The following is a 144,179-nucleotide window of genomic DNA, read 5'->3' as shown; positions in this document are numbered from 1 at the left end:
AAGTCTCCGTCTGTCCACCTGCTACGCCGTTGCCGACAACGCCGCACTTAGAGGTATTTTGCCCTAAAAGCTGGCTGAAAGTCTACTTTTCAAATGTGAGTGATTCCCGGAACGCAGCGTCGTCGACAGGACCAATTGCGGACATTTGGTACAGAGCCGAGTCGAGGGTCTGAATCAGAGGCTCAGACGGTTCTGCGACCGCGTACGCTGCAGATTCCTCGACTTGCGCCGTAGGGTGGTGGGATTTCGGGTTCCGCTAAATAGGTCAGGTGCCCACTACACGCAGGAGGCGGCTGCGCGGGCAGAAGGGGCTGTGTGGCGTGGACTGGGCGGTTTTTTTTTAGGTTAGACAGTCTCGGGAAATATCAAAAAGGATTCCAGTCTCAAAGGGTACAGGGCAAATAAACGGCGAGAATCGACTAAGCAACAGTCAGTATTGTAGTCGTAAATTGTCGTAGCTGTGTTGGAAAAATACCAGAGCTTCAAGCGCCGATAGAAAGCAGTGAAGCTGAAATCTTTATATGAACAGAAAGCTGGCTAAAGCCGGAGATAAATTCTGCCGAAATTTTTACAGAGGCGCAAACCGTGTTCAGAAAGGATAGACTAAATAAAGTAGGTGGTGGTTTGTTTGTGTCTTCTGGTAGTAATTTATTTTGTAGTGAAGTTGAAATAGATAGTTCCTGCGAATTACTATAGGTAGAGGTTATACTCAACAGCCGTACCAAAATAATAATTGGCTCCTTCTACCGACCCCCCGACTCAGATGATATAATACCTGAACGGTTCAAAGAAAACTTGTATTTCATTACAAATAAGTACCCCACTCATACAGTTATAATTGGTGGAGACTTCAATCTACCCTGGATTTGTTGGCGAGAAATACGTGTTTAAAGCCGGTGGTAGACAGAAAACATCTTCCGAAATTGTACTAAATGGTTTCTCATGTGAATTTCTTTGATGTGAGGCTAGTCCCGGCGGAGGTTCGAGTCCTCCCTCGGCATGGGTGTGTGTGTTTGTCCTTAGGATAATTTAGGTTAAGTAGTGTGTAAGCTTAGGGGCTGATGACCTTAGCAGTTAAGTTGGTTGGTTGGTTGTTTCGGGGAAGGAGACCAGACAGCGAGGTCATCGATCTCATCGGATTAGGGAAGGACGGGGAAGGAAGTCGGCCGTGCCCTTTGTAAGGAACCATCCCGGCACTTGCCTGGAGCGATTTAGGGAAATCACGGAAAACCTAAATCAGGATGGCCGGACGCGGGATTGAACCGTCGTCCTCCCGAATGCGAGTCCAGTGTCTAACCACTGCGCAGCAGTTAAGTCCCATAAGATATCACACACATCTGAACATGTTTGAACAATTACTTTGAACAATTAGTTCATGAGCCCACACGAATTGTAAACGGTTGCAAAAGCACACTTGACCTCTTAGCCACAAATAATCCTGATCCAATAGAGAGCGTCATGACGGATGCAGGGATTAGATACGGATACAGGGATTCCTAGATTTCCAGAAGGCTTTTCATACCGTTCCTCACAAGCGACTATTAATCAGATTGCGTGCACATGGAGTATCGTCTCAGTTGTGTGACTGGATCGTGGTTTCTTCTCAGAGAGGTCACAGTTCGTAATGATAGACGGTAAATCATCGAGTAGAACAGAAGTTATATCTGGCGTTCAGCTAGGTAGTGTCATAGGCCCTCTGCTGTTCCTGATTTACACAAATGATGTAGATGATAATCTGAACAGCCCCCTTAGATTGTTTGCAGATGACGCTGTAATTTACCGTCTAGTAAAATCATCAGACGATCAATTCCAATTACAGAATGATCTAGAGAGAATTTCTGTATGGTGCGAAAAGTGGCAATTGGCACTAAACAAACAAAAGTGCGAGGTCACCCACATGAGTACTAAAGGAAATCCGATAAATTTTGGGTATACGATAAATCGCACAAATCTAAGGGCTCTCGGTTCGATTAAATATCCAGGAATTACAATTACGAGCAACTTAAATTGGAAATATTTATACTAAGACCATGCAGCTCGTTAGAATGAAATTACAATGAAAGGCACACCGTTAGCTGCTTACAGGTGTTGACATACGTCAACGGGGACATATGAATATGAGTGCCCCGACCGGGACATGTCCGAAAGAACAGATACCGTCTTAGTATGTATATAGTTAAGGCTACCGGCCACTTGACCATCTTCTTCTTCTGTTTGAATGCACAAACAGTGCCCGAACTCTTACCGGAATCGAAAACGCGCACCGAGTAATGAGTATAATGGGCGGGGGCACTACGAATGTAGTGCCGGACAATACGTTGAGAACGTCGGTTTCGCGGGAGGCGTGCCAGAGATAAATCCCTGCAGTCGCGTTATCCTCTGTGTCCTCGGGGGCACAGATGGATAGAGCGTCTGCCATGTAAGCAGAAGATCCCGGGTTCGAGTCCCGGTCGGGGCAAACATTTTCATCTGTTCCCGTTGACGTTCTGAAGTGTGGGGTTAATCTGTTACACAGTCTGCCTTCGGCAGGGCAACAGAGCGGACGCGTACGTGTTGACTTCGTGCGGCGCGCGAGCTCACCTTGTTTACTTTCTGACGGCCGTTGCTTAAGTGCCGGCTTACCTTGTACGATCCATGGCGAACCGTTACCGTAAATCAACACTCCGATTTACTTTCTGCAACGATTATGCCCGACCCAAAGCACTTGAGGTGGAGCGTTTTCTGCGAGATGAAGTGAAGATCCCGGCGACCGATATTATCGGCATACATTTGTCCATCGTGAGCAGCACGGTCTATGTGAAAATCATTAACGACGCGGCGTGCGAACGCATACTACGTGAGACCAAACAGGGGCTTCGCTTCTGTCACGCTGATTGCAATGTGGGGGAGGTAACCGTCGACCACGCAGGCTTAGGTATGCGAACGATACGCATTTTCGAATTGCCATTCGAACTTCCAGCTGAGGAAGTCGTCGCGGCACTACGCCCATACGGCACAGTCCACGGCCACACTGCGGAGAAGTGGACACAGTTTCGGACGTATCCTGTCCTAAATGGGGTCCGACAGGTCACCATAGATCTCCGAAGCCACGTCCCGTCCTACTTACAGATCGGCGGATGCCGTGCCATAATTATATACGAAGGCCAGCCTCGGACCTGTTCCGGGTGCGGCAAAGAAGGCCACCTTAGATCCGAATGCCTACAACGGCGTATTACGCAACTTCCAGCTGCCGAAAAACCACCCACGTCGCAACCTACAGTGCTACCGGTGACCTATGCCGCTGCTCTGGCTCCTCCTACCACTTTGCAACGTCGCCCGGTCACCACAAACGACGCCACCAACGAGCCCAACCAGACACCGACGGAGAGCGCCTCGGACGACCCCCCGCCTCGGCCGGCCATTGACGCCGCTCCGAACATGCCGACGCAACCAGACGCTGACACTGATCTCGGAAACACGATGGAGATCAACTCGCTCATCGTTCCTACAGCGGCCTTTCTGCCAGAACGACGCGACTCCCTTCCGTCGTCGGACACGGAGGGTCGCACAAGGAAACAACGTTCCCCGAAACGTCGCAAGCGAAGACGTCGCACCGTTTCCGGCCAAGAGGAGACGTTACAAGTCGAGGAGGACGTACCCGTCGACCAGCACGAGGCCTCAGAACCCGCTACTGCTGACGCAGACGTAATGAGCGCGGAGACATCTATCGGTGTGCCTGCGCCCCGTGCTGACGCTGAACTAAATCATGAACGTCTCACAGGCGACACTACACCACGCACAATTACAACATCTTCTGCAGACAAAATGGACGATACACCAGTTTCCGCTTCCACGGCGTGGCACGAGGAGGAGGTCACGGAGCAGGAGCCGTTGCGGGACCCTGCGCCGTCACGGCCGCACCACTAATCATACTCTCCCCAGACTCCCCTGCGGCCCAGCAGGATAACGTTCCGCTGCGACGCCCACACCCTTGCGCGGACGGCGGAGTGGACCAGCCTCCAGCAATCCGACACCAGGCATACCGGATAGCAACCATCAACACCAACAACATCCGTTCCAGGGTGAAAATCCGCCTTATGCAGGAGATGTTCTGGGCTTCAGATATTGATTTCGCCCTTCTGCAGGAAGTTCACTTGGCTAGTCTCCCGGATATTAATGGCTATACCGCCCACGCCTCAGCGAGTGATCCTATGGGCCGCGGGGTAGCCATCTACGTCCGCCACGGGATTTCTGTGACCGATGTCGCCTTCCTTCCATCAGCTCGGGGCATGGCACTCACTGCCATGGGGACACGCATCATTAATGTCTACGCTCCCTCAGGCACCGACCGACGGCATGAAAGAGCCCAGTTTTATTCCGAGGAAATCGCTCCCCTGTTTTTAGGGCGTTATGACCATTGCCTACTAGGAGGTGACTTTAACTGCGTTCTGCATCCTAAAGATCAGATTCCCCACTATACTACATGCCAGGAGCTACGTATAGTGGTGCGAGACCTCCTGCTTCACGATACCTGGGAAGTACAATACGGCGACCTTTCTGGCCATACCTTTCTTACAAGTCATTCCGCAAGCCGACTACACAGTGTATATGTCTCACAAACTCTTAGATCTGCGATACGGGGCGCCGAACGCTGGCCGCTGGCCTTTTCCGACCATTGCGCTTACATCTGTACGGTCCGCCTTCCGCCGCAATCAGTATGGCGCAGCCGTACGCCATGGAAACTCAATACCTCACACTTGCATGACCTGGCGTGTCGCCAACAAGTCATTGAAACGTGGACAGCCTGCGAACGACGCCTTCCCCGCTACAACTCGACATTGACATGGTGGTTGGACTGCGCCAAGCCGGCGATCCGGAGGACACTGATGAGATACGGGAAGGACATGGCCGACTGGCATCGCACAACTTTTGACTTCTATTACGCGATTCTCCGAGATCTGGATGCTCAACCGCCAACCCCGGACAACCAGTTGGAACGGCAAAGAACTAAGGCGAAGATAATTGCGCTGGCACGCCGGAAATTGCAAGGGGTCGTGATACGGACGCGGCGCCACGATCACGCGGATTTAGAAATTCCATCCATGCATGATATAGTGTCCGACAAACGAAGGCGTCGTCGGCAGATCATCAGCACTCTGACCACGCCTCATGGAACGCAGGTGACCACTCAGAATGACATCGTCCGCGCATTCGTCGAGCACTACCGTCGTACTTATAGTGATGACGACGCTGAAACTGCAGCAGACGACTCCATTTTGAATTACGTCACGTGCACCCTCCCCCACACGGAGGCGGATGCTATGACAGTGGCGGTCACGCTAGACGAAGTCAACAACGCAATCGCCAAGGGTGCAGTCAACAGATCGCCCGGCATTGACGGCTTACCGATTGAGTTTTACCTACCTTTCGGGACCTCATGGCCCCACGGTGGACGACTATGTATCAAGAACTGATAACATCTGACCAAGCCATCCCACCCGCCTTTGCTGAGGGCATCATTATAGCAGTCCACAAACCAGACCGTGGTTCGATGGTCACGAGTTACAGACCGCTCACCCTCCTCAATGCCGATTACAAGATTTTCGCGCGCTTACTGGCAATGCGGCTCCGAACTACACTCCCTCATATCCTCTCGCCAGAGCAAACGACGCCTGGCGGACAGATTAACATACAGACTGCCACAGGGGAATGCCGCGACTTAATTGCGATAGCGGCGGCCTGCAGGCTCCGGGCAGCGGTCGTCGCTATAGACTTCGACAGCGCCTTCGATAAAGTGCGTCATCGTTTCCTGTTTTCGGTGGCAGCCCGAATGGGCATCCACCCTCCGTTTCTCGACGTCATCCGGCGTCTTTACGACAGTGCCAGTTCACGTGTCCAAGTCAATGGACGTATAGCAGGGCCGGTACCTATCTGCCGTTCGATACGGCAGGGGTGCCCCCTCTCTACCCTCCTGTATGCTATTGCCCTTGAGCCCCTTATTGGGGGCTTGACGACCAAGCTCTCTGGCCTCACCCTACGCCAACACACTTTTCGCTGTCGGGCATATGCTGATGACCTCCTCCTCCTCATTCGCTCCGGTTCTGAGATTCGGGATGTCCTCGAATTGATTACCCGTTACTGGGCTGCCGCTGGCAGTGCCATGAATGTCGCCAAATCTTCTGCAATGCACATTGGACGAGGCCTCCAGGAGGGTGAAGTGGCACCACTGCCGCTTGTGCGGACTTTCCGGTTCCTTGGCATTACCTTTACCCCCACAGTCACACGCACGGCGGCAACGAATTTCCGTCGCCTGTTACGCGTCATCCGCAACGATGTCCGCCAGAACCTCTTGCGCCACCAGGACACACTTCAACGGGTTGCGTTTATTAATCTTTATGTGGCATCAAAATTGGTTCACATCGCGCAAGTTCTCCCTCTGCCAACTGCAATTGGGCGCAACCTTCAGGCTGCTTTTGGCTATTATCTCACGGCTGGTTCAATGTTTAAAGTCCGTTATGAGACCCTTACCCTGCCCTCACGGTATGGTGGCGTCGGGCTCGTCAATGTCCGTATGCGAGCTGCAGCCTTGTACATGAGTACCATGAGAAAACAGTGGATGGGCCAGGCTACATCTCTAACACGCAGCTTGCTTGAAGTCCTCCTACCTGCTTCCACCTCACCACCAGTGTCTGTCGGCCATATCGTGCCTCATTTGTCCCATATTTCGACCTTTTTCGTCGACTACAGTTACATACATACCAGTCTCCCAGATACACGCCCACCTAGGACTAAGGATTTTTACAGCCTGTTGCTGCGCTGTGTTCCCTGGAATGTGATGGAGACCAAACACGCCTCCATCCAGTGGCCTATAGTGTGGACTACCGTCCACCAGCCCTTCCTCCCTACGAATGTCCGGGCACTGTGGTATCACATAGTCAACAGGAAATTTGCCACGAAGCAGTGCCTGCACAACATTGGCTTGTCAGAATCCCCTTTTTGTCTCCTTTGCCAGCAACTGGACACTGATGAACACCATCTGACATGCGCCTCATCGCTTCGTGCAGCAAATCATTGCCTGCTATCTCCGGGTGCCACCAGACACAGTCGAGCCTCGAATGTTTCTATACCCGGAGGACCGACATTTTCCCGCTGCCAAATGTCATGCTATTACGTGGGTCAAAGGGTGGGCAGTCGCTTATCTCTTTAATGAGGGACCTAAATCCCGCCTCGACTTCTGGACCTATTTACGAACAGCCCATGCAGCTCTCGAAAACACGCCACGTTACCGAACATTATTTGCTAACTATCTTCGAGCGGTCTTTGTTAGACCTCCACTGAGTTGGGGGGTGCCTGGCACAGAGGGCACCCACCCCTCCTCCCCCGGCGGTGTCTGAGTTTCAACTGCCTACGATCTAATCTACTTCTGACCTCCGCGGATGGGAGAGCGCGTCGCAGATTGCGCGGATTTTATTTCTTTTTGCTTTTCCTTTTTCCTTTCTTTTTCTTTACCCAGCATTTATATTTCTTTTCTCTTTCGCATATGTGTTCCCATAATTTCATGCTATTAGTGAATATTACAAAAACACATGCAAATAAATAAATAACAACGCCTTCCACTACTGTTGATTCCTGTTTCTCCCACTTCCCTAAGCACCACAGACTCGGTGGTGGTGAGGGGGACACTGTGGCCAGGCCTCAGGTTTCGACCCCTGCCCACTTTGCCCCCCGAGCCCCACCGGTCCACTAAAAAAAAAAAAAAAAAAAAAAAAAAAAAAAAAAAAAAAAAAAAGTGGATGGAGCGTAAAAAAAAACGATAAAGGTTCACGGCTACTGCCCTCGGGGTACTGTGTTCAGATCCTGCTCGTGTACTTTTTTTTTTTCAAAATCGCCGAATTTTTCAATTTTATTTCAAAGAATATTAACAAGGTGTGCGAAATTATAAAGATATATTCAGTTATTAATTTTTTTCTGTGATAAAATATTACAAAATCTTATTTTTCATCCTCCATGTTGCTTGATGTGCCAGAACAATATTGTGGGTGATATTTATCATAGAAACAACCGACGCACAAATTTTCGCAGCACCACGTCCATTTTATGAAAGCAACCGTCTTGCAGGCGTTTCTTCATGAGCGATACCAAGAAACACAATTCTTTTGCATTCAAAAAGATTTTTCTTTCACCAGCAAACAAAGGAAAAAAAAAAAGATGGATAGAGCATCTGCCATGTAAGCAGGAGATCTCGGGTTCGAGTCCCGGTCGGGGCAAACATTTTCATCTGTCCCCGTTGACGTTCTGAAGTGTGGGGTTGATCTGTTATTCTGTTATTCTGCGCAACGGATTAATCTGAGATGTACCCTTTACCCTGTGGCTCCTGCAAGATGCAATTTCCACCCCCACACTACTATAGAAGTCAGACAGACGCTCCTAAAGTTCTAAAGAGTAATGCCTGAAAAACTTTCAGCAATAAATATCTTCTGGAGTTGTCCGCTGTAAGGAAATGACACAAAAATTCACAAAATTTATTACGTAACTAGTGGGATACTTGGGTACTGCAGTAGTTCTAGTTAGTGTAAGAAAAACATGAAACTAACGAAAGTTATTATTTATTTTGCAAAAATTCTGAGAAATCATAATGGCACTTTTAGTTATGAATTGAACAAGTTATATCCCGGTTCTTTTCGGAATGTGAAGTTACGTCTCAAGGATAGGATTCGCTGATGAAATTTCTATACAAAGTTTAAGATGGTTGTTGACTTGGCAGAATGGCTGAGAGGCGTGCCTACTCAACTTGAACAATTATCCTTTAGAATGTTGCTAGGTACGGTCGAGGCTGTCGCATGTGAAGTGCAGTGAAGTGTACTGTTGTGGAGGAAATATGGGGCTCGCAATAGCTGTAGCGCACAATACTGTAAGCGGTGATGACTGCTGTCTGCGCCGATTGCTGCTGACAAATAAGATAACTCTAGTTCTATCTGGATTGACCTTCGCCAATCAAACTCTCCCTATGCCTTGATGAAGTCAAGGATTCCTATTCGCCCCTAGTCTAACTATTGGTGTGGTACACAGGTCAGATGACTTGTCCACCACGATACCACTCAAAATTTGCTCGCAGGCGTTTAACTATAACTCTGTCCGTTCACACCGCACAATAAGTGTGTCGGCCAACACAGTGAACAACGCTTAATTGCAAGGACTCAATAAAGAGTAGCACTTCGATTCGCTCTCGACAGAGGTGCTCTCCCAGTGAAGTACTAAGGAGAGACTTGTTCCTCGCTCCAAGAGCGACAGCAGAACGGCGCCTCTCCACGCCAGACGTGAAGGGTTATATCTTTCTGTCTCTTCCATTATTCCTTCAGCTCAAGGCGTCAGGAATATCGTCTGCCAATCAGCATTGCTCTTCTAAAACCGGAGAATGACGTTTCGTTTAAGGCGACCAATCCGGAAACCTGCAGCATTGGCGTTTGGCGTTTGCTGTCTCCCTGTGAAAATCTCTGAAACTGCGTGCTATGTGTAAAGAATGCGTAGGCTGGCCACTCCCACACAATGTAGCGGAATTTGCTTTTAAGCCGAACACGGGGTTGTTCCCCCCTCCCACTCGGGCCCACGCTGTCCGCTACACGGGCGGTCGCCGGCCGACATAGGCTGGGTCGTCCTCTGAAGGGACCAGCATCCCGTTGTGCGGTTTCTCTCCCGAACTAAAATCTTCTGTGTCCGTCGTGTCTGGAATGTATGTGTGTACGCCAGCCTCGAGTATTTCAACCAAGGTGCGCTTACTTGTTAACTGCATATCGTTTACATGAATTCATAAAACATTGACTTTATTTTATCGAGTTTGGGTTCGAATGAAGCGTCTTGATGTGCGGAATGTGATTGTGAGAGCGGAATATGTAAGCAATGAAGGTCAGGAGACCATGACGTCTTACAACGTATGTCAACACCTGTAAGCAGTTAAAATTAAATTGGAAAGACCACATAGATAATACTGTGGGGAAGGCGAAACAAAGACTGCACACTGTTGGCAGAACACTTAGAAGATGCGACAAACCCGCTAAAGAGACAGCCTACACTACACTTGTCCGTCCTCTGCTGGTGTATTGCTGCGCAGTATGGGATCCTCACCGGGTAGGATTGACGGAGGACATCGAAAAAGTGCAAACAAGGGCATCTCGTCTCGTGTTATCGCGCAACGGGGGTGAGAGTGTCATTGATATGATGCCCGAGTTGGGGTGGCAGTCACTGAAACAATGTCGGTATTCTTTGCGGCGAGATCTATTTACGAAATTTCAATCGCCAACTATCTCTTCCGAATGCGAAAATATTTTGTTGACACCCATCTACGTAGGGAGAAATGATCATCATAACAAAATAAGAGAAATCAGAGCTCGAAAGAAAAGATTTAGGTGTTCCTTTTTTCCCACGCGCCATTCGAGAGTGGAATGGTAGAGATGTAGTATGAAAATGGTTCGATGAACCCTCTGCCAGGCAATTAAGCGTGAATTGCAGAGTAACCATGTAGATGTAGATACTTCCTGCAGGAGTCTGATAGATGGAACACTGCTGAGGCAGTGTGTTATCTGCTTACTCACGATGCAGCTATACTAGCAGTGCATCTGAAGCTTCTCTGCTGGCTTGAAATCGCTCTGCGTTTGTGAATGTGTTAAACAGTGTTTTTACTTGAAGTTTGGTGAAAATCAATATGGATTCCGAAGATCCAGGTGTGTGCCGTTATTTATAATTATTTTCATTAATATTATTTACACTTTTATTAGTAATCATTCTTTGTGTTGTAGGTCAGGATGTTTCCCTGCATATTTGTTAATATAGAGTGATAGAAAAATCATTCCTCTACTGGAAACTTAAAAAAGTAGCCGCTGAATGCCGAAGTTTGATGTTGTACCATTGTTTTACGTTAATGAGTAGTTAGCTAGAAATAACGTCTTCTTCGAAGTTAATTCTGAAAGCATTTTGTTTTCGACCTAGGCCCTTCGAAAGTCAAAATTATGACAATGTTCTGAAAAAGACTTTGTAAAAACATTGAATTCATGGATAACTGTATATCATCGGATCCTACCTTCCCTGATGAGGAACGAAACTCGAACTGGTAGGCCATCAAAGTCGTTAGCAGAGTTAAGTCAAAGCAGCAAAAGGCAGAAGACACAGCTATTGAGAAACAATTTTGGAACCACAGAATTAACGTGTGCTAGTTAAATTAAGCTCCGAGAATCTGGAAATATTGCAGGTTGCAAAATGTTTAAAGGTATTATTTCATCTCCTACATGAGGAGCTAAATACAGACAAGGATTACATCGGAGTCGAAGAGACTTACAAGCCACAAAAGCTACTTTCATATATATACGCTTTGTCAATCGTTGTGGGAGTCTCGCTGTCAAGGAATCAATACGAAATAATCCGAACAGTTGATAAGAAGTTTCATCCCTGTTATGGTATCCTTCACTAGGTTAAAAGCAGTGCTACGCTGTGAGTGAATCGTATCAGGTGACTGCCACAAGCGCGGAGATTAAACTTGAAGACTTGCTTAATCACACATGTAAGCGATTAGTATTATACTTGGAAGAGGTTTTAAATGATCTCCCAAATGATGACATAAATGAATTGAAACTTATCTAGAAAAGGGGTTGTGACGGATCACAGCAAATTCAGTTTAAACCAAAATCTGTAAACAACTATAATTCTGATGCGAACATATTTCATCTTCTTTAGTGCCTCTCCAGCTTATCAGTCGCACGAATAAAGACCTAACTGTTTCGAATAATCCTAAGCTTTATCTACTCGCTATTGCAAACCAATAAGAATTAGAGTTATTCATGGAACAGCTGATGCTACTAATGGAGAAATTCGTCATATCAACAGGAAAACTGAACCGTTACTAGAAACAAAAACTGCAAGAACAGACATTGATTTATCCATAAAATACACATCGCTGATGACTGATGTAGATGCATAGGTCTGCAATTCAGCAGCAGACAGCATCGACAGTGGGATGCTACATTTGCAAAGCTACCTCAAAAGACTTCAATTACTTGTCAAAAACCAAAGCAGTAAATACAGAAGCTTCTCAGTTCGTCCTGTCTACACTCCATGGCCGAATTAGATGTTGCGAATTTTTGTTGCATTTGTTCTAGGGAATAAGCATAAAGAAATGGCAAATCCGTTCAAAATAAGAAAAGGAATTTGTTTAAGAGAGGAAAAATGTCACACAAGAATTGTTTAGAAATCGTCTGAGATTAATTGTAGATGTTGCCAAGTAAGGGTATGGAAGTAGAAATGACAGAAATATCAGTATAAGATTTTTCGCGAACCCTGAAACATCAGCAGAAATAACAGGTGTAGATCCGCAACTCTTCTATTCAGGGTTATTCTAAAAACTATTTCCAGAGGACATAAGATGGACATAGGCAAATTTGCTGCTTGTAATGCTGAAACGGCAAGGTTTATTGATTTATATCCATGGCATCCTATATCTCCCAATGCTCACGAGATTTTCGCGCATGGCACAACTGTCATTGAACATGCCTTCTTACTCATAGGCAGTTTATCGGAAGCAGCAGCCAAGGCTCACAGTAAGCACTTTCGTCTGTACAGACAAATGTTGCCAGGAAATTCTCATGAGAAGAATACAGTCTGGACATAATAAACGGGCTACTACTGACATCGGGTCCATTAATAACAGGTATGAGCCTAGGGACAAAGAAAACCATCAAGCCTTTCCTAAAAGAATCACATGTGCTGCTCTCAATCGAAAGACGGATTAGGCAGGTCCCTCAAGCTGAAAATGATGAAGAGGAGTCTGTGTTAGAAACAGACTGCTCAGATGAACTGGATTTGGAGCCATCATCGGAATAATACATAGCATTGTAGCTAAGATATACAGGGTGGTCCATTGATAATGACCTGGCCAAATATCTCACGAAATAAACATCAAACAAAAAAACTACAAAGAACGAAACTCCTCTAGCTTGAAGGGGGAAACCAGATGGCTCTCTGGTTGGCCCGCTAGATGGCGCTGCCATAGGTTAAACGGATATCAACTGCGTTTTTTTAAAATAGGAACCCCCATTTTTATTACATATTCGTGTAGTCCGTTAAGAAATATGAATGTATTAGTTGGACCACTTTTTTTACTTTGAGATAGATGACGCTGTATTAGTCACAAACGTCTAAGTACGTGGTATCACGTAACATTCCGCCAGTGTGGACGGTATTTGCTTCGTGATACATTACCCGTGTTAAAATGGATCGTTTACCAATTGCGGAAAAGGTCAATATCGTGTTTATGTGTGGCTATTGTGATCAAAATGCCCAACAGGCTTGTGCTATGTATGCTGCTCGGTATCCTGGACGACATCATCCAAGTGTCCGGACCGTTCGCCGGATAGTTACGTTATTTAAGGAAACAGGAAGTGTTCAGCTACATGTGAAGCGTCAACCACGACCTGCAACAAATGATGATGCCCAAGTAGGTATTTTAGCTGCTGTCGCGGCTAATCCGCGCATCAGTAGCAGGCAAATTGCGCGAGAAACGGGAATCTCAAAAACGTCGGTGTTGAGAATGCTACATCAACATCGACTGCACCCGTACCATATTTCTATGCACCAGGAATTGCATGGCAACGACTTTGAACGTCGTGTACAGTTCTGCCACTGTGCACAAGAGAAATTACGGGACGATGACAGATTTTTTGCACGTGTTCTATTTAGCGACCAAGCGTCATTCACCAACAGCGGTAACGTAACCCGGCATAATATGTACTATTGGGCAACGGAAAATCCACGGTGGCTGCGACAAGTGGAACATCAGCGACCTTGGCGGGTTAATGTGTGGTGCAGCATTATGGGAGGAAGCATAATTGGCCCCCATTTTATCGATGGCAATGGTGCAATGTATGCTGATTTCCTACGTAATGTTCTACCGATGTTACTACAAGATGTTTCACTGCATGACAGAATGGCGATGTACTTCCAACGTGATGGATGTCCGGCACATAGCTCGCGTGCGGTTGAAACGGTGTTTAATAGCATATTTCATGTCAGGTGGATTGGTTGTCGAAGCACCATACCAAGGCCAGCACGTTCACCGGATCGGACGTCCCGGATTTCTTTCTGTGGGAAAAATTGAAGGATATTTGCTATCGTGATCCACCGACAACGTCTGACAACATGCGTCAGCGCATTGTCAATGCATGTGCGAACATTGCGGAAGGCGAACTACTCGCTGTTGAGAGGAATGTCGTTACACGTATTGCCAAATGCATTGAGGTTGACGGACGTCATTTTGAGCATTTATTGCATTAATGTGATATTTACAGGTAATCACGCTGTAACAGCATGCGTTCTCAGAAATGATAAGTTCACAAACGTACATGTATCACATTGGAACAACCGAAATAAAATGTTCAAACGTACCTACGTTCTGTATTTTAATTTAAAAAACCTACCTGTTACCAACTGTTCGTCTAAAATTGTGAGCCATATGTTTGTGACTATTACAGCGCTATTTATCACAAAGTGAATAAAGTGGTTGCATGAAATACCCCAACCCCTACGTGCGCCGCAGGTGCCTCTACCATGGACCCCGACGCTGTCACCGTCGGCGAATCGCTGGCGGCCTCTGCGGCAGCCTCCATGCTCCTACCTGTGCCGTCTGATGCGACCTGCGCCTGGTTTTCCGGGGCAGTTTCCCTGGCGCTCGCAAGACGCAGTGTTTGGATGCGGGTTGGTATGCTCTGGGCCCAGAGCAGCAACCAGTCTCATCAGGTATCACTATCCACAGCACGGGCCTGCCCCGTACCTTCCCAGTGCGGCGGGGAGGGCTGTAGTATCGGCCGCTAACCAGTCGGCTGCCCCTTCAAACACGTCCGCCGCCAGTTCCGCTACCGCATTTGGTACAGCCGCCACCACAGCACTAGGGTGCTGTCACGAACGATTTCGCTGCTGCCAATGAGCTGTAGGCATCCCCTCTTTCGAGCTCCAGCAGCGGGTTTCCTAAGTTCAAAAATTCATGCACTGACCCCCATTTTGTCCGTTTGCCAGCTGAATAGCATTTACAGGTTTTCATAGTGGCCAGGGCTTGACGTCACCTGTATAGACATTGTACTGAAGAGTGACAAATTTATAAATCATTTGTATCTGCATATACACTGAAGCACCAAAGAAACTGGTACAGTCATGCTTCTTCAAATACACAGATATGTAAACAGGCAGAATACGGTGCTGCGACCGGAAACGCCTATATAAGACAAGTGTCTGGCGCAGTTGTTAGATCGGTTACTGCTCCTACAATGTCAGAGTTTGAACGTGGCGTTATAGTCGGCGCACGAGCGATGGGACACAGCATCTCCGAGATACCGATGAAGTGTCGATTTTCCCGTACGACCATTTCATGAGTGTGTCGTGAATGTAGGGAATCCAATAAAACATCAAGTCTCCGACATCACTGCGTCCCGGGTTCAAATGCCTCTGAGCACTATGCGACTTAACTTCTGAGGTCATCAGTCGCCTAGAACTTAGAACTAATTAAAGCTAACTAACCTAAGGACATCACACACATCTATGCCCGAGGCAGGATTCGAACCTGCAACCGTAACGGTCGCTCGGTTCCAGACTGTAGCGCCTAGAACCGCACGGCCACTCCGGGCGGCACTGCGTCCGGGAAAAGATCCTGCAGGAACGGGACCAACGACGACTGAAGAGAGTCGTTCAACGTGACAGAAGTGCAACTCTTCCTCAAATTGCTGCAGATTTTAAAGTTGGGCCATCAACAAGTGTCAGCGTGCGAATCGTTCAACGTTACATCATCAATATGTGTTTTCGGAAACGAAGGGCCACTCGTGTACTCTTGATGACTGAACGACACAAAGCTTCACGCGTCGCCTGGGCCCGTCTATACTGACATTCAACTGTTGGTGACTGGAAACATGTTGCTTGGCCGGTCGAGTCTTGTTTGAAATTGTATCTAGCGGATGACCGTGGGTACGCAGACAACCTCATGAATCCATGGACCATGCATGTCAGCAGGGGACTGTTCAAGCTGGTGGGGGCTATGTAATAATGTGTAGCGTGTGCAGCTGGAGTGATATGGGATGCCTGATTCGTCTAGGTACGATTCTGACAGGTGACACGTACGTAAATATCCTGTCTGATCACCTGCTTCCGTTCCTGTCCAGTGTGCATTCTGACAGACTTGGGAAATTCCAGCAGGACAATGTGACACCACACGCCCAGAATTGCTACAGAGTGGCTCCAGGACCACTCTTCTAAGTTTTAACACTTCCGCTGGCTACCAAACTCCCTAGACATGAATGTTACTGAGCATATCTGGGATGCCTTATAACGTGCTGTTCAGAAGAGATTTCCACCCTCTTGCACTCTTACGGAGTTATGGACAGCCCTGCAGGATTCATGGCGTCAGTTCCCTCCAGCACTACTTCAGACATCAGTCGAGTCCATGCCACGTCATGTTGCGGCACTTCTGCGTGCTCGCGGGGTCCAACACGATATTAGGCACGTGTACCAGCTTCTTTGGCCTTCAGGGTATTTCTACATTCAGATCTGCTGTTAGCAACTGATGCTGCAACTTCAGCAGCAAAGTTACGATATTACTATTTGATATTAAATGTACAACAAATCGACATCTGAATTCTCTGTTCATGAACGGCATCTGTTTCTCGCTCCTGGTTCAAATGGCCCTGAGCGCTATGGGACTTAACATCTGAGGTCATCAGTCCCATAGAGCTTAGAACTACTTAAACATAACTTACCTAAGGACAACACACACATCCACGCCCGAGGCAGGATTTGAACCTGCGACCGTAGCGGTCGCAGGGTTCCAGACTGAAGCGCCTAGAACCACTCGGCCACACTGGCCGGCTCTCGCTTCTGTATCCACTACAGAGCCACGCAGCGCACAGGGAAAGTCATAACAAGGTCTTAAGAAAAAGAATCAATATATCAAACAGACTTAAGACATTCATTGTTAAAACAATTACTCCTTTAAGTGCAGCTGATCCGTATGCTCACGAAACAGGAAACTGAGAATGGAAGGGGTCAAAGTCAAAAGAAGGCGAAAACAAGTGCCATGAAGGACGACTATAAACCACTACTGAAGAAAATAAACCATTGCTGATGTGCAAAAATGGCTTACAAATTACTTTAAACACAATAAATGAATAAATCTGGAGATGAAAGGAAATAGAAGATATTGGCATTTACTGTAAATGGCATTGGAAAGTGGTTTCATGTTGCTGCACATGCCGAAAGCGACAGATTTGAGTGTATTTACTATATTAGAGGATATACGAAAAACCTGTTTTTAAACCTCCATTCCCATCTGGATCTTCTTGGGAAGGACGGTTATATTGTATCAGCGCAGCATGTAGTGCACTAGACATACTGCATCTCGCAACTCAAAATCCGTTTGTGGAGTCTGAAACAGGCAGAATGACTATATTTAATGACCACCTTTTTGCTAAAGCGTAAGATAGAAGTTCTGTAAGCAAATCCCAAAAGAACGTGGGATAACATACATCCAAGAAAATGTGGAATGCTTTAACAATAGTGTAATGTAGTAAATAAAAGGCAAAATTAAAATTTCATGCATACTCTCAGTTACAAGAATTGCAAGAAGGAACATAACTAACTGTTAAGGCCGTACAAGATGCAGTATATAGGAAAAAAGTTACAATGTGTTAGAATATGAGAATATATTTTGCTTGTTTCTATCGAATTACTGGCTGGAGAGGGAATTAATGGTTCAGATGCAGATTTCAATTATTGGTTAAAAATTAAGCAAGGCCAACCAAACATAATGAAAGAGTTGCTTTAGAGTAATGGTTTTCTTATTTGTTACCCTAGCAAAAATCCTAAAATAGTCTAATATTTACGACTTAACCGTCTTACCGTTCGTATAAAGTGCCTTGATACACTATGTGATCAAAAGTATACGGACACCTGGCTGAAAATGACTTACAAGTTCGTGGCGCCCTCCATCGGTAGTGATGAAATTCAGTACGGTGTTGACCCGCCCTTATCCTTGATGACAGCTTCCACTCTCGCAGGCATACGTTCAACCAGGTGCTGGAAGGTTTCTTGGGGAATGGCAGCCCATTTTCACGGAATGCTGCACTGAAGAGAGGTATCGATGTGTCTCGTTCCAAAACATCCCAAAGATGTTCTATAGGATTCACATCAGAACTCTGTGCAGTCCAGTCCATTACAGGGATATTACTGTCGTGTAAGCACTCCGCCACAGGCCTTGCATTATGAATAGGTGTACGATCATGTTGAAAGATGTAATCGCCATCCCCGAGTTGCTCTTCAACAGTGGGAAGCAAGGAGGTGCTTAAAACTTTAATATAGGCCTGTGCTCTTATAGTGCCACGCGAAACAACAAGGGGTGCAAGCCCTCACCGTGGAAAACACGACCACACCATAACACCACCGCCTCTGAATTTTACTGTTGGCACTACACACGCTGGCAGATGACGTTCGCTGGGCATTTGCCATACCCACACCCTGCATTGGATCGCCACATTGTGTACCGTGATTCGTCACTCCATACAACGTTTTTCCACTGTTCAATCGTCCAAGGTTTATGCTCCTTACACCAAGCGATCTGTCGTTTGGCATTCACCGGCGTGATGTGTGGCTTATGAGCAGTTGCTCGACCATGAAATCCAAGTTTTCTCACCTCCTGCCTAACTGTCATAGTACTTGCAGTGGATCCTGATGAAATTTCGAGTTCCTTTGTGATGATCGATATAGGTGTCTGCATATTACACATTACGAACCTCTTCAACTGTTGGCGGTCTCTGTCAGTCAACAGACGAGGTCGGCCTGTACGCTTTTGTGTTGTACGTGTCGCTTCACGTTTCCACTTCACTATCACATCGGAAACAGTGGACCTAGGGATGTTTAGGAGTGTGGAAATCTCGCATACAGACGTAGTACCTGGCAGTAAGTGCCAGCACAATGCATCTAATATGAAAAACGTATGTTTTTGAGGGGGTCCGGATACTTTTGATCACATAGTGTATGTGTCGTCCTGATTAAGGAAAGTGATATTACCAGACTGGAAGCTACAATTTGTAACTACATTGACTGACGCTAGACAAATAACCAGTGTTTGCAATGCACTACATGCCATGGCGCTTTTATGTGGCCTAAATTACAGGTGAGTTGCTGTGTTCTGTTTAACAGTGTGCCAAATTTAATAGTCATGTCTTACCTGAACTTAATACAAATCTTAGTTCTATATGCAAATCCCGCAAGAAAATGGGGAGAAGAATTATTAATGTATCCCCAAGAAGATGTGAGTTCTGTCCACTTATAGTTCCAATCATTTACCTGTAAACTATGTTAACCCAGACTCCTACAAATATTGCATATTCCACTAGAATGTGGTCAGAGTTGTCATCACACAGTGAAGAGCAATGTTACTAGGCAGGGAAATAAAAGGTTTATTAAAATAACTACATTTGATGACCATTCGTTTGCTAAAGAGGCAAACTTACCTGTAAACTACTTGGAAATCATTAACGTAAATTCCAACACTATTTACAATTTTGTAGACACCTTACAGATTTTATAAAGTGCCCTGATATGCGTCTTCCACTCCAAGCACAGCCGTTGTCTGACGGCATTATGTCATTAGACTTGGGCTCAACTGGTGTTGCGTTTAATAACCTTGTATCAGCATTCTCAGTATGTCAGTGCTGCAGAACTAGTGCACACCCATGTTGGTGTGCCCATGGCCTGACATACAGCTGTCCTCGGCACTCGGTGCAGACTCTTCTATCTGTGATTCAGAAGCAATCTTACCAGTTTTATATAGTGCTCTGATATATGTCTTCCTGATTTAAAGAACGTGGTATTACTAGACTACATTTTATAACTACAGTGTTTGACGCTGCACTTACAGTATTCACAATGCACATCATGCCAGATGCTTCTGCAGTAGTATAAACTATAGAACAGTTGCTGTGTTGTGTTCCACAATACATCTACTGGGGCCATAACAGTGTTACAATATGCATAGTCAGAGAAATAGTAATGGTGTTCTGTGAAAGAAATTAAATAAAGATTTTGCACAACAATATTTCTTTCTTTATTCGTTACCTTGACAGTTTTGTTCTCCATGGAGCATTTGAATGATAGATCGTAATGATCTGGACAAATCATTTTACACTCATATAGTTCAGGTATACATGCTGACGTCGCAAGCTGAAGATAAAAAGAAAGAGAAAGTGTATGAGGATATTGAAAAGGGAGTATGTAAAGGGAGATGAAAATCTAATAGTCATGGGAGACTGCATTGCAGTTGTAGGGGAAGGAGTAAAAGAAAATGTTACAGGAGAACATGGCCTTGGGACGAGGAATGAGAGAAGAGAAAGACTAATTGAGTTCAGTAACAAGTTTCAGCTAGTAGTATTGAATACCCTGTTCAAGAATCACAAGAGGAGGAGGTATACTTGGAAAACGCAGAGTGATATGGGAAGATTTCAGTTAGATTACACCATGGTCAGACAGAGATTCCAAAATTACATACGGGATTGTAAGGCATACCCAGGAGCAGGCATAGACTCAGATCACAATATAGTAGTGATGAATATGCTGAAGTTTAAGAGAGTAGTCAGGAAGAATCAATATGCAAAGAAGTGGGATACTGAAGTACTAAGGAATGATGAGATACGCTTGAAGTTCTCTAAGCCTGTAGATACAGCAATAAAGAATAGTCCAGTATGCAGTACAGTTAAAGAGGAATGGACATCTCTAAAAAGGGATCACAGAAGCTGGAAAGAAAACATAGGTACAAAGAAGGTACCTGTAAAGAAACAATGGGTAACAGAAGAAATATTTCTAATGATAGATGAAAGAAGGAAGTACAAAAATGTTCGGGGAAATTCAGGAGTACAGAAATACAAGTCTCTGAGGAATGAAATAAATAGGAGGTGTAGGGAAGCTAAGACCCAATGGCTGCATGAAAAATGTGAAGAAATTGAAAAAGAAATGATAGTCAGAAGGACTGATCAGCATATAGGAGAGTCAAAACAACCTTCAGTGAAACTGAAAGCAATTGTGGTAACATGAAGAGTGCAACCAGAATTCCACTGTTAAATGCAGAGGAGAGAGCGGATAGGTGGAAAGAGTACATTCAAGGCCTCTGTGAGAGGGAAGATTTGTCTGATGTGATAGAAGGAAAAACAGGAGTTGATTTAGAAGAAATAGGGGATTCAGTATTGGAATTATAATTGAGAGCTTTGGCGAACTAAAGACCAAATAGTGTGGAAGGAATCAATAACATTCCATCAGAATTTCTGAAATCATTAGGGGAAGTAGCAACAAAATGACTATTCACGTTGGTGTGTAGAATGTAGAGTCTGGCAATATATGGTCTGAAACTTCCTGCCAGATTAAAACTGTGTGCCGGACCGAGACTCGAACTCGGGACCTTTGCCTTTCGCATCCTGAGTTCGAGTCTCGGTCCGGCACACAGTTTTAATCTGCCAGGAAATTTCACATCAGTGCACACTCCACTGTAGAGTGAAAATTTCATTCTAGAATATATGGTCTGACTTCCGGAAAAATATCATCCACACAATTCCAAAGACTGTAAGAGTTGACAAATGTGAGAATTATCGTACAATCAGCTTAACGGCTCATGCACCCAAGTTGCTGACAAGAACAATACACAGAAGAACGGAAAAGAAAACTGAGGATATGTTAGATGATGATCAGTTTGGCTTTAGGAAAGGTAAAGGCACCAGAGAGGCAATTCTGATGCAAATGATATGGAAGCAAGACTAGAGAAAAATCAAGATATTTCAAGATTTTAAACATGGCTGCAACAGCAACTGTTGAAATTCTTCACGATAAAGGATGACAGCCAAAACAGTTGCAAGATAAAAATTTATTAAAATTCTTGACCAAGGTTTCGGTATATATAAATATACCTTCATCAGAAGTAAAAAATCCTGAACAGGAAGACACTTTCATTAGAAAAACCTTAGCATCGGAAGTGAGAAACACAAAATCTTAAGTAACAGTGAAATTACCAGAGTAATACAGGCACAAAATCTTTTAGTTACTTACTAAAATTACATCATGCAATGGAGATTAATAAAACAATTGTGCCAAAGGCGTCGTCAATAATTAAGACATCTTCTCCATTTGTACAACATGACTACATGCACAGGGTCAATGCGATCAGTTTAGCACCAGTACTTCGCCTATGAACTGTCGAGACAAGAGTGTGAAAGCACTAGGACAGATGGTTTCACCGAGAGAGGGCACTTGTGGTATGTGCCAGACACTCGCGCATGTTAAAATCCATGAATGCCTACATAATCGCATCAAAAATTATTAAAAGTTGTGTTAATTCAAACTTTCTGTCTTAATAAATAAAACACATCAGACCATTTGAAAACATTTATGTAAAATAGAAAATATGGAACCAATTTACCTGTGTCCTAGTGTCAAACAGATGAAGCTTGCGCTATGGAGCACATCTAACGAGAGAGGACACTAGTGTAACGCACGAGAATCTCGCATAACGTAGGTGGTGAAATACATACTAGCAAAAAGAACCAAATGTTACAATAAAATGAAACCATCTGTCGTTGTGAATAAAAACATACTAGTCAATTAACCACACATACACATCGAAAATCACAAACAGCAAACATGTGCCTTTGGCACAATTGTTTTATTAATCTCCATTGCATGATGTAATTTTAGTAAGTAACTAAAAGATTTTGTGCCTGTATTACTCTGGTAATTTCACTGTTACTTAAGATTTTGTGTTTCTCACTTCCGATGCTAAGGTTTTTCTAATGAAAGTGTCTTCCTGTTCAGGATTTTTTACTTCTGATGAAGGTATATTTATATATACCGAAACCTTGGTCAAGAATTTTAATAAATTTTTATCCTGCAACTGTTTTGGCTGTCATCCTTTATCGTGAAAATCAAGACATGTTCATAGGATTTGTCAACCTACAAAAAGCGTTTGATATCTAAAATGGTGCAAGATGTTCGAAATTCTGAGAAAAATAGGGGTAAGCTGTAGGGAGAGACAGGTAATATACAATATGTACTAGAACCAAGAGGGAATAATAAGAGTGGATGACCAAGAATGAAATGCTCAGATTGAAAAGAGTGTGAAACAGGGATGTAGTCTTTCGCCCCTGCTTTTCAATCTGTACATCAAAGAAGCAATGATGGAAATAAAATAAAGGTTCAGGAATGGAATTAAATCTCAGGGTGAAAGGGTATCAATGATATGATATGCTGATGACACTGCTATCCTGAATGAAAGTGAAGAAGAATTACTTGATCTGCTGAGTGGAATGGACAGTCTAATGAGTTATGATATGGTCTGAGAGTAAATCAAAGAAAAACAAAAGTAATGAGAAGTAGCAGAAATGAGAACAGCGAGGAACTTAACACCAGGATTTAATGGTCACAAAGTACATGAAGTTGAGGTATTCTGCTACCTAGGCAGCAAAATAATCAAATATGGATGGAGCAAGAGGGGCATAAAAAGCAGATTAGCACTGGCAAAAAGGGCATTCCTGACCAAGAGAAGTCTACTAATATTAAACATAGGCCTTCATTTGAGGAAGAAATTTCTGAGAATGTACATATGGAGCACAAAATTGTATGATAGTGAAACATGGATTGAGGGGAAAACTAGAACAGAAGAGAATCGAAGCATTTGAGATGTGGTGCTACAGACGAATGTTGAAAATAAGGTGAATTGATAAGCTAAGGAATGAGGAGGTTCTGCATAGAATTGGAGAGGAAAGGAATATGTGGAAAACAATGAGAATGGACAGGTTGATAGGACATCTGTTAAGACATCAGAGGCTGACTTCCAAGGTACTAGAGGGAGCTCTAGAGGGCAAAAACTGTAGAGGAAGACAGAGATTGGAATACCTCCAGCAGATAATTGAGGACGTAGGTTGCAAGTGCTTCTCTGAGATAAAATGGTTGGCACAGGAGAGAAATTCGTGGTGGGCTGCATCAAATCAGTCAAAAAAAGAGGCACTCGAAAAGATTCTTGATTTTCTCCAATACTGAAATGTAGTTTCGTGATCAAATATTGTGACCCCTGCAGTCACGACAAAAGTTTCTTCATGATACCTTTGGGCCAAATACCAACACACTTCACAAGCATTTGTGTTCTCAGCTACAGTAACAAGTGCTCAGCGAATTATGTGCTGTGGTGAAAATTGACAAATTAAAACTGTGTATCACAACATGTCTTGCCTTTTGCAAGCATACATTATGTGTCAACTCAGCAACTGTACTAGCCTAACAGGGTACTGATAGAAAAAGTGAAACTTGAGGTATGAAATGATGGTGCAACAGGTTGTGCAGTGCCAGCAAGAACAGAGTCCAGTGTTGAGTTCCAGTTCCACACAGTTTTAACCGGTCACAAGTGTTAATTACTTTAACCCCACCAACAAAATTCCATGTTTAAGAGAGATTGAAGGAAATGATATGGAATCTTCAATGACAACTATAGCTTTTTTGTTTTTAAATACTGTTTTAACTGACATTACTGGTATGTTGGACTTTGGCACATGGAAAAACTGACAAATTACTTAAACCTCAGTTTTTCATAGCAGCTGATATCTATAAAATATCAGGCACACAAGTGAGGCAGTAGATAGCAGGTTTGTTGAAGTATTTTTACCTTTCACCACATTCTGCTACAGTGAATAAAAATGGAAAAATTCCATGGAAGAGGAAGTCAGAGGACTACTCTTTGTTGAAAACATTCACCAGAAATTTCAAACAAGACAGTTATAGGTTGGAAAAAATTGGCCAAAATTTTTGGGCCTGAAATTGCTCTCATCATAGTTTTCTGGTAACAGTGTAGTTTCTGATTCCAACCCCAATTGCATCTGTTGACTTTGTCACATACTTAACTTTAAGAGACACATATATTGTCTATTGTATTTCGTATACTATTATGTTACCAAGAGAGGTGTCAGTGGATGCAGCAGAATTTTTAAACAAGAGCCTATGGTAGCCTCTATAAACCATTAATTCACTAGCCTCTTGAATGTTTAACAACTGTTAAGGTGTACTTCTTTTGAGCAATTATATGTATTTGTTTTTTGCAGTCAGTGTATGTGATGAAATTATTAATGGATATTGTATGACATATGCACAACACTTCTGGTGTTTTTTAATGTTGTAATATATACAGGAACACATTGAAAAGCTTGTAAATGTGTTGCAGAGTAGGTGGTGCTGAGAAATAATGGTAAAAAGTGATATTTTGCACTATTTCCAAGTTAATAAGGACTAGTTGCCAATCAGTCCATTGTGTGTGCAAATTCAAGTGGCTTGCCAGAGACAGTGTCACCAAATGAGTTCTTCGCTTGGTTCCCTAAAACTAAAAAAGGCAGAGATACAACAATTGGGCACAGGCACGGTAGTAAGGACTGAACTCCAGCCAAAGACTGAGCAGTCTCATGCGCCATCATCTACACTATGAGAACAACTGACACTAATTTTATCTGGCAGGTGACTTGAATTTGTATGTGAAATGGCTTAACTGAATAACTTAAATGCTAATTAAATCCTAACCAGCACAACACATCAATATTTTTTTTCTTTACATTATTTCTCTGCACAAGCAACCCTGCAACACCCTTACAAACTTTTCAGACTGTTTCTGATTGTCCTGTATAATGTGTCATGTTTCTCTTACCTTTCTTGAATTAAACGATTTTATTTTTCTATTTCCCCATATTATAAAGGGCTTGTCATTTCTGAAAACTTATGCATAGTGCCATTCAAATAACAGAACTGCCACCACCGATGTGCAGATCACACATTAAGTAAGAATAAAATAGTGAAAGGAAACTCTTGTGAACTACAAGCACAATGAGAATGACCATTTTTTTTATGTGTGACAATACTTTATTTTATAGGTACACAGAGAAACAGTATTCTCAGAAAAGTGACTAGTAACTGCACACTACACATACTATTGTTTCTAATTTTAGATCAGTATAAGAGATTACTTCAATACCTAAGCTGCCATGAAAAAAGACGGCTGCAAAAAAATTGCAGTTTCTTTTTTTTTTCCCCTTAAACAGCACCTTAAATAAACGTGAGTCTTAACACTCCACTGAATGCTGAACTTCTCAGTCAGGTTAAATTTTTGTAATATATACTGTTATTTGAAAGCTATTAACCATGCATGAGATAACAGCACCTCAACACATCTGTGCTGACAATTTTCAATGTAATGCTAACAGGGTTTAACAACAGTATATTGCAATAAATTGTCTTACTGATAGTGGAATAAATCTGTTTGAAAAAGACAGGTATTTTAGATTCATGTACATATCTATAACAGTTCTAACCTGTCACAAATACAGCAGCATATTACTGGTACATAAAAAAGAGCCTTTTGACAACAGTTGCAAATTCTGAAGTAATCTTATGTACAAAGATGTCCTTATTGCATCATCCAAAGGGAAAACAAACAATTAAAACCAGTTGTGGTAACTTAACATCTATGTGATCAGAACAGATACTCTTTGAATCATTACAGAATAATGTTTACAATTGTCTGAAGATGACTGGAAAGGTCTGATACCTTGGAATGCATATTTGCATCCTTTCTTGTTACAATAAAAATCTGTGTTCCAAAAATGTTCAATTTCTTTCAAGATAGAACCACTAACTCAATGATACATCACACACTTTGGAAGAGCGCTGTGTTGTATCTTAATATTCTCAGTATCACAGGCAGAGCAAATACAAGTACTCATTTAAAGCTACCACATGTAAATGTAATATTACAACTTCAGAAAACAGCAACTAACTTACAATATAACAAAAATTATATATTAAATGGAACTTACTAACTTGTATATTATCACTGTACAGGTAAAGCACATATTCTACAAAATTTCTGTTCAATATTTATCAAAAAAGGTCTTCCTGTACACAGTCACTTTTCTCTCTCTCTCTGCTTCAGAATACACAAGTTAAATACAACTTTTCGAGCATAAAACAAAGAGAGTAAGTTCTTCAGTCAAAGACAAAACCGTCTGTTTCATTCAGCATAAGGACTAGCACCTCATATCAGTTCACAATTTGCAGCGTCAACTGACACAGGAAACTGCATTGTGAGTGGCATTATAGCAACACTACAAATGCTTTTACGCCAGAGGCCGCGGAAGTGATTCTCGTCGACGTTTTGGTATTCTGCGTCCAATATGAATCAGCATTTGTCCACTTTTAAAGTCCTTGAAAACAGCTATGGCTTCCTGATGGCTCAGACCATGTAACGGCTTGCCATTGACAGCTAGAATCTCATCACCTGTAGGTGAGAAACAATTACAATACTATTATTTCCTGCAAAGACTTTCCAAAATACAACATTGAACCATGTTCAGTGATGGCATTTAATCGATACATAATGTCACAAATGATTCCAAGCATGAAGGGAACAGAAGTATTAAACAATTAATGAAATGAAAAGCTGTTTCCTTCACTGAAGCAAGCGTCCACATTGAAAAGAAGAAGTTGAAATATTACTATCAAAGCTAAATTACTTAACTGGAATATTCCAGGAGTTATTCAGGAATAATTGTAACATGGTTGCTAAACAAAAAATAGAAATATGTTCACCATTCTGCACTGTAAGATGTGATCACGAGTCTAGATGCTGATCAAGAACGGCGTAAATCTGTTTTCAGCCCACAGCCTCAAAGTATTTTCCCTTGTTTAAGACTTCCAGTTCTGTTAACAACAATCTTCATAATTTTTGCTGCATATCATCATTTTCACAAAAATTTCTAGTTTATAATTAGACTTTTGTGTTCCTGCAATATGCCATTCAAAAAGTGAAAATGAAGTAAAGTTGGTTAGAGTCCAGTGTTCTCATGATCACCAGGTCATTAGAGATGATACATGTGCTTAACGTAGACTGAACAGCAATGTGAGATGGTGTTACTCACTGACATCTTCAAAAAACCATCTCAGCATGTGCCTACAGTAACATAATGATACCACAACAATGGAAATGGGTCCATGCAATCACTGATGAGTGCAATGGGAGAGTGAGGTCCTCAATATTTCACTCACTGCAGGGTGATAGTGGAGGTGACATGATGCTCTCAACTTTGTATCCATGAAATGTGCAGTGTTAATGATTTTAATAAGTGTTGGCAAGTGCAATAATGATGAACATCAGACTGGAAATAAAATGAAGGAAGTGACGTGCAACAAGGAAATGCAGCTAAATCGCTAGGGCGACCATTAAGGGTGCTGCTGAGACTAACACTTTGATCCAACTGATCACTATTTGTACTGTCCAAAGTCCTCTAGGCACTGCAGTTTTAATTAGTTGTGCACATTATCATAACTAGAAACAAGGAATACCAGTTGCTTTGCACTGATGTTGCTCCTGAAAGCCATACATTACTGGACCATCACCAGTGAACGATGGACTGAGGCAGTGGTTGCAGGCCATGAGGCACATTTTCCCTTCCATGCAATAAAGTATTTCTGACATATACCAGAAAAATTATGTGGGGCAGCTGATGTTAAGGTACAGAATGAACATTGCTGTATCACATGTAATCATACCTTCCTTGAGCCTCCCGCAGTCTGCAGCTTGTCCATGAGGAAACACAGTCTTGACATAGATGCCCATAGAACCGCGTGGGGAATCGCGGCCACCGACGATGCTGAACCCGAGCCCTTTGTGGCCCGGCCCCTTGGTGAAGGCAACAGTCAGGATGGTGAAGGAAGCCCCACGGCCGTGGCGTGGCAGCGTGCAGAAACGGCTCTCCTCCTCTCCATCTGCTGCACCCTCACCCTCCGCTTCCTCCTCCACCACTTCTGATATGCGCTCTCCAGTTGATGCCGCCTGTGGACAAAAGTCAAAGTGTGACTCTACCAACATCACGGAGTTTTGATAGGCATTGTTCAAGAGTAGCTATCTAAATGTATATGATAAACTGAGTTGTGTTCCTCCAGCTAGTGGCTAAATGGGGGAGTCTTCCATTCCAAAGAGTTCAGTGAGGGAAATTAGTTGCTGGAAATTGCTTATAGAAGGAACACTCAAAAAATGGCAACAAGACCTGTATCCTGGCAGTTAGAAAGGCAAGTGTTAAGGCTGGGGCAGCTATTTGGGCAGCTTCTGGGCAATCCTCTTGATGACCATACTGTACTACTGGTCTGCTACTAACTCTAGCTGCAGCTACTAGTGTGACAATGATGATGACCACTTCTGCACTAACACTGTGTCTTTTTCAGATTACATTGCACCACAGAACCATCATAGCTGTACGGGGTGTTTCCATAAGTGTGTGCAAAAATTTAACAGGACATAGAGGATGCTCCACAGAACAATTTGAGATAGTGAACCTAGGGTGCGAGATCCCATCTTAAGGAGATAATAGGAATAAGATCACATTACTGTGTACCTTTTTATTTAAATTAGTTACAGTTAACTGCCAATACCATCACTGACACAATTAACGTTCCACTTGTATTGCATCTTACAAAATGTGCTGAAACTGACAGGCATCAAGTTCAATGCAAGAATGACATTGGTGGACAAGATTCTGACACACTCTAACGAATATCCCTAGTATGTTTCGAATCACATCATAGGCATCTACAATTCAGACAGCTGATTCCACCTTCGCATCCACTGAGGTCTCATACATAAGTGACTTTGGATAACCCCATAGCAAATACTCAAGGGGATTCAGGACAGGTAAACTCGCTGACCATGGAATAGGACCTCCCCTTCCAATCCAGCGACCAGGAAATACAGCGTTGAGGTGGTTACAGACATCCACACTGAAGTGAGGCGGTGCATCATCATGTTGTATTCACATCCTCTCATGAAGAGCCAGGGGTATGTTCTGCAACATCTCAAATAGAATTCTTTGCACGGCCTTAACTACATGGGGCCATCCAAACTTCCTAGTAGTCAGGCTGGTCCTCTTTGTTTCCTTGCAGGAAATAAGGAATGTAATGTAAATAAACAGCACAGTAGGTGTAAACTTGTATGCGTGTTAGTTGTAAATAAGCTGGGAAATGGTAATGCTAGACAAAGCAATAGACAAGTTTACTTCCATATATCCTTAAGCTGGCTTTTCTGACCCCAGGTTCCCTACCCCAAATTGTTCAGTGGAGCAGTCTCTATGTCCTGTTAGATTTTTGCATGCTCTTACAAAAACACCCTATATAGAGTCTGACTCATTAAGTTCCCAGAATATTGTAGACTGCTACACCACACACCATTAGACCCTCCTGAAAGTATTCAGTTTCTGGATTTTGGAGCAGATATGTCTGGTGTTGTTCAGTACCTCACTTTTGTATTTAACGTCTCTTCACCCTAACCCACGACGCTACTGCCCTCCATATGTGGCTGTTCTAGTAAAAGAATTTAGTGGATGGCTTGTTTCTTGAAGGGGCCTGACACATTCAAATTAGCGGCACAATGGCAATTGTCCTCCGTTATCTTAAAAGCAATTTAACTTGTACAATGGCAATTGTCCTCCGTTATCTTACAAGCAATTTAACTTCTTATGTATTTGATGATGGTTTGTGGGGCACTCAACATCGTGGACATCAGCGCCCATACAACTTTCCAATCTTTCCATTTCCCATCTCGACACTTCCCGAAATGATAATGAGATGATGAGGACAACCCATTCCCCGAGAGGAGAAAATCCCTGACCCAGCCGGGATTCGAACCTGGGACCCTGTGATGCGTAGGCAGCAACGCAAGCTCACTAGACCACGAGCTGCGGACTTCTTACGTATTTGTATTATGACATGTGAGTTAAACGTCGTGGCCCAATGAGCTACTTCAGTAACGGCAGGTAAAGAAAAGATGTTGCAAGCCACGCATAGCATTTATACCTAATGTGCCACAAGCCAGTGTCACTAATCGCATCGACGACAGGAAAAAAAGGTTTGATAACATGAAAAGGTGCAATATGTTCAAAAATTGTTGAAAAATTCTTATTAACTATTAGGAAAGACGAGTATGTACAAGAACGAAAAAGGTAATTATAAGAATGGAAGACAAAAAATAAGCTCTCGGAATTAAAGGGGCGTAAGGCAGAGATGAAGTATTTTCCCATTCTATTCACCCTGTACACCGAACATGCAACGACCGAAATACGGGAAAGGTTCAGGAGTGGGATTAAAATTCACAGACAGCAAATCATGGAAGGATTAAAGTAATTACCAATTGCAGAAAAGAAATTAGCGACAACTTAACATCGAGATTGGGGACAGATGAAGTGAAGGAATTTCATTCACCTGTATTTAAGAGTGCACCATTTTCAGGCGTCTCCAAGATGATGAAAATTTTGTGTGGCTCGATGGCCGGGTTCAAGTCTCTGCATTGCAACCCACTTCGGTGACCTGTTTGTCCCTAATCCATCCCATTTATCCAACTGTGGAAAGAGGACCTACAGTTTTATCACAAGACCACTAGACCATGTCCTTTATGTAAAATGGGTAATATGAATGAATCTTCATAACACAGCTCGACAGAGGGCGCAATTACAACGATGTCCGCTTCGGCATTCTTTCACTGATCAGCCAAAACATTACGACCACCGCCCACCGAGAATTTGCATGCCACCAGGGGGCTTTGCGGGCACGTGACGCGGTAACCCAAGTATGTAAGCGGGGCAGACACGGGCAGGGGATCACCTTAGCGAAGATTATGGGATACACATGGGGAAACCCATTGAGATAAGCGACGTTGACAAAGGGCAGATTATTTATTACGTACAGTCTGTGAACGAGTATCTCGAAAACGGCGAGGCTGGTATAATGTTCACGCACTACTATCGTGAGCGTCTACGGAAACAGGTGGGGCAGTGAGACTACCACTAGGTGCTAAATGGTTGGACGTTCACGACTTTTCAAAGAACGTGGGCTGCGGAGGATAGACTGCTCTGTACAGTAGGATAGATAGTGATCTGTGGCATCTCTGCCGAAAGCACGTAATACCAGTGAACAAACAAATGTTTCGGAGCACACCGTTCATTGTTGAACATGAAGCTCCACAGCAGACCACACCCACGTGTTCACATGTTGACCCAACGACATCGTCAGTTACGACTGCAGTGGACGCGGAACTATCGGGATTTGACCCTCGATCAATGGAAAAGCGTCGGCTCTTAGGGTGAATCACATTTCTGCTACACATACGCCATCATCAGGTTGAACGGCGGCTCGAAACGTGCAGCGCGCCAAGGACGCAAGCTGGTGGGAGTAGCATTATCCTATGGGAGACATGCTCCTGCGCTTACGTGGGAACTGTGGCGCAATCGAAGGCACGCTGACAGTAACGGACCACCTGCATCCCTTCCTTTATGCCTGATGTCTTCCCCGATGGCGAGTCATCTTTCAGCAGTCGGAGAATCAGTGACGTGTTTCGTTCAAGACGGACAAATAATTTATGAAGCAGGTGGTTATAATGTTTTGGATCTTCAATGCATCCCCCGAAGGGCTTCCGTGCATAGTAGGTTACTGGCCATTCAGAGGCATCATTCCGTTATCTGCTAAGCCATATGGCTGACGTTGCTATGAATTATTGTCTATTATAGACTGTCCAGTGGACTGCAAGGTATATAACGGTATAAAACTTCTGTGGGAAGGCACTAAGGGGCTACATATCCGCCTCTCAGGGTACTTTACATGTGAGAACAAGAGCGTTCTGTTAGGCGCCGTTTACCTACATCGATTTGACTTTGCTCACTATCGAGATGTGTTGTGACGGTTACATAGTTTTCCGCATGATGACCCGGCTTAACATGGAGGGGCCTGAAGATAGTGCACTGTAGCGCGGAATTCGATAGCAAATTAAGCAGAACCTTTCAATACAGATGAAGGATTCATTCATACCTGAAGCATTTGTTCATACCAAAAGAATTCCTTCATAACTAAATAAAAACACAGTAACAGCTGGTGTCGTCCGGTCTACCTGAAGATCAATTTACGAAGTAAGGCATTTCTCTCTACGTTGCATGGAAAATAACGCATCATGGATGAAGAAAGGAAGATATATGATGAGTACGTACAATAAATTCCGGAACACTCGAACAGTGGTTGTTGGAACGAAGTGCAGCTGGCAATCCTGCACACGCCTATGTTTAATGTGTAACTGCCGGAAGTTCACTGTTGTATGTCTATTAGTTATCGCTCAGAGCTGTGTTGAGTATAACGTTGTGTCGCACAGTTTGCATTAAATTTGTGTGAAACTCAGGATAATGTCTACAGAGACACACCAAATGATGCAGAAAGCCTACGGTGATGAGTAATTATGCCGTACACGGTGTCACGAATAGTTCACACGGTTTCAATATGACCGGACGGAAGTTAAAGCAATCTGAGAAGAGCTCTTGGATTGTGCAAATGAGAACGAGGTGTTCCTTAAGATAATCATAATTACTGATGAGACTTGCTTCTACGGTTATGATGTTGAGACCAAGGTTCAATCTTCACAATGGTTCGGGAAAGACAAATATTCTAAAAAAATAAAAGAAAGAGAGAGAGAAGCAGCAGCAGCTCGTCAGGTCAGGTCAAATTTCAAATCCCATCGGGACGTGTAGCAACGCCTGCGAGAAAATGTGAGAAGGAAACGGCCTGAAATTTGATAATTCATAACCTTTGCATCACGATAACGCATCCGCGCCGCACATTCATTTCCGCTGCTGCGTGACTATTGCACAAAAAACGAAATCACTGTGCTGCATCATCCACCGTGTACTCCAGATCTGGCCCCTGCGGACTTCTTTTTTTATTTTCAAGTTTGAAATCCCCGCTGAAAGGACGAAGATTTGCAACCACAGGCGAGATTAAAACAAGAATTCGCAGACGGCGCTTCGTGCAATCCAGCAAGAGGCGTACCAAGACTGCTTTCGGAAGTGGAAACGGTGGTGTTGGGAGCGGTGTATCAATTGTGGAGGAGAGTACTTCGAAAGAGGCCATGCCTAATAAGTGAAAGGTAAGCGTAGAAAACTTTTGTGGACAAACTTCCTAAATTTTTTCAACAGGCCTCGTAAACGCAAACTAGCAAAGGTGTTAAAAACTGAGTAGACTTACAGGAAATATATATGTTCTCCGAAGAAATGGGAGGAGAGAAATTTATGGAAAAAACAAACTAAAAGCTACAGGATGCTAGGACATGCGTTAAGACATCAGGAAATAACTTCCACGGCATCAGAGGAAGATTTCAGTAGCACGTGCAAAGAAAATAATTTTATGTTATAACGAATGTGGATTCAGTTCTTTGATTCAACAATCTGAAATTACAGCCACATATGAGTACATTCAGGGTATCCAACGAGCTAGGAAATAAAGCCAAAAATAAGAGTAAGTTCTGGTTCTACACAGGCCAATCGGGCCCACCGACCGCCATTGCGTATGAAGTCAACAGATGTGGTGTGGAGCGCAAGAGGTCAACACACGGCTCTCCCTGTTGTCCTCGTGTTTCTCGACCTCAGGATCGCTACCACTACTCGGTCGAGTAGCTCTTCAGTTGACCATACGAGGCTGAGTGCATCCTGCACAGTCCTCCCATCAAGGAAAGATCCCTGGCAGTGCCGGGAAGCGAACCTGGGTCCTCCGCATGGCAGTCTGCTGAGCTGACCACTCAGCTATGGAGGTGGGCAAACAATGCTAGGAAATGCCCTCAAAATAACTTAGTCTCCTATCATGTTAGGTTGGAACTGAAATTTTAAAAATCTGAAATAGGTAAAAAAGGTCCGGAATAATTGAGAAAATCCTGGAAGTGAAGGTACAGAGAATAAGCTTTTTAAAAGGCTTATTTGTCTTTAATGCCATCTACAACGTATAATGAAATAATAAACAGCCAGCTGCATAAAAGAAATTTAATGTCTATACCGGTTTCGGGCACTTAGTGTCCTTCCTCAGACGATTATACTTATAGCATTATTTGCTGATGTCAACAATAAATAAAGCGATGGGTACAACCTTCTGAAGAATTAAATGCTCGAAACAGATAAAGTAATTAAGTTTCTTCCATGTAACCTGTTGCCTATTATTTCATGATATACGACTACAGTTGCTGAGGATCGATAAAATACCATCTGTAACACATTGCTTATAAACTTGGCATCTGTTCTTGTTAACGGTCATTGCATTACTTGCGTGACTTCTATTTTTAGTGTCGACTGGAATAAATGAAGCTGAACAAAATGTGTACTAAATGTTACAGTTTTTGGGCTAGTTAGTGCAGCCCAGGGCGTAAAATGTATATACGCATGCGAAAAATCCCATAAAATCATCCTGAAGTTTATCAGTAGCATCAACTTTCAGCAGCATAGGTCTGCATTAACTAATCATCGTCTCTCAAGTTCAGAAGCATGCCAACTGGAACGCTGAATTCGTAGCTTTATGTATGGCATAATTTCGGGCGAACAGAATGACAGCTAAGAAATCCCAAGCTATGTAGCGACTGTTAGAACTGTACTGTTGTTCCTGTCGATCGGCAACATTAACTACGCAATTTGGTGATGTCACACACTGCTTCCCTGAGATGAAGACGTTGATGCATGCATGACAGAAAGTCGCGGAGGACCGCCTCGTGTCAATCAGAAGACTTGTGACCCAAGACAAAGGGAATGGGTCCTGTACAGAATCGATGTCATCGGCATGTGTACGCTGTACAGTTCGGGCTGTGCTTCGGAGCAGATGGTACTCGGCAGACAGTGCCAAAGCGGGTACAAAACAAACTTGTAAGCACTTCCTGCCTTTCGAGCGGGGCAGATACGTGCTCGCGCATCCGCTCGGTGGGCGGTTGACAGCGAGTTCTGTGAAATGCCGACTCGGCAGCTTTTGCTGCGAGGAGATATGGTAACACCCACACTCGTTACAGCGCTTCTAAGCTCTAGAAACACTCAGATTTCATCAGCCGAAACTCTTGCTTCTAACTAAGTAGCTGATAGCGCGGTGGAGGTATATCAAGTGTGAATGGTTCAAATGGCTCTGAGCACTATGCTACTCAACTGCTGAGGTCATTAGTCCCCTAGAACTTAGAACTAGTTAAACCTAACTAACCTAAGGACATCACAAACATCCATGCCCGAGACAGGATTCGAACCTGCGACCGTAGCGGTCTTGCGGTTCCAGATTGCAGCGCCTTTAACCGCACGGCCACTTCGGCCGGCCAAGTGTGAATATTTCATGCAATAGGTACAGATTTTTTTTCATGTAAGACTAGTTCAAAACATTCAGTTTGAAGAGAAGTTTTGCTTTCTATAGGTGTATTGCCAAATACCGCTTTCAATAATCTGTTATAAAGTATGGAAAGTTGGAGGAAGAGTGGCCGCGCGGGATTAGCCGAGCGGTCTATGCGCTGCAGTCATGGACTGTGCGACTGGTCCTGGCGGAGGTTCGAGTCCTCCCTCGGCATGGGTGTGTGTTTTTGTTCTTAGGATAATTTAGGTTAAGTAGTGTGTAAGCGTAGGGACTGATGACCTTAGCAGTAAAGTCCCATAAGATTTCACACACATTTGAACATTTGGAGGAAGAGTATTTAATTTCTTCTACTGTGATAGCTCATTTCGTGATCTTGAAATGAAATGGAAACGCTATGTCCTTCAAGACGGCAGACTTTATGGTCAGATTCTGAGATCTCCATTGAATTTCGCCCCAGTCTGTCAATACGCCAGGCGCGGTCGACGACAATGAAATGTCGGTCATATTTTCCACACTGTTTGAAACGATCGGCCGAGCTGGGCGGCTGCACTGTGACTGTATCCTTAACTATCGGGCGCAATGTATCTCTACACCTTCTTACAGACTTTCAAACTTCGCGAGGAAGACTTGACTGGAGTATGAATTGCTTCCGTGTAGTGCCAAATATGAAGACCCCAGTGGTCCATCAACTGGCGGAGCTGTGGGAGATACTCCAAAGACGAAAACGAGAAGGTATATGGAGAACTATTTATTGCTAGGCTTCATGAAAACTACAATCAAGGCTGAAGAACGACCGTAGTGTGTAATTTGTTCAAACATTTTAGCTGTTGGTAGCTTGAAGCCTAATAAGTCAAGGAGACATCTTGAAACCAAACACGCTGAATTAACAAGAAAACCGAAATAGTTTTTTGTCAGGAACTAAATGTTTTATTGTGTACCCAGAAGAATTTTGCTAAAACGACGAATGTGACTTCCAAGATCCTTTTAGACCCTTACCAGACTACGTACAGGATTCCTAAACCACAGGATTCCTAAACCACACACGGCAGCAGAAACTGGTTTCACCAGCAGCGATTGAAATTGTATCAAAAGTATTTTGACTCATTTACTTAACAGTAGTAAAGTATCCCTTATCTAATGACACAGCGCGCAGAAGCAGTTAATCGATAAATTACTCAACAACTATTCTGCACTTCAAGTGGCGAAGCGACTGGTATTCTTAAAGATGCTTATTTGATTGCTTACGTTCGTTTCGTTGACGAGTTTAACATTCGAGAGGAATTGCTTTTCTTTGAGCCGATACTGAAAACAGCAACAGCCCAAAGCCTTTTGACATAAATGGAAATGTCGTGTGGCTAGGGCCTCCCGTCGGGTAGACCGTTCGCCTGGTCCAGGTCTTTCGATTTGACGCCACTTCGGCGACCTGCGCGTCGATGGGGATGAAATGATGATGATGATTAGGACAACACAACACCCAGTCCCTGAGCGGAGAAAATTTCCGACCCAGCCGGAAATCGAACCCGGCCCCTTAGGATTGACAGTCTGTCACGCTGACCACTCAGCTACCGGGGCGGACTTTTTGACATAATCAATACTTTATTTTAACCAAAACGGGATATCGTGGAATAGCATGCACTAATGGAGCTCGCTTAGGATTGCTGGTGTCTCGTCGGGACACACTAAAGTGTGCGGGTGTAGAAACGAAGTAAAAAGTTTATATTACACAATTACACGAAACTTGTTGCGCAAAAGTAGGTGGTACATCATATTTTTCAGAAGATTTAACCTTCTTCTGCGAGTATTTTCTTTCCTTTTACGTATTTATAACGCTCCATGCAAGTCAGCTTGTAGTTAAACTGAGTCCACAGTCCCTGACAGTAGTCGGTTTCTTTCATCAGGCTAACGGGCCGGCATCAGCGAAATTACTCTTTCCACTGTGGCGTTGTGTGGGGGAGTAGAAAACAAATACTCGAATAATTTTAGCAGTTGGCATTTGCGTTCAGGATTTTCGGTTTCCTTACGAAAGTAAATCCAGCTTTGTTCCACGGAGTGTTTAGACTCCCATTCTTCCGAGTCACACTTAGTTTCTAAAAAGCTCTTCAGATACATATACTCCTGAAAACAATTGTCACCATTATTAATCAGCCATGTAATAGTGTTTTCAATTATCACCCAATCTGGGGTTTCAGAGAGTGACACCCAATCAAATATTTGATATTTACTAAAAGAAATAGCCCGTTTCTCTAAGTAACCAAATGCTTGGTATAGAAAGCCATTGTCTCTTCCTCATATTTCGAAATCAAAGTAATTACTTCTTGGTTAGGGTTCTCATTCTTTAATTTGTTCACTTCAATCTTTGTTTGTATGCCAACAAAATTGGTAGTCTTCCATTCATTCAGACATCTTAGGGTGTCGATTAATGTATTTCTTATTTCAACTATAGAGACTTTATTCTTTTTCGACGTGTTTTTATATTTCTTTCAAACAGAGCCGAGTTTGACCGCAGAAGCATTAATTAAATTTCACTGATCGGACTACTGAATAAATCTGAAATTATTTTAGGCGGCTTCTCTTTGGCGTCAAAAAATTGTTTTCGTGGAATCCAAAGCTTGCACCAGCATTGTACTCTGTCGTCAGACCTGCCACAGATCGCCACCTATCTTGCTTTACAGAGACGGCAAGCCTCCGACCTCAATGTTCTGTGATGCGCGGACGTCCGGCTCCTTCGCCGTTCCCGGAATCCTCGTTCCCACGCGCCGGGTCGTAATAATCTGCACTTTTTCATACTGTCGTTTATGTCAGTGGATTTCGCCATTTGGCGCTCGTATCGTCGCTTGAATGATTCCCCATTCGTATCTGTTCCACCTTCCTTACCGCTTACCGAGCGAGGCGGCACAGTGATTAGCATAGTGCACTTGCATTCGGGCGGATAACGGTTCAAAACCGCGTCCGGCCATCCTGATTCAGGTTTCCCGTGCTTTCCCTAAACTGCTTCTGGCAAATGCCGTCATTGTTCCTTTGAAAGGGCACGGCTGACTTCCTTCCCCAATCCGACGAGACCGATGACCTCACTGTTTGGGCTCCTCCCCCAAATCAACCAATCAACCTTACCGCTTAACTTGGCCGGAACGCCACCAGAAGGCATTTAATTTGGCAGGGGGTACTGGTCATAATGTTTTGTTATCATCTACCCTTCTAAAAGTTCCCCATTAGGTAGAAGTCTTTACTACACTCCTGGAAATTGAAATAAGAACACCGTGAATTCATTGTCCCAGGAAGGGGAAACTTTATGGACACATTCCTGGGGTCAGATACATCACATGATCACACTGACAGAACCACAGGCACATAGACACAGGCAACAGAGCATGCATAATGTCGGCACTAGTACAGTGTATATCCACCTTTCGCAGCAATGCAGGCTGCTATTCTCCCATGGAGACGATCGTAGAGATGCTGGATGTAGTCCTGTGGAACGGCTTGCCATGCCATTTCCACCTGGCGCCTCAGTTGGACCAGCGTTCGTGCTGGACGTGCAGACCGCGTGAGACGACGCTTCGTCCAGTCCCAAACATGCTCAATGGGGGACAGATCCGGAGATCTTGCTGGCCAGGGTAGTTGACTTACACCTTCTAGAGCAGGTTGGGTGGCACGGGATACATGCGGACGTGCATTGTCCTGTTGGAACAGCAAGTTCCCTTGCCGGTCTAGGAATGGTAGAACGATGGGTTCGATGACGGTTTGGATGTACCGTGCACTATTCAGTGTCCCCTCGACGATCACCAGTGGTGTACGGCCAGTGTAGGAGATCGCTCCCCACACCATGATGCCGGGTGTTGGCCCTGTGTGCCTCGGTCGTATGCAGTCCTGATTGTGGCGCTCACCTGCACGGCGCCAAACACGCATACGACCATCATTGGCACCAAGGCAGAAGCGACTCTCATCGCTGAAGACGACACGTCTCCATTCGTCCCTCCATTCACGCCTGTCGCGACACCACTGGAGGCGGGCTGCACGATGTTGGGGCGTGAGCGGAAGACGGCCTAACGGTGTGCGGGACCGTAGCCCAGCTTCATGGAGACGGTTGCGAATGGTCCTCGCCGATACCCCAGGAGCAACAGTGTCACTAATTTGCTGGGAAGTGGCGGTGCGGTCCCCTACGGCACTGCGTAGGATCCTACGGTCTTGGCGTGCATCCGTGCGCCGCTGCGGTCCGGTCCCAGGTCGACGGGCACGTGCACCTTCCGCCGACCACTGGCGACAACATCGATGTACTGTGGAGACCTCACGCCCCACGTGTTGAGCAATTCGGCGGTACGTCCACCCGGCCTCCCGCATGCCCACTATACGCCCTCCCTCAAAGTCCGTCAACTGCACATACGGTTCACGTCCACGCTGTCGCGGCATGCTACCAGTGTTAAAGACTGCGATGGAGCTCCGTATGCCACGGCAAACTGGCTGACACTGACGGCTGCGGTGCACAAATGCTGCGCAGCTAGCGCCATTCGACGGCCAACACCGCGGTTCCTGGTGTGTCCGCTGTGCCGTGCGTGTGATCATTGCTTGTACAGCCCTCTCGCAGTGTCCGGAGCAAGTATGGTGGGTCTGACACACCGGTGTCAATGTGTTCTTTTTTCCATTTCCAGGACTGTATGTCGGCTGGTCTTAACACCCGTCATTTCAAGTGTCGAGCTAAGCACTGACTGTGACTGTTGGCTTCAACAATTAACCTGGAAACAATCATTAATGAAACACCTTATGAATGCACATAGGGCAGCACACGGAAGCGATGCTAAACAAGTATCTGTACACAGAATGTGGATCCCGTTTCAGAGTCGGCCAGAAGTACTCATTATCGGGTTCAGATTAGCCAGGTACTCTATCTATCTGGTCCTCAAAACGAAAGACGTGCTATGACATGACCGCTCGCGTATTTAACCCAGATACTACCGAAACGTTGTGAGAGGAAGAGGGCGGAGGCAATCTCATGGGTGTAGAGAGGACGGGGATATGAGATACCACTACGGTCTCAGAGCTCACTGACCTCCTCTCTAGCTACTCAGTCCTATAAGCGAAAAGTAAAGGCAGGGGAAGTGACAGTCCACGTCGCTCTCTATGAGCGACGCAGGACATGTGGCGCAAAGAACTGTGTTTAAAAAAATGTTCAAATGGCTCTAAGCACTATGGGACTTAACATCTGAGGTATCAGTCCCGTAGACTTAGAACTACCTAAACTTAACTAACCTAAGGACATCACACACATCCATGCCAGAGGCAGGATTCGAACTTGCGACCGTAGCAGCAGCTCGTTTCCGGCCTGAAGCGCCTAGAACCGCGCGGCCACAACGGCCAGCAACTGTGTAAAATACATGGCCGTGTTGAAAAGTAAAGACTCCAAATTTCTTCTGTGAAAACTCTTAAAGCATTCGAAATAAAACAAACGTTATTAACATTCTACATCTTTATTTCTCAGCATAGTCACCCTGGTGACGAACACATTTCTCCCAACGAGAGACCAGGTTGTTGATACCTTGAGTGTGTGTCCCACAAATTGCAATATTCCACACAGTCAATCAATTTTATGAGTTATTTCCTGCCAAATATGCAAGCAATTATCAAAAATGCCCAATATTTCCGAGGAACAGATGGGTTATGGGATCGATGCAATAAGAACTTGCTCTAGTTTTGGAAACGTACGAAAATAGGATGAGGTCAAGTTGGGACAGTATGGAGGATAATCGATGACAATGAACCCAAGGCGTCGGACTGTTGCACATGTCGCAGCGCTCGTCTGTGGCCTGGCACTGTCGCGCTGAAGAAGAGGATGCTTCACGCGTGCGCGAACTCTTCGAATTCGTGCTTTCAGTTTCTGAAGCTCTCCCAGTACACCGATATAGTTACGTTACCCGCCGCCGGCGCCTTCTAATGGCTGAGGATTGCAACTTGCGTCAGTGAAGCACGAAAGACGACCGAGTTATATCCACGACGTGTAATACCTAAACCGATTGTGAGGACAGAATAAAAAATTCGAACGCATTACTTTTCAGCATGCTCTCATATTATCGTGTTTACCTGTTTACCAATAACAAAAGTTATACTGATTTTTAACTGCTTAACTTCCTAATAACATTTTTTTTAATTCCTTATTTTCTCTTAAATTTATTACGCAAAATGATTATATTACTCTACTGGCCATTAAAATTGCTACACAACGAAGATGACGTGCTACAGACGCAAAATTTAACCGACAGGAAGAAGATGCTGTGATATGCAAATGATTAGTTTTTCAGAGCATTCACACAAGTTTGGCGCCGCTGGCGACACCTACAACGTGCTGACATGTGGAAAGTTTCCAACCGATTTCTCATGCACAAACAGCATTTGACCGGCGTTGCCTGGTGAAACGTTGTTGTGATGCCTCGTGTAAGGAGGAGAAATGCGTACCATCACGTTTCCGACTTTGATAAAGGTCGGATATTAGCCTATCGCGATTGCGGTTTATCGTATCGCGACATTGCTGCTCGCGTTGGTCGAGATCCAATTACTGTTAGCAGAATATGGAATCGGTGGGTTCAGGAGGGTAATACGGAACGCCGTGCTGGATCCCAACAGCCTCGTATCACTAGCAGTCGAGATGGCAGGTATCCTATCCGCACGGCTGTAACGGATCGTGCAGCCACGTCTCGATCCCTGAGTCAACAGATGGGGACGTTTGCAAGACAACAACCATCCGCACGAACAGTCCGACGACGTTTGCAGCAGCATGGACTATCAGCTCGGAGACCATGGCTGCCGTTACCCTTGACACTGTATCAGAGACAGGAGCGCCTGCGATGGTGTACTCAACGACGAACCTGGGTGCACGAATGGCAAAACATCATTTTTCCGGATGAGCCCAGGTTCTGTTTACAGCATCACGATGGTCGCATCCGTGTTTGGCGACATCGCAGTAAACGGACATTGGAAGCGTGAATTCGTAATCGCCATACTGGCGTATCACCCGGCGTGATGGTATGGGGTGCCGTTGGTTACACGTCTCGGTCACCTCTTGTTCGCATTGACGGCACTTTGAACAGTGGACGTTACATTTCAGATGTGTTACGACCCGTGGCTCTACCCTTCATTCGATCCCTGCGAAACCTTACATTTCAGCAGGATAATGCGCGACCGCACGTTGCAGGTCCTGTACGGGCCTTTCTGAATACAGGAAATGTTCGACTGCTGCCCTGGCCAGCACATTCTCCAGATCTCTCACCAATTGAAAACGTCTGTTCAATGGGTCAATGGTGGCCGAGCAACTGGCTCGTCACAATACACCAGTCGCTACTCTTGATGAAATGTGGTATCGTGTGCCGGCCGAAGTGGCCGTGCGGTTAAAGGCGCTGCAGTCCGGAACCGCAAGACCGCTACGGTCGCAGGTTCCAATCCTGCCTCGGGCATGGATGTTTGTGATGTCCTTAGGTTAGTTGGGTTTAACTAGTTCTAAGTTCTAGGGGACTAATGACCTCAGCAGTTGAGTCCCATAGTGCTCAGAGCCATTTGAACCATTTGTGGTATCGTGTTGAAGCTGCATAGGCAGCTGTACCTGTACACGCCATCCAAGCTCTATCAGACTCAATGCTCAGGCGTATCAAGGCCGTTATTACGGCCAGAGGTGGTTGTTCTGGGTACTGATTTCTCAGGATCTATGCACCCAAATTCCGTGAAAATGTAGTCACATGTCAGTTCTAGTATAATATATTTGTCCAATGAATACCTGTTTATCATCTGCATTTCTTCTTGGCGTAGCAATTTTAATGGCCAGTAGTGTATATCACGTCAACGTAATTTAAGAAGCACTGCTATGGAACCATACTAATAGGAAACGTAATAAAAATGAAACAAATGTAATCTAATATTTAAAAAAGAGAAAATCACGCTCTGGAATTGTGCGCTCTCCTTCCTTCAGGGTGGAGAACTGAAATGCCCTAAAAATAAAAATAAAACAAAAATGTGGTTCAAAGCTAGGCATCAGGGTCAACCAATGGCCATACCTCCACGCTCCACGGCCGTTTATTTAGATGGCGCAGCCCTTACTCATGACTTCCTACCCTAAGAGAAAGTGCACACCACTATGCGTCAGATGGGGGCCTTCCCTATAGCGAAGCTCAGTAGAAGTCTCTACGCTACGGAGACACCTGTACCGAGGCAACGTGAGGACCTCGCTATGTATGCCACATCTACCAATCAACGTAACATGGAGATAAAGAAAAACAGCGGTGAAGTATAAAACAACGAAACGAGATGGTCGATACACAAAGTAAAACACTTGGATAACCTCTTTCGCTTGAGAGACTTGGCAAAGGAACAAAAACTGAGCGAATTTGCGGGAGACAGGATGCGCCGTAAAACAAGGAAAGTGAAACATATTTCTACCGCCCTCCACGAGGACAGTAACAGTTGCTGGCGCGGCGCCATAATCTTTACGGCAAGGGCTCTGCGCCCCGCTAGGAGTTAAGCTCCCTAATGTGGTCTCCCAACCGGCGAGGGAGGGAAAAAAAGGAAGGTGCCGTTTCCACCCGAGCGGGCGAGTTTTGCCAAGTTCTCCACGGGGGCTTATGGTAGAAGTGCGAACCACAATGTGAGCCAGCCCCGCTAAAATGGAGGATTACATCACGCTGTTGCTTGAGTAGCAAGTGCTCTCTCAGGGCTGCTTAGCAACGCGTACCTCCAACATAAAATGTCTACCTCCATGGTAACAGCTTATTCCGGGATCTAAATGGAATGTAAATGTTATGTGCTTGAATACGGATACACGAAGAGCCTTTCGGGTCAGATCTTGAAATGACGTGAACGAATGAAAAGAATAAGAAAAGATTACTATTTAAGTTCCCTTAGACGATGTCATTAGAGGCAAAGTTCGGGCTCAGATTGAGAAGGAAATCGCCCGCGTCCTGTTTATAGAACGACCTCAGCACTGACCATCAATATTATCTGCAGAAAACAGTGTGTTACCTGGAAATTTGGCCGAATCTGTAATAGAGGATAGGCACTCTTGCTTGCTGTTATTACTGTTTTCTACTTCACTCTATTTCGTACTGGTTCCTTTCCTTGTGATAAGTGTACTTCATTCTTTCGGTTAGGACCTTTACTAAACACGTCAATATAAAGACAATTTCAATTTCGATAACGAACAACATTTAAGCGATTTTTACCTCCGTGGTGACTTCTGCTTTCTCGGAAGTGTGAGGCACAGGTTACGGCGCCTATATTGCGGCACACGGGTAGCCATTCACGTGGATGATGGCGCGCCCAGACCCAACCACTGACCTGGTGAATCGTGATTGATCCCACCAGGCGACACATTTGCATATATTCACGGTCTAATCTAGCTGATCCCATGCCACCTGCAATCTATCCAACGATGTCCATGGGGACACGTACGGCCGTCTGCTGCGGAACCCCATTCTTGTGCCGCATGGTCTCGGGCGTCTTGTCACGGTTCGCGCGGCTCCCCCCGTTGAAGGTTCGAGTCCTTCCTCGGGCATGCGTGTGTGAGTTGTCCTTAGAGTAAGTTATATTAAGTAGTGTGTAAGCGTACCACAAATTTCCAATTTTTTCCCCTTTCTTGTTCAACAATTTGCGCTGAATAGTGTGCTCCGAAACATCTGCATGTGCAGCGGCACTTTACTTGGTTGTCAGATCCGCCACAGGTTTCCGCCTACCCTGCTTTACAGAGCGAACAACCCTCCGACCTCCACGTTCAGTGATGCACGAGCTTCCAGCACCACGTCGCCGATTAGCTTCGGCGTTTCTGAAATGCTCGTTCCCAGGTGCCAGACAACACCAATCTGTCTTTTCCAATTTCATTATGACAGACAGCCAACGTTGCAAAATATTCTTGTTTATTACTTGGCGATGACTAGATTGGGGGTTTTATTCACAAACCATTCTTGAATCATGCATCCAATCAGAATAAATACGAGGGGTGTACAGAAAGTAAGTTCCGATCGGTCGCGAAATGGAAACGACTACGAAAATCCGATAAAGCTTTGCACAGATGTGTTGGGTAGTGTCTCTAGTATAACTCTAGATAGCAACACGTCGCTCTTCTCATTTATGAGCTCACAGTGAGCCCTTAAAGATGTCTAGAAAATAGTGTCTCCCGCCAAGTACGAGTGCCGGGTGAGAAATTTCGCCTGAAGCTATGCAGCCAACAATACATAACTGTGGTGCGGTTTCTTCTTCAAGACAATTCTCAGCCGCATTCTGCACGGGCAATGAAGATGCTACCGCATCGTTTTCAATTGGAAATGTTTCATTACCCACAATACAGCCCGTAATTGAGTTTCATCTCTGCTCACATGAACCGCTGGCTATGAAGACAACATTCTGGCACAGACAACGAGCTGTAGGCCAGCGTAGAGAATTGGCGGATAGCACTGGCAGATGCCTTCTATGATGAGGGTATTGGAAAGTTGGTACAACGCTACGACAAATGTCTAAGTCAGAACAGTGACTACGTAGAGAAATAGCTGAAAGGTGTAGCTAACTGTTACAAATAAAATATTTCTGAGTTTCACTGTGGTTTCCTTTTCGCAATCAATCGGAACTTACTTTCTGAACAGCCCTCGTATTACTCCACATAGCAAAAAATCGTGACAATCGTTACCCGAAAAAGTATAAAGCAAGTGAAGTTTCTGTTAGTATCCGGTTTCATAATCACTTGCTTTACATTCCTTTCGATAACGGTTGTCCTGATTTTTTGCTATATGGAGTAATATTTCTTCTGACTGGATGGTTGAATTAAGAATGGGTTGTGACTAAAAACCCGTAATTAGTCATCATTTAGTAAGAAACAGGAGCTATTTTGCAACTTTAGGTGACTACCACATTGAAATCGTATCACAAGTTGCTAATCTTCTGCATCCCAGTATGCTGGAAATCCGTAAATCTGCTCTTTGTCGGAGTCGCGAATGTCAGTAGATTTCCCGAAATGGGGTCCGTATCGTCCCCACTCCGCTTACATTCTTTCCTTACCACTTCACGTGAGGGGGCGACATTCAATCTCGCGATGGGGAGTAGTTATAATGTTTTGGCTCATCAGCATCTCGTTGAAAGCATGCTGATGGTGGAGGTAGCAGAATTTCCACTACTAACAAAAACGGGTCCTTCTTCCGCAAATATAAGCGTGTAACACGAAGGAAGATAAGGATTTAATGTTCCAGACCACAAGGAATCTGATACGAAATGCATAGATTTTATTGAGCTGGTGAAATCATTCTTTCCCAGACAACGACCGTGATGAATGTATTTTTATCACATTCAAAAATGCTATTTTCGAAAGAGTACGCTCTTTATTCGTGAAGAAATGAATATCGCTTTACCTCGTCCCCTTTGAGGCTGTTATGCATTACAGCTCTTTACTCAGGCGTTTGCATATCCGCGTGAGGGGTGTCCGTGAATGACTGCAATTTACATTTAGATCGAAAAGAAGCCTCCTCTCCGCGGCTCCCGTTACCACAATGAACAAATTATTCACTATTTCCCGTTCAGAACGAGGTACAACAGCGGTACTGGGCTTCTCCCCCTTTGTTTAGCTGCGGGGGCGAGTAAGACGGCACTAGAGGCGGAAGGGTGGGGGTGGGGGCGGTGCGAGCCACAGGCGGCTGTCGGCGTGGGTGTTCCTACAAAGGGTCGGGTCGGCGTTACCGAGGAGAGGTCCCGGGGTAGACGTAATGGGTCGGCCTGTGGCTCGCTCCGTCCTCCGGAGCGACTGTAATTACGCCTGTCAAAGCTTCTCCCCTGCATTACCGCGTTCGCCTAGATAAGCTAAGTGGACCAGGCAGGGCAGCCCGTCTTGTCAAACTGACAAGCAGCCGGTATCTGTTGGAGCTAAGCTGGGGGAGTGAGAACGATCAAGAGGGGAAAAGGAAAACTGTCAGTATGGACGTCTTTGTCGGGGAGCATCCTCCTTGAAGAAAAAAGGCAGAGTACAAAGCTTGGAACTGTTTTACTAAAGAGAAGGATTACTTTTATCGAAATGGGGAAAGCTTGCTATTACAGTAGAGAAATGACATAAAGGACATATTTACACTGCCGGAAAAAAATATGCACACTTGGGAAGACGACGTCGATTTTACGAGGCGTGTTTTTTTAAGTACCGTTTTGAAATTAAAAAAAGACGTGCTAAGATGCACACTTGGGAAGACGACGTCGATTTTACGAGGCGTGTTTTTTTAAGTACCGTTTTGAAATTAAAAAAAGACGTGCTAAGATATCTCAAAAATTTTAATTTTTGCATGAAAGCCTGTACGTTAATCTACTTTTCTACATAATTTCAGTCAATACTGAGGCACTTGTCGTAACGTTGTACCAGTTTTTGAATATCCTCCTCATAGAAGTCTGCCGCCTGACTTGTTAACCACTGCATCACCACTGTTTTGACTTCGTCATCGTCTTGAAGACGCTGGCCGCACAGGTGTTTCTTCAACTGCAGGAACAGATGGTAGTCAGGGCGCAAGATCGGGACTGTACGGAGGATGATCTGGAGTTTTCCATCGAAAAGATGTGATGAGATCTTTGGTCTGATTCGCCACATGCGGACGGGCATTGTCTTGAAGCAAAACGATGCCCTTGCTCAACTTCCAAGGACTGTTGCTTTGATTCTGGTGTGACGTAGGCCACCCATGTTTCATCGCCCGTAACAATTTGGCTTAAGAAATCATCACCGTCGTTGTGGTACCACTCAAGGAAAGTCAATGCACTGTCTAAACGTTTGGTTTTGTGCACATCCGTCAAAATTTTCGGTACCCAACGTGCGCACAATTTTCGGTAATTCAAGTGCTCGGTCACTATGCCATACAAAACACTAGGAGAAACATTAGGAAAGTCATCCCGCAAGGAGGAAATCGTAAAGCGTCTGTTTTCTCTCACCTTATTGTCCACTTCCTGCACCAAACTTTTATTAACGACCGAAGGACGCCCACTCCGTTGTTCATCATGCACATTTGTGCGGCCATCTTTAAATGCTCTCACCCACTTTCTTACCATTCCATCACTCATAATTTTTTCTCCGTAAACTGCACAGATCTCACGATGAATATCGATCGCTTTTAGACCTTTAGCACTAAGAAATCTTATAACAGTCTGTACTTCACAGTCGGTGGGACTCACGATTATCGGAGGCATCTTGAACACTCAGTACACAACGTAAACAAGGAAGAATCAGACTGTAATGGCGTCAGTACGTAAATTTAGGTACAGGCTTTCATGTAAAAATAAAATTATTGGGATATCTTAGAACGTATTTTTTTAATTTCAAAACGGTACTTACTTAAAAAACACGCCTCGTAGTCCGATGGCAGCATATGCCATCCGGAGGAAAATAGATGTACTGATAATGGTTTCAACGTCGTCCACCGACAGATAGCGTAGTGGCATAGCTAGCAGAGCGCCATCTGTGTCTACCCTTTAACAGTGAATGCTGACAATCACGAGTCTCAATGTAGTGCAAACGTGTGAAGCAAGCAGACCAGCTCGCCACGGAAACGCGCTCCTGCTTTCTGCAGCCAACTGAGCGAGTTACAAAGGGGTCATATTGTGGCCCTGCTAGTGGGGGCATGATCCTTTGGCAGAATTTCCACACAAGTTGGACGTGCTGCGTCCGTCGCGCAACGATGCTGGTAGTGGTCACGTGGACATTCTCAAACCCGTAGACGAGGTTCTGGACGTGCACGCAAAACAGACGCCGGCCAGGATCGTCGTTAAGTGACGGTCGTTTAGGACTACGACGTAGACCTGGTGAGCGCTGTCACGTGGAGTGTATTCGTCCAAGACACACTGGCCGTACCCCAGGCCTTATGGTCCGGGATGCAATAAGATACAACTCTCGTACACCTTAGGTGTTTCTGGAGGGGCCAGTAACCAGCGCTCGGTACGCGCAGAATGTCGTTCGACTTGTTCTTTTGCCGTTCTTGCAACTGGAAGGTGATGTGTTGTTCCAACAGGATAACGCTCGACCACACATTGCCCGTGAAATTCAACGTGCTCTTCAAGAGGTGCAATAACTTCCCTGGTCAGGACGACCTCCAGACTTGTCTCCAATCGAACACATGTGGGTTATGATGGGACGAGAAGTGGCTCGTCAACAACAACTCTTACAGAACTACGTGATGAGGTCGAGTAGGCGAGGCTTAACGTATCCCAGGACAGTATTCGCCACCTGTACGATCGACTGGATGCCACAATCAGCGTCTGCAATGCCGCCCGTAGAGGCTACACCACGCACTACTGCGGTCGTTTGAGCGTAGGTCGATAACTGCTACCTCGGAACCGCTTGTGCTATTGATCCGTAAATGTAAACATTTCATGTACTCCGTAAGGGCAGTTGCAACAATAAATCTTGAGCGAACTGGAAAATCTCTAAGGGATGTACTTATTTTTTTCCGGCATTGTATATACACTATGAGCTTGCTTTCTGATGTGTCAAACATAGCTGCCATAACACCAACTTAAATACACAAACGTAGGTATTTATGTTATAAATTTGTTTTCGCATATGTGCCGCCTTAGGTGAAAACAATGTCTTTTTCTAAAACTTCCTGGCAGATTAAAACTGTGTGCCGTACCGAGACTCAAACTCAGGACCTTTGCCTTTCGCGAGCTACCCAAGCACGACTCACGCCCCGCCCTCACAGCTTTACTTCTGCCAGTGCCTCGTCTCCTACCTTCCAGACTTTACAGAAGCTCTCCTGGGAACCTTGCAGAACTAGCAATCCTGAAAGATAAGATATTGCGGAGACATGGCTTAGCCACAGCCTGGGGGATGTTTCCAGAATGAGATTCATTCTTCAATGTCTTTTTATTCTTTTCTACCCAGACATGCTTTGCTGAAATTAAAGCATCATAAGTGTCTTTTCATTATTTTATTTAATACATGCCGTGATTTTTTGTGGCTTTCTATATTTTGCGTTATAGCAGTTTGTTGTGTTTTTTATGTTTCCCCATTACGCTTAGTGTGAAAACTTTTAAACGTGCACTAGGTCATTGGTTAAAAGGTATTAAAAAAAGCACCCTGCGTAATTTTTTAAACGGTTTCCTAAGAATCTATGAGCGATTTCCTTTTCGCAGAACGACATTTTTCCGGTTCTAGAAGATCCTCTTTCAATTTTCTCTCTTCCTTTCTGTTTTTCTTCTCCTTATTGCTCTGTTTCTACTCGACAACGTTCTCACCGGTGGTGAGGAGATGACTTCGCAATTTTGTGTCCACTTCCTCCTGCCAAGCGACAACACTTCTCGGCGAGTGCATGTCAGATATGGGCGTGCTTTTTTTCACATCTGTGGCACTGAATTCCAGCACTCTCGGACGAGCCACTGGCCGGGTTTCCGTCGCTGCCCCACTGTCTCCAGTCGTGTTAATGAGCTCGATGATATGAACTGTAGTTTCGTCTCTTGTTACACAAGGAGGAAAATCCTCCGTCGAACACACATCGGAAGTGTATGGGCGCATTCCTATTACGTAAAATGCTTTTTATCTGTTTCTGTCCTGCAGTGGGGGTTTCCAAATAAACCGTCGCAATGCGGAGTACCCAAGCCTGAAAGTTCACAAGCTGACAAAATGTAACGTTAGATCTCATCACATTACAGACATACAGCTCAGCTGCTACCGCGTGGACAACGGCGCAACACCATGTGCACATCGTAGCATATGCAATCATTGTTTGATCCTCACAAAAACGGTCTCTTATTTGAATACCATGAGAAAATTGAAGATACAACAGCAAACGGCTGATGGTTATATCGGTTAATTACAGGATCAACAGATCAACTGGACGACTTTTTTTAACGAGATGATGTGAAAAAGTTTACAGAATATGTATACGTGATTAGTTTCAGTGGATGACCACATGCTGGCCACTTGCATGTTCCTAAATAGTACAATGACCTAAATTCAACACAAAAGAACATATTTTTCAGTCCTGATTATGGAACAGGACGAGTTCAGAAGATTTTATTTTAGATTAATTTCAGACTTGCTTCAGTACCCATAACATAGTTTATATTATCGGTATTGAGAAAACGACGGAAAACTTTCATTAGTGCATTCAGAGCTCCTTTCAGACCCACTAATAGATTTAAAAATGAGCAATAAAGATATTTTTTCCTTCTAATGTCGTATATGTGGACGAAGGTATTCTTCTCAAATCGTAATACATTATTTATAACGAATTTCATCAGCGAAACTACGTTTTGCAAGACGCAGTTAAATATGCAACTCCTTGAAGAGCAATCTAGAAGATGACTACGGTCAAACACCATAGATTTTTCTTAATGCTCACTTTTCTGGATCAATACTTCCTTTCTAAGTGGTGAGATACTTCAGAAAAGAATTCCATTTTGAAGTGGAAATATGCAGAATATGTCAAGAGATTATCCGCTTGCGTATCTGTAATCACTAATACACGTTTGTACAGTGGCGGTCGGCTCTATGGTAAGCTAGTTCGAACCATGGTGGTGGGAAAATTTTTGCTCTCGGTATTTAGACGGCAAGAGGAGAACGGGTGCGAAGCATGAAGTTGCTGATCATCATTCTGCGCGCCTTGTCCTACTTTAAATTCCAAACCTCTGCGCATTATCTCACGAAGTTAGGCCATGCAACACTGATAATGGTGACCTGTGCTATTCGAGGGGAGTAGCTATGTGACAGTCCCGGGTTTCAACCTGTCCCTCCTCTTCATCCAAACAAAACAACGTCATAAAGCACTCATCACAGTAGTCCATGCAATACAGATACACATCTGACACTTACTAACAGGTCAGAAGAAGAAAACGGCAAACCAGCTCCACTAGAACCTGCCTAGAACAGCCAATCAGGCCGTTGCGCGCGCAAATTCAAGCGACCGCCAGAAACCGTTAGTGTCAAAAACGTTCTCATAGCGTAGATGGTAGCTCCCGAAACAGGTTAGTTTCTGGCCCGGGTTCGATCCTTACTGCCGGCACTTGTCCAATTTTTGCATCGCTCCCCTGTTCGGTTTCGGGAAACAAAACTAAGAACATATTTGGCGACACCGTCTCCGACGGGCCACTAGAATTTGCACGCACAACGGTGTGCTTGTAACTTCAATGCTAATTAAATCGAAAACGGCGCAACATACAAAATTTTTGTTTCCACATTTATTTCTCAGCACGACCTTCCTTGCAACACACATCCTTTTCTGACTGTTTCCGACCATTTTATATATATTATCTGTATGTATAATTTTAAGACTAATTCGTTTGTTTCCAGGTCAGGAAGAGAGAAAGTAGCTTTATTTAATTGTTCTTCCAGTTCAAGTTCTCATCAATATGGGTGCACATAAATTTGGAATATTCTACTTTGTTTACTGACACCTGTTCCCGTGCTGTCTAAGTCGTCAGTGTAACTCCATTTGTTGCACAGAACTGATTGTAGTGTGTTTTCGCAAAGTTAGGGAGAGTTCATTTTCAGTGAACTAGTTAGTTGGTCTTTCAAAAACAACATTAACAATTTCTTCTGCGGCTTTCTCTCTAAACCACTAGTACCGTTTGCGAAAGTACCAATATTACTTGACGAATGTTACGCTGAAGCTCATTCACACAATAAAGAACAGCTGTGGACCCAAAATTGAACCCTGTGGGACTCACTTCATTTCATGATATATCCATGGTCAGTGCGCACTAGTACAACAGCTAGCGTATGTCAGTTTCACACCATATGCAGCAAACACAGACAGACTTCAATGTGTGTACTCTTTGAATATGGTTCCCGTGACGGTACTTCTTTTTGTAGTTGGGTTGTAACTATAGCAATAACGAAATAATGACTGACCCAATTACAGTAAATATGTCCGGGAGGTTCTAGGCGCTATAGTCTGGAACCGCGCGACCGCTACGCTCACAGGTTCGAATTCTGCCTCGGGCATGGATGTGTGAAATGTCCTTAGGTTAGTTAGGTTTAAGCAGTTCCAAGTTCTAGGGGACTTATGACCTCAGCATTTAAGTCCCTTAGTGCTCAGAGCCATTTGAACGATTCTTACTTAGAAACGGACAGGGTCTCAAGTTTAAATTTATGTCAAATACTAGGCTCTACGGTCCTTTGGTGGTGTAAAAATTTAAGATTCCAAGTCAAATCAATCGAAAGATACGGCCATTTTGGTCACATTTTTTGACACTCTCAAATTCACTCATCAGAACCTAGAGATGAGCTTTATAAACACATAATTAGTCTGTGCGGAAGTCTCAGATCGCGCGTCCTATTTGCACTAGTCCGCTTTTTTTTCTTTTTATTTTATCTAAAGTTTCCGTACTATACTGTTACCCTTACTGTTATCCTGATTACGTCCACGTATGAGTAACGAGCGATAGTCTAGTGGACCGAGCCTATAAGTTGTAGACGAAGCGCGCAACGCCTTGGAAGTTTAGAGCCGCGGTACTCACGAGGTGCCTGCCGTCGCGGTGCGGCGCCCCCCTGCGGATCTGCTGCTGCAGCTCGGCGACTAGTGCGCGGCGGCGCCGCTGGAGGTCGTCGTCGGGCGGCAGCGACGCCGGGCCAGAGTCCGGCGGCGGCAGCGGCGTCTCCGCGGCCTGGCGCGACACCACGCCGCCGATGGCGAACGCGCGCGGCGGGGGCGGGTGCTCTGCAAAACAACGGAGCCTCTGCGTCACCGGCCGCGTCACGTCCACGTTACACTGTGGGGGCGTCAGCAACTTCGAGGGAACTCTGGCCATCGATGCAAATGGTTGCGACGAGGAGATTTGTACCAACTTCTAGAGGGTGCGGACCAATTATCAAAAGACCCAACCAAAAACACATACAGTACGCTTCAAATATGTAAAGAGATGGGAGTGGGTAACTGAAACGAATGATTTGGAGTTACGAATCAGGCTGCATCCTGTGGCAATCCGATGGAAAGGTTTGGGTTAGGCGAATGCCTGAGGAACTTTTACCAGCCATCGTGTGTAGTGTCAACAGCGAAGTTTGGATCAGGTGGTGGAGCTGTGTTTCGTGGTTGGGGTGTGGCTCTCTCATTGCGCTTAAGAATACGTTAACTGCGAAAGGATATGGAAGCATTTTGCGGCACTGAGTACCGCGCACAGTAGAGTAACAGTTCGGAGACGATGACTTATCAGTATCGCAATGCACCTTGTCATAAGGCAGGACGTGTGAAGCTGGTTTGTGGACAATAATATTCATGAAATGACTGGCCCGCCTAGAGTACCGGCCAGAGCCCAATGAAACACGTTTGGGAAGAGCTGGAACGTCTACTTCGCTCCAGACTCCTGTATCCAACATCATTAACTTCTGTGGTTTTAGCTCTTGAAGAAAAATGGGCTGCCGTTCCCACATAGAAATCCAGACAACTCATTAAAAATTCTTCCAACAGTGTTCAAGACGTCACAAAGGCGAAGGGTGAACACACCCCACATTAATGTCCTCTAATAGGTGTATAGATCTTGTAGATCAGATGGTGAATTTGTTTGTTTCTTTTTACGCTAATTTTGGGTTCTTCATTTCGTATCGATGATTTGGCATGGACTTTTGCTGACAAGGGAACCTCCCCATCGCACCCCCCTCAGATTTAGTTATAAGTTGGCACAGTGGATAGGCCTTGAAAAACTGAACACAGATCAATCGAGAAAACAGGAAGAAGTTGTGTGGAACTACGAAAAAAATAAGCAAAATATACAAACTGAGTAGTCCATGCGCAAGACAGGCAACATTAAGGAGAATGTGAGCCCAGAAATGCCTTGGTCCCGTGGTTAGCGTGAGCAACTGCGGAATGAGAGATCCTTGGTTCAAGTCTTTCTTCGAGTGAAAATTTTATTTTCGCATAGTTATGATCTGTCCGTTCGTTCATTGACGTCTCTGTTCACTGTAATAAGTTTAGTGTCTGTGTTTTGCGACCGCACCGCAAAACTGTGCGATTAGTAGACGAAAGGACGTGCCTCTCCAATGGGAACCGAAAACATTTGATCGCAAGGTCATAGGTCAACCGATTCCTCCACAGGAAAACACGTCTGATATATTCTATACGACGTTGGTGACGGCATGTGCGTCACATGAGAGGAATATGTTGTCTACCCACCTACCTTGTACACTTGGCGAATGGGTAAAAAGATTCTTCTACCTTGCCCGATTTAGGTTTTCTTATGGATGTGGTAATCACTCCCAAAATAGTGATGAAAACATAAGAGTTTGTCACATAAACTGCAACAAATGAATGGAACGGTTTCACAGTCGCACAGTTTTCCCTGTGCTCTGTCAAAACATATGTTTTTAACGTTTTTGCGCTGTAGTCGACTGACGTCGTGTGTTTCGATGTTTGTTTCGGTGTAGCGTCCCCATACTACGGCGCAGTTACCTCGCATCGGACAAACAGATAATAATTGTCCGAAAATAAAAAATTAAACTCGAGGGAAGACTTGAACCAAGGACCTCTCGTTCCGCAGTTGCTCACGCTAACCACGGGACCACGGCGCTCCTGAGCTCACACTATCCTTGTTGTTGCCTATCTTGCGCATGGACTACTCAGTTTGCATATTTTGCTTATTTTTTTCATAGTTCCATACAACTTCTTCCTGTTTTCTCGATTGATCTGTGTTCCGTTTTTCAAGGCCTATTCACTGTGCCAACTTATAACTAAATCTGAGGGGCGGGGGGGGGGGGGGGGGGCGATGGAGAGGTTCCCTTGTGAGTATCCATGTTTCGATGTTTGACCATCGTAGTAGAGACTGACCTGCGAAGCCGCTGTCGGTGTCCGAGGCGGCGCGCGCGGCGGCGTCGTAGGCGTCGGCGGCGAGCGACCAGCGGCGGCCGTGGGGCGGCTGCGAGGCCGGGGGCCGCTCGATGCTGTGGTAGCCGTGGTCGGCGGCGCCGGAGGCCGAGCAGGAAGAGGCGGTGCCGGTGCTGTCGCTGTCGGTGCCCGTGCTGGTGCCTCGGCCCGACGACCGCCGGCTGCAGCCGCCCAGCGTGGGCGGCAGCGACGTCGGCTCCTCCACCAGCGGCGACGGCACGTAGAACGTCGTCGACACCGACGTCGCCGGCGGCGGCGGCAGCGGCGCCGTCACGGCCTGGCGGGGCACAGGCAGTCTTGGTATTAGAACAATGCCACCGGAGGCCGTCAGCTCAAGAAGACTCGGGATGAAAAGTGGTCCGCCTATTGCCATAATGTTTACTGCATTTCAAGTGCCGTTCTAGTGGAGGGATTGAATGGTGTGTACAACAAACGGGCAGCCGAGAATGCAGTCATGGTCCAACAGGGGGAATTTGCTTGGGCTGGGGTTGGTTGGGTTGTTTGGGGGAAGAGACCAAACAGCGAGGTCATCGGTCTCATCGGATTAGGGAAGGATGGGGAAGGCAGTCGGCCGTGCCCTTTCAAAGAAACCATCCCAGCATTTGCCTGGAGCGATTTAGCGAAATCACGGAAAACCTTTATCAGGATGGCCAGACGCGGGATTGAACCGCCGTCCTCCCGAATGCGAGTCCACTGTGCTAGCCACTGCGCCACCTCTCTCGGAGGGAATTTCCTTCTTTTAACATTTTAAAATAGGAGGTGTGGTCAAAAAGTAACGGGAATTTTTTAATTTCGCGGGCTTTACACATCCGATTTTCAAAATTCTTTTATCTCATTTACACATGCTCCTTATGTATGTTTGCTCTTTCAGTTTATTGTTGACTGTCGAAATTGCTTTTTTAATTTTGTTGGAGCGAAAGGTTTTAGGTTATATTCAGCTTCGTAAAGGTCCAAATGAAGTAGGATTTGTAGGGATTCCACAGCCTATTCCTATTATATCGAATTATTTATTATTTTTCTCCTGTTTTTAATTTAATAATTTCTTTGGGTGTTTGAGTAATTTTTCCTTACTTAACTTACATGTGTTCTTTCTCTTATCTTTTTTTATGTTGTACTACTTTAGATGTTTATACTGTTATAATTGCTGGTTGGTCTTCTAATTCAAATTATTCTTTGTTAGGTTCCCTGCGTTCTGTTGCTCAAACAATTTCTTATGACGTTAGATTGGCTTTGATTTTATTATCTTTAATTATTTTGATTGGTAGTTTTAACATCTTTGATTTTATAAATTACCACCTTTATTGCTGATTTATCATTATTTCTTTCCGTTTAGCTTTGGCTTGTTTTGCTTCTTGTTTGGCTGAAACTAATCGGACCCTTTTGATTTTGCTAACGGTGAGTCCGAATTAGTTTCAGGGTTTAATATTGAATATAGTGCGGTTGGTTTTACTTTAATGTTTTTGGCTGAATATACTAGAATTGTTTTTATGAGGATATTGTTGGCTTTAAGTTTTTTAGGCAGTGACTCATCCGTTTATATTTTTATTAAGTTGCTATTATATCTTTTGGGTTTATTGAGTTCGAAGTACTTTATCACGATTTCGTTATGGTAAGTTGATATACTTCGCTTGAAAGACTTTTTTACCTTCATCTTTGAATTTTTTTATTTTCTTTGTTCGTTTAAAGATTTTATTTATTTCATTTATTTAGTGAAATTTTTTGAGAAAAGTTAATAGAAGAGTTAAATTTATACGTCATCAGAAGATCAAAACAAACTGCAAAGCGATTTAGAAAAGGTATCTGAATGGTGCAAAAATTGGCAATTGACCCTAAATAACGAAAAGTCTGGGGTCATCCACACGAGTGCTAAAAGAAATCCGTTAAACTTCAATTACAAGATAAATCAGTCAAATCTAAACGCTGTAAATTCAAGTATATAGCTAAGAATTACAATTTCGAACAGCTTAAATTGGAAGGAACTCGCAGAAAATGTTGTGGGGAAGGCTAACCAAAGGTTGCGTTTTATTGGCAGGACACTTAGAAAAAGTACCAGATCTACAAAAGAGACTGCCTACACTATACTTGTCCGTCCTCTTTTAGAATACTGCTGCGGGGTTTGGGATACTTACCAGATAGGATTGACTGATTACATCGAGGAAGTTCAGAGAAGAGCAGCACGTTTTGTATTACCGCGAAATAGGGGAGAGAGTGTCACTGAAATGAAACAGGATTTGGGGTGACATCTTTAAAACAAAGGCGCTTTTCGTTGCGGTGGAATTCATCACGAATTTCGATCACCAACTTTCTCCTTCAAATGCAAAACATTTTGTTAACGCCGAACTACAAAGGGAGAAACGATCGTCGTAATAAAATAACGGAAATCAGAGCTCGCACGGAAAGATGTAGGCGTTCGTTTTTTCTGCGAGATTGGAACAATAGAGAATTATTGTGAAGGTCGTCTGATGAGCCCTCTGCCAGGCACTTAAATGTGTTTTGCAGAGTATCCATGTAGATGTAGATGTACGTGTTTTCGAGTGCGAGCCGAAATTTTGCTTTCGTAAAAGACAGACCAAAGAATTTGCATTGAATTTTGCTTGAAAAATGGAATAAAGTGAAGCACCGCATTCTCGATGTTCACTGCGGCTTTTGAAAATCTACTACGAGTAATACAAGAGTTTACGAGTAGTATAAACCTTTCAAAGACGGTAGAGAAGACGTTGAAGACGATAACGACGACGCCTTAGCACATCACTTACTGACAACAATGAGGAAGAAGTAGTACAGAAAAATGGTTTTTTAAAATCGCCAAAACAGCGCAGAAGTTGCTTATGATGTCGGCATATCCTCTCGCTCACGCCGAGCAATTTTTCGGACGTTTTAGGCATGAAACATGTAACAGCAAAGTTAATTCCGAAATTGTTGAATTTCGACCGAAAACCACGTCGCATAGACATCGCTCATGAATTACTGAATGAAGTCGACAACGATCAAGAACTTCTAGGTGACGAAACATGGTTACAGAGTTGACTTCGAAACCAAGGCTCAGTCGTCCCAATGGAAATTGCCTGAGGAGCCAAGACCGACAAAAAAATTCGACAAGTTCGATCACATCTGAGACCACCAAAAATATTTCTTAAGTTCGATCACATCAGGAGGTTCGTCTCACTGTTTTCTGCGATTACAATCCAATAGGGCAGCGTGAGGTCCTGCCTTATGATTGTATGCTCAAAAATGAATACTAACTGGAAGCTATCTGCGTGAAGCAGCGCGATGAAAACGACCAAAAACAACAACTCGTGGAAATCGTATCACGATAATGCTCCCGCTCACGCTCAATATTTATTCGTGATTTTAGGGAAAAAAAACTAACTGTTGAGTTGCGTCAGCCACCGTATTCGCCGGATATCGTCTCCTGCGACTTCCATTCCCGAGGCTGAAGAGAACCATGAAAGGAAGTCGTTTTGCCAGCACTAATGAGATAAATACAGAATCGCTGAAGAAGCAGAACACCATAATGAAAAGTGAATTCCACAAGCGCTTCCAAGAATGAAAAAGTGCCGGCACAGGAGTGTTTTTTCTGAAGAGCATTCCTTTTGAAAGGGAGAAAGTAGTTGTTGATGAATAAATAAAGATTATTACAGAAAAAGAAAAATTTCTGTTATTTTTTGATCACACATCGTACGTTAACAGAGGAGTGGGATATTTGTGGGCAACGCTGTCACTTACGTGCAAGGGATGGAATTCCTGGCCACTGAAGGCGTATAACCGACGGCCGCTCGAGGATGCTGCTGCGATTACTACTACAGCGAGGCTAAAATCGTGGAGGTATAATAAGGGGCGATGACGTTCCAGTCTTACGCTGTACGTTGCTTTGACGTCACCGTCGCCAGACCGGGAGCCCCAAAATATTAGCATACTAAAGCTTACGACTGCTTCTTGTAGTTAACCTGAGTTGTAAGTACTCAGCCACTGTTTTCAACAGTAATTTTTATAGTGCTATATATGATCTAGTAATTGGGCTCGTTTCGAATAAACGGTACGAATATATGATGTGACAAGGCTGCTTTCGTACTCAAGCGCTTTCCAGAAACTAATATTCGAACTATGTCCTCTTCCTGAAGGTACTGAAAACATATTTTGCTGTTTGGTCGGTTACAAGTCACTGCTTCTTACAGCGTCCATCCAGAGAGTTGGACTCAAGGAAAATCCAGAGTCAAGTAACAGAAATAAAACCACTACAGTGAAAGTAAACAGTCCAAACAAAATTCATGTAAGGCTCCTAAATGGAGCAACTAAAACCTGTGAAGGATGAAGCGTTGTCTTTCGTAGAATACAGAAGAACTGTAGCGTCATAAAGAAGATTGCTTCAGATTACAGAACAGGATCCCTCTTTCGCCTTCATGCGAGCGAGCACTTAACCCACAGCTCCCCAGCGGGCGCCTGGCCCTACCAGGTAGGTAAATACGCATGACGGCTAGCCATGTCACAATGGTGACTCAACGAAACTTATCGGCCCTGCGCTCTCTGTGACTTCGCTATCTATGTGCAAGTGGGCACAGCCGACTGCGTCAAAGGGACCGAGCACGTGGCTGTGTCATTAAGCGAGGTACTATCGGCAACTTCGGCCAAGCTATGCCAAGTTTATTCGTCTTCTCTCTGGCGCAACGCAGCCGAGTAAAGTACATGCGGATTGGCCATACGCCTGCAGTCTAGTTTCACATCCCACTGACGACGAGGTCGAACTGGACGAAGCCCAAGTTCAGATTGGCCCTTTCAAAGGAACCATCTCAGTTTTCGACTTACGAGATTTAGAGAGATCACGGAAAACGAAATTGGATTGCCAGATGAGATTTGAACGACGTCTTCCAAAGTATGTCTCTTAGCAAGGCGCGATAGTTTTCACTTGAAGTTTCATGGTGCTCATGGAGAAAGATTGAGCCTGCGAATACGATTTCTCTGCTTTGACCTATGACACCATCAATTTGGCGGATATGCAACAGGTGTGAAATAGGAACTATAACAAGAATTACAGCTATTCTCGCCGACATCGCATTTATTGGGTCCACCAACTCATAACCAAACTGTTGCCTAATCTACATTTTGAATCAGTTAGTCATAACTACTGAGATTTTGTCTTCAAATTCATTGTATAATCCAATTCACAATCGAACAGAGACTTTGGGTTGCAGTACGCATCAGTCTCCCAACACAACGTACATCCTAGAAAATAATATACAAAGAAAACAAAAACTCTCAGTATTCTGTTCTGCCTCTCTCCCCGTATGTATGACGTCACTCGCTACATCATTACATCACGGTTCAATGGCGACGTCCGGTAGCGGCAGGCTCAAGCCAACCGCTCAGCATCCCGAGCAAGGTGGACACGCCAGGGGGGCGGAGTGGGAATGGAGATAATTCCCAGAATGAATTTTCACTCTGCAACTAGAAGAGATGGGGGCTTGAACCTGGGGCCTCTGCCTTCACGAGCAAATGCTCTACCGTGTGGGCTACCCAGCCACGTCTCTCGATCAGAGCTCCGCCAGGAGGAAGTACAGCTGTTAAGTCTGGTCGAGACACGTGCGTGGGAAAAGCCCACGCGGTAGAGCTTTTGCTCGCGAAGGCAAGGGCTCCGAGTCCCAATATGGCGCACGGTCTTAATCTGCCAGCAAGTTTCGTGATTATTATCCTCTGTGGCAACACGCTTCGATGATGATCACAGAAACTGACTCCATGTTATGGCAAATGCTTGAGTAACGGTGAAACTATACAGGAAAGTATTTTGATGGGTCTGAAATTCATATAATGTAAAAATGCCATCTAAAAGCTCCCTTTGCGCTTACTACACGAACAAAGTATGTATCAAAACATAAACGCTACGGGGTCTGCCATTATCGTGCAACATTTCCAAAGAATATTACATCATATGTAACACCTTCAGCCTCGATAGAAATCTAAGCTCTTACGGGGACTGTTGTTGAGACAATCACTGCAGCACCATATTTTTATTCATTTCTTCTTTAATTCTCTCTTATACGCGTTACCTCTGCGAAAACGAGGTTTTTTTTTTCACTTTCTCTTTTCTACACGTCTGACAATATCCATTTGATACGCGAGCGATCGTAAGTTAAAAACTGAGTGTGCTTCTCTGATTCTATGAAGACTATACAATGCTGACCACACGCCATGTCGTCCTTTGTCCTTTGCCGGAAGGCGTCATTTGGATGTGGCCAGCACATCTCTGTCTTCAAGTTGGTGTCGGCTTTCCAACCTCTGGAGCCGAAACTTCCGGTCCGCGGAGCTCCTACGAGGCCGAGCGCACCCCGTTACTCTTTAATAAGAACCTTATTGTCAGTCTAGATTGCAGTTCTCCACTTTAGTTTTACATTTCTCCGGTACTTGTTTCGTCTCTGAATAACCATCATCAGGTATGTATATAATACGTCAATTTTGGTAGGGTCCGAATAAACCCAATGCACGGTATGACCAAAAAGTAACGGAATTTTTGTTTTTCTCAAAATACCTTCATTTTTTCATGAACATCAACTTTGTCCCCTTCAAAGCAATCCCCTTCAGATATAATACACTTGTGCCATCGCTTTTTCCAAAATTGGAGGCCCTTCTGGAACTCAACGTTTCGTTATGATGTCCAGCTCCTTCAGCGATTCTGCTTTTGTCTTAACAATGGTGGTAAAACGAGTCCTTTCGTGATTCTCTTCAGCCTCTGGAATAGAAAGAAGTCGCAGCGGGCCATGCCCGGGGAATACGGTGGCTGAGACGACATAAAGGTTTTCCTTTTTGCCAAAAATCAGAACAAGCATTGAGGTGTGAGAGGGGTCATTATCATGATAAAATTTCCAAGAGTGGTTTTCACACAGTTCTGGTAGTTTCCGACGGGTTGCTTCACGCAAACGGCACTTAACTTCCAGGTAGTATTTCTTATTGACCGTAAGACCATAAGCCAAGAACTCACGATGCGCTATCTCATTGTAATCAAAGAGAACGGTGTGAAGAACCATCACATGTGATCGAAATTGTCAAAGTTTTTTCGATATTGGCTCTTAAGGAGTTTCCATTGAGACGACTGGTACTTGGTTTCAATGTCATACCCTTATACACATGTTTCGTCACCTGCTGTAACCTTATTGAAAAGTTCTGGTTCGTTGTCGACATTATTCAGCAATTCCTGAGCGGCTCTTAACGCCACATAATTTTTAGACGAAATTCCACCGTTTCGGAACGAACTTTACTGTTATGCGTTTCATGCCCAAGACTCCCGAAGGAGGGAGCCAATCATAAGCAATCTCTCTGATGGTGATTCGGTGATTTTCCACACCCATTTTCTTTACTTCTTCCACAATGTCGTCAGTAATTGATGTGCTATGGCGTTCAGGGCGGCCGTTGTCTTCGTCTTCTCGACCGTCTTTGAAACATTTATATCACTCGTAAGCTCACAGCAAATTCACGAAAACCCACAGTCAACACTTCGAGGGCTGTACTGCACTTTATTCCATTTTCCAGTCAAAATTTAATGAAAATTGTTTGACTTATCTTTTCCGTAAAAATTCGTCGAACACTCGAAAACGCGTATAACGGCTTCGACTGTCAACAATAAACTAAATATTCAAAACATCTGAAAATATAAATAAACATCAGGAACAAGTGTACTAACAATATGAAAAAAATGAAAATCGGGCGTATAAAGCACCGAAATTTAAAAAAATTCCCATTACTTTTTTAATCACACATCGTATGTTTTGCAAGTACTACTTAAAAATTGGTCATATGCCGATGGTATCATACTGAAGTGTTATGTAATCAGTCTAATACTGATCTAATGGCTATCATTCACAGTCGAAACTGTGCGATGTGGAAACATAAAAGTGGGATTTTAACAGGCAATAGATGTAACGAAGAACTGTATTTTTGCCTTGCTGCATTCAATCGAAACACTCATAAGTTCAGTTATGACTCCTCATGGTCCATCGGAATGACTGGAGGTGATCAGTTGTTGAATCTGTTATGCAATATGAAACGAAAAAGGCGCCTAGTAATTCTACTAAAACCTTCAGTTTGCTTTAATAACTTTAAAAAAGATTTACAAATTTTTGTTCACATCTTGTTGCAGTTACGAAAATTGCAAAAAGTGCAATTCGCACTGCAACGAATATTTTGTTTTGCCGACGAGGAACTCACTATCCTTCAGGAAGCTGATTTTATAGGACAGGCTGAGAATTTAAATATTGTGATTAAGATCTAGCAATCCATTGGTTTTTCGACTGCTAAAGCTACGAAAGATTCAATATATCGTAAAAGTACCTTGATAACTCCTGTGAAGGAATCAAAGTACCTAGAACTTTCCTCGCTGGAGATGATTTCTTGTCCGCAGCTCGTGGTCGTGCGGTAGCGTTCTCGCTTCCCGCGCCCGGATTCGATTCCCGGCGGCGTCAGGGATTTTCTCTGCCTCGTGATGACTGGGTGTTGTGTGCTGTCCTTAGGTTGGTTAGATTTAAGTAGTTCTAAGTTCGAGGGCACTGATGACCACAGATGTTAAGTCCCATAGTGCTCAGAGCCATTTGAACCATTTTTTTAAATGATTTCTTAGGATTGACGTTTTTCGTATCAATGTTTAAAGAATTAATACGCCCTAAGTCACCTGAACGACAGAACACTGAGAATGAACAACGTAATACTGACAACCACTGTGTAATGAACACAGGCATAGACAGCAGTTAAAGCAGCTCATAGCTACCTAAATGTGATCTGATCTAAATATCACAGTGTACGTTATATTACCAATTGCGGTAAAGAACCCTGTAGAGACGTCTGAAACAATATAGGGTAATTCAAATTAATATAGTGATTTCAGACGGTAATAATTATATTAAGAATTACAGACAACGTAGAGGAAAGTTCAAGATTTCGGTCATTTCGCAAGTGCCGTGAATCGAAAGCAGTCCGAGATTCGAAAATTTTAAAATCAACAGTTTCTAAACCGTTGGAACACTCGTACTTGACATAACGACGCTGCCTTCTGCTCTTGTCCGCTTGTCATCCATGGATTTCTTTTAATTTGGTTACGTGAAAGATCCAGCTTTGTGATTCCTTTACCGAAAACAATTCCACAACTCAAAAAGCGTATTTCTGATGCGTTCGCTTCCATATGACTTCGCACATGATTACGAATACATTACGTGAATTGGATTAACGCTTAGATGTTGCTTGTGTGACCTAGGGGTGTGAGTCGTGGAACACCTCTGAAGTACGTAAAACAAAACGAACATGCTTATCTTATGGATGTATTGCTATGCAGTAAGTAGTTATAGCCGTTCGCAACTGCTATTTTCATTTTGAACTGCCCTGTAAAATAAAATGAAGGCAAACCATCATGGTTGAGACTTTACTGCGAGATGACTATGACGTCGGTGAATACTTTTAAAACCGGACGTAATAATCGGAAGGATAACATCAACTTTTTTCGAATCCATTAACTTAAAACCGATGTGAAATAACGGTTAGAAGTTCCGAACATTCCATGTCAAAAGCCAGAAGCCGCTGGCACCGTGGCCGTTCTATTGCATGAGATTCCATTCCGGTAATATTCGACTATGGATGGTTCGAGTTATGGACGCCAGATGTTGGCAAATTCCTTTCCGATAACACTCTGGAACGCACGACATGGAACAGGAGTTGCACGAGACTTAATGCTCCGGCAGAATTTCTGGTATGTGGCGTAATAGATAGGCGCGTGGAAGCTTATGAGGTGCTATGCTGAATGTCTACGTACCTCCCGCGCGCATCTCATCTCCCCCCCCCCCCCCCCCCCCCCACACACACACACACACACACACAGAGAGAGAGAGAGAGAGAGAGAGAGAGAGCACGCGGAGAAGGGGCGGGCCATGTGTGCTTTTCTCAGTACCAGTGTTCACGTTCAGTTGGTTCTTTAACTTGTGTTCAGTGGAGGAGATTATCAGAGAGGCTCTAAAATAAGTACAGGACCATCATTTCGTGTGTAGAATAGTCGCCTGACTACTTCATCATTACTCTTCTGCAAGCGCTTCATATAATCGCACACGTATTAGTTGCGTTTTGAATTTCAATTTCGTTTTGGCAGAACTATATTCATTCAGATTCTTCCTTCTACGTTATACCACTGACGTCACACTAACAGTGAATTCCTTTGAAACGAGCGCGCTTTTCATTCCTCTACAAGAAAACCTGTCGTCTTCCGACAAATGATCAGCGACGCTCTTCCAGAATGAATCGGTAAGCAACGGAGTTACGCTGTAATGAGATTTCCTTGTCAGATTAAAATGGGAGGAAAGAAGGAAGGAAGATTAGGGTTTAGTGTCCAGTCCATGACGAGGTCATTAAAGATGGAGCACAAACATCATCGCATGATTAGAAATAGTAAGAATTATTTTAAGAAAGAAGTTAGTAGTGTCCCATCGTCATGACAATTCTATCCCCACTCCACCCGAGCATCAGAACATAGTAGTAACCACTATGGCGTATTGGTAGTTACACACAGTTCGACACAAACACTGGGCATAATACTTTGTTGGTACAACGTCTCATCCATATTTAGAATTAAACAAATAAACTGAATATGTCATTCAGCTCGTTTGGCGTTAAGTCTTCTCTATAAATTATTCCAACACCTCCATACACATTCATTATTAAACATTGAAAAATTTACTCGTGCTGCATTCAGTTTAGCATATTTGTAATCCACTGCACTTTCCTCCGAAAAACTTTCAATATTTCAGCTAAGTTCTGGAGACATTACCACAATTGGGAGGCATTGACACAATCGGGGACTGCAGCAACCTTATCTGCCTTAAGGACTGCTATATTTATGAGATTTTCTTTCCTTCTACTTTTTAAGTTATCTATACACCATGCGCGCGGGGTTGCTTGAATTCACAAACCATCCAGTAAGTACTTTATAGCATGTCCTCTAGCTATCTGGAAAGTTAATGTACAGTCAACATTAATCAGCAGATGTTAACTAGCGTAGGTGCAAATTTTAACCGCCTTAAGCAATACGTCTATCAGACACTTGAAACGTTTAAATGCTTACGATCATCTTAAATTTACCTAAGATATTTGTAGAAGCAAAAATTCTGAAGACTCAAAATATGTATCACCTGTATTCTTTTTTGCTTAAATTAAGTCGTTTCGCAATGTTAGTCTAGAAGCGAAGTAGCAAAGGCATCCAGTATTCTATGGCCTGTCCTCCATCGCTTTCGCGCGAGCGGAAATAGGTGTTATGGAAGAGTCGTAAATGAAAATGAGGCCCCGGTTGTAAGCAAGGCACGTCCTGCGACTGCGGGCCTTGCTGGCTTGCAGAATGTGCTTCTAAAATAAATCGACGGCAAAGGAAGAAGGCAGAAACAAGAGAAAAACTGTAAGTACGTCTGGAGAATATGTATACCCCGCTCACGCGCCAGCTAGGAGTACAAAGTTTCTTTCAGATAACTTAATACCATAAGTACTGCAGCACGCTGTTCGCAATAGAACGAGCCAGTGGCTGCCAACTTGCTTGCTGAAATTTAGAAACACCCAGACGCACACTGATCCGGAGAGAACCCTATCAGATTGTTATACTTTTGTCACTAGGAGAGATAACTGCAATGGTCAACGGTTAGTTTATTGCTTCCTTGTTTAACAGGCTTACGACGAAAGGCCCTACTCTCAAATATGAAAAAAGTTCATGTTTCAACTCTTTACTGCTAATACTGTCAACTTTACACCATATATGTAATCTAGAGGTTTTGCGACTTGTAATAACAGCGGAATAAAATTTACGTTATATGTAAACTCTCTAGCGCTCCAGAAATAAGAGACTCTTTGGTGTATAGTGGACAGAGAAAAGAAAATATACAGAATATACAGTGCATTGTACAAGCAAACTGTTAGCAACGAGGATCAGAAAGGACAACGAAAAGTATACAGAAATAGCTTTGTGGTTATCAATTTTGTGTCATGTAAGTAACTAATAATCGGATAGGCCTAAACTGGTAGTACTTACGGATAAAGCAACATTTCCAGTGTCACGGGTAAACATTATACATTAACGTTTCATTTCTGAGCAATTTTTTGATTGAATGGAGAATATGGAAGACATAAAACGAAAAATAATACAGCATTACCCACTGAAGTTTCGTTGGTTTGATTATTGGAAACAAGCTTTTAAGATATCCTGTGTTACGTTCTATTATTTTCTTTGACTATGTGAATGCTGAAGAGACAGGCAAGTGCATTCCAGTTGTTAAGAATACGGAGTGAAATATCACTCACTTACACAACCTCACTTTCTTCTGCTCAGGGCATCACTTAGGAAAAATATATCACGAAAGCGGTTGTTGTGATTACAGAAAAAAGTAACGAAAAAAGCAATTTATAGCCGTTTCGCAGGCCTTCCTTAAATTGAATCAAAACTGAACTGTAGTATTCATATTAACATTGGTTTCCTTTTTTATATTAGCATTGCCTAATACCTAAAAACGATTAAACGCCACTAATTCGTAGAAGGAAAACTGTAGTTAGTGCTTACATTGTCTGCGTGTTTTAAAACAAGTTTTGAGCATGATGTATAGTAACTTTAATTATGGTACTGCGTTGTTTAAATGCAAGGACTACACTTATTGACAATATGTGGAGGCATCATTCTGTTTCAAGAACGAAGCTTCGATCTCTCTTTTACGTGATCGAGTACTACGATGATCTTGGCCTGATTCAGACTAGGTCGATATAAAGAACGATGCGAAAAGTCATAGGCTTGTCTGACTGGTACAGAAATTTTGAACTTAACAGGCAGGCATACGTACACAGCGCGCGAGAACCCGTTTAGCAACTCAACGAAACAGAGGATGGATATACGAAAACCAAGAATCGGTTGTCGGCGCAGAAACCACGAATATTCAACTGTCCACCAAATATCGACAACGCATGTAATAGCCCGCAGAAACTGTAGCCCAATTATTCATATACACCACGCTCAATTTGAGAGAGCAGTGAAATTACACGTACGATAACTCTGAATGATATAATGTACTATTCCTTCATGATGGAGAAATTTTTATCACTGAATATTAACAAAAACGTTATCTAACGTGCTTGCACCTAATGAAGTCACAGACTTCTAAATGTGCTGATCTTAATAAATAAACTCTAACTTGAAGTTACTGACTCTAAAGTTTCCCTCTGTGGAGGCACCAGCAATGCAAAAATATGACGTATCATACTTATTAATACATCTTGATTAAACAGCTTTATTCTCGTAGACGTCACTGTCTCCAAGCCAATGATCACGTCGCCCTGCTTTAATACTGTTCGCACACGGAAATTGGATGTGGCCTACAATATTCTCCGCAAGGAAAGAAGTTACCAAGATAACTGTCTGAGGGAGATATTTGGAAACTGAAGACCATAATTTAAATCCACACACACACTTCTGTTTACATGTTAACATGTTTAATGTTACCATAAGTTTTGCAGATTATAACCCGTTGTACATTTACACAACGTAATTCGCCAGAAAATACAGGAAATAAATTATACAACTTGATAATGAATAACCTTAAGGCATTTATCATGCCTATGGTTTTACTGCCATATTTTGCAGTGGTGTCCATCTCCGCCTGCCTGTTACATGTCCTCAAAAAAATATACTCTCTTTTGTCAAAAATATACGAACGATTTTCTCTGTGACCTTGTGGCAAGACGGAATGCAATGAGGGGTGCTTCGCTGCTTGACATGCATCTCCCTCCAGTACCTGAAGAGACAAATTCTATCCTAAAATTTGTTTTTCATTGTCACAGAAAACTATTTCTGCTATTTGAATGCTGTTTACCGTTGCTTTCGATATACATGCTAAATTATCGTCGATCGTGTAAATTCTGAGTTCGGTTAATCGACAAACTCCTTCTCATTGAGACTGTTCACTCGCTGAAAGTGCCACACGGTAAACTTCACATATTTCAATGAGAGGAATGTTTATTTCAGATAGTGCACGGGAATCGTATCGAAATTTATCTTTCCTTCTAATGCAATGCAGCCTTATTTTGCACATTTCCGCAATTTGTTCGCCTTGTGGAATCGGAGAAACTTAGTACCAGGTGGGTCTGACGGATTACATCGAAAAAGTACAAAGAAGGGCAGCTCGTTTTGTATTATAGCGAAATAGGGGAGATGATATGTGAATAGGGGTGGCAATCATTAAAACAAAGGCGTTTTTCATTGAGACGGGATTTTTTCATGAAATTTCAATCACCAGTTTTCTCCTCCGATTACGAAAACACCTACATAGGGAGAAATGATCATCACGATGAAATAAGAGAAATCAGGGCTCGCACAGAAAAATTTAAGTGCTCGTTTTTCCCGCGTGCCGTTCGAGGGTGGAACGGTAGAGAGACAGCTTGAAGGTGGTTAATTGAACACTTTGCCAGGCACTTTATTGTGAATAGCAGAGTAATCACGTAGATGAAGATGTAGATCCTCTGCCTCGAACAGCAGTTTATTCGCTTTTCTCCACTGCGGGAAAGTTGATACGTATCGTTAGATTCTTAATTTAACATAAAATGAATGTGTGTTGTACACGATCCTGTGTCTAAGATAACCGCTAATTATATCAGTTCTCCCACTTACCATCGCCGTGTGAGGTGGAGCAGTGGTTTGCGCATTGGACTCGCATTCGGGAGTACGATCGTTCAAACCTGCATCAGGCCATCCTGATTTAGGTTTTCCATAAATCGCTTGAAGGGAATGTTGGGATGGTTTCTTTCAAAGTGTACGGCCGACTTCCTTCCCTAATCCGTCCTCTCCCCCAAATCAACCAACCAACCACTTACTCTCATTCACTACATTAGTCCAAAATGGCTGCTTTGTACCATGTGATGTTCAACTGGCCAATGGTAGCGTTCAGTTGTCGCTACTTTTTTTAATTCAGAGCTTTACTTGACTTCGCACTGCAGCGTTGTCGGCAGCAGAAAGAGGAAGCAAGGGTGAAGGTGAGAGGCAACCGTTTACAGATGACGGCATAGGTAAATATGGCCCAGCCATACTAAATATTCTCCACTCCTGAGACGTCGGGGATACGTCTGCAGCAGGATGACCTATCCCCAATATTGCCGAGCCATACGGAAATATTGCCAAGTACTGTAGCAAAATCGCAGCTATGTTGACGACAATAGTATTGCGGCCACAAATTGCTGTGAAATATCGCCTGTGTAGTCGCAGCTTAACGCATTCAGTATGGCATCACCTCTGGACATTTGTCGCCATATTATGGAAGTGGAAAAGTGGAGGGGTGGGAAATGAAAGAAAAGGAACTAATGATATCAGCTGCATCGGGACTGTATGTGGAATCAGCAGCGACGAGTGAAAATATGTACTGGACCGGGACTCGAACCCGAGATCTCCACCTTACCAGGCAGTTGGGTTAACCACTGCCGCGCGGGATTAGCCGAGCGGTCTAGGGCGCTGCAGTCACGGACTGTGCGGCTGGTCCCGGCGGAGGTTCGAGTCCTCCCTCGGGCATGGGTGTGTGTGTTTGTCCTTAGGATAATTTCTCGGGCATGGATGTATGTGTTTTTCCTAAGGATAATTTAGGTTAGCTAGAGTGTAAGCTTAGGGACTGATGGCCTTAGCAGTTAAGTCCCATAAGATTTCACACACATTTGAACATTTGGTTAACCACTGTTCACTCTGGGACAGTGCACCCCACACTCCCCATCCATGCCCTCCATGCTGATAATTTTAGAATCCCGCTGGAGGTCGAATGTAAATGCGCATCCGCACTGAAGGCTGTGGATTCATTGCCCATCGAGACGAATTAATTGTACATGAATGCGAGGTGTCTTTTTTTTTCATGTCCGCTGATTCCGCATAAGGCCCCAATGCAGCTAATATGATTTGTTCCTTCCCTTTCCTTTCTCCCCTATCCACCTTCAATTTACATAACATGTACCACAGATGCGGATTCTGCGTGCTTTCGGTTATGTACGAAAGAACAGGCATCACGCATTCATATATAACTTGTCCCCGTGTCATTACTAGTCCGTCTGTCGCGTGGCACCTCTGTGGTTCCCGGGTAGTGTCCGCCACAGCAGTCCGTCTGTCGCGTGACATATCTCGGTGGTTACTGGATAGTGGTCGCCACAGCAGCTGGCGCACACAGGAGTAGGCGTAGCGGGCGCCCACGCCGCGGAGCCTCCGGCCTCTGCTGTTGCGATGAATGCGGCCGGTCGTTGCCTCCGGCCAGCTTCCGGTCGGCGGAAAAATCTTCCCTTGCGGCAACTTCTGCTCTTCCTGCGCCGCTGCCCAATGTCAGCAACAAAGACCCCGTATTCTCCATTCGATTCGGAGACAGTATTTTGTATCACAGCAGAATGTACCAAACGTGTCACATTGTATCGCGTTAATTTTTAAGTTGATTAAAAGCCGCGCTCTCTGACCGCTAGATAGCGATAACATCTGTGACAACGATAAAAGACAGCGAGGCCACAGATGATTATTACTAAGCAATCCAGTGTGGACTAATTAACTCATACCTGTCTGTCTGTGTTGAGATCTGCAAGGGACTAGACGCTTGTGTAAAAAATGTTCGCACGTCATGTATTATTAACCTTGCGAATGCATTACGTAAATGTTGTGTGTTAAAATATATTCAGCACAGCTTTAAAAAGTTATTTGAATATTTATCAGTCCACGAAAATCCATCATAACGATGTTGGACTATCGTGAGGGCCAGCAAGGCACCAGCAACAATGCAGGGAAACACCAACGTGTCGCCGCAGCGTTGAAGAGGTATAAAAAAAAATTATTTCAAGGAGGGACGTAACAACATTTTCTAATTTTTATATCTTATGTACTGATAACGAAATATTATCGTTCAATTTTTTCTTCATCAGCTACGGTGACTATTCGGATAGACAAAACCCCTTTTGTCCGATAACATTTTCCAGAATAGTCTCAAAAATAATCTAATCCTTTAAATACTATTTCCCTTATCATTTCCAAATCCTTTTCCAAAAGTTTTCCTACAATTGTGAGAATTAATAATCGTACTATCGCCGAAGGATAAAGTCTGCGTTCAATGCGTGAAATTTTGTTGATATTTAAAACCTGGCTACAAAAATGCGTATTTGTTTTATCATACACGTCTCGTTTTATTCAGATAAAACATCGACAGTGGTAGCACTTTAGTATGATTCCCGCTTACATATGGACGTGTACCCTGCTTGCAGGTTTAACAAGTATTCCTCCGTTTCCGTACAGTTTTCGTTGGCCTAATTTCACGTTGGCGCGCAGTAATACGCATTTATTGACACGAAATACGACAATATATTTTACCACAAATGTTTTATTTACGATTGCCTGATAAACGTACACACTTTTTCAGTTTTCTACATTTTCACTGCACAAGATACATAATATTGGTAGTAGGTAGCACTATAATGGTTGGAAGGCAAATTCGCTAACATACACTGAGGTGACAAAAAGTCATGGGATACTTCCTAACAGCGTGTCGGACATCTTTTCGCCCGATGTAGTGCAGGAACTCGACGTGGCATAGACTCAAAGTCGTTGGAAGTCCCCTGCAGAAATATTGAGCCACGCTGTCTCTACAGCCGCCCATAATTACGAAAGATTACGAAAGTGTTGCAGGTGCAAGATTTTGTGCACGGACTGACCACTCGATTATGTCCATAAAAGTTCGATGGGATTCATGTCGGGCGATCTGGGTGGCCAAATCACTCACTGGAACTCTACAGAATGTTCGCCAAACCAATCGCGAACGCTTGTGGACCGGTGACATGGTGTAGTGTCATCCATCAAAAATCCATCGTTGTTTGGGAACATGAAGTCCATGAATTGCTGCAACTGCTCCCCAAGTACCCGAACAGACCAGTAGAGCCAGTCCGTATCATGAAAACACAGCCCATAGTACTATGCAGCCATCATCAACTTGCGCAGTGCCTTCTTGACAACTGGGATCCATGGGTTCGTGGGGTCTGCATCACACTCGGACCCTATTATCAGCTCTTAACAAATGAAATCGTGACTCATCTGACCAGGCCACGGCTTTCCAGTCGTCTAGTCACCAACCGATGTGTTCATGTGGCCATCAGAAGCATTGCAGGCGATGTCGTGCTGTTAGCAAAGGCACTCGCTTCGTTCGCTGCCATATTTCACTAATGCGAGTTTTCGCCGCACTATCCTAACAGCTACGTCCAACATTGGATTTCTGCGTTTAGTTCACGCAGTGTTGCTTGCCTGTTAGCACTGACAACTCTACGCAAACAACGGCACTGCTCTCGGTCGTCACGCGAAGATCGTTGGCCACCGCGTTGTACCTGGTGAGGGGTAATATCTGAAATTCGGTATTCTCGGCACACCATTGACACTGTCGATCTCGGAAGACTGAATCCCCTAACGATTACCGAACTGGAATGTCCCATGCGTCTAGCTCCAACTACCGTTCCGCTTTCTGTCTGTTTTAATTCCCGCCGTGCGGCCACTGTCACACCGGAAACCTTTTACATAAGTCACTGTGCACAAATGACAGCTTCGCCAATTCACTGGCCTTTTATACCTAGTGTACGCGATACTACCGTCACCTGTATATGAGCACATCGCTATCCAATGACTCCGTTACCTCAGAGTACCGAGATAGTTCATCTAGCCCAAGAATAGAAAATATAGACGATTTTTTCCTCTTATACATATCGATACTGCCACGATATTGGTCGTTGGAATTCCCAGACTATCGAGGATGTTTAATATCAAGTTTAAATTTTTGGATAATTCTGTATTCCCTATTGCAATTTTTCGTTTATTATATTAATTTTGGAGTTATATTAACGTGCTATGCCGAGTGACAATTGCAGATGCGTTGACTCCGTCTGCTCTAGTCACTGCTAGGATCACTGGTTAAGATGAGGAGCGAGTCTCCAGAGAAGAAAATGGAATGTTTCAATGGATATTTTGTGGGATATCGGACCTCATCCCAAATAATAGAAGTGGAATCTTGTGTCAGTTACCAGTATTACTTTACTTTGAAGCATTACGCAATCAAAGTTTGTAATGGAAAAAAATTTTATGGTGTTGTTATAAGAAATAACCAAATTTCGAAATTTTTCCCTTTACTTCTACTGCTTCTTGCCAAATTTCATATTACAGGTCAACGGGAAGTATCCTACAGATTTTGTTGAGATTAAATTTCGTACGCCCCCGGGAATGACGACGTTAATATGTTACATAAATTTTAACTTGATACATCTATCCGTTCCTGAGAAAATGGGGCCTTAACAATCGGAGACTGGTTGACGAACAACAAAGAGATATTTTAACGGTTCGGTTTTTATGTACTAAGGTACGGAATCCCTCTTAAAAAACAAAGAAAAAAGGAAAAAAAGCGCTTTTAACTTGGCTAGCATAAAGGCATGAGATAATACTAGTTGTGACTACCTATGCCAGCCCAGCATTGCACTCTTTCGGCAGAGATGCCACAGATCACCCAAATGGTTCAAATGGCTCTGAGCACTACAGGACTTAACTTCTGAGATCATCAGTCCCCTAGAACTTAGAACTAGAACAGACTGTAGCGCCTAGAACCGCTCGGCCACCCCGGCCGGCCACCATCTATCCTTAACAGAGCAGACACTCTTCCGAATCCAAAGATCTGTGAAGACTCTTGGTCGTCCAACCATTTAGAGCCTAGTGGTAGTTTCACTGCCTTTCTACTTCTTTCCATAGATGCTCACGACAGTAGACGTGGTCGTTCGATCAGCTTCGCTATTTTCGAGGTACTCTTTCACATGCTGTACGTAATAACTAAAAATGGTTCAAATTGCTCTGAGCACTATGGGACTTAACTACTGTGGTCATCAGTCCCCTAGAACTTAGAACTACTTAAACCTAACTAACCTAATGACATCACACACATCCATGCCCGAGGCAGGATTCGAACCTGCGACCGTAGCAGTCGCGCGGTTCCGGACTACGCGCCTAGAACCGCTAGACCACCGCGGCCGGCACGTAATAACAATCTGCCCTTTCTCCTATTCGCGTATCTCAATGGATTTTCCCATTTGCAGCCCATATTTTCGCTAAGATGATCCCTCGTCCATGCCTGCTCCGCTTACATATTTGTTACCACGTCACGTGGCCGCTAAGCCACGAGGCGGGATCCAGCGTCGCCGTGGGTAGTGGTCACAATGTTTTGGCTAATCAGTGTATCCGTAAGTCAGGTGCAATTCAAAGCCTTTCAAACTACAGTAAACGTCAAATTCTAAAGACATTCTTTATTATTAGCCAGTGAAAGTTCTACAAGTAACTTACCGCTGAACAGGTTTCGTAAGTGACCGACAACTAGTCTCCTACTATACATCGACGATTTAAAAAAAAAAACAATGGAGGGGAGGGATTATCAAATATTAGCCGGCGAGAGATCAAATTAGGCGAACAAATATGCAAATTTAAATGCTGTTTTGTGTATTCTGAATCAGAGGCTAACAATAATTATCCTTGTCAATAAAGACGTCGCCCACGCTCTCAAACCTCGTGATGGTTTCCTTTCTATCAACAATGAGGTCACAGCAGCATCCAATGAAATTTCCCACGGGAACTTCTCTTGGCGACCTTCGCTTCGCTACCAGGGTAGCGCAACTTCCGCTGCATTTATCAGGAAGGCCGAACTAGAAAGCTTCCTGTTTTCGTGTTGGTGGTAAGGCCGGACGGTTATCTACAACATTACTCGTTAACTCTGGGCTATGAAAAGATAGATGATATAGAGGGGGGGGGGGGGGGTGAGAGGGGAGTGTTTAACAGGACGAAAGTTTAAGGGAGTGCAGGTGATGGTTCGCAGGCTATTCGTCATCAACAAGCAGTTCCTATTCACGGAAAAACAGAAATGTATTGTCTATGGGAGAAAATTACATTTTTATTTCCTTAAGACGCAATAAGAGAACAGTTTTATACTGTGACTACGTCTAATTGAAATAAAAAGAAGTGTACAGCTTCTGCTCTGATTGCATTTGACCATTCACGAGGGCGGTTGGGGGGGAGCAATTCGTGAAGGATCACATCAAATCATTCAGAAGACGGATTATAAAAGAAACGCATGGGCTGAAGCTCGACTGCCGCCCAGTCTACTATAGCTCCTCCACAGAACTAGATAGCTGTGTAACAACACTCCCCCCCCCCCCCCCCCCCCCCCCACCGCCATGGGTCACAACTAGCCAGTAACACTGAAATTTAGCTATTGTGGAGGCCGCACAAGATTTGGTATCTCAACTGAATGCTTGCCAAACTAATCTCGGACACTAACGCCGTTGAGCGGGAGAATTTTCGGCAGATGAAATCCCCTGGCGTGAATCAATGCCTACGCTATTGAATGAAGAGGGTCATCTATATTGGTTTCACAGAACCTACCATGTATCCGTAGTGAACCAATAGTAAACCACAACATGATCCGTAAATCCATTATAGCCCCCAATACGCTCCTCATGTTTTCACCTACATTAAATGCTCCTACTAGACGGTAGTCCATGTGCTGTGTTCTTTCATCTACACCTGTATGATGATCTGCAGTTCACACTCAATGACTTGGATAAGGTTTATAGAACCACTTTCAGATTATTTATCGACCGTTTCATTCTTGAATAGCACGTAGGAGACACGAATCTCTGCCGGCCGTGGTGGCCAAGCGGTTAAAGGCGCAACAGTCTGGAACCGCGCGACCGCTACGGTCGCAGGTTCGAATCCTGCCTCGGGCATGGATGTGTGTGATGTCCTTAGGTTAGTTAGGTTTAAGTAGTTCTAAGTTCTAGGGGACTGATGACCTTGGAAGTTAAGTCCCATAGTGTTCAGAGCCATTTGAACACGAATTTCTGAATCTTTTTGGCGAGTTCTGATTTCTCTTATGTTATTCCGACTGTTATTTCTCGCTAGGTAAGTGGGAGTCAACTAATTATCTTTGCGCATTCGGAGGTGAACGTTGGTGATTGATAAGGACCCATATCGCGCAGAAGCGCCCCGGAAGAAGAAAGAAAATGGTAGTGTGAGTGTCTCTTGACTGGTTGAATCTTCTAATTGTTCTTCTAATAAAACCCAGTCTTTGGGTCGTCTTCCTCACAACATTTTGTATGTGATGGTTCCAAATTAAGTTGCTCGTAACTGTAATCCATAGGTATTTAACTGAATCGAGCAATCTTTAAATTAGTGCGATTTATCGCGTAACCGAAGTTTAAAGTATTCCTTTTAGTGCTAATGTGGAGAACTTCACACATTTTATTGGTTACAGTCAATTGCCACCATACGGATAGCTTGTCTAAATCATTTTGCAAATCGTTTTGATCTTCTGATGACTTTAATACACAGTGAACGACAGCATATCCTGCAAACAATGTCAGTGAGCTACTCAGATTTTCTTCTAAATCTTTAAGATTATAAAAGGCAGGAGGACTATATCATTCCTGTTTCATTCGATGACACCGACAAGTACCACGAACTGTCACCTTTCCGAAAGGAAAACGCAAATCCAATCGTAACTGACATCCAAGAGCACGCAATTCGATTGGAAGCCCCATGTGATGAACCGTCACGAAAGCCATCTGGAAATCTAGAATAATGGAATGATATATAGATCGTACGTAAAATATACCCGTGGCGGTTGATATGCTTTACACACAACCAGAAACACTCTGGATTCTCTGCCAGATTTCTGAGACAGAATTTGGCTGTGAAAACTATGAAAAGTACCTCGCACTGAAGTCTGCGTTAAATTTCGAGTCTGTGTAAAACACAGGCAATCTTGGAGATTTTTTTTTGTTTCTTTTAAATTTGGCATGTTGCTCCTTCAACTGTGTTGTGGCCTGTGTTGTGTACCATGAGGCATCAATTCCGTCTCCTGTCATCTTATTTGGTATGTAACTCTCAACTGCCCTACATACTATTTCTTTAAATGTATGGCACTTCTGGCCTACGATTATATTTTTAATTTAAAGGCGCCTCGGAAATTTTTATCTGATTTTTTTAGGCATGTTATCAGTTTATTTTTGGTGGATTTGGATCTTACAGTATTCAGTTTCATTACAAAGACCTTGTCGTCACTAATCCGTCATTCTGCTTAGTATTGTTTATTGGTAAGAGGTCTAATGCGTTATAGCAATCACATTGTTTGTGGGCTTCTAAACTAACTGCTTAAAATAATTTACCGAGAAAGCATTTAGCACAATGTGGGATGATATTAGATGCCTAGCACTGGCTTTAAACACAAATTTTTGCAACTTATCGAGGACGATTGAAGTCACCAGCTATTACTATATGAATCGGTTACCTATTCAAAATTAGACTGGCATTTTCCTTCAACCTTAGCCGCGGATCGGTAAAAGGAACCAATTATTAATTTATTCTGTTATGAAGTACAACCTCTACCCACATTAACTAACAGTAACTATCTGATTCAATTTCACTACAAGGCCGACTACTTTTAACAGCAATAAACACACCACCTTACACTGAATTTAATCTATCCTTATCAGAGACCGTTATGTCCTAAGTATAAACTTCTGATGAGCTTATCTCCGGCTTTAGCCAGCTTTCAGTACCTGTAACAAAATCTGCTTCAGTGCTATTAGTGCATGGAACTCTGGCTCTTTGCCAACACAGCTACGGCAATTTACAACAGTAATACCTGTGTTTCCCAGGTCTACATTTATCCTGTGTTTTACCTGTACCTTCCGAAACAGTCCGGTCCACTCCACACTGCCCTTCCTAGTCGGGAAGCCGCGTCCGGTACGTAATGGACTTCTGATCTATTAAGCGGATCCCCACACTCCGCCATCATATGTGTAGGCTTACACAACGGCAGAACTGTCTGAGCCCCTAATTCAGACGCTGACCTCGGCTCTGTCTCAAAGGTTCGTAATCGATGCTCTCAGCTATGCCAAAGATTGTGAGCTCTGCCTTCGTCTCGCAAGCAAGACTGGCAGTCCTTACCTCTTCAGCTAGCCGCCAGAAACCAGAGAGTATCTCTTCCGATCCAAAGAGAGATACATCCTGAGTCCCGGCATGAGCCACCACCACCTGCAGTTCGCTGCATTCTGTGTTCTTCATGGTATCTGGAAGGAGCCGTTCCACATGCGGGTCGACTTGCCCAGATATGCAAATAGAGTACATACTGGATTTCTTTCCCTATTTGGCAGCCATACCACTAAGGGGCTCCTGAGATTGGAGTTCACAACTACCAATGATCTCATCCTCTGTGAATGCCCACACCTTGCAAACCGAAAGGCTTCCACTGAAAAAGAGCAAACGACTGCAAGTGCCTCAGGATCTTTGTACGCCACAGATAGCGCCTGAAACCTGTTTGTCAGACAAATCTAGGTGGTCTTGGTCCCCCAGAAAGCATTTCGCTGTCTCTCACACTTTGAAACGGCTTTCCACTCGACCACAGTGCAGAGGTCAACCTCAATGTAGGCAATAACCTAGCCGATCACAGCAGTGCGCCGATGGGGGGGACACGTGAAACGTGCTGGGCGTCCCTTCGGATCCCCAAGTCTACACCCCCACAGTGATGTCCGTTGGCAACAGCTTGGTGACAGCCAGCACAGCATGGAGATGTCAGCGGAAGGTCTCCAACACCGCATCCGAACACAACACTCTCTCAGTCCTTCTCATAACCAAAGACAGTGGAAACCTACACTCTACAAACAAGAGAGAAATTTAATAGTAAACTACAAAAGGACACAGGTTAAACTAAATAAAAATTCCCTTCTTCTTAGAAGCTTGGTATATAATGAACAGGGAATGATATACTCTCCCGGTGTTGCACAAACAGAAGTTGGTGCCTGAGTCAATGAAACCCATTCCTGCCACTCATTTGGTTTGGCACTGACAGCTATTGTGTGAATTTTTTGTGCTGTTTTACCCCACTGTTTTCGTTAACGTTGTCTATTTTGAATGCTTATTAAACTCTGCGATCGTTTTCTCATAATCGAGCTTATTAAAGGTACAGTACAATTACACAGTTTCCAGGAAGTTTAGTTTTTCTTTCAGTATTATTTTTGGCGGTGTAGTTCTGCGGCTAAGTAGGTGCCAGCTCCTTTATGTTAGGTTCATGCACTGAGATGACAAAAAGTCATGGAATAGTGATATGCTCATATACAGAAGGCGATATTATCGCGTACACAAAGTATAAAAGAGCAGCGCATTGGCGGAGTTGTCATTTGTACGCTGGTGATTCACGTGAAAAGGTTTCCAGCGTGATTATGGCTGCACGACGGGCACTAAAAGACTCTGAACGCGGAACGGTAGTTGGAGCTAGACGAACGGAACATCCCATTTCGGAAATCGTTTGGGAATTCAATATTCCGAGATTCACAATGTGAAGAGCGTGCCAAGAATACCAAATTTCAGGCATTGCCTCCCACCTTCGCTAACAGCACGACATCGCCTGCAGTGCCTCTCCCGGACTCTTGAATCATATTGGTTGGACCCTAGACGACTGGAAAACAATGGCCTGGTCATATGAGTCCCGAATTCAGTTGGTAAGAACTGATGGTTGGGATCGAGAGTGGTGCAGATCCCACCAAGCCATGGACCCAATATGTCAACAGGGCATCGTAAAAGTTGGTGGTGGTTCCGCAGTGGTGTAGGTTGTGTTTACACGGAATAGAATAGGTCATCTGGTCAAACTAAACCGACCGCTGACTGGAAATTTTTGTATTCGGATACTCTGAGACCATTTGCAGCCATTCATGTATTTCACATTTCCAAACGTCACCTGGCCACAATTGTTCGTAATGGGTTTGAAGAACATTCAAGATTATTCGAGCGAATTATCTGGCCACTCAGATCGCCCGACATGAATCCCGTCGAACATTTATGAGACATAACAGAAGGTTCAGTTCGTGCAAAAAATCCTACGCAGGCAACACTTCCGCAATAATGGACTGCTATAGAAGGAGCATGGCTACTCTTTCTGCAGGACTTCCAGCGACTTGTTGAGTCCATGCCACGTCGAGTTGGTGCACTTCGCCGGACAAAAGGAGGTATACCATGTCTTCTGTCATATCAGCGTGTTGCAAAAAAAAAAAAAAAAAAAAAAAAAAAAAAAAAAAAAAAAAAAAAAAAAAAAAAAATGGTTCAAATGGCTCTGAGCACTATGGGACTCAACATCTTAGGTCATAAGTCCCCTAGAACTTAGAACTACTTAAACCTAACTAACTTTAGGACATCACACACACCCATGCCCGAGGCAGGATTCGAACCCGCGACCGTAGCAGCCCCGCGGTTCCGGACTGCAGCGCCAGAACCGCACGGCCACCGCGACCGGCTCAGCGTGTTGCCTTGTACATCACTTGTAATTTTCTCATGCTGTACTCCGGTGCCTTGATGAACAAGAGCACTCCCGTTGTAGTATCATTATACAGAAGTAGTCACATCGAGGGTACAGTACGTCAGGAAAAAGAACAGGAACCTGTGTTTTATTTTTAGTAGATGCAGAGTACGGGGAATGACCTGCGCGGAACGGCTTGGCTGATAACACACTTCCCGGACAGTGTTCGTCCGCAGCCAGAACCACAGTGGGCAAAAACTAGGCAGTTGCGTAGGATCCTTATCACACTTACAACGGTCGCCTCTAGCTACAAACAGGAAAACTGCAACAGCCGTCACGCCACGAGTCCACTCTCATAATACAAGCTGAGAATGGTGTTACTGCTCGATGACACCATAAACGACAGCGCACGGTCTTTTTGCTCCTGGGAATGTGTCACGAGAAAGTACTTCCTATATGTTCACGCGTCATTTGCGTTCCTGTAAGGTATTTTTCGCACGAGCTGCGTAGAAAACACCTCTACCAGTTTCTAGGTAGCCTGTTGTGGGGTTGTGTACCACTGCAGGCTACGGGGGGGACGAAGCCCCTCAGTCGTTTCTAGGTCCCCAGTTCCATACAATACAATACAACCTAAGATGAACTGTCCGACATGTTTCCCGTGAAGTATACGATATTCATACTTGTTTACATATGTGTCAAGATGCGAGTGCAAATTAACGCCGGCCGTGGTGGCCGTGCGGTTCTAGGCGCTTCAGTCCGGAACCGCGTGTCTGCTACGGTCGCAGGTTCGAATCCTGCTTCGGGCATGGATGTGTGTGATGTGCTTAGGTTAGTTAGGTTTAAGTAGTTCTAAGTTCTAGGGGACTGATGACCTAAGATGTTAAGTCCCATAGTGCTCAGAGCCATTTGAACCATTTTTTGCAAATTAAATGCATTAAAGAATTCTTCTTAAATATGGGTTCTCCTCAGCTGTCAAGTACACTAACCAATGCTTGGTTTTAGCATGTTTACGTTTCCATGTGATCCTCAACGAAGAGACAAATGTCCCATACTCATACATTGCCGCAGTGACGACTAGCAACCAGGACACGGAGCTCAATTGTGTATTACTGTAGGTACATGCTATAAACATGAAACTAATTGTATAGAATTGCGTTTCTTCCCCCAGTCAAAAACTATACAGAAGGAGTTCGTCTCAAAATTTTTCCATTCCTGAGATATTTTCGCAATTGGCACACTTGAAAGCAATATTTATTGTGATTATTTATACGTGGTTGCCATAAACATATATGCACAAACTGAATAACACTTAATCCCATTTCTTACAGGACTACAGGTAATTAAGATATTTTCATAGTGGAGTGGCCATAGTGCACAGTAACATAATCTTGAGAGTTAGTTTTATAGGCCTAAATGAACATACTTCTAGGTTTGAGTTCATGCATGGTCCAATTTCCCCTCTGTATAATGAACTGCCGCATTTCTTAAAGAACCTACTTAAGATTAAAAAATAAACACCACTTTTGGGAGTGCCTATACATGGACAAAAACTAATAAATAGGCACAGTCATAACACACCTATTTGAAGACATTGGTATCAAATTCTACCACACTAGTTCCGAGCCTATATATTTTAGCCGTGTAATATTACATTTTAATTCTCCTACTAAATGAAAAGGGTATTCTAAGTATCTCTATACACATTACTGCTTGACACACTTCATACATGTAGTACCAGAAATACTGTAAGACGTTACGTGAAAAGATTAGTGACCCATATGCTGAACACTGCCGAATCCTCAGAGTTGGGGAAACATGGCGGACGGTTCAGCATATTACACTGAAGAGCCAAAGAAATTAGTACACCTGCCTAATATCGTGTAGGAAAACCGCGAACTCACAGAAGTGCCGCACAACAACGTGGCATGGACTCGACTATTGTCTGAAGTAGGGCTGGAGGGAATTGGCACCTTGAATCCTGCAGTGCTGTCCACAAATCCGGAAGAGTACGAGGGGATGGAGATATGTTCTGAACAGCACGTTGCAAGGCATGCCAGATGTGTTCAGTAATGCTCATGTCTGGGGAGTTTGGGGGCCAGCAGAAGTGTTTAAACTCAGATGAGTGTTCCTGGAGCCACTCTGAAGCAATTCTGGACGTGTGGGGTATCGCACTGTGCTGCTGGAATTGCCCAAGTCCTTCGGAATGCGTGATCAGGCAGGATGTTTACGTACGTGTTACCTGTCACAGTCGTATCTAGGCGTATCAGGTGTCCCACATCAATACAACACCACACGCTCCACACCATTGCAAACAGTGCCCTGCAGACATGCAGGGTCCGTGAATTCATGAGGTTGTCTCCATACTCGTAGACGTCCGTCCGCTCGATACAATTTGAAACGAGACTCATCCCACTAGGCACCATTTTTCCAGCCATCAACAGTCCAATGTCGGTGTTGACGGATAGACAAATGTAATGTATTGCGAATACATAGAAAGAAGGATCCTTTATTGTATGATTATATGATAGCGGAACAAACACTGGTAGCAGTTACTTCTGTAAAATATCTGGGAGTATGCGTACGGAACGATTTGAAGTGGAATGATCATATAAAATTAATTGGCGGTAAGGCGGGTGCGAGGTTGAGATTCATTGGGAGATTCGTTAGAAAATGTAGTCCATCAACAAAGGAGGTGGGCCGGCCGGAGTGGCTGTGCGGTTCTAGGCGCTACAGTCTGGAGCCGAGCGACCGCTGCGGTCGCAGGTTCGAATCCTGCCTCGGGCATGGATGTGAGTGATGTCCTTAGGTTAGTTAGGTTTAATTAGTTCTAAGTTCTAGGCGACGGATGACCTCAGAAGTAAAGTCGCATAGTGCTCAGAGCCATTTGAACCATTTTTGAACAAAGGAGGTGGCTTACAAAACACTCGTTCGACCTATACTTGAGTATTGCTCATCAGTGTGTGATCCGTAGCAGGTCGCGTTGACAGAGGAGATAGAGAAGATCCAAAGAAGAGCGGCGCGTTTCGTCACAGGGTTATTTGGTAAACGTGACAGCGTTACGGATATGTTTAGCAAACTCAAGTGGCAGACTCTGCAAGAGAGGCGCTCTGCATCGCGGTGTAGCTTGCTGTCCAGGATTCGAGAAGGTGCGTTTCCGGATTAGGTATCGAATATATTGCTTCCCCCTACTTATACCTCCCGAGCAGATCACGAATATAAAATCAGAGAAATTCGAGCGCGCACAGAGGCTTTCCGGCACTAGTTGTTCCCGCGAACCATACGCGACTGGAACAGGAAAGGGAGGTAATGACAGTGGCACGTAAAGTGCCCTCCGCCACACACCGTTGGGTGGCTTGTGGAGTATAAATGTAGATGTAGGCGAGGCGTAAAGCTTTGTGTCGTGTAGTCATCAAGGGTACACGAGTGTGTCTTCGGCTCCGAAACCCATATGGATGATGTTTCGTTGAAAGTCGCGCACGCAGACGCTTGTTGATGACCCAGCATTAAAATCTGCAGCAGTTTGCGGTAGCGTTGCACTTCCGTCACGTTGAATAATTCTGTTCCGTCGCCGTTGGTCCCGTTCTTGCAGAATCTTTTTCCGGACGCAGCAATGTCGGAGATTTAATGTGTTACCGGGTTCCTGATATTCGGGGTACGCTCGTGAAAGGGTCGTACGGGATAGTCCCCCACTTCATCGCTGTCTCGGAGATGCTGTGTCCCATCGCTCGTGCACCGACTATAGCACCACGTTTAAACTCAGTTGATTCTTGATAACCTGCCGCGGTAGCAGCAGTAACCGATCTAACAACAGCGCAGTATTTTTGCATGTTTATATATCTCTGTATTTGAATACGGATGCCTATACCAGCTTCTTTGGCACTTCAGTGTTTACAGGAGCTCGAAGTTCGGAGATGATGTCACAGGGGCCGCGAGCTCATTTGTGATCCGTAGTACTCACCGGCTCGTGAACGGAGAGCGCCCTGCGCTTGCGCAGTCCGGCGTGGAGGCGGCGGAGCAGCGGCACGGAGCCGCCGCCGCGGCCGGGCGTGGAGCCGCCGCCCCCGGGGGTGGCCGCCTCCTCGGGCTCAGCGGCGCGCTGGCGCGCGTCCAGCCGCTCTGCGGAGCGGCTCAGTGCCGACGCCATGTGCGCGTGCCGCGGCGCCGACGCCGCCTTCACCTGGACGGGCGTCGCCGGCGCCTCCAGCAGCCGCTCCTGCTGCCCGGACCCGGGCGACGTCGACGTCGGCGTCGTGAACGACGAGCAGCGCCTGCGCAGCCGCCGCCACCGCTGCGAGATGCTCTTGTTCCACAGCGCCAAGTCTGCAACAAAGAGCGCGCCACATGTCAGTTCCCTCCAAATAGTTTCTCATTTTCAACTATCGAGTTCTGCAGCACCAACAAGATGAAAATCACGAAAGTAGCTACGAAATAAATTCCCGAATGCGAATAACTTGGCTTCAGCTGTGTCTGGTATGCATACAGATAATAGCTGCGACCATTTAGTGATGGACAAAAGAGACTATGGAGTAGGGATGTAGACAGTGTGACATATGGAAGTTTGGTTAAGGTGAGCGCTCGCGATAAGTGGGAGACCCCGGTTCGAGTCCGTGTCCGGCACAAATTTTCATACGTCACCAATAGGTAGTACATGTACACCTAACACAGCTGAAGTCAAGTCAGTCGCATTAAGCGAATTTATTTCGAAATAATTTTGGCATTCTGTCTTTCTTCAAAAATGTCCGTTCATCCAGATATGCAAGTAAAGAAGTCCTTCTCACCCCCTAGACACTTAACAAAATGAATAAAAAGGTCGTATTGTGCTGCAGAGCTCTAAGCAGCTATCGAACTAAGAAACTTCGCGCCTTCGGATTCGGCAGTCCACACCACGACTAACTAACACCACCTTTCTGCGAGGCCGGCTCTCGTGAGGCTGCTGGGCTACAGACTGCTGCTTTGGTCAACAGGCCTGTCCTATATAGCCACTGTCACGAATGATGATGATGATGATGAAATTATGAAGACAATACAAACACCCAGTTCCCAGGCAGAGAAAATCCCCAACCCGACCGCGAATCGAACCCGATCAGGCCTTGATGATGAACAGATGCCGGCCGGTGTGGCCGAGCGGTTCTAGGCGCTTCAGTCTGGAATCGCGTGACTGCTATGGTACGGTCGCAGGTTCGAATCCTGCCTCTGGCATGGATGTGTGTGATATCCTTAGGTTAGTTAGGTTTAATTAGTCCTAAGTTCTAGGGAACTTATGACTTCAGATGTTAAGTCCTATAGTGCACAGAGCCATTTGATGAACAGATGATACTTCCAAAAATCACGGAATTTCATAGGCACTAGTAGACGGAACGTCCGAACATTAGCGAATTATTTAAATAAATAGCTTTTTAATGTAACATGTTTTTAAAACGGATGAAAAAGTATAATATAATTTCTGCTAGCCCTATCCAGTTCCCCAAACTAGGACTGTTGATAAAATATAGATATATATCGATACTTCTTCCATTAAGTATCGATATATCGGCGATATTCTCTTCCAAGAGACACCGATACGAAAATGACAATATCAAGGGCCGATATTTTTATAATATATTCTTTCACAATTTTCGGTAAATATTTGAAATTGTAGCAGAACATAATTTTAGTTTTAGGTATGAATGATTCTTACTACTTTTTAAGCTTTCATCACGTCCAGTCTTTCTCTTTGACTGCGTGAAGCAAGTATAGGTGACAAAAAGTAGTAGCCCGATTGCAATTGTGGGGGACGGGGTGATTGGTATTGACATGTGTGAGGGGAAATGCTAATGTAATCGGCGCACGGCGCTACCAACAGAAGCTGCAACGTTCAACTTCGATCACGCGATTTTGACACTACATCTGCTAGGTCGCTCGCGTTGGCAAAAATGAGGGGAAAAAAAAACAGGAAATTCGCCACGAAGTGTTCCTGACAAATCCGATATGTGACGAAACCGAACGACTGATATCTTTTGTTGTGCCACTTACATGCAGTTAGCATTCTTAGCAAAGTGACTATCGCCAAGCGTGAACGTGCATAGTTTTCCTTCCAATTCTTGCTCTAAGGGGAATGGGCAGGATGCTAGCTTGTTGATGTACAGAATATCTAATAATAAATCAATACTTAAACGTACAGCTCGAAAACCGGCATTATATTTACAATGTGCAGCCGATATTTTTATAGGCCAGTAAGTCGATATACCGATACTTCTTTTTTTCAATACATCGATGACGAAACTGAATAGAAGTATATTTTGCGTTTGAGGGTTGGTTTCTTACGCCTTTTCACTGATCCGCATTTCAAGAATGAACAACGCGACTATGGACTGTGTGCTTATCAAATTGTGAAATGTATCATACGAAAAATAGTTATTCCAATGCGTATACTTGTAAAGTCACGTTGATTTCAATAAACGAATAAATAGGGATGCTGCGACGAGAGCTAAACAAAAAATGAGGGATGTCGGCCTGGAAAGAGAGGGGGGGGGGGGATGTGTGAGCAAAGCTACAGTTTGCCCTGGGCATAGGTCACGTCCTGGGTTGCAGGTGATCTATTTTTTACCGAACTGTTCGATATTTCAGCCCCGTGTTTGGTGTTCCGAACCGTAGTATGAATGATTCGGTATTTTTAGAAATCCACTCAAGTAACTAAATTATTTATTGATTTGTAAAATTATCAGAACGATAATTCCTATGCGGAAAGTCTTCAGTCACATGAATCATTTGTGGTCTGACACTAGAAAGAAATTGAGATTGATATGGTAAAATCAGAATTATGCATTCGTTGAAATTTGAAATTTTTAACAAGCAATGACTTTACCAAAAAATTAAAGGGACAAACGTATGTTAAAGCTAACATTCCTCCGATTCAATACCGGTAAATAATCCGTCACAACGGGAATTGTATGAAGCTCTCCACTGGATTCTTTTACTGCCTTCCCTGACATCTGTGGCAGGGACATGGGAAGACAACCGGGATTACCTGGGAACCTAAAAAATAGCTTCAAACCCGCTGGACATCGGTGAGCTCTATCGTTCACAATGACTTCACATTGTAGAGAACAGAACCCGTCACCCTTAGCGACCGACTGTTGTGCTTGTTATGCGTGCCGGTTTCCCGTGACTCACGCGCAAATGCGCTACGCATGGAGACGGCAATAGGCGGCGCTCGCGGCCTATTGTGTTCAGCCGCCTGTCGTGACCAGGCACACTGTTTAGCCAGGGAACCTGCCGACAGAGCCCAATGAGCGCTGAGTGATGAGTCCGGCATCTGAAATGCGGGGACTGAGAGCGTTCAAACCGCACATTAGTCCAGCTATGGAGTACTGTGAAGTTGACAGTGCTTCCCAATAGCCCGCATGTGGGGACAGAATGTAGAGTTTCACGCTGAAGCCCATCATAAAAAAAGGCGAAGTAGAAAATGGATTTTCCTTTCTTTGATATCTGAAACGACGAGCAGTGGCGACGGAGCCAAATTGGGAAAGTGGACGACGGAGTACAGTAAATTCAGTAAATTTTTGTAGCATACCATGGCCGAAGATTCTGTTTGAAAATGATAATGTAATATTTAGTTTGCCACTAAGTGCTGACGAATGTGCACTCATATTCGGCCTGTCTTTTACGACTTAACGGTATCCAGTACCGTAAGAGTTTTCTATGAAACAGGACCAAACATAGAAATATTGCTACGGTATTGTTCAGGTGAAAGTAAATGTTGCTAGATGTGCACTACCAAGTAACATAGCTCTATGAAACTTGGACCACACATAGAAAGAACTGCTTCGTGGGTGTATATAAGTTAATCTAAATGAATACGTAATGAGACAAATACAAATAACGCTTTGCAAGACATCGCGACGTTTGTTGGTCCCCTGGATATTAGAAAAGGCGAGACATCGTTCTTAGTAGAGGGACGTGTGGACATCATGGATTGCAGTTATGCTCTGCAGCGAACTCTCATGCTGGCCACAAGGTTGGTACGGAGTAGTGGTACGTAGTAGTTGTGGTACGGCGTAGCATTCCTCCACCATCGCCGCTGACAACTGGTTCAAATGGCTCTGAGCACTATGGGACTTAACATCTGAGGTCATCAGTCCCTTAGAACGTAGAACTACACTACTGGCCATTAAAATTGCTACACCACGAAGATGAAGTGCTACAGACGCGAAATTTAACCGACAGGAAGAAGATGCTGTGATATGTAAATGATTAGCTTTTCAGAGCATTCACACAAGGTTGGCGCCGGTGGCGACACCTACAACGTGCTGACATGAGGAAAGTTTCCAACCGATTTCTCATACACAAACAGCAGTTGACCGGCGTAGCCTGGTGAAACGTTGTGGTGATGCCTCGTGTAAGGAGGAGAAATGCGTACCATCACGTTTCCGACTTTGATAAAGGTCGGATTGTAGCCTATCGCGATTGAGGTTTATCGTATCGCGACATTGCTGCTCGCGTTGGTCGAGATCCAATGACTGTTAGCAGAATATGGAATCGGTGGGTTCAGGATGGTAATAGGGCACGCCGTGCTGGATCCAACGGCCTCGTATCACTAGCAGTCGAGATGACAGGCATCTTATCCGCATGGCTGTAACGGATCGTGCAGCCACGTCTCGATCCCTGAGTCAACAGATGGGGACGTTTGCAAGACAACAACTATCTGCACGATCAGTTCGACGACGTTTGCAGCAGCATGGACTATCAGCTCGGAGATTATGGCTGCAGTTACCCTTGACGCTGCATCACAGACAGGAGCGCCTGCGATGGCGTACTCACGACGAACCCGGGTGCACGAATGGCAAAATGTCATTTTTTCCGATGAATCCAGGTTCTGTTTACAGCATCATGATGGTCGCATCCGTGTTTGGCGACATCGCGGTGAACGCACATTAGAAGCGTGTATTCGCCATCGCCATACTGGCGTATCACCCGGCGTGATGGTATGGGCTGCCATTGGTTACACGCCTCGGTCGCCTCTTGTTCGCATTGATGGCACTTTGAACAGTGGACGTCACATTTCAGATGTGTTACGAGACGTGGCTCTACCCTTCATTCGATCCCTGCGAAACGTTACATTTCAGCAGGATAATGCACGACCGCATGTTGTAGGTCCTGTACGGGCATTTCTGGATACAGAAAATGTTCGACTGCTGCCCTGACCAGCACATTCTCCAGATCTCTCACCAATTGAAAACGTCTGGTCAATGGTGGCCGAGCAAGTGGCTCGTCACAATACGCCAGTCACTACTCTTGATGAACTGTGGTACCGTGTTGAAGCTGCATGGGCAGCTGTACCTGTACACGCCATCCTAGCTCTGTTCGACTCAATGCCCAGGCGTATCAAGGCCGTTATTACGGCCAGAGGTGGTTGTTCTGGATACTGATTTCTCAGGATATGTGCATCCAAATTGCGTGAAAATGTAATCACATGTCAGTTCTAGTATAATATATTTGTCCAATGAATACTCGTTTATCATCTGCATTTCTTCTTGGCGTAGGATTTTTAATGGCCAGTAGTGTAATATATTTACGTCGCCGGAATCTCACCAACTTTATAGCCTGTGAGCTAACGGCTTTCATGACAAAGTGTTTCGACGATGTTCTCTATTCCCACTATTATGCGCTTCACATTGTACACCTGACTCATTGGTGCGCACCTGTAAGTTATCCCTCCCCCCCCCCCCCCACCCTGCCGTACATACGAGGAGAGAGAGAGAGAGAGAGAGAGAGAGAGAGAGAGAGAGAGAGAGAGACCGCTAAGGCGTGGCACGCCGTGCTGAGGCGCCGGCAGTGTGACGTCAGCCGGTGTTTGGCGGGCAGGAATGCCCGCTCCCACACCGGCGCCGTGAGACGAATATTGCGCAGGCGAGCAGCGACACGGCCACCACCCACGCCGTACTCCGGCTCGCAGTAGTTCAGAAACGCCTAAGTGACGGTGTCAGGGAAGATCCCACACTTACAGTCTCCAATGGTGCCCTCAACAGTGTAAGCGAGAGATACGAGTGGTGTACATTCGTTTAAATAATAATTCACCACTCGAAGGAAAGAGCACTACATTCCCGTAACCAAACGCGGCCGATAAACTGACAGCCATAACGATCGAAAACATGTCCATCTCGCATCAGGAAGAAAAATTTCAACGTATGGGGTTTAGAAAGATTGGGGTTTAAAGTTCCGAATATGACCAGATCATTCCACACTGAGCACTTTCTCGGACCTGGGGAAGGAAATCGATCGTGACTGCGTCACTTCGATAAGTAAATGCCGTCGGGGACATCCATGTATCAGTTCCAAGAGTACTGTTAGAGTGCCGAAGCTCTGCCTTCAATGTAGTCACTTCCAACATCTCATTCTTCTTCATGTTAAAACCCTTTTATTGTCAACAGTAAATTGAATCCACTTCGATAAGTAAATGCCGTCGGGGACATCCATGTATCAGTTCCAAGAGTACTGTTAGAGTGCCGAAGCTCTGCCTTCAATGTAGTCACTTCCAACATCTCATTCTTCTTCATGTTAAAACCCTTTTATTGTCAACAGTAAATTGAATCGCATATGACACACACACACACACACACACACACACACACACACGCACACACACACAGACATATATATATATATATATATATATATATATATATATATAGAGAGAGAGAGAGAGAGAGAGAGAGAGAGAGAGAGGAACAGTTCAATCTGTAACTTGCTTGATAGGATCGGCTATATTATAAAACTGTTGGTTGATGACGTAGTTGTGTACAGCAAAATAGCATCGTGGGACGATTGCAAGCAATTGAAGAAAAACTGAACATCGCCATTTGGTGCAAAGAGCGGCAGCTCTTCTTAAATGAGCCGGCCGTTGTGACCGAACGGTTCTGGCGCTTCAGTCCGGAACCGCGCTGCTGCTACGGTCGCAGGTTCGAATCCTGCCTCGGGCATGGATGTGTGTGATGTCCTTAGGTTAGTTGGGTTTAAGTAGTTCTAAGTCTAGGGGACTGAAGACCTCAGATATTAAGTCCCATAGTGCTCAGAGACATTTGAGCAATTTCTTAAATGAAGATGAGTGGAAGATAATTCATTTAACAAAGAAAATAATGGTACAGTATCTGATTACAAGATTAGTGGTGAACACCTTGAGTACGTCAGATCGTGTGTTTCGAGGTGCAGGGACGACCCAGAATTAAACACGCGGGCGTCTCTGGCTCGCGTGCTGCCGCTCTCTCGCCTGACTGAACACACATGCCCCTTCACCAAGCCACGCCACGCCATCTGAGTTACAGATGGAGAAGAAAGGAAACCGAATGTACGACTTTTAAATGTCAATGCAGTCGCACTGCATACTATTTGGTTTCATATTTCTCAACAACACTGATCGCAAACAAAATTATACAATTATTTTTGGTTTGCCTAAGATATAATTTTAATCTGGTACAAAATGTTGGCATACGGACGTACATGACAATTCCACAGATTTTTGCGTTCAGGTTCCCACGTAATCATGCCTTATTTAGTTTCGTAATCGAAAAAAGCCTTTATACAGATATTATTTTTCGAAATATTTTATCAAGTATGCAACCCCTTAATGAAGATGTGGAAATTCTTCGTGAGGAAAACAACGTAGAAACTCTTGGACAATTTTAACGGGGAAAAGTTATCTTCTATACAGGAATTACAATGCAGATTAGTCAGTTTCATCCGCACATGCACAGGTGCCCTTTCAACTGAAACGGCAAATGCTCTCTAAGACATTTCCAAAACGGGTGGAAGAATGGCAGTGTCAAAACGTTGTAATTCTTTCGAGGCAATAATTAATTGTTCAAACCTCACATACTAACGTCAGTAAACTCAGGAAAATTGATGTTTTTATCAGGATTTGTTCCTTACAAGAACGTACGCTCTCCTTTTAGAACGCATCCGTGCGTAGTCGAGAATAAGTTGTTTCCCACTTCGCAATGTCTTACTGTGGACAGTGTGTAGTCAAGCCCATTTAAAGTGTGAGGTCTGCAATCCATTCCGGATGTTCTGACTTTCGTACTTCTCCTGTTTCCTTCATAAATTCAACAACAGCGGATTTTAAATCGAAAAATCGTTCCAGGCGGCTTAATCAACGTAATTTGCAGTAATATACGAAGCCTCCATACTCACAACTGACAGTGGAATAGAGTGTGCCGGCCGGAGTGGCCGAGTGGTTCCAGGCGCTTCAGCCTGGAAGCGCGCGACCGCTACGTTCGCAGGTTCGAATCCTGCCTCGGGCATGTATGTGTGTGATGTCCTTAGGTCAGTTAGGTTTAAGTAGTTCTACGTTCTAGGGGACTGGTGACCTCAGCTCTTGCCCCATAGTGCTCAGTGCTTTTTTTGAATAGAGTGTGTAGGACTTCTGAAAATTTCATGACGTGCCCTATGCCTGCAAATGTAGCATAGAATGCAATCTGAACAATGGCTCCCATTTGCTGATCGTTGTAATTTTTTGCTCTTGCATTATCAGCTACATCTTTAAATTCATTCTGGATGGTGTTGTTACGTCATTCCATAACAAATTTGTGGTACCTGTCGATTACGCAACCGTGCACCATGTAACATACATTGACAATTTTTATTCTTCTCGTATGTCATTTCTATTCATTTTTAAAGGCCTGTGGCCCTAGAACGCTAGACTGTCTATTTATGCAAACATCCACTGGACCTATGAACTTTCTTATATCATTAACTCCTGACGAACGATAAACAGCACTGACACGACGAACTGGTTCAAATTGGCTCTGAGCACTATGGGACTTAACTTCTGAGGTCATCAGTCCCCTAGAACTTAGAACTACTTAAACCTAACTAACCTAAGAACATCACACACATCCATGCCCGAGGCAGGATTCGAACCTGCGACCGTAGCGGTCGCGCGGTTCCAAACTGTAGCGCCTAGAACCGCTCGGCCACCCGGCCGGCACGACGAACTGAAGGAAGTCATGCCGACCGAAAAATGCCGCACGGCAATGCTAAATGAAATGGGACGCTAGAGCCTCTGCAAACATGCGGTCCACACGCCGCAACCGCGCACCAAGTGGGCGACCCTGGTATAAATATTTCAGCGTAATACGAAGAAGCGATATGAAATAGGAAGATGTAAAATCAGTAATAGTGACGGCGAACGGAAGATTCAGACTTCTTGGTAGAGTTAAGGGAAGGCGTGTTGCGTCTGTAAAGGAGACTGCATGCAAGAGTATAGTGCGACGAAGTCTTGAATATTGTTCCAGTGTTTCGGTCCTAATCAAGTGTGCATGACAACAGAAATCGAACTAATTCAAAGACTAGCTACTAGGATCGTGACAGGACGGTGTAACTTCACTGAAACTGTATTCCAGGGTATCTGTGCGACCATTATGCCGCCACTAATGTATACGAGGCTTGTTCAAAAAATTCCTGAACATTCGTAATTTCGCGTCAATGGTGACTTGGAGAGAAATGCTGTTGGCATAACTGCACACGACTGTGTTGAATGTGTAACTGCCGGAAGATTCATTGTTGTGTATGTTAGAACGATATGTCGCACAGTTTGCGAATTTCGAGATGGCAGAGTTAGAGGAGCAATGCGTCTGCATAAAATTTTGGATGAAACTAAAAAAAAAAAAAAAAAAAAACTTTACAGAGGCAAACCAAATGATGCGGAAGGCCTACGGTGCTGAGTGCTTTAGCCGTACTCGGTGTTATGAATGGCTCACACGGTTTAAAAATGGCCGGACGGAAGTTACAGATGACCCTCGATCGGGACGCCCTTTGACGTCTATCGATGACGCACATGTCAGGAACGTCAACAAAATTGTGCGTGCCAATCGAAAAGTGACTGCCCGAGAGATTGTAGAAGACTGTAACATTTCAGTAGGATAATGTCATGAGATCCTGACACAGCATCTTGGAATGCACCACGTTGCCGCCAAGTTCTTCTCATGGCTCATGAGCCAAGACCAGAAAGACCTTCGTCTCGCAATCTGTTAAGAGCTTTTGCATCGCGCAAATGAGAGCGAGATGTTCCTGGTGATGAGACGTGGGTCTACGGTTATGATGTTGAGACAAAGATTCAATCTTCACAACGGGTAGGAAAATGTTCTCCAAGACCAAAATAAGCTGGTCAGGTCAGGTCAAATCTCAAAGCCGTGTGATAGTTTTCTTTGACTACGAAGGATTTGATCATCGTGAATTCGTCCCACACGGACAAACTCTTAATCTATGGTACTATCGGGACGTGCTGCGACGCCTGCGAGAAAATGTGAGAAGGGAACAGCCTGAAATGCGGCGAGACAATTCATGACTATTGCGTCACGATAACGCACCCGCACATTCATCCTTATTGTTGAGTGACTGTAGCACAAGAAACGAAATCACTGAGCTGCCTCATCCTCCGTACTCTCCAGACCTGGCCCCTGCGTACTTTCTTTTATCTCCAAAGTTGAAAACCCCGTTGAAAGGACGCAAACGGCGCTTCGTACGATCCAGCAATAGGCATACCAGAGTGCTTCCGGAAGTGGAAACGGCTTTTGGAACGGTTTATACTCTGTGCGAGGAGAGTATTTCGAAGGAGACTATGCACGATAAGCAAAAGGTAAGTGAAGAAAAATGTTGTGGACGAAGTTCCAAAATTTTTCGAACAGACCTTGTACCTCGCGTATGGATCATGATAGAAAGATGAGAGATTAGGGGGCGTAGGCGTTTGGAGTGTCGTTTTTCCCTCGTTCAGTTCGCGAATCGATTACGAAAGGAAGTTGCTAACATTGTTACGATACGCCCTCCGCCATGCTCTGTGTAGTGGCTTTCGGAGAATATATGTAGATGTAAATGTCGTCAGTGTGGCAGTCAAGGACGAGACGCGCGATATGAGTGCTTTTGATCGCGGGAACTTTGCACCTCCCACCTCTGAGTTCGCTCAGGTACTGGACATTCCTCGAACCAATGTGTCGACGATACACCGTTCAGAGAATACCGCCACTCTCTGAGTCAGTTACCGTGTGCGTCAACATGCTGATGACGATTGCCATCGTTCATCCCGGACTACAACTGCGGATATACTGGTCACAGTACAGCAAACCACTCACTGATTCACTGTTGTATAACAGAGACTAGTGAGCAGTTATATGCCATTCAGAGCTACCAACTCGCTGTGAGTACGAGAACTAATGCCCCCCCCCCCCCCCCCCCCACACACACACACACAAAAATGTGTTGAGCGCACGTCAATAAGTACTGACCACTGAGAATATGGTAAGCACAGGAAAAACACCGCCAATGGACGCCCAAAACGAGAGGAAAAGTCGTCTTGGCATAAATCGAGGCACATATTGGTATAGGCTGATGACAGAGTCCGAGTCCACCAGAAACCTCAGTGTTAGACGGTGTATACCGCTCGCAAACAACGGGAGTCCATGCATGAGAAAGGAGAAGATATTCAACGTTACGTGTTTACCAGGTTTTACATTGGGTCCGTTGATTAGACTGCCATCGTTCCTCACGGATAAAAAGACCCGAACCTACAGCATTTGTTCGTTCGCATACAGGACCCCGCAGTAAAATTGTAGCTTCAGTTAAGGCAATGCATCACCTCATCGCACCCGTATTGCTTTACTTTGGTTAAAAGAACACTTTACATGAGTTTACAGCCAACTCTCACGTCCTCTCCCTAGTACTGGGAATAGTCTCTCTATCAAGTTAACACACTAACAATAGGAGTCTGCGACTGCAACGCAGGCTTTCGAACAAAATGAAAGGGCACATGAATGTAAGTTGTCTGTCAAACTGTAAGCGTTTCCCGACAGCTTTTCGTTTACACACGCGTTTTATTGTTTAAATTTAAATGTTTTCGTAGGGATGCGTAGATCACACCGAGGAACAAAAAAAGTGTTACAATATTTCAGTCTAGCATCGATATTTTATTAAATTAAACTGTGTGTTTATGTTTCGCATTTGTGGTGCCTCACTGACAACACCAAATCATCGCGATAGGTCACCTTATTTTTATATTAAACAGCTTCTTGCTGTAGTCATTCTACATATGTATAAAATATTTTCCTTCTTTTCTAATGATCTACCACAAATGGTAAATCCTATCAGCTTGTCCTACGTTTTACATTACATTGTGCTTTACAGTCCACGTCACTCGCTGTATCTCTCTACGTTAATGCCAGTGACACAGTTCAGTGACGAAACCAACTTAATTTATTAGATACACTGTAAATTGTAGAGTAAAAAGTTTTCACACCAACGCGCGACGCAATGTTCTCCTTTAAATACAAACAATTAAACCCATTTCGTAAACAAACCGCTGGTAGTTTACGCCATCAATTATGCAAATACGCCTTCACAGTCATCTTCTTTTCCACTTCCAAAGTAGATGTCATAGTCGGAAACACCCCTTGTTAGCACTTTCCATGTCGTAGAAACTCAGGAAGACGCACTCATACCACAGCAAATCGAATTCAGACGACAAAATTTCGGATGCTGTTCTGGAATGTTTCTTCAATATTTTGTATAAGCGACCTATGTATGGTTTTCGTTGGCTCGTTACAGAGTAATTGCATTCCATTCGACTTATTATCCCCCTTTACGTTTGCACCTGTGCTCCACTTTAAATATCTGCTCAAAAGTGTAAATGTCAACGGCACGCACTGCGAATCATATTTGGAAATAAACTATTCACTAATGGTACTAGGAACTGGCGGTTGAAAACAGTAATGCGCTCTCAATATCGCTTTCTGAGCTGCTCCATTGTCTTGATAATGTTTTTGGCGGCCGGCCGCGGTGGTCTCGCGGTTAAGGCGCTCAGTCCGGAACCGCGCGACTGCTACGGTCGCAGGTTCGAATTCTGCCTCGGGCATGGATGCGTGTGATGTCCCTAGGTTAGTTAGGTTTAAGTAGTTCTAGGTTCTAGGGGTCTGATGACCACAGAAGTTAAGTCCCATAGTGCTCAGAGCCATTTGAACCATTTTTTGTTTTTGGCTGTATTAGCTGTTTGTTAACAATGACACAACACTATAAGAACAGATCGATAGAGTTGGCCGATATTACACTTCGTGTATGGGTTCACCAAGTGCAACTGAAGACCAGTACAACACAATTCTGAGAAGTTCTCGTAGCGACGGCAACCACGCTACAGTACATTTGCATCTGCCTCAAGAGTTGTTGCACTTTCCCGTGTTTAGCGTTGTTAAGTTTTGGTGTTGGCTTATTGCAGGATTTTTCGATGTTGGGAAGATATTTTCATACTTTCACAGAAACAAAGGTATATCTGCAATTCATAATTAGGTGCCTGGCAGAGGGCTCATCGAACCACCTCCACGCTACTTCTCTAACGTTCCACCCTCAAACAGCGTGCGGAAAACACGAACACTTAAATCTTTCTGTGCGAGCTCTGATTTCTCTTATTTTACTATGATGATCATTCCTCCATAAGTAGGTGGGCGCCAACAAAATATTTTCAGACTCTGGGGAGAAAATTGGTGACTGGAATTTCATGACAAGGTCCTGCCGCAGCGAAAAACTCTCTTGCTTTAAGGAATGCCACCTCAATACGTGTGTCATATATGTGGCACTCTCTCATCTACTTCGCGATAGTACAAAACGAGCTGCTCTTGTTACAACTTATGTCCTCCGTCAATCCTATATGATGCGGATCCCATACTGCACAGCAGTACTCCAGAAGAGGGGGGACGAGCGTAGTGTAAGACGTCTCTATAGTAGACCTGTTACATTTTCTAAGTGTTCTGCCAATAAATCGTGGTTACTGGTTTGTTTTCCCGAACAACACTATTTATGTGATCATTCCAATTTAAGTTATTCGTAAAAGTTATCCCTAAGTATTTAGTTGAGTTTACAGCCTTCCAGTTTCCGTGACTCACCGTGTAACCGAAACTTGGCGGATTCCTTTCAGTACTCATGTGGATGACTTCACACTTTTCACTATTTAGAGCCAATGACACTTTTTGCACCATACAGATATATTATCTAAATCATTGTGCAATTCGTTTCGATCATCTAATGACTTTACCATACGGTAAATGATAATATCATCCGAAAACAACCTTAAGCTCCTCTCTCTGGCTGCAAGATGCTGTTGTCCACAGTGGCACTGGCATTGTCCATAGTGTTTCACGCTGAGGCGATTGCATGGAGGGCCTATAACACTCCCTTGGGGAATGCAAGATATTACTCCTGTTCTGCTAGATTACTTTCCGTCACTTACTACGAACTATGATCTTTCTGACAGAAAATTACGAATCCAGTCGCACAACTGAGACAATATTCTATGGTCACGCAATTTGATTAGAGTTCGCTTGTGAGGAAAAGTGTCAAAAGCTTTGTGGAAGACTTAAAAAAAAAGATATTTTCTGAGTAGGTGTTGCCGGTTTGTCAATAAATCGCTTCCTTCGAGGCAATTCATAGTGTTCGAGCACAATACATGTTCCACATTCCTAATGTAAAACGACGTTGGCAATACGGGTCTGTAATTCATCGGATTAGTCCAGTTTCCATTCTTGGATAATGGTGGAGTATTTGGGGAACAAACCGAATAAATATGATTATTAATCTATGACGAGGCACTGGAGGCAACAACTCTCTTATAGTAAAATACACTGAAAATGTCTTTCAACAACATCCGAAATTTGTCGGTGGATTACTGGCTCATAAGAGAGAGAGAGAGAGAGAGAGAGAGAGAGAGAGAGAGAGAGAGAGAGAGATCCATTCATAACATCACAGGGTTCTGTTCCTCCACGGCTTGATGTCCTACAAATCCACGACCTAAAGCGCAGAGGCACACACGACGCGAGACAAGGCGTGCTGAGCTTCTTGGCACACTGCACGGATCTCCGTTGAGCAGCAGCGTTACCTTTCGGCGGCGCCGGCGGCGGCCTGGTCTCGATCAACATGGCGAGGCTGGGCGAACGATGCTGTCGGTACGCACTGGCCACTCGCACTGAACGCGCGCTCTCGACTCCACAAATAACGCGCCGTCGCATCCTGCTGCGTTATCGCGTCGCTTCCGGGCCCCGCCGCGGCCGCAGACGCAGCCGGCGCGATAGCCAATCGGCGCTGGCGCCAAGGAGTGTCCGGTTCGCGGAATGCCGCCAGCCCGATACTGCGCGCGGCCGTTAATGCGGTCTGCCACCGGCCGATATCATTTAAATGCTCGCCGGAAACTGCAGATCTCTTTGCGCCGCTCCGCTTCTGACTGCAAAAATAATTACTGTTACGCATGCGAGATAAAACGAACAAAAGGATTTCGGGTACGGCTGTCCCGCGGAATGGTTGGCTGTGTGCTCGACAGCCAATAAATCCACACGAAAAGGAGAAATGTCACCTGCATGACCTAGATAGCAACTGTGATTAACTGTGGAATGGATTAGGTTTTGCATGTAGGGGACATTGGGGTCCAACCGCTCCTGCCACGACGACAATAACAAAATTAGAAATGGCTCAAATGGCTCTGAGCACTATGGGACTTAACATCTGAGGTCATCAGTCTCCTGGAACTTAGAGCTGCTTAAAACTAAGCTAAGGACATCACACACATCCATGCCCGAGGCGGGATTCGAACCTGCGACCGTAGCTGTCGCGCGGCTCCAGACTGAAGCGCCTAGAACCGCTCGGCCACTCCGGCCGGTCTAATAAAATTATAATTATATTAATATCTTCAGTATCTTCAGCTGCTGACGGGCGTTGATATATCTCAACGGTGACAGGTTAAAATGTATGCCCCGACAGCGACTCGAACCCGGATCTCCTGCTTCTATGGTAGACGCTCAATCCATCTGAGCCACCGAAGGCACAGAGGATAGTGCAACTGCAGGGACTCGCGCACGCCTCCCGCGAGACCCACATTCTCGCCTTGTGTGTCCACACACTACAATCGTAGTGTCCCACCCCAACACACTCATTACACACATTTTCACCTGTTCCCGTTGATATACAGGGTGAGTCACCTAACGTTACCGCTGACATCAAATACTGACGAATCGATTCCACAGACCGAACGTGAGGAGAGGGGCTAATGTAATTGGTTAATACAAACCATAAAAAAATGCACGGAAGTATGTTTTTTAACACAAACCTACGTTTTTTTAAATTGAACCCCGTTAGTTTTGTTAGCACATGTGAACATATAAACAAATACGTAATCAGTGCCGTTTGTTGCACTATAAAATGTTAATTACATCCGGAGATACTGTAACCTGAAGTTGACGCTTGAGTACCACTCCTCCGCTGTTCGGTCGTGTGTATCGGAGAGCACCGAATTACGTAGGGATCCAAAGGGAACGGTGATGGACCTTAGGTACAGAAGAGACTGGAACAGCACATTACGTCCACACGCTAACACCTTTCTACTGGTCTTTTTCACTGACGCACATGTACATTACCATGAAGGGTGAGGTACACGTACACACGTGGTTTCCGTTTTCAATTACGGAGTGGAATAGAGTGTGTCCCGACATGTCAGGCCAATAGATGTTTAATGTGGTGGCCATCATTTGCTGCACACAATTGCAATCTCTGGCGTAATGAATGTCGTACACTCCGCAGTACATCTGGTGTAATGTCGCCCCAGGCTGCCACAATACGCATTCTCCTTTAACGTACCCCACAGAAAGAAGTCCAGAGGTGTAAGATCAGGAGAACGGGCTGGCCAATTTATGCGTCCTCCACGTCATGGTAATGTACATGTGTGTCAGTGAAAAAGACCAATAAAAAGGTGTTAGCATGTGGACGTAATGTGCTGTTCCAGTCTCTTCTGTACCTAAGGTCCATCACCGTTCCCTTTGGATCCCTACGTAATTCGGTGCTCTCCGATACACACGATCGAACAGCGGAGGAGTGGTACTCAAGCGTCAACTTTAGGTTACAATATCTCCGGATGTAATTAACATTTTACAATGCAACAAACGGCACTGATCACGTATTTGTTTATATGTTCAGATGTGCTAACAAAACTAACGGGGTTCCATTTAAAAAAACGTAGGTTTGTGTTGAAAAACATACTTCCGTGCATTTTTTTATGGTTTGTATTAACCAATTACACTAGCCCCTCTCCTCACGTTCGGTCTCTGGAATCGATTCATCAGTAGTTGATGTGGTTTACGAAATATATCCAGCGGTAACGTTAGGTGACTCACCCTGTATATCAACGCCCGTCGGCAGCTGAAGGTATTAATATAATTCTAATTTCGTTCTAGACAGCTGCAGGTCATGGTGTCTGTTCTGTCCGCAAGGAACAGACACCATATCCATGTAACGACAATAGCAGGTCGACGTTAGAATTTTTTTGCTGATCCCACAAATTGTAGAGGATTCTGTCTACAGGGTGTTCCAGGAGGAGTGGGTAATATTTAGGGATGTCACAGCAACGCTCATTCGAAGCAAAGATCCCCAGTAAACATGAGCTGTTTTCTGCATACCTTAACAGCAATGACTACTTCATCTTCAATACTGTGAAATACTGTAAATCGCTTCTAATGCAAGCTCTTTGCTTTCCGTGATTTGAGAGGAGATATTATCAGCAAAAACGAGAAAAAAATAGTAGAGTAAATGAATAGTAGAGTAAATGCGGTCTCTAAAATGCACATTTTAAGAGCTGCAAGCACCTGTTCAATAGAAAAGATTTAGCGAGTTGTTTACAGCTACTGCCGCCTCTCGCTTCTGAACTACCATACTTTACGGTCTTCCCAATCGTAGATTCCTGATGTCCATAGCTACCTTGACATCTGTCCCTCGTCGTCTTGACAGTTCACCTCATTTTATTTTTTCCTCTGGGATCTATCTCCATAAAGATTTTGGCACATTATCATCCATTAGTTCCGAATGGCCATACTGTTGTGATGTCTTCGTCTTAACAGCTTCTGTTATGTTCCGCTTCATTTCTATTAGTAAGAATGTTCCAGCCAGTTAAAACAATTTGATTGCTCCCAAACCTGTCTTATGCCAAACATAACTTAATTATAGATGCTAAGAACAATCACCTTGGAAGATATTGAGAACAGTCACCTTGGAATAAAGGATAAGTGAATTGCAGTTATTGATAAGTAGATGGGAATAATGTAAAAGTTATTGATGGGAAAAATGTATAATGCCTCCGACTTTTTAAGTGAAACCTCTTGAGCCTTTAAAATAAAATAAACGTCGATAACATCCTATATATTTATTCTTTGTATCTCAACGTATCCACCCTGGCGAAGAACACATTTCTCCTAACTAGAGATCAGTTTTTTGCTACCATCATCGTAGAATGTTTGTTGACAGAGACACAACCCCACCTTTGCTTCCACAGCTTCATCACTATCACATTGGAGTCCTCGAAGATGTTCTTTCAAGTTTTAGAAACAGATGAAAATCGGATGGGGCCAAGTCGGGACTATATACAGGATGATCGATGACAGTGAACCCAAAGCATCGGACTGTTGCAGATGTCGCAGCGCGTGGTCTAGCATTGTGTGAATGAACTCTTCGAACTCGAAACTGAATTACAGCACACTGTTTCTCACGCGTCGACATAGGATTTGTTAGACATCGCCATATTACACGCTAAAGTCCGGAGTCCTTTAGCAGCAGAGGTCTGCAAATAAGTAAACATCAACAGTAAGCATGTAGAATGAAAGAATGTTTGTTTCATTGTAAAAAAACGTTTACGAGTTTTCACAAAAAAATTCAGAGGCATTACTTTTCCGTACACTCTCGCAGCTTTCCAGCAGCTCCTAATTATTCCAAATCAGGGTGCCCTCGCTTTAGCCAAACGGTCCACTTCCATGCAATAAAAGCACCCCGGAACATCACCTTGTAGTACACTTTATACATAGCTCTATCGGGGCGTTGTCTAAAGGCTTACAATAAATGTGACACCACTGGCGATGCGTATTCAGGCGAAAACTCCATTAGACTAAATAGATTAACACATTTGCGCTACCGTGCGGTTCACAGCTGATGTTACGTTGCCACAGTGATCGAGAAAAATTTTCGTTTGCAGTGGACAACGGTCTGTTTCGTGTTACGGCACAACAAATGCAGTTCTCTCTGAAGACTTCGTAAAGGAATCGCGATGAGACGGTGCAGTCAACCGACAGTAATTTCTGTCTCTTAGGAAAGTGATTTTTATTCACAATTCGGGACAGATGCTATCTGCCCCAGTTCATCTTATTCGTCTTTCGAAGACAATTCTGACGTTTCACACTGGCTCTCTTGATAATTAGACTAAAATTTGGTGGTATCTTGGAACCAGTGTATAGTGAAAGAGATGAACGGGATGGTGTTTGTAACATATGTTAAGCAGTTGATTCAGCAGGGATCAGCATCTGGTCGACTATAAAGTACCGTTTCATTGGATTGGGGGATTCTTCCATGATCCTGTGTTTCCCCCAAGCTAAAGCACTGTGGTCTCAGCTAGCTGATAAGCTGTAGAGTTTATTTATGAACCCAGCCAGTCTTCTGCGGGGTATCGGAAAACGATTCCGTAAACGTCACAGTTCCCCCGTCACATCGTCACATTGTAACTTATCAGCGAATCGGACTTCCCTCCACAGCTACAAAGGAAGTATCTTCTGTCACAGCATTCATGTGAAATGGGCCATTTTTATCTGCATGACGACAGCAAGGATGTGGCGCTGGTGGCGTTTTTAGCATCTGCCGAGGATGTGGCGCTGGTGACGTTTTTAGCATCTGCGGAAAAACGTAGCTGCTTGTGCTCTGATAATGGGCTGCAGCATCCGATAATTCGCAACTTAATAGGGATTAGCTTAAGTTTAACAGAAAGCACGGTACAAAAAGCATTTTATTTCTAATCATTCTACACGCGATTCTCGAGCCATTTGCGTACATCGATTGGTGTGCTCCAGAAGATACTCCAGTGCACGGTGCTGAAACGCCTCTATCGAAATGTGTCTTAGTGTTTATACGCGTTAACCATCGTATGCCTTCTGCATCTCTAACTTCACAGCTGATCTTCCAAGTATGAGACCGTGAGACCAATGTTATCGATACTCCAGCTCGATTTCTCTGTGGATATTGCTAGCGGTCGTTACGTGTACGCCGAGTTGGCGAAGATTCGCCATCAGAGGTACGTTGTTCCATGGAGATACAAAGCAACCGTGAAAAAATGTCATATTTGCACTGGTACGTTGTTCCATGGAGATATAAAGCAACCGTGAAAAAATGTCATATCTGCACTATGTTCTTGGAACTGGCTAGCATCAATGATTGAAACGTCGAAGTGATATGGTACAACAGATTAAATTTCTGCAGCCCCAATTGGAAAAGTACGAGCAGTTCACATCATTTTGGTATATTAATAATATAAAGGTGCGTGCTGTAGGAGCAGACAACGTGGTGTATAGCGATGCAATGCGAGTTGCCACGAATTTTGTCCAGTCTTAGATCTAAGTATGCCACTATGAAAAAATTTAAGGAATGGCTTTTCATTAGATGTTTACTAGTATTTAGTGTTCGGATCAGTTTTTTTTCCGTTTTTCTTTTTTTTTATTTACCTTTGCAGCCTACTTGGTTTCGAATACACGTTATTCGGTTCCAGATGCCAACAAAAAGCTCCTCAAAATAAAAAAAAAAGTGACATGTACTGACACATGTGTAGAACATTCAACAGCTGTTACACTACAATCCATTCACAGAAACAGCCTGTCCCAGTAAAGGAAACAAGCCCCCTTGATTCGGCTGTTGGCATGTGTTTTTATTTTTCAAATATTTCATCAACAGTCAATATTTATGACTTCTGTGTCTACTATAGTGAAACGCAAAAGATAATGTTCAAGTTGCACTGAAAATAAAACATTTTTACAGTATACGAGGACTTTATTATATATTTTCTCTAGGTGGCCTATCGACAGCAACCTCCCCCCTACAACCGTAAACAAATAACCACACTCAAACGCTGAGAAAAAAGCAAATGTATATACTATAGCGACTGACTTTAGAAGGCTTAGAATAATGCAGCCCTTTTTAATAAAAACAGTTTCTGTTAAATTTCTCCTAAACTGTTTTAACGAACGTGTTTCGTTTTGCATCTCGCTGAAAAACTTTATCAGTACATCAAACAATCCATCTGCAAAGTAGGGTGTAACATTCGCTAAAGCGTTGCTGCTCTCATTTATTTGTCATAATTTTGGAAATTTTGTAATATCAATTTCAGAAATTAGTTCGAAATTTCCCTGGTGTAATTTCATACTACCGTCTTTCACAAATACCAACAGGAAAAAAATCACGAACTTCTTCAACTTCAAATCTTTAGTTATGACTCCCTAACATTAAATCATCTGTACTGCGTAGTACACTGTCGAAGTTACAAATCTGTCATAAAGCTGGTGACTTTTCAAGTCTAATGATCACATATTTTGATAAATATGAGTAGAAAACTGACGTGTATGTACCTCAGGCAAGACGCACGGGCAATGAAACAAGAAAAGGTGACAGTGGGCTTGCAGTACTCAATGGACTGTTGTTAGTCTGACTTCTCATAAAGAACAAATGACGCCAGAAACACAAAAGCTTGTCGGAGAGGCATGCGCCTTGACCTCAGTTTATGGCAACAGTGATCCCATGGTCCCCACTACGAACTTGAAAAAAGTCGATGTGTAGTCAGGGTTACACAGGGGATCCTCGCGTATAATCTGTAACTATGAGGGATAAATATTAGAGGGCAAAGTCTAGACATTGGTGCTAAATAATACCCTACTGTCTGCAAGACACCGGACCGGATCTGGTAAGATGTCGGCTTAGCTCCAAGTGAAAGTACATCAAACTGTTTTGGACACCCTACTTAGAAGACGGATTAAGATCTTTAGTTCAGATGACGTTCTGGAAGCTTGTGCTCCAGATAAATATGCTCCAAAAAAAGTAATAAAATAGAGCGAAGATCCAACTTTTTTTAACGGCAAAATTAACAGAAAATACGGATGGTAAAAAAACCTTTCAAAATTATGAAAGATATATGACAGGGAAAACAGTAGCAACTAGTTCATCTGAATGAAGCATGCATAATTTACAAATAAACCACGGCAAAGAAAGTCCTACGAATTCCAGGTCGTACAGAATATCGGCGGTCAGTCATGTACTAAAAAAATGGCTCTGAGCGCTATGGGACTTAACTTCTGAGGTCATCAGTCCCCTAGAACTTCGAACTATTAAACCTAACTAACCTAATGACATCACACACATCCCTGCCCGAGGCAGGATTCGAACTTGCGACCGTAGCGGTCGCGCGGTTCCAGACTGTAGCGCCTAGAACCGCTCGGCCACCCCGGTCGGCTCAGTCATGTACAGGTCAGCTACCAATACTAAAGACATGTTCAGATCATGACAAAAATCGTTAAATATTACACAGGATAGGCTGGGAAATTTAATACTTTTTCAGGTCATATTTATGGAATATATAACGTGGAGCGAACAATCCTAAGTGACTATGAAAGAACTCAGGTTCATAGTAAAGGGTAGAAAAACAAACACGGACTATAAGACCAACATAATTTATTTAATGCTTCACCCTAGGGTACAATGCACTAAGATTACGATATTTCTCGATCAGAAAGGAGCCGATCTCAAAGAACAATAACTGATTTAGAGTGAACTACACTCGTATGTGTATGGAGGGGATGCTGTGTTTGACACAAGTGATATGTTGCAAACGATACGACACACATGAACACATAAATTCCCAATTCCTAGATCTGAAAAAGCGTTTTACATTGTACAACATAGCGGATTAATAACGAGGAAAGTATTACACGCATTATCTCCTCTAATACGTGACTGGCCCTGAAAGACAGTTTTACTGACAAAATTAGGTAAGTTTTAGCGGACGAAATTAAACTACCATCATGTTTACCCCAACGACGCTTAATAGAACGACTAACGCTCTCCAATATAGATAAAATAATAAGTGGACCTGTTAGTGGCACTCTTCTGGAACGGCCTTGCCGCAGTGGTAACGCCGATTCCCGTCAGATCACCGAAGTTAGGCGCTGTCGGGCTGGGCTAGCGCTGCCGGCAAACGAGGTGGTTCAAAATGGTTCAAATGGCTCTGAGCACTATGGGACTCAACTGCTGAGGTCATTAGTCCCCTAGAACTTAGAACTAGTTAAACCTAACTAACCTAAGGACATCACAAACATCCATGCCCGAGGCAGGATTCGAACCTGCGACCGTAGCGGTCTTGCGGTTCCAGACTGCAGCGCCTTTAACCGCACGGCCAAACGCGGTGCACTCAGCCCTTGTGAGGCAAACTGAGGAGCTGCTTGAGTGAGAAGTAGCGGCTCCGGTCACGAAAACTGACAACGGCCAGGAGGGCGGTGTGCTGATCACATGCCCTTCCATATCCGCATCCTTTGATGTCTATGGGCTGAGGATGAAACGGCGGCCGGGCGCTACCTTTGGGCCTTCATGGCCTGTTCGGGCGGAGTTTAGTTTCAATAGCACTCTTTTACCGTCGGTGGACTACACTACATAGGGAGTGACGATAAAGTCATGGGACAGCAATATGCACATAAACAGGTGGCGGTAGCAGTGCGTACACTAGGTATAAAAGGGTAGTGGAATGGTGGTGCTGTCATTTGTATCAGGTGATTAACGTGAAAATATTTCCGATGTCAATTAACATACTGTGAAAGCGGAATGGTAGCTGGAGCGAGACGAATAAGGCATTCCATTTCGGAAATCGTTAGGGAACTCAATATTCCGAGATCGACAGTGTCACGTGTGTGCCGAGAATACCAAATTCCAGGCATCACATCTCTTAATCGCGGCCTTCACTTAACGACCGCGAACAGCAGCGTTTGCATAGAGTTGTTTGTCCTAACAGACAAGCGACAATGCATGAAACAGCAGCGCAAATCAATGTGGGACGCGCAACGAACTTGTCCGTTATGACAATGCGGCGGAATTAGGGGTTAATGGGTTATGGCAGCCCAAAACCGAAGCGAGTGCCTTCGTTAACAGCTCGACATCATCTGTAGCGCGTCGCCTTGGCTCGTGACCATATCGTTGGATCCTAGACGACTGGAAAACCGTGGCCTGGTTTCAGTTGTTAAGAGCTGATGGTAGGGTTCAATTGTAGCGCAGACTCCACGAAGCCATGAACCCAAGTTGTAAAATTTTGGACATTTGTGGCAAAGACTATGGGACCAAACTGCTGAGGTCATCGGTCCCTAGGTTTACGCACTACTTAATCTAACTTAAACTAATTTACGCTAAGGACAACACACACACCCGTTCCCGGCGGAAGACTCGAACCTCCGACGGGGGGAGCCGCGCGAACCGTGACAAGATGCCCTAGACTGCACGGCTACCACGAGCGGCAACCAAATTGTCATCAAGGCACTGTGCATACTGGTGATGGCTCTATGATGGTGTGGGCTCTGTTTACATGGAAAGGACAGGGTTCTCTGGTCCAGCTAAACTAATCATTGACTGGAAATGGTTATGTTAGGTTACCTGGAGACCATTTGCAGCCATTCATGCACTTCATGTACCCAAACAGCTATGGAATTTTTACAGATAACAATGCACCATGTCGCGGGGCCACGATTAATCGCGATTGGTATGAAGAGCATTTCGGACAATTCTAGCGTATGATTTGGCTGCCTAAATCGCGCGACATGAATCCCATCGAACATTGGCTCAAATGGCTCTGAGCACTTTGGGACTTAACATCTGTGGTCATCAGTCCCCTAGAACTTAGAACTACTTAAAGCTAACTAACCTAAGGACATCACACACATCCATGCCCGAGGCAGGATTCGATCTTGCGACTGTAGCGGTCACGCGGTTCCAGACTGAAGCGCCTAGAACCGCACGGCCACACCGGCCGGCCCCATCGAACATTTATGGGACGTAATCGAGACGTCGGTTCGTGCACAAAGTCCTTCATCGGCAACACTTTCGCAATTATGGACGGCTATAGAGGCAACATAGCTCAATATTTCTGCAGGGGACCTCCAAAGACTTGAGTCCATATCACATCGAGTTGGCGCGTTATGCCGGGCAAAAGGAGGTCCGACACGATATTAGGGGCTACTCCATATGACTTTCGTGAGCTCACGATGTTAAAGAGGGATCCCACGGCTTTTTTCATCCCAGTGTATTAACATCTCAAAGGTTCGTCGCTTGATGAATGTAAGAAAACACTGAAGGAATTAAGATAGTATCTTCACTTGGTATGACTGACATCTCTCATAATGGAGACAAATGCAAGGTAATTCTGTTTCGGAGCTGGGGGTCTTTGAAAGTCGTACGGGGAACATGGGAGACCTTGGCCTCTAGACAGAGTAGGACACCCGCCAGCTCTAGCTTCGCCTGCCGCGGCGCCACACACCATTCCGCCGGCCAATTAGAGGATATGGCCGCCTACAAGTTCCAGCACAGTGTGACACAAGACTCAGTGGTGTACTCGCTTCACGGTCATCTAAATATCGCAAAGCACTATTGGTCACTTGTCTCCACTTCTGCTACGTCTAAGGTTTTCTGTCTGGATTACTCGGTGGTCTCGTCCCGACAATATGGTGTACTGCCGGTGGTCCGCATACTTCCAACACGAGTTTTCGACGTCATCGCACCTGATGAGGACGCCGAGTCACGAGGTCGAAATATCGTGTTGGGAAGACGCGGACAGGTAGTACAACCACTGAATCTCAGTCACGGCAATAAACAACAGGGAAAAACTTCCAAAATCAGATTCTAACATCAGTGGTAAACACCACTCGTTTACAAACCTAGGGACTACCACTACGAAGCGTTGTGAAACAGAACGAACATGCAAAATCAGTAAAAGAGGAAACGGATGGAAATACGGAACTCCTGGGAGGATTGTGGGAAAGAAGGCTGTATCCGGTAAGGGAACTGCAAGCAAGGCTCTAATGTATCTAATCCCGTAATACACTACTGGCCATTAAAATTGCTACACCACGAAGATGAAGTGCTACAGACGCGAAATTTAACCGACAGGAACAAGATGCTGTGATATGCAAATGATTAGCTTTTCAGAACATACACACAAGCCTGGCGCCGGTGGCGACACCTACAACGTGCTGACATGAGGAAAGTTTCCAACCTATTTCTCATCCACAAACAGCAGTTGACCGGCGTAGCCTGGCGAAACGTTGTTGTGATGCCTCGTGTAAGGAGGAGAAATGCGTACCATCACGTTTCCGACTTTGATAAAGGTCGGATTGTAGCCTATCGCGATTGCGGTTTATCGTATCGTGACATTGCTGCTCGCGTTGGTCGAGATCCAATGACTGTTAGCAGAATATGGAATCGGTGGGTTCAGGAGGGTAATACGGAACGCCGTGCTGAATCCCAACGGTCTCGTATCACTAGCGGTCGAGATGACAGGCATCTTATCTGCATGACTGTAACGGATCGTGCAGCCACGTCTCGATCCCTGAGTCTACAGTTGGGGACGCTTGCAAGACAACAACCATCTGCACGAACAGTTCGGCGAAGTTTGCAGCAGCATGGACTATCAGCTCGGAGACCATGGCTGCGGTTACCCTTGACGCTGCATAACAGACAGGAGCGCCTGCGATGGTGTACTCAACGAAGGTCCTGGGTGCACGAATGGCAAAACGTCATTTTTTCGGATGAATCCAGGTTCTGTTTACAGCATCATGGTGGTCCCATCCGTGTTTGGCGACATCGCAGTGAACGCACATTGGAGGAGTGTATTCGTCATCGCCATACTGGCGTATCACCCTGCGTGATGGTATGGAGTGCCATTGGTTACCCATCTCGGTCACTTCTTGTTCGCATTGGCGGCACTTTGAACAGTGGACGTTACATTTCAGATGTGTTACGACCCGTGGCTCTACCCTTCAATCGATTTCTGCGAAACCCTACATTTCAGCAGGACAATGCACAACCGCATGTTGGAGGTCCTGTACGGGCCTTTCTGGATATAGAAAATGTTCGACTGCTGCCCTGGCCAGCGCATTCTCCAGATCTCTCACCAATTGAAAATGTCGGGTCAATGGAGGCCGGGCAACTGGCTCCTCACAATACTCCGGTCACTACTCTTGATGAACTGTGGTATCGTGTTGAAGCTGCATGGGCAGCTGTACCTGTACACGCCATCCAAGCTCTGTTCGACTCAATGTCCAGGCGTACCAAGGTCGTTATTACGGCCAGAGGTGGTTGTTATTGGTACTGATTTCTCAAGATCTATGCACCCAAATAGCGTGCAAATTTAATAACATGTCATTTCTAGTATAATATATTTGTCCAATTAATACTCGTTTATAATCTGCATTTGTTCTTGGTGTAGCAATTTTAACGGCCACTAGTGTAGTATCGGAATCATGGGCCCGCGGGCTAGTTATGGCACTGCAACGGACCAGCATAGCTCACTACTGGAGGAAATCGTTGTATGAATGGCTGTCTTGCGGTAAGCTTAGAGAACCGATTACAGAAGCGTAGTGTGCAACAATTCTTTCTTAATACGTGAATCAAATAGGAAAAGGACTTCTTAAAACATCCTCCGCCGCGCGTTGTACAGTGAATGGCGGTGCAGCTGTGGTGATGAGAAAGAGACCTGGAAGGTAGAAGAAGAGGTAATCCTGAAGGCACCAAGCACTCAGTAATTGCTACCTTGAACAGCTGAAAACTGTCCTTCATAAAACGGTACAGCAACATCTGGAGCGCCTCGCGCCAGCAGCTGCGCATCTGTTCAGAGCGACGAGCGTGGAGTACTCAACCTGGCTAATGAGCGCCGGCGGCAGGCAACATGTGCTAGGGCCCTACGTCATAGCCACGCGCACGCACCAAGGACGGCAACGCCTCCACGTGCTGGTATGGACGGGGTCACGGTTACTGACCACACAGCTCTCAACCAATCACTACCGATTGCGCGATTCTACGTCAGCAATTCCAGTTCTTCTCGTACTCTTATTCTGAATAACGGTACCCTTTTATGGTATTGCTCTTTACTGCCTCTGCAACATGTTTAGTAGCTGTGGTCTTAATGTACTCTTTATGTGCTGGCGTTCAATTCGCGGGCGATCGTTTCGACCCCGGGTAATGGAAGGAAACTTTCCCCGTATTTCGCTAGCTAGGAGAGAGCAAGGCAGTGCTACTCACATGTAGTATCTGAGACGAAAGACTGAAGAAAAGCAAATCTACGTTTATAGCATTCTAGACGTAGAGAAAGCATATGACAATGATGAGTGGAAGTCACTCACTGAAATACTGAAAGAAACAGGGGTAAAATACAGGGAACGGAAGGTTATTTATAACATGAAAATGAAACAAAGGAGCCCTCGGTCACAAATTTTTAGTCTTATTGACCAGGTTTCAACACTTCTACGAGTGCCTTCATCATAATTTAGACATACAAAGTGGTTTATAACATAATTATAATTTTATGGAAGAGAATTTTTTTATATATAAAAAAGTTGAAGTACTAACCATACCAGACAGAGACAGTACTCACATGTCAAGTATAAGATAAATAACAAGCCAGAAGGGCTTTAGTCACAAAATTAAAAAAGAATGTGTGAAGGCGAGCCTCTAAGCGCTGCTCATACCTGTACAGCAACAGGTTGCAACGGACTCAAGTAGCCATGTTTGATACTTTGTTATCTATAATTTGCACAGAAAGCAGAGGCCGCGCCGTCTCAGGTGTCTTGTCACGGTCCGCGCGGTTCCCCCCGTCGGAGGTTAGAGTCTTCCCTCGGGCATGGGTGTGTGTGTGTGTGTGTTGTCCTTAGCGTAAGTTAGTTTAAGTTAGATTAAGTAGTGCGTAAACTTAGGGACCGATGACCTCAGCAGCTTGGTCCCGTAAGACCCACAAATCTCCAAAGAAAGCAGATTGCAGATATAAAAGACGAAAGACATGGACGGGAAGCAGTATTTAAGAAGCGAGTGAGGCAGAGTGTAGCATATGCCGGAAGTTATGCAGTCTGTACATTCAGTAAGCCATGAGAAAAATTACGGATGAATTTGGAAAGAGAGAAGAAATAAAGGCTTTTTATTAGCGTCGGAAACGGAAGAGCAGCGGAACTGAATGGATAGTGTCTTGAATAAAGACTGCGAAGAACTGCAGTATGTCATTACTTTGAACGATGGAAAAATAGGAGATACACGTTTCAGTCCAATGCGAGATTAGTGCACTGAGTGACACTGTACACAAATACAAAATTACTCTCGCAAGGCCGCGCGGAGTGACCGAGCTGTCTAAGAGCGCCGCCATGTCACGGACTGCGAAGCCCCCCCCCCCCCCCCCCCCCGCCGGAGGTTCGAGTCCTCCCTCGGGCATGGGTGTGTGTTTGTGTTGTTCTTAGCATAAGTTAGTTTAAGTAGTGTGTAAGACTAGGGACCGATGACCTCAGCAGTTTGATGCCTTAGAAATTCTTGAACATTTGAACTCTCGCAAGTCAAAAGACAGAACGAAGGAAATGCACCGTTTCATCGGGCAATGGCTTGAAAGCTAGCTCATGGGAGAATAAGTATTTCAAGACAATAAATCGCTGCTGGTTGCTGTCTCCATCCGATTTACCCTCTATTTGCAACAGAGATGCCGTTTGTCGAGATGGCGGCATCGAATCCCGGCCGAACCACGAAAATTTTCAACCCGCCTTTAATCTAGTCTTCGGCTTCAGCGATGTGAAGAGTCGCCACGAACGATATGAAGTTCTGATGCCACAATAAACTTTAGGTTCCTTTTCCCGATTGGATAACGAGTAGATTGGGGACACAAATGTTGCAGAAGTGGCATCCAATTAAAGACTTGTACTCGGCCATTGGGCCAGACGCAGTTATTATCGTCATAGGTCTCATCAGTGGAGTACAACTAATTGTTCTTCCCATGAACCATTCAAAGTGACGGACTGCACTTCCCGGTACATACGCCGGCCGCTGTGGTCGAGAGGTTCTAGGCGCTTTAGTCTGGAACCACACGGCTGGTACGGTCGCAGGTTCGAATCCTGCCTCGGGCACGGATGTGTGTGATGTCCTTAGGCTAGTTACGTTTAAGTAGTTCTAAGTCTAGGGGTCCGATGACCTCACATGTTAAGTCCCATAGTGCTTAGAGCCATTTGAACCATTTTTTGAACCGGCACACACTGTAAACGGGCTATCGGAGCAAAGACCTGCATACAGCCGCCTAGGTGATGTTTGCGCTTCGATACTCATACTCTTGCACAGTTTGTTCCGGCTAGTGCCAGGCTACTGCGAGACTATCCAGAAAGTGTCCAACACCCTTGATGGCTGAAGAAAAGAAGTCCGTCGACAACGGGGTCATTACAGACGGAGCTCGGACTGGGAAAGTAGGGAGAAGGAAATCGGCCGAGCCCTTTCAAAGTAACCACCCGGCATTTGCCTTAACCAATTTGGGGAAATCACGGAGAACTTAAATCGTAGTGGCTTCTAAAACGTCGTCCTCCAGAATGAGTGCCCAGTACATTAACCACTACATCACGTCGCTCGGTTAGTTGGTTAGATAGGTCCAGAAGAAGCAACCTTATTTTCTACAGTCTGTTGTTAAGACCTCTTCCTCTGTTGCTTAGAATGGCCTTAAGTCTGGTGTACAATCGACAGAGGGCCAATGAATTCCTACTTTCGATTCAGGTGATATTTGGAACTTCTACGCCGGCGGCGGTGGTCTAGCGGTTAAGGCGCTCAGTCCGGAACCGCGCGACTGCTACGGTCGCAGGTTCGAATCCTGCCTCGGGCATGGATGTGTGTGATGCCCTTAGGTTGGTTAGGTTTAAGTAGTTCTAAGTTCTAGGGGACTGATGACCACAGGTGCTAAGCCCCATAGTGCTCAGAGCCATTTGAACCATTTGGGACTTCTACAGATCATAAAAAAGTTAAAGTTACTCAACAAATTAGATGCTTTTTAGCTCTACAGACTGATATATTCCTTAAGAAGCTTGTGCTACAGATTATTAGATTATTGTTTCTGCCCAGACTTTACTTATTGTGCCAAATGTTTTATACAGTTACAGCTCTGGAAGCAACATTTGACAAATTTTCATCATCTCACGAGCCCTACACAGACTACCACTGCTCATATGCGCCGTGCCGGTGTGAGCATATGGCCGAGCTACTTTTCCGCTCCCCGCCTCAAATTTCCCACGGTGCTAGAGAGGCACGCGCGACGCGCGGCGCGAGAAACTGTGCCACGACCACAACGCCGCGCGACCTGGTGCAATTTGCGCGGTCCCATTTGAACCTGTGAAGTTACAAAAACGCGCGCTGGTAAAATGGCTACTTTCACTGGAGCGGAATGTGTTCGCTGTGTGTTTTGGTTTCGTGAAACGAGCTCTGCAACAACTGTTCGGCGTATCGATGAAGATAGCCGAGATGGAAAGATGACCGAAACGGAATGAGTTACTACCAGCAAGACGGTGCACCACCTCGTTTCCTCGCGGAAGTTCGAGGTTTTCTCGATAATCGCTTCCCAGGTAGGTGCATTGGCTGTGAAGGGCCAATCGCATGGAATTTCTTTCTCTGGGGTTTCATTATAGATCTTTTTGTATCCCTACCAGACATTTTACCCGAGTTCAAAAATCGAATCTATGCTGCCGCTGCACAAGTTACGCCTCATTTGCTGCAACAAGTGTGGGAAGAAATTGACTACAAAAAAAATGGTTCAAATGGCTCTGAGCACTATGGGACTTAACATCTGAGGTCATCAGTCCCCTAGAACTTAGAACTACTTAAACCTAACTAACCTTAGGACATCACACACATCCATGCCCGAGGCAGGATTCGTACCTGCGACCGTAGCGGTCGCGCGATTCCAGCTGAGCGCCTAGAACCGCTCGGTCACAATGGCCGGCAACTGACTACCGATGGGACGCTTGCTGCGCCACAAATAGTAGTCATATCGAACTAAAATGACACCTGACACTTCTATGTGAAACTTGAGGTTGTTTGCTACAAAATGAGCCAGCCGGAGTGGCCGAGCGGTTCTAGGCGCTACAGTCTGGAACCGCGCGACCACTACGGTCGCAGGTTCGAATCCTGCCTCGAGCATGGATGTGTGTGATGTCCTTGGGTTAGTTAGGTTCAAGTATTTCAAAGTCCCATAGTGCTCAGAGCCATTTGAACCATTTTTGCTAGAAAATGACACATCTACCGATTTTGTACGTTATCTCAACAAAGTTGTTAAGTTCTTTTTAACTCACCCTGGATATGTCCCTTCTGTGTGGCAATGTTTAAACTGTCTCAGATTTAATCATGTAAGCAGCCAGTGCCGCCCTGCCATAAGATGAGGTAGCTGTGGTGGAAATGACGCTCCAGCCGACTGCCCTTCCACTCAGCCGCGGTGTGTACATTGCAACCAGACACACGTAGCGGTAAAGAGGGCGTGCCCAGAGAACGCACATCAGAGGTACATTAAGGAAGCCGCTGCTAGGCAAGGCATTACTTTCGTGGAAGCCGAGACGTCTACCTCACACAGGCCGTATGCCGTAGCAGTGCATTCTCCTCCACTCCTACTTAATGCGCGAGCCTTCCCAGTTCTGGCGGCTCAACCGCACAGATATACGGTCGCAAACCATAGACGCCGGGTCGCCCACCCGCCGCCGATAATCCGATGGACGCTACCACCCACCTTTGCAGCCGAACATCCTGCCACTGGGACCAATCAGTACCCACTGCAACATCACGCCTCCATGTCGCAGAACAACTCTTCTAACGAAAGTTTTGCTCCGATGGAAAAATGAAGATCGTCCCCTCTGGGGTCAATCACATTGCAAGGCAAACTTTTTAATCTGGTCATGTAGATCATCCACAAAATCCAAACGGCACCGCTGGCCGGAGTGGCCGTGCGGTTCTAGGCGCTACAGTTTGGAACCGAGCAACCGCTACGGTCGCAGGTTCGAATCCTGCCTCGGGCATGGATGTGTGTGATGTCCTTAGGTAAGTTAGGTTTAATTAGTTCTAAGTTCCAGGCGACTGGTGACCTCAGAAGTTGAGTCGCATAGTGGTCAGAGCCATTTGAACCAAACGGCACCACAAAAACTAGTCAATTCCACAGGGATACGCCATATATTACTAGAAACTCTTACACAATAAAATGGTGATTAAAATTTTCCAATAGAGCGTCAGGTCGGTCATTTCCAACAGAGAAACCCAAGAATTACACATTGCATCTATCTCAGAAACTTGGTTAAAACCATATTCATTGTTCTCGCCACTGGCCTTTACATTCTTCGGGAAAACAGACACGACGGAAAAGGCCTGTCCGTTAGGTCTTTAGTTCTTGCTTCTGCTAGATACTGTGATCACACATACATAAAACTCTTCCAGGCAGTAGGGGTGCGCACTCACTGAAGACTTTAGACGTTCCCATAGCGACACTATTCCGCTCTCCAAGAATAAAAATCGAAACCGATGAGTGCCATACATCGGTTAATCACCTCGACACCCCTTTCCTGTTCTGCGAAGACTTCAATGCCACTTGGGGATACGAGATGGACAACAGATATGGATCAGCTATTTTGGACATGATAAACGAATTCAATTGATTTATTCCGAACACCGGTTTCCCAACTCTCATCCGACGCTCGTCTGCGATAGATATCACCTTCTGTTCTCCGAAAATTTCCCAAGAATTTGAGAGCTAGGTCTGCCCCTACCTGCTGGAGTCGAATCATTTTGCCACTCGAGTAACTATACTAAATGAGAGTGATAGGGACCACACACGCAGTCTTCAAAAAGGGGACATATGCGAAGCAGACTGGGAGGCGTATAAAACATGTTATCAAGGAACACCTCCACGTAGATTCATTTCAAGTGCCCATAGACGAACACTACAATCGGTTCATTTCGCTAATTGATGGGGATGCCATCTTGTCCAAATACCAAGTCAAACCGATCCAGAAGCCGAAAGGTCTTTAGATTCATGGTGCTTCCAAGACAAGATGCTACATGCAAGCTAACTTCCAGCACCTGGACGAATTTTATCAAATAAACACAGGTGTCCGCAACCCTGATTTTATTAAGAAGCGGAAAAAAACTGTTTAGTGAGACAATCACGGGAGGAACTCCGTTGTCATCGCTTTGGTCCTAAATAAGCTAATTCCAGTACATGTCCTCGTTCTGTAAAAATTTACATGGCTGGGTGGATGACTTCGCACAAATCGTCGCTCCCCCTTTGGTCATCCCCGAATTACTACGAACTTCGAATGCCGCTTCTCTTTCATCCCTGGGATCGACGCAATTCTTACTGACTTCATTCCAGTTCTCAGAACAGCGGAAACGTCTTTAGAGATGTTGCTCCTGGATACGACAGAATGCTAGCCAATTTGCCGGATGAAGCCTTGAACATTTTGATCGACATCTTCAGCCATTTATGAACAGCAGGCAACTTCCCGGACGATTGGCGCGCTTACGTAATTGTTCCCATATTTAAGCCTGGCGAAGAACCTGGTTTGGTCACTTCATACCGTCCCATTGCTCTCTCTTCTTGCATGCTTAAAAAACCAGAAAGAATGTTGAAGCGCCGATTGAAATGGTAGTTTCGAAAGAAATCCCGTCTGCCCGGATCTTAATAGGGAGAGGCACCATAGACAGCCTAAGTCTACTCTTTATGCAATGAACTCGTCAGGTCTTGGCACAATCTTTGGTCCTTCAGTAAAAATCCCAATGTACACATATGACATCTGCACGTACACGTTTCCTCTCAGTTTCAAAAAAATGGTTCAAATGGCTCTGAGCACTATGGGACTTAACTTCTGAGTCATCAGCCCCCTAGAACTTAGAACTACTTAAACCTAACTAACCTAAGGACATCACACACATCCATGCCCGAGGCAGGATTCGAACCTGCGACCGTAGCAGTCGCGCGGTTCCGGCTGTAGCGCCTAGAACCGCTCGGCCACCACCTTCGGCCCTCTCAGTTACAGAATGACGCTAATGTGGCTGGATCGAACGGCGGATATGCTGTTCTCGTGGACGTGCAGAACTGGACTCAATCTGACAAATACCAAATCTTCGATGGTTGTCTTTACACGCCAGAGATGGACGATAACAATTTCCGAGATTGTGATTAGGGCCTTTTACCTTTCCAGTAAGGAGTTCATTCAAATGGCTTGGACTCTATGCCGAAGCAGACTGACGCGGGCACGCCATGTGGAATAGTTGCTTGATTTCCAAGGTCACAGACAGCAGACTGACGTTAGAACACCATGTGGAATATCTGATTTCCAAGGTAAGTCAATCACTCATACGGTATTCCGTGTGTGGTGGGGAGCTGGTTCACAGTCCTACCCAGTCTTTACCGTGACATGAATCGTTCTAAATCGCATTATGGGTGCACGTTTACGGCGATGCCTCGACATCTCTGCTATGCAAGATTGTACTCTGCAATACCGCCACATATGAATCTGTCTTGGGGCAATAAATTATACAGCTATGAATTCACTTTTAGTGGAGCCAAGGCAGATGACCGTCTCAATAACTGAGGACTTTCTTGGCTCAAAAATTCATACTTAGTAGAGCAGCACTTTATTCTTCTCCGTGGCCCCAGCAGCAATTTCAGTATTGCCAATGGCCTTGTAAACACTAGCGCGTGAGCGACGAACTCACCTAGTACGACGCATCTCGTGGGTCTCCTTCACAATCTTAACTGCCTCGTTGAGGCCAACGGGGAAGTCGATAGGATTAGAAGAAGAACACCTCTACTAATTCAAAGTTTCAGACAACAAATAAATGATACCCCCCGTCATGAAAGACTCTCTGCATCCTGCATTTAGTTGGGAATACAAAGTACTGAACTACCGGCACAAAATCTCGGAACAGCTCCAAAACAAGAGAGGGCACTACCAGATTCGCTTATTTCTCCAGAGACACACAATCTTGGGCTATGTTTAAGCTTCCGACGGAAGCCAGGATCTTCACTGCCGAAATTCTAGCGTTTAAACAGGCTCTTCGAAATGCGACAAATAACTTCGACGACATCCTACTGCCACGGATTCGAGGAGTGCACTGGAAAACCTGGAAAAGCAGCAATGTGGCTCCAACACTAACCACTATGTGCTCGATGTAAGTTGTCTTCATGCGGACCTCAGAGATTTGCAGACGCAACCAGTCCAAAAAAAAGGTTCAAATGGCTCTGAGCGCTATGGGACTTAACATCCGAGGTCATCAGTCCCCTAGAACTTAGAACTACTTAAATCTAACTAACCTAAGGACATCACACACATCCATGCCCGAGGCCGGATTCGAACCTGCGACCGTAGCGGTCGCGCGGTTCCAGACTGTAGCGCCTAGAACCGCTCGGCCATCCCGGCCGGCGCAACCAGTTCAGTGAAGGATTTCAGTGGTCCAAAGGGATGGGTTCACTGTCTCCTCCCCCGCCTCTCGACCGTACTTTGGACCTCTCTCAAAAGCTGTATGAACGTCGCTCTAGTGTAAACATAAAACCCCAGCTTACTTTGCTTCCGAAGCAAGGCCAGGTGACAGTGGTGTTTAACACGAAAAAGGAAAATTATTCAATAACTGGCTATGTTTTCCAGCATATGAACAAGTATAAAGCATTATTTAGTGGCACAATGTACCTAAAATACCAGTATATGATTCCACACATGGCTTTGTACTACACATTTAAAAGAATGCAAAAACTGAGGAAGTAAGTTCGAGGGTGGTTTGAAAACTTCTCGGAATCACCACGACAGGCCAGCACTAGCGCAACGAGTTGTTCATGTGATATATACTGGACTGTTGCTTGTAAACATGTGCCACTCAGTGCTCTTCGAAGAGAGCTGTGGCGGTGACGTGGCTCTGTTGTTCCCGCGTAGTGATTTGCGAAGATGGAAAAAATCGAGATTCGAGCAGTGATTAAGTTCTTCGTAAAGAATGGTGATTATGTCGATTTCCAGAATACACGGGGGGGGGGGGTCTCTGCTCCTTCGTATTCGAGTGTTGCCAACTGGACAAATGAATTTAAATTTGGTCGGGAGAGCTTAGATGATGATCCGCGCAGTGGTCGGCCAAGATGCGCCACTACTCCAGAAATCATTGCTAAAGTGCACAAAGTGGTCACGGAGGATCGTCGATTGAAAGTGCATGAAATTTTTCCTCACGCTTGCCAGATGTCATCTGAAAGGGTATATCACATTTTAACTGGAGAATTAGAAATGAAAATGTGATCTGCAAGATGGGTATTGCGACTTTCGACGCGCGCCCGCACACATGTGCCGTCGCCATAGCAAAATTACACGAACTAAGGTATGAATTGTTGCCACTCCCGCCTTATTCACCCGATATGGCTCCGTCAGATTTCCACCTCTTCACAAAATTGAAAATTTTTATTGGTGGACGAAGATTCACTTCAAACGAAAAACTGATAGAGTTGACAACTATTTTGGTTGGTTGGTTGGTTTGGGGAAGGAGACCAGACAGCGTGGTCATCGGTCTCATCGGATTAGGGAAGGATGGGGAAGGAAGTCGGCCGTGCCCTTTCAGAGGAACCATCCCGGCATTTGCCTGGAGTGATTTAGGGAAATCACGGTAAACCTAAATCAGGATGGCCGGACGCGGGATTGAACCGTCGTCCTCCCGAATGCGAGTCCAGTGTCTAACCACTGCGCCACCCCGCTCGGTCCGACAACTATTTTGCAGGCCTGTAGAAAACTTATTTTCTAGGTGGGATCAAGGCACTGGAATTTCGCTGGGCCAAGTGCATTAATCTACAAGGATACTACGTTGAAAAATAAATAAAGTTTCAGTGATTAGGTTTTTTTTTCCTATGCCGTTCCGAGAACTGTTCAGACCACCCTCGTATTTCAATACGAAATTCATAGGTACAGTAAGTTTATGCAATAATAATTACATTTAACGTTTCGGAATATGGTTTACAAATGACTCTCTTAGACATTGCTCTCATTTTAAATATTAGATCATAGTTTTAGCTTGTCGAATTACATCACAGCACTATTCCACACTGCATCTACGGAAAACTGCTTGTACTTTGTACATTCATAGAATAACTGTAAAATGCACTCCAGCAATACTTAGTTATATATTGATCAAAACTGCATTTGTGCAAAATAAGGTGTTTTTCCTTATTGTTTTATATTTACGTATATCTGTAGTGGCATCATTTTTTTCTTGGCATACAAAATAATGTTTCTTTACTGTTCTTTAATTAATTATAAACCTAATTGCACGACAAATATAAATGCCTTGTAGTTTTTCATGACAATTACACTTCTCGTTTTGCTAAACATTAAAGTATCATTCAAATGATCTTACCGCCCCCAGCAACTTCAGCTATTCCTAATCTTTGTTTCAACTGCACTTTCCTTCCTAATTACAAGGTTTTCTTTCCCCGTTTTGTCACTGGATTTCGTTAATAATTTTCATAAGCCGCACTAGACATCGGATTTCAGTGGGTGTCTTTTTTCCAATCATTCACGTACCCATCTTTTTCTCTTTTCTTATTACACCAGCAATAAAATAGCAATAAAACGCTTAATCGGCGTGATCGTTCTTTGACAACGTGCCTTCTTGAAATCGCGTTTCCATATGAAAATGAAAATGCAGAGATAACTATTGTAGGTGTGACGGTAGCTTCAGTATACTGAAGGACTGACTCTACCGAACGTGAGCAGGCCTCATGTACTGGCGACGTCGTGAAAGATGAAGACACGACGGTTTGAAAACAGATTTCCGAACGTCACCAGTTCGAGGAAGCGATAGGTGCTCAAATTACCCGACACAGGTGGTATCCACGAATCGCCGGTGAACCGTGCTGTCGGCGTATTTCCGTGTCCGCATTTCTCTGGCATTCGCCTGCATCTGTCTCCTAGAAACGCTCACCGATAATCTTAACAAAACAAAAGTATACTTCAGCGTCAATAAGGGAGTCACACTGAAAGCTTCACTACTAGATTTCCAAGGAAACAAATCTAATTCTCGTTCACTAAAACACGACTATCCAGCTATCTACTTGCTCTGCGAGCTGATACGAGATTTGCCTACCGAGAGCCTGCGTGCTCTTAAAAAGCAGCATTCGATTACAAAACCGGAGAGTGCCTGAACAGAATACCAATGTAGCTCACGGGAACGCCCATTCAAATGCTTGTAATGTTTGAATACTAAAAAGGTTAATCAGTCACATCAACAACTACCAGTTTCAGATACAGACAATACAAAACCATCCCCGCCCCAGAGGACACACAACACCATCTATACGCGCGAAGGTTGTCGGCCGACTCGGCGCCACCTCCTCCAAACGATCCACGAAATTAATTAACATTTAAGATATCCAGCCAATTAAGAATCTGAAGCTGAATGTAGGCATTTTCGGTGGCCATTTCGTCCTCCCTCTTACAGCTATCCTGAAACTTTAACAAGTTTTTCTGCAACCAGTAAACCACCGGCCCTTTAAAGAATCGAACACCCATTTATAAAACAGCTTGAAACTGATTACTTTACAAATGGGTTAAATATTTGGCGTTGTATATAAAAGCGAGTACAAGTTTAGAAAAGTGTGAAATTGTGTTTAAAGTTTGTTGGGAGTGGCAAAGTTCCGTCGTTATCAGACACCGGATAAGTGTAATCTAATTCATTTGCTCTCTGTTTTAAGCAACAGCAAGTTTTTCCTGCATTTCAATGTCTATGACGTCATATCTTCAGAACCATGTGTCGTGCAATGATATAATTCTGCAAGTTCACTGTATGTGGGCATTGGTTCAAATGGTTCAAATGGCTCTGAGCACTATGGGACTCAACTGCTGAGATCATTCGTCCCCTAGAACTTAGAACTAGTTAAACCTAACTAACCTAATGACATCACAAACATCCATGCCCGAGGCAGGATTCGAACCTGCGACCGTAGCGGTCTTGCGGTTCCAGACTGCAGCGCCTTTAACCGCACGGCCACTTCGGCCGGGAGTTGTGGGCATTGTCTGCAAACTGTGTTGCGAATACAATTAGCAGTAGAGAAATTCTCCAACCCGGCCGGGAATCGAAGTCGAGCCCACTGCATGGGAGACAACCACGTTACCACCCAGCTAAGTAGGCGGACCATAAATCGCCACATCTGCCATTACTGGGGTCCTAGTAACGAATCTGCCACAAACTTTTGTTCGTCCCATAGTTTAAACCAGGGACGATATGTACAGTGTGCGCTTTACGCACGTTGGGCATCTCACCATACTGTGTAGACTCAGCGAGAATGGCTTGACAGCCGGCCGAAGTGGCCGTGCGGTTAAAGGCGCTGCAGTCTGGAACCGCAAGACCGCTACGGTCGCAGGTTCGAATCCTGCCTCGGGCATGGATGTTTGTGATGTCCTTAGGTTAGTTAGGTTTAACTAGTTCTAAGTTCTAGGGGACTAATGACCTCAGCAGTTGAGTCCCATAGTGCTCAGAGCCATTTGAACCATTTGAACCAATGGCTTGACAATATTTTTCCAGGCCGCGTAATTGAAAAAAAAAAAAAATGGTTCAAATGGCTCCGAGGTCATCAGTCCCCTAGAATTTAGAACTACTTAAACCTAAATGACCTAAGGACATCACACGCACCCATGCCCGAGGCAGGATTCGAACCTGCGACCGTAGCGGTCGCGCGGTTCCAGACTGAAGCGCCTAGAACCGCTCGGCCACTCCGGCCGGCGTTATTGGGCGTCGCGGAAATTTTGAGTGGCCACCCAGATTTCCAGACTTCGCCACACTGGATTTTTTCCTCCGGGGATATCAGAAAGAGAAAATATGTCTCAGAAGACCGAGTGACTTGGTTACTTTAGAAGCACTGAACAGGGAAGAGAGAGCGCGGGTACCAACATGTTGCTACAGTTTGTCAGTAACGTTGGACTCCGACGGCAACGGTGCTACTAATGCTGGTGCCTATGTGGACGTACGAAATGGCAAGGATCATAGTACATAACAATACTGAGACCACCCATGTAACATTGTTAATGAGTGAATGACAGTTGCCGGCCGCTGTGGCCGAGCGGTTCTAGGTGCTTCAGTCCGGAACCGCGGTGCTGCTACGGTCGCAGGTTCGAATCCCGCCTCGGGCATGGAGGTGTCTTATGTCCTTAGGTTAGTTAGGTTTAAGTAGTTCTAAGTTCTAGGGGACTGATGACCTCAGATGTTGAGTCCCATAGTGCTTAGAGCCATTTTTTGAATGGCAGTGAAATAAAAATAGGGATGTAATAGTAGATCACCCTGTAGACATGTCATTATGGGGAAATCAGACCTTGAGCTGCCTTCGTATGCCCAGACCCCTACCTATTTAGGAGGATCAGGGAAAAACTGGACAGTGAAGAAAGCCGCCTCCCGCACGGAACCGATCCTGTCGCAGAGAATAGTCACAAGATGAGCACACAGGACGCCAGGAACTGATACGGCTATAACGACGTAAGTGTACTTCCTAACAGTATTCAGAGTTAGCGATGGCAGCTACTGTAAACAACTGAAGCTTACATCGGAACAGCTCGTCGTCACCGCACCGAGGACCTTCTCGCAGAGAACAATTAATGGCGGGCTGCCCACGGCGCAATGCATCCCAAACACTATAGAGTGACATCTGTAACTAAGGCACTGGCCTGCTCGGTGATACGCAGGCTACTGTAGTGGGGTGCAATACTGTAGACTCACCACATAGTTGCTGGCTGCTCGTGGCGACACTTGGGTGAAGCACGCAAAGAGCGCGGTTTTTGCGGCTGACGCAGCGCTAGCTCGGGGCGATGGCGGTGGGCGGACCAGGAGCAGCGGACGGCTGGTAGCTGTGGCGGCGGCGACTGGGTGCCACCAGGTCGGGCCGGCGACTGGCGGCCGCTGTTATCGCCGGAAGCGGCCAGCTCGTCCGTGACGCAGCGGCCTACCTCGCGGCACGCTGGCCAATACCGATGGCGCTACTGTCAGCGACTTCTGGCGGCGTAATATCCGCACCGCCTGCTTGCCTCGATGACGACCGCGGCCACAGTGACGCAACGGAGGCTCTCTGTTTCCTTTTCCCCGCCCGGAACCAGTTATTTTCAGACTCCGACCATTCATGGAAGCGGCGATATGTTTGCGTAAGGCCGCATTAACGTCTGCATAAATACGCTGCAAGCTACCATACGGTGCGTGGCACAGGCTGCCACAAAAAGTACACTGCTAATCACTCCATCTACTGTTGCATTTGGAAATGGAGCTTTGGGAACACTACTGTCAGAAGTCGGCAGCATTCGGAACACTTCCTATTTACGACTGTTGATACTTTTAAAAATACAGGGAATTCGATATATCGATATTTAAAGAAAATATCGATATATCGACAAAAAAAGTCGTACCAGCCTACAAAAATATCGTCTGCACGTTGTAAATATTCCACCGCTTTTAGATCTATGTATTTAAGTACTGATTTATTATTAGATAGCCGGCCGCTGTGGATTAGCGGTTCTAGGCGCTTCAGTCCGGAACCGCGCTGCTGCTCTGGTCGCAGGTTCGAATCCTGCTTCGGGCACGGATGTGTGTAATGTCCTTAGGTTAGTTAGGTTTAAGTAGTTCTAAGTCTAGGGGACTGATGGACCCGCCAGGGTAGCCGAGAGCGCTAACGCGCTGCTTCCTGGACTCGGGTAGGCGTGTCGGCTCCGGATAGACTCCGCCCGGCGGATTAACGACGAGGGCAGATGTGCCGGCCAGCCTGGATGTGGTTTTTAGGCAGCTTTCCACATCCCGCTAGGTGAATACCGTGCTGCATCCGGCCACCCCTTAACCATTAACATGCCAAATCCGATTAACGATGGCTGACCCTGTGTAACTGCGGGACAAGGCTCAAGCGATAGAAGTCTAGGGGACTGAAGGCCTCAGATGTTAAGTCCCATAGTCCTTAGAGTCATTTGAACCATTATTAGATATTCTCTACGTCAACAAGCTAGCTGCCAGCTTGTCTGCCTTAGAGTAAGAATTGAAAGGAAAATAATGCAGGTTCACGTTTTGCGATAACCACTTTGCTAACAGTGGTAACTGCATGTAAGCGGCACAATAAAAGGTGTCCGATGGATCCGTCGTTCGCTTTGGTCACATATCGGATCTCAATGCCTACTTCCCTGTTTTTGCATTTCTGTAAACGCCAGCGACCTACCAGTTGCGTGGTAAAGTTAAACGTTGCAGTTTCTGTTGGCAGCGCCGTTTACGTCACAAAGAGTAAGACTCCTACACACGGTGAAAGTCAAATTATGTTCTACTACAATTTCAAAAGAACAATGTCATATATTTACGAAAATTGCAATATATATATATATATATATATATATATATATATATATATATATATATATATATATAATATCGGGACTCGATATTGCCATTTCAGTATGACATATCGGTGAGGAAATATCGCCAAACAATGAATGTATCAATATTTTATCAACAGCCCTAATCCACTGTTCTCTGTTTCAGATTGCTGCCACACTCGCCTACCCGAAAGTTGTGTCACTGTAACTGCCTGACGAAGTTTAGTGTTGTCTGTGTCAGTGGATGACTGATTAATAATTATACTCATGTATAATTTTTCTTAGTGTTGCCTTACAACAGCCTTAACATAGCGAGGGGTGGCATTTGAGCATTAATTACATTTCATATTCCTTGCGACGATTACGAGGGTTGGAACTTTAATAGTGGCAAATATTAATTTACAACTTACACAAAGCAGACACATGTTACAAAGTTTTCCTGTCCTTGAGAGTAGTCTCCAGCGTTGTGTATAACCCATTGCCAGCAACGTCCACATGTCGTAGGACACATTAAGCAGCGCCAGATGTGTTGACACATCGAGTGGTGCGGTCTACTACCTGAAGAATCTCAGTAACAGTTCTGAAACGAATGCGATAAACTGGTTCCTTCATCTCAGGAATGAAGGCCCATCGATCGACCAAATCTGTCGCAATTTGATGCCACACGAGACCGGGCATTGTCCTACTTGATGGGCGGATCCTAAGTGTCTTCCTTGGTGGGAATTGCAAATGCTCGAGCAGTACTCAAAAACGGGTGACGTGGTCTCCACAGAATTCTGCCAATAACCCAAAGTCGATCACTCGTAATCTGCAACAGAACTTACGTGGCGATTTGCAGCGCTATGTCTCGATATTAAGCGGCGTGCTGTGTCAAGTAACACAGCAGTATTCGAATATTACACCGTCCCCTGCTAACGTGGCTTGTTGCTACGGAAACCAAAACAAAACGGCGCAGCCTAATAAAAGTACCGTTCTGCTTTTGAAGAGGAACAACGCTGTAACACTCCATACTGAAATTTTTCTTAATGAGTAAATCCGCTCAAGTTGTACTTGACAAAACCTTTATTTGGGTAAAATCGCACACACGACCTGGCTTTCAGGATCTAAATCCCATATTCAGGTGCTACAAAAACTAAGAGAGATTCTAGACAAAATTAATTAATATTAAAAGGGTCCATACAAGTGTGAAAATCAGGCCGTATCTTGATTGCGTACGAGAGAGAGTCGTACCAGTCATGTAAAAAAATTTAGAAAATTTGTGAAGTAGCATGCGAGACCCAGTGCGGTTGAGGAATGAGAAGGTTCTCTTGAGTCGACCAATACTACACCGGGGAAACGTGGTCTATCAGAAAAAGACCCTAAGAATGTGACAGCAAATAAGCACACATTCCCAGCCTAATGTAACCTACGAACCAACTGCGAACGACTAGACATGTGACGTGGACGTACGAAATTAAAATGAAGGCATACAAGCCGTAGAATGCCAATTTGTGAACCTCAAAGGTAGCTTACCACGCAAAGCTCGCTACCATGTCGTGGACTCCCAGCAAGACCGGTCAAAAGACTGCCGCGCGAACCGCAATGAGACGCCTGAGTATACATGTAAGGCAGAGAGAGGCCGCTGCCGGAACTACTCCATGCTGGAGGAAATGCAGGGCAATATGGACCAATATTTGATAAAATGGTCAGGTGGCGCAAACGCTTGCAGTATGTGAACCAAGGCTGAATTTGGAAGAACGAAGAGGCAGACCATCTCTCTGCGAAGAACAGGGAATCGCAAGAGAAGTGGAGAAAATGAAAATCAGTCACTGATCAGTTTTCAATATGTTTCATGAAAATTTTAAAACGAGCAAGACCAGCTCCCGCTACGTTCCGAAACTGCTCACGCCTATTCGAAAAGCCTGGTGAATCGAGGCAGCAGTGGAAATGTTGAGCTGTGTAAGGCCAATCCGTGGCTACCTAGTCACTGTGGACGGGTGCTCTGTGTTACAGTGTGACCCCGAGATAGAGGAGCAAAGCAAGTAGTCGAAAGATGTGTGGATTCAACAATGCTGAAAAGATTTCCTCCAATCATCGTACAAAATACTGCTGTTGTCTGTGATTGCCATGCTGTGACACAAATAGGTTACGCTCGTAAGAGGCAAACCATCACAGCAGTATGCTAGCGAAATCTCCTGATGAGGTTATGGGAGGCTGTTAAGATGAAGCGTGGCGGGAAGATAACCAACGTGGTGATTTTGTTGAACACGAATGCCCCAGCTCACTGCGTACAGGGCAGTTTTGTTTCATCCCTTCCTTTTCTGACAAGGCTTCCTCCTCTATCTCGGACGAAGAAAGCATTGCGTTGCAGGCATTTCTAGCGATACAGTTTCAATCGATAAGTGTCGCACCCATTAATAGTATCTAAACCAAAGCATCGGTACTGTCTTTGATAAAAAGATTCAGAGTAAATACCTTCTACCAGTTCCAATATTTCTGTTTCTGTTTTTAAACGCTAAATACAGGGTGTTAAAGAAATGTCTAATACTTTGAGAGGTTGTGGTACTCATCGAAACAAAAATAAACGTGATTCAGGAAACGCACACTTTCCGAGATAAACACATGTTTATTTGAAGGGCGGCACGACGCTTGGTTGCAGATGTTAGCACAGTCGTTGCATTGGCGCGCCATCAAATGTATCAAATGTATCTTACTCACAGTACTCTACTGGGCATTAGGTGGTCTGCCGTCAGTTGTGTGGTTCGAGTCGTGTTGTAGGCTACATTAGTTTTCGTCGTGTTTGTGTGCCCTATTGTACAAGTACCCTGGGTACGTGTCATGCATGATCTTTTACCTTCTTACTTGTGTGTTCTGTCGTTGCGCTCTTTGTACGTACAAATAATGGAGTACATTTACATTTTCTGTTTTCTCTCTTCCACCCCTTGTGGAAGTCTACTACACGCAAGTGAAATAGTGCATGTGGTATTCTGTGGTTTAGCAAATGAACGCAGCCTTGCCCGTGCCCTCTACGCTGAAAAATATGCACAGCGCAGAATGGCATCTGATAAGCTCTTCGGCAGGGTTTTCCAGCATCTGAAGGACACAGGCACCCTCTCATCTCGGAAGATTAACAGTGGAAGGCCCCGCACAGTCCGTGCACCTGACATGGAGGAGTGCGTGTTAAGTTCAGTGGAAGAAACGCTTCGGACCAGTGTGTGACGATTATCAACAACAGAAGTGCCGCTTATCGACTGATCACAAGACATGGCTTTGTGAATTTCCATAACCAGCATGTATGGGCAGATGTAAATCCCTAAGAAATTCAGAAAAGAGGGCATCAACACCGATTCTCTGCCAACGTATGGCCAGGCGTACTTGGCATGGATTAATAGGGTGATACGTGATACTGCAAAGGTTAGCTGGGGCGCATATGACGTTCTCCATTAATGTATTGCCTATCTTGCTGGAGGTTGTGCCATTGCAGCAACGAATACAAATATGGTTCATGCATGATGGCGCAGCAGCACACTTTCGTCACAATGTGGGCGATCAGCTGACGCAGACATTTCAGGACCGGTGGATTGGTTGGGGTGGGGTCACACCTTGGTCTGCTCATTCCTCAGCCTCAGTCCCCTAGACTATTGGTTGTGGGGACACTTGAAGGAATTGGTCTGCGCCACGCGAATCAATGATGTGTGGACATTATGGGGTCGTGCCAGCAGGTGCAACAACAACCGGGTATACCCCAAAAGATGCGTCATTCCTTACGCCGGAAGGCGAAGGCGTGCACTGTCATGAATGGACGCCCCGTTGAACACCTCCTGTAAACATGTGTTTATCGCACAAAGTATGCATTTCCGGACCCATGTTTATTGGACTTATTTTTCTTATTTCTATGAGTTGTTTTTAACACGTTGTATAAGGGACGGGTAGTCAAATTTCACTTGTTTTAAACGGAGTAATACAAGCGTTAAATCAAGAAAAAAATTTATTTTCATATACGTCATAATTTTAAAAATTTTGGATCTTGAAATATGAAATTACAGAACAGAGTATCAGAAAAACATCTGAACAATAAAAATAAATAAATTTTACTTAAGCTTGCTATTTCTTTTCCATACAATCACTCAAAACAAATATATAATCCAGCCGTTTCGATGATAATCTTTTCACAACTTGGAGAACGTGTTACCCACTTTTAGAGAAATATAGAAAACTCAGAGGGCACTGAAGTCGCTGGAGTTGTCACTTACTCGTTGGCCATCTTATACATATGATGAATAAACCTTTCATGTCTTCCCATGATCATGAAGTGGGTTCACAAGAACAATATTACGTTTCCATGTCACGCTTCAGAAATTCCTCGGTATCTTAAGCCAGGCCCGTAAGTTACATCTGGCCATTGGCTCACTAATGGTTCAAATGGCTCTGAGCACTATGGGACTCAACTGCTGTGGTCATAAGTCCCCTAGAACTTAGAACTACTTAAACCTAACTAACCTAAGGACAGCACACAACACCCAGCCATCACGAGGCAGAGAAAATTCCTGAACCCGCCGGGAATCGAACCCGGGAACCCGGGCGTGGGAAGCGAGAACGCTACCGCACGACCACGAGATGCGGGCGGCTCGCTAATAGATCGCACTATAGCCTTGTACGCTACTTTTTTAATATAGACATCAGACTTTTTCTACAAACCTCCTAACAAACTTACGCTCCCTGATTCACTAATTCTTGCACTTAAAAAAGTAAAGTCTGTGGTGCAAGCATGTGACGGACTACTCGCCTGACTGAAGACAGAGTACAGCCTGTCTTCACCACGGCACTAGGAGAGTGATGATGGCGGGTTTGTTGCACCGCCCTTTTATTCCGGGGAAAGAACCCCGATAATAATTTTGAGAGCAGGCTGAGAGGAGCGTTTGCCCTTCTAGAGGAACTGGCACGTAGAAAAATCTTCGCCCCTTGTCCGTGATTAAAACCAAGGACCCTTTAGGACCGTAGTGGAATGCTCTCCGCGACCGATGGTCACCAGTTTTTTTAGAGCCAGTACTGACATTGTGGGGAGGCATCTCGGGCCGCACATGTACATATCTCGTTATTAGTTGGTAACCTACATAAGGAAGTATGTTACGAATCTCCAGCAGACCAGCTACAAGGGCGCGATAAGTTGCCGACCGGGCCCCAAATGCCGATTATTAAAAGTCAGCACTGCTCTGTTCCATATTACTGCCTGCCTCAGCGATCGTTGTTGGTTTTAATATGTGTCCAAATGACAGTGATTAATAATAGTATTTGTAAGTACTTTTAATGCACCATTACAAAAGTTTAATAAATAACTTAGATACCAATTTTCTTCTAACCACTGCATTGTTTTACGACAGCCTTAATTAATTCAATGCCCTGTGTTACAAATAAGTTCTGCATTTGAAAATGACCGTCTCTGTCGTGTGCATTCACGAATCCGTGTTGCTTCCTACCGTAGCAGCAAACCGTTACGAGTCGCGCAAGCCTGTGAGTTGTAAGCAGCGGATGAGGAACAGTCTCCTCTGCTACTGAGGTACGCGACCAACTTAGCTCACAACCTATTTTACCAATTAACCTAATAACTGTCATCAAATTTTTGTGTGTCTATAAATATTTTTGTTCGTCACTGACCACGAAAACTACTCTCTTAAGGAGCTCTTAACGTGAGTTGACGGTATTGGATTGGGTTGCTAGTTACTACATGGATATTATTATAAAATACGGCTGAGAACCGAGGGCGACGGTTCGTGCACTTAAACCGTTTTAAGCAACATTAAAAAACAAACAAGTACTTCGAATCGTGAAAATAATCGGATTTCAAGTGAACGAACATCGAACAAAACGTTGCCAAGGTTGGTAAAATGTCAAAAATGTTTATGTGCACTCACTCTGACACTCGCAAGCACTTTGCTCGTTCGACTGCTGGCCTTGCTGTAGCTTGACTTTTTCGGAGATGCTAATTAAAACACCCGCCTGAATAACCGTGCGTTTTAAAGCACCCGCTTCCACGACAGGGACGTGCGTCATCTCCGGTTCGAACCGCCCGGGGGATTAATGACGAGGGCCCGTGTACCAGCCAGTCTGCATGTGGCTATTCGGCGGTTTCTCACACCCCACTAACTGAATACTGGGCTAGTGCCCACGTCCCGCCTTACATACGAGGGGGGTCCCAAAAGCAACGGGAATTGGGCTAAGGTGGGGAGGGAAAGTGGGGGGATGCATTGTTCGATCAGGTGTCCGTTATGGTCACGCCACCTGTGTCAGTGCGTGCAGTTGTGCCGCTGTGAGTGCGTCGGTTCGCCCATGAGAGTTTTCTTTCTTTTTTTTTTTTTTTAGTGAAACAACTTTTTCCATTTCGGCGAAAACGTGATGGCAGATTGTCGAGAACAAGGTGCGGCTGTGAAATTTTGTTTCCTGTTGGGAAAATCGACCGCGGAAACTTTTGTAATGCTGAAGACTGCTTATGGGGATGCTGCCCTAAGTAAAACCAAAGTTTTTACGAGTGGTTTTCACTTCTTAAATACGGAGAAATTTCAATAGAAAACCAATCCCGTGGACGCTCCTCAACGTCAAGAAAATACGAAAACGTCGACAATATCAATGCCCTTGATCAACTCTGTGAGATGTCTGGAAAATCACGAAGTTCAATTCGAAGGATTTTATTCGAAGATTTGCTCATGAGAAAGGTTGCTGCCAAATTTGTCCCTCGCCTTCTCACAGTCGAACAAAGGGAGCGTCGACTTCAGGCACGTTTTGAGCTTCAAAATCAGCTTAAAGAGGACCCTGAATTTTTTTCCAAGGTGATTACTGGTGATGAATCGTGGTGCTGCGGATGCGACCCCGAAACAAATCAGCAATAAAGCCAGTGGAAGACAAGTGGCTCTCTTCGCCCAAAAAACGCTCGCTGAGTAAAGTCAAACATCAAGACAATGCTCATTTATTTCTTCGATTGCAGAGGTGTTGTGCGCGCAGAGTTCGTTATCCCGGGTCAAACAGTCAACCAGAAGCTCTACTTGGACGTTTCGAAAAAACTGAGTATCCGAAAGAAAAGGGCAGATCTTTGGCGCACAGGCGACTGGTTCTTCCATCATGACAACGCGCCGGCCCACACCGCTCTCTCTGTAAAGCAGTTTTTGACCAAAAACGTTATCACACCGATCGTCCACCTCCACCCCACTCCCCTGATCTAGCCCCTGTGATTTCTTTTTGTTCCTGAGACTCAAAACGGACACGAAAGGAAAGCGTTTTGCCACTGTGAAGGTGGTAAAACAAAAATCGCTGGAAGGCGTAAAGAACGTCCCGGTAAGTCAACCTGAAAACTGTTTTGAACAATGGAAGGATCGTTTGAGGAAGTGCGTTGTGATCAATGTAGAAGATCAAAATTTGGTGTAAAAATTATAGATTGTTTCTTCTTGCCGGCCGCTGTGGCCGAGCGGTTGTAGGCGCCTCAGTCCGGAACCGCGCTGCTTCTCCGGTCGCAGGTTCGAATCCTGCCTCGGTCATGGATGTGTGTGAGGTCCTTGAGTTAGTTAGGTTTAAGTAGTTCTAAGTCTAGGGGACTGATGACCTCAGATGTTAAGTACCATAGTTCTCAGAGCCATTTGAACCATTTTTGTTTTTTCTTTTTTTCCTCTCTGGTACACGCTACGCAAACATTTAGAAACCTTTCTCATGCATGCGCACAAATTTGCTCTAGACGCAGGTAGCTGGGGTATACTGATTCCGTCCTATGGGTGTCAACAGGAGACTTGATCTTGTATGTTTTATCTCCTTACGCCCATAACACTGGTCAACACTCATTTTCTTGCCAAGGATATTTGAGTGGCTTTAGGATGAGTTAGTGGTGCTGAGGACGAATATAGCAACCATTTATGCAGTTTGGCTCTAGTTTTTGAGATAATGCATGATTTATTCAAAAAATTAGAAAAAATTGCTAATACTGAACTCGAGCGCTACAAAGTACAATGAAAAAAGAAAATAATCTTTATAAATAGCTTCTATGAAAACCTGATAGGCATTTGTCCACGTATAAAACATAACAGAAAAGTTTCTCTATAAGTATATCATTTTCCGTCCATGACGAACCGCTTCCTGCACGCTTTCCTTTTATAGGTCTCTTTAGAACAGTCACGTTGCAGATTCCAGCAATAATCTGCCATCATATGCCTGTCCCATCTTCCTTTATATCTTTCCTCTATTCCTTTCATATCTTGATGGAACCGCTCTCCTTGTTCCTCACTGAAATCATCTAGATTACGAGGAAATCGATCCAAGTGGCTGTGAAGGAAGTGCAATTTTATGCTCATGTTAGCTCCTAAGTTTTGAAAGTTAGTGAGCATGTTTTTGACCAGTTCCTCGTAATTGGGAGCTTTATGATTGCCCAAAAAACATTTTACAACAGCGACAAAACTGTTCCAGGCCGATGCTTCAGTGACAGTCATGACACTTGTAAAATTGGTATCGTTGATGAGCCTGCAAATTTGAGGACCATCAAATATTCCTGCCTTAAGTTTTTCACTACTGAGTCCAGGGAACGTATTGCAGATGTATGTGAAGCAATTACCATTTCTGTCTAAAGCTTTGGTGAATTGCTTCATTAGTCCTAACTTAAGATGTAATGGTGGAAGAACAATCTTGTCCCTACTAACCAGAGGTTCATTAATGATGTTTGCTTCACCAACAGCCATATGTTCCCTTGGAGGCCATGTTTTCTGCTTCCAATGTTCGTGCTTTGCCCTACTATCCCACATGCAGATAAAACATGGGTGCTTTGTGTATCCACTTTGTTGTCCAAGCAAGAAGTTCACCATTTTCAAATCAACACAAATCAACCACTGGTGCTGCATATACTGAATTTTCTGCAGAACCATCTTGATGTTAGCATATGCTTCACAAAGTTTTGTTGAGTGGGCAATTGGAATAGATGCGTAACGATTGCCATTGTGTAGGAGAACACATTTTAAACTTCTAGTGGAACTGTCTATGAAGAGACGCCAGTCCTCTGGTCTATATTCCGGCAGCCCCAATTCAAGTAAAAGTCCAGGTATATTGCTGCAATACACTATAACCTCTTCTTGGTTGAAGTATGGAAGATGGTTTTCTTCTCTCGTCCGGTAAGCTGTTATTTTAACACTTGGATGAAGACAGTTCTTTTCCTTAAGCCTGGATGCTAAGAGTTCTGATGCTTGCTTTGAAAGATTGAGTTCTCGTATCAAGTCACTGAGCTCCTTCTGGTCGAACTGCTGGGGTTGTGTCTCACGTCCTTCGTATTCCGAACCACTACTTGTACATTCCTCGCCGTGCACATCGTCATCTGATGATGTTAGCGTGGGTAATGTTGTGAAGGTTGGTACAGGAACATCGTTGCTGTGCACCACCGGTCTTCTTGCTGACTCCAAATCGGGATATTCCCACTTTCGTTTTTTGAACCTATTAAAACCTTTCACATTAACAATGCAAAAATAGCAATCATCTGTATGGTTCTTCTGCTCTCGCCATACCATAGGCACTCCGAAGTTTAAGCTTTTCCTTTTTCGTTTTGTCCACTGCCGTAAGCACTCCACACAGCATTTACAAACTTTATGGGGTGCCCACGCCTTGTCTTGATCTCCTTGAAGCTGCACTGCACATGTGTGTGACTTTCGACCATCACCATTTTTCTTGTTTACACTGAACGCTACCTATCGGCTGTTGCGGGGATTACCTCGGCCAACAAATGAATGTCGAGTACCGCCGAATTCAAATCTGCACAACCCTCAATATCTTCAACTCACGCACCGCACAACAGGACTGAACACATGCTGACAGTGTGATGTTTGCATGATGTAATCCTCAACCACACAGATGCACTCCCTGAGCACAATTGTTTAATAAAGATAGTACAATATCACTAATTAAAAAACAGGTAGCAAATACATTACACCATATATGGACCCTGCAGTCGATATTATCCACATGAAACTCTCATTTCCACAAATAACCTATATCTCAAAAACCAGAGCCAATTTGGAAAAAGTACAAATATACTCGGAATGAGTATCATAACAATATCCCATTTTCGTTCAAACTTCCCTGGCAACGAAAAAAAATTTTATTTTGTAGAGCTGTGTAATTAAAAGTTTATGTCCACCTTCATGAAAATTCTTCTGGGTTTGAGGCCGCATTGTCATCTGTAAAATTCCGACGTTTCGGCGACTGTTGCAAGGCGCCTTCCTCAGGGTGCATTGCTAAGTGCTGAAGACTTTTGTTGAGTGTGACAACGGCCGCGGAAGCCTACGTTTACATTTATGTCTACCGCCTTTGTAGTGTGTAGTGATTACGGCAAGTCCCGCGTAGCCAGGTAGCCGAGTGCAGGCGCCGTGGCCGTCGGCTGGCACGGTCGGGTGGCCGGAGCGCTGACCGCGGCGTTTGTCGTGGCCAGCTGGCCGCCCGCGCTCCGTTGCCCACGCGGCCGCCGCAGCAGCACCGCACGCTGCATACACGCCGCTCTAATCGAATTGCCGTGTCGGGGGCGCGCCTAACTGCCCCGGCACGCGGCCTCCTCCTTATCACTCGCCGCCAGCACTGCTCTGGCCCGACTGCGGCGTGTGCTGTGTTACCCGACATGTGGCGTGACCTACATACACAAGGAGCACCTACAGGCTGTCCCCCACTGTTACACTGACCTTCTGCTGCTTGTCTTCCATCCCCTACTACTAAGATTATTTTGCCTGCCTCGGCCATGGACGTGTATGATGTCCTTAGGTTAATTACGTTTAAGTAGTTCTAAGTTCTAGGGAACAAATGACCTCAGATGTTAAGTCCCATAGTTCTCAGAGCCATTTGAACCATAAGATTATTTTGTTTTACTGAGGGCAATGGGTCATAAAGACGTCACAGGATGTACTGCAGGGCCGGCAGGGGTGGCCAAGCGGTTCTAGGCGCTACAGTCTGGAACCGCGCGACCGCTACGGTCGCAGGTTCGAATCCTGACTCGGGCATGGGTGTGTGTGATGTCCTTAGGTTAGGTAGGTTTAAGTAGTTCTAAGTTCTAGGGGACTGTTGACCTCAGAAGTTAAGTCCCATAGTGCTCAGAGCCATTTGAACCATTTGTACTGCAGGTATTTTTCAACGCGTCATTCTATGAGGTTCAGTCAAATGAAGCCTGGCCAGCCCGTCTACCTTTGCCTTACAAGCAAGGTGGCACCACGTCACTGCGGGTATGGTGGCGCCATCTATTGGTAGAGAGACTGACGCGTGCGCACTGTTTGACGTTGCATAGCGTCTGTGTGGTTTCACGCCGAAGGTAAGGTGGCCACTCAAGTTATCGTCCACTTCCGAAAATGGAGGCAAGCACGCAGGAACAACGAGGAGGTAGTGAAATGTATCGACGGATGGAGGCTGTGTACGGTGAGTAGAGTCAGAGTCGTTCAAGTGTTGTGGAATGGCGCTAACGACTGGAAGATGATGCTCGTCCTGGACAGGTTCGTGGTGTGATCACACCGGAAATGGTTGCGGAAATGAATGCTTTAGTCTTGGCCAAACGCAGAATCACCGTGCACGAGATCCATCGGTTACTGGGTATTCAAAAATGGTTCAAATTGCTCTAAGCATTATGGGACTTAACATCTGAGGTCATCAGTCCCCTGGAACTTAGAATTACTTAAACCAACTAACCTTAGGACATCACACACATCCATGCCCGAGGCAGGATTCGAACCTGCGACCGTAGCGGTCACGCGGTTCCAAACTGAAGCGCTTAGAACCGCACGGCCACACCGGCCGGCGGGACTTAACATCTGTGGTCATCAGTCCCCTACAACTTAAAACTACTTAAACCTAACTAACCTAAGGACATCACACACATCCATGCCCGAGGTAGGATTCGAAACTGCGGCCGTAGCAGTCGCGAGGTTCCGGACTGAGCGCCTAGAACCGCTAGACCACCGCGGCCGGCTTTCATGAGGAGGAATACGGGTTTCTGTCGCGTATTGTCACAGGTGACAAAATATGGTGTCACCATTTTCTACAGGAAAACAAGCGTCCGAGCAAGCAGTGGAGACATGCGACTTCACCACCTCCAAATAAATCAAATGCCGTGCACAACGGTTCTGGTAAGGTCCTGATGTCCTTTTGTTTTGACCACTAGGACCCACTGCTTGTCGAGTTTCTGGAATGGGGAACCACCATCAGTGCCCAGCGTTATCAAGACACTTTACAGAACCTTAGACGAGCCGTCAAGTCGAAACGCCCAGGCTTGTTGACCAATGGCGTTATCCTCCTGCATCGTAATGCCCACCCACACACGGCCAATTTAGTGAAAACGACATTGCAGCAGTTTCAGTGGCAAACGCTGGAATATTCACCGTACACTCCCGACCTCTCACAGTTTGACTTTCATGCACTTGGACCTCTAACAAGCTATTCGCGAGCATCGATTCAAAGCAGACGACGAAGCGTGTGACTGTGTCCAGGCCTGGATCCGACAGCAGCCTACTAGCTTCTTCAAGGATGGAATCGACCGGCTAGTGTGGCAATGACATAAATGTGCCAACAACTTTGGAGTGTGTATAGATACATTTCTGAGTTATTCAAATCGTTTCCGTTACTTTACGCTACTGACTGGGTTTCATTTGAGTGCCCCTTGTAGAACGAAATTTTCACTCTACAGCGGAGTGTGCGCTCATACGAAACTTCCTAGCAGATGAAAACTGTGTGCCGGACCGAGACTGGAACTCGGGACCTTCGCCTTTCGCGGGCAAGTGCTCTACCATGAGCCAGTGGTTCAAATGGCTCTGAGCACTATGCGACTTAACTTCTGAGGTCATCAGTCGCCTAGAAGTTAGAACTAATTAAACCTAACTAACCTAAGGACATTACACACATCCATGCCCGAGGCAGGATTCGAACCTGCGACTGTAGCGGTCGCTCGGTTCCAGACTGTAGCGCCTAGAACCGCACGGCCACTCCGGCCGGCCTGGAGCCAGTGGTACTAGGAGGTCTAAATGGATAACAACGCAGTGCTCAGACACGCCGGGGAGGGTTTATTTTTCATTAAATATGTTACCAAGATGCGGAATATAAAAATTCGTAATATAACTAACGCAAGAAGCACACATCAATAGTAGCTACGTCAATCACCGCACTCTACACTGCTCGTCTAAACGGGAAACTGATTCTTATTCATTCCGGGCGGCCGAAGTGGCCGTGCGGTTAAGGGCGCTGCAGTCTGGAACCGCAAGACCGCTACGGTCGCAGGTTCGAATCCTGCCTCGGGCATGGATGTTTGTGATGTCCTTAGGTTAGTTAGGTTTAACTAGTTCTAAGTTCTAGGGGGCTAATGACCTCAGCGGTTGAGTCCTATAGTGCTCAGAGCCAGCCATTCCGGGCGGTAGCAAGGGCGCTCTTTTACCTTAAGCGCGTTTCGCTTTTCATGTCGCATCATATTTGGACCGTGCCTGTTTGCTCGTTCCTGTGGCTGTTGTGTACGCCAGGTAAAGCACGTTTCCAGCCTGGAGGTAAATGACCCGTCTGCCCATCTTTTTTCTTCTTTTTCCTCGCCGTAATCCCTGAATCAGGGGGTCTGCATGTTATTCTTGTTTTTG

General features: G+C 44.7%; 1 protein-coding gene across 1 annotated transcript; it reads right to left on the bottom strand.

Moving 5' to 3' along the window:
- Positions 1–25,915: 25,915 nt before the first annotated feature.
- Positions 25,916–102,393, bottom strand: LOC126484878 (pro-interleukin-16-like). Its single transcript, XM_050108474.1, has 6 exons — positions 102,264–102,393; positions 87,336–87,697; positions 57,048–57,303; positions 54,670–54,869; positions 28,618–28,900; positions 25,916–27,346 (listed from the first exon to the last, which is right to left on the bottom strand). The coding sequence occupies exons 1-6, from the start codon at positions 102,391–102,393 to the stop codon at positions 27,186–27,188; spliced, it is 1,392 nt and encodes a 463-aa protein (XP_049964431.1). The 3' UTR covers positions 25,916–27,185.
- Positions 102,394–144,179: the final 41,786 nt, after the last annotated feature.

The sequence above is a fragment of the Schistocerca serialis genome, chromosome 6, assembly GCF_023864345.2.
Source record: "Schistocerca serialis cubense isolate TAMUIC-IGC-003099 chromosome 6, iqSchSeri2.2, whole genome shotgun sequence".
NCBI lineage: Eukaryota > Metazoa > Arthropoda > Insecta > Orthoptera > Acrididae > Schistocerca > Schistocerca serialis.
This window is presented reverse-complemented; position numbering and strand designations above follow the sequence as displayed.

Excerpts from the sequence above, each read along its gene's own strand:
- LOC126484878 (XM_050108474.1), bottom strand. The coding sequence starts at position 102,393 with ATGCGACGGCGCGTTATTTGTGGAGTCGAGAGCGCGCGTTCAGTGCGA. Across the intron at positions 57,304-87,335 it reads CGCTCTCCGTTCACGAGCCG|GCCGTGACGGCGCCGCTGCC; the intron begins GTGAGTACTACG and ends GTGCCCCGCCAG. Across the intron at positions 54,870-57,047 it reads GGCCTCGCAGCCGCCCCACG|AGCACCCGCCCCCGCCGCGC; the intron begins GCCGCCGCTGGT and ends GTTGTTTTGCAG.